Source organism: Heteronotia binoei, chromosome 17 (genome assembly GCF_032191835.1).
Source record: "Heteronotia binoei isolate CCM8104 ecotype False Entrance Well chromosome 17, APGP_CSIRO_Hbin_v1, whole genome shotgun sequence".
NCBI lineage: Eukaryota > Metazoa > Chordata > Lepidosauria > Squamata > Gekkonidae > Heteronotia > Heteronotia binoei.
In genome coordinates, this window is record NC_083239.1 from 27,817,082 (window position 1) to 27,951,580 (window position 134,499).

The 134,499-nt window shown below is 45.2% G+C and overlaps 1 protein-coding gene and 2 non-coding genes across 12 annotated transcripts; all 3 read right to left on the minus strand.

The window, feature by feature from the left end:
• Nucleotides 1-3,049: 3,049 nt before the first annotated feature.
• On the minus strand, nt 3,050-109,351 carry PUM1 (pumilio RNA binding family member 1). 10 transcript variants are annotated; one of them, XM_060258553.1, is made up of 22 exons: nt 109,132-109,351; nt 93,418-93,791; nt 70,107-70,175; nt 64,369-64,477; nt 63,267-63,445; nt 58,067-58,233; nt 57,352-57,622; nt 55,443-55,536; nt 52,901-53,002; nt 47,312-47,463; nt 44,070-44,208; nt 41,503-41,646; nt 39,246-39,536; nt 36,718-36,954; nt 32,794-33,061; nt 29,886-30,015; nt 29,635-29,769; nt 28,113-28,250; nt 22,058-22,183; nt 19,569-19,690; nt 14,687-14,879; nt 3,050-4,938 (listed from the first exon to the last, which is right to left on the minus strand). In XM_060258553.1, exons 1-22 carry the CDS (start codon nt 109,196-109,198, stop codon nt 4,807-4,809), a joined length of 3,639 nt encoding a protein of 1,212 aa, XP_060114536.1. In that variant the 5' UTR covers nt 109,199-109,351; the 3' UTR covers nt 3,050-4,806. The 10 variants fall into 10 exon arrangements, with proteins under 10 accessions (XP_060114536.1, XP_060114538.1, XP_060114535.1 ...); XM_060258555.1 differs by lacking the exon at nt 109,132-109,351 and adding an exon at nt 107,208-107,337 and having other exon boundaries at nt 29,641-29,769; nt 52,901-53,017; nt 64,369-64,474; XM_060258552.1 differs by lacking the exon at nt 109,132-109,351 and adding an exon at nt 107,208-107,337 and having other exon boundaries at nt 29,641-29,769.
• On the minus strand, nt 46,328-46,411 carry LOC132586566 (small nucleolar RNA SNORD103/SNORD85). Its single transcript, XR_009556373.1, has one exon. It is a non-coding gene; the product is annotated as a small nucleolar RNA SNORD103/SNORD85 (small nucleolar RNA).
• On the minus strand, nt 50,754-50,839 carry LOC132586567 (small nucleolar RNA SNORD103/SNORD85). The gene has a single exon (XR_009556374.1). It is a non-coding gene; the product is annotated as a small nucleolar RNA SNORD103/SNORD85 (small nucleolar RNA).
• Nucleotides 109,352-134,499: the final 25,148 nt, after the last annotated feature.

Consider the following 134,499-nt stretch of genomic DNA (forward strand, 5'->3'; position numbering starts at 1 on the left):
GTTGAAGTCATCCTTTATTAGTGGTGGGGGGTGGGGGGGTGGGCAGGATATCAATCACACAGCTGTGGAAGAGATGTTCCTGTCAAATGGAATGTGGCTTCTAAAACACAGGAGGTAGGTTGTGTTCAACTAGACTTCAAGAGGAAATGGTCAGGGCGGTTGAGATTACTGGGGAAGAGGTGAGGAAGTTTGTATCTTTTGTCACTGTGGTCGAGCTGATTCTTTGAAAACTGACTCCAGAGAGGGGAAAGAATGGATAAATTGTAGCAGAATAGAACAAAGATTCAGGTGGGGAGCTGTGTTGGTCTAAAACAGAACAAAGTTTCACTCAAGTGGCACTTTAAAGGCTAACGAAGTTTAATTTTGGGCATAAGCTTTTATGCACATGCACATTTCTTCCGATGCCCAGAATTAAACTTGTTGGTCTTAATGGTGCCGCTGGACTCAGACTTTGCCCTGTTGCTTCAGACCAACACGGCCGGCCAGCCACCTGCATTTATAACACAATATTGATGCTTCATTTGGAGAGTTTGGGTGATTTTTTGAAAACTATTTTAATCTTGAGGTTAAAAAAAAAAGGTAAAGGTAGTCCCGTGCAAGCACCAGTCATTTCCACGACTCTGGGGTGACTTTGCTTTCATGTTTTCACGGCAGACTTTTTTTTTACGGGGTGGTTTGCCATTGCCTTCCCCAGACATCTACACCACTCCCAGCAAGCTGGGTGCTCATTTTACCAACTTTGGAAGGATGGAAGGCTGAGTCAACCTCAAGCCGGCTACCTGAACTCAGCTTCCGCCGAGATCGAATTCAGGCCATGAGCAGAGCTTAGGACTGCAGGACTGCAGCTTTACCACTGTGCCGCGGGGCTGCTAATCTTGAGGTACACAATCACAAATTTGTGAGGTCGAGTTTGCTACACTGATTAGTGTGGAGCATTTCTTTCTGAGTAATTAAATTCACTGTCATTGAAGGTAGCAACTGCCACTAGCATTAAAGAGGGATTAGAGAGATTGATGTCCATCAATGGCTATTGATCAGGAAAAGTCAAGGGAACCTCCATAGCAAAAAAAGGCTAAAACCTGTGGATTCTGGTGCAAGAATGCTTTGGGCCCTTATACCGTTGCTTATCTGTCCAGGTCCAACAACTGGCCACGTTGTGAAACAGGATGCAGGTATCTTTGGGCATTTATAGCCCACCTAGAGTGGCTTAGAAGAGATAAAGGGGAGGGGACTCCCATGAAAACAGCAGCAGCAAAAGAAAAGTTGGGGACAGGATTAAAATTAGTCAAAAAATAATCCAATTGTATATTTTAAAACAAGCAGGAGACATCTTATTTTGCTTTCAAAGGCGCACAGCATCAAATCTATGTAACACCTTGACAGAACCACAGGAAAAACTGGTAGCATTATCAAGCAAGGGGGGATATTTCATCTAAAAAGACAAGAAAAGAATATTTGCAGGGCAGGGGGAGTGACTTATAGCAAACCCAGCAAGGAGCTTATAAGGCAAATGAGAAGTAAAGGTGATTTGGATTGTCTTCTCCTGCAGAGCCTTCTTTGGTAGTCTCCAATGTTCCCTCTAAGCTAGAGTTTTGTGAGCAAAAACTCTACTTTGTGAGCTACTGGCATTAAAGTTGTGAGCTACTGCATAACTGTGCTCTGGGGTCATCCTTCCTGAGCTAAGTTAAAAATGTGTGAGCTGAAGGCTAAAATCTGGGAGCTAGCTCATGCTAACTCAGCTTAGAGGGAACACTGGTGGCCTCTGGTCTCCCATCCAAGTACCCACCATGCTTATAACTTCTCAGATTGGGTGGAATCAGGCTAGACCACACCATTTCACATCCCCAGGTAGATTGCTACAATGTGTCAGCTTGTGTTCTATTAGATCTGATTCTGCTATTTGAAATGTTTATTTACTGTCAACTAATCCCATGAATCTTTGCCTACTAATACTAGAGTCATTATAGAATGTAGGGAGGGGGGGGAAAGAGGTGATTGAGACACCAAAGGCCAGCAAGGTCTTTGAAGTGCAGAAAGTCCGGCTGCTCCCAGGCGCCGGGCAAGGACACCATCGGGAGGAAGATGCAGTTTACATATGTGAGAGATAAGGGCGTGTGAACCAAGCATCTCCAAAAGACAAATGGCAACTTTATTATGAGAAGTGATTTAAACCCCTCATTGCTTTGATGTAGATCCATAAATGTCAATACCTTTCCCTATTTTGCTATCAGTTTCAAAGAACCTGTGTAGAGTAACATTGTTGTAATCATTAAAATGAAACTTAGTTTTTAAACAAAGACAAGTCTGATCATTTTGAAACTCCAATGAACCCTGCGCTGACACAATGGAGAAGTCTCCATCTCCATTGCTCAGAGATATGGTTTAGGATTTCTGGTTAAAGATCTCATGCATCAAGTATTGGGGAAAGAATTCTCTCTGCTTGACATGGTAGACAGCTTCTGCCAGTCAGACAAGATTAGTTATCTGGACCCATCACATGACTTGGTCCAGAGCAGCTTCATGTGCCAGGAAAGGCCCATGGCTCCAGGGAAGGGACATGGCTCAGCAGAAGAGCATCTGCTTGGCATGAAGAAGGTCCCAGGTTCAAGCCCTCGAATCTCCAGCTAAAAAGGACCAGGCAGTAGGTAATGTGACAGACCTCTAGCTGAGGCTCAGGCTGCCAGCCTGAGTAGGCAATACCAACCTTGATTAACCAAGTCTGATTCAGTATATGGCAGCATCACGTATAACGCACCACAACTAAATAAGTAACTTTGCATACAAATGGTTCCAGTTTTAATCCCTGGCACTTTCCAATTTAAGATCTGCCTTTAAGGAAGATCTTATATCCCAAGAGAGCCGTAAGTAACAGCTGAGCAAGAAAAGCCCGACAGCTGTAGAAGACAGTTTCTCTGTTTCATATCGGATCTGAAGTGCACCGTAGGTCAGAACCTTAAGCCAGAAAAGAAAGACAAACAAGCAGTGGGATTTCTTTGTTCCTGGTGCACTATATTGAAAAAAGAAAAATATTCAAATAAAAGCACAAACCCAGATTCCAAAGTTCTGTATTTTTTTCAAAATAAAGATCACACATTGTTTAGAGACAATCTACACAAGAGTTACAAAAAATAGTTGCCCAGGCATAAGCATACACAGGTTTGTTAATTATACACATATGGTTACAAGTGTGCTTGCAAAAGGGTCATTGGAAATATACACAAGGCTCCGTAAATGTACACCGTGTAGTGTTACAATTCTATATTCAAACAAGGGAAAATTGACAGTATGTTACATTCACTTACAAGTAGACAAAATGCAAAATACAGTTTTTTTTAATCTTCTGTACAAAAAAGGCAAAGAGATTGACACTTTACAAGGCGGAAGGGCGGGGAGGGGGACTCTGATTGTAAAGGAATACTAAGTGGGGGGGGGGCTGTACTTCTCTGCACTTTTTATTTTACTGCCACAAAAAAAAGTAAAACGTTACTTTTCAAAGAGAGAGAGTCAAATAAACACTATTTTTTTGTTTTGTTTAAATCCCCGAACTGAATAGTTTTGTGTATAACATTTAGAAAGGATTGCTACTCTCTGACTAGGTGACAAATAAAACCAAGCAATTTTTTTTTAAAACATTAACCAGGCTGTATAAAGAGAACATTTCCTTCAAAAGAAAAAAAATTTACTTCTGGTTGAAATTACAATTTACAATATACAACACTATATGCTACGACCATAAAAAGGGGGGGGGGGGTGAATATACACTGAAATGCACAGGGTCGGCTAATTTATTTCCTTACCAAAAATGGGTTTTTTAATGTTGATTCAAACTTCTCCACATTTACATTACAGAGGTTTACAAATGTACAATTGTACAATCAAAAGTATGTTCCACTACTAGGGTACATTATAGATACAGATTAGACATCAAAACAAGAAAATACTACAAATTTTTTATATATGCAAAGTCTACACCAAGTATACACTATATATTTATAGAAGCAAGACCAAAGTTGAGTTGGATTTTTTTTCTACATGCTAAATAATGATAAAAAAATTGCCTCCGTGTGAACAGAAGAAACTGGAGTAGGCAGTAAATACACACCCTTCTGTCTACTTTAAAAACCTTCCTTGGGGTGCAGTGTCTCTCTTCCGATACTGACTGCTAAGCTCAATTCTCATTTTCTTTTAGCACATTATACTAAGAAAAAGGAATTTTAAAAGTTTCAGAAACTTAAAAACTTACTTTCAAATCGAAGCTTTAGCAAACTGATTTTCTTTCTTTTCAATTTATAAACGACGTCAAATGCAAATTGGTGCAATTTAACTAAAATTTTATATTTCTCTTTTGAGTTCATGACTAAAAGAGAACAAAACCAGGCGTTCCGAGAAGGAAAAATAAAGCTCGCTGGCAAAGCAAATGAGTTAAAAACCGGGTGTGTTTTCTTTTCAACTGATTTTGAATCAGCTACCCTGAAAAGTTTCCGTATTTGAAATATAGTTACATCAGTGAACCCGAAAAAAGTGTGGCTTCCCATGTACATCTGTTGCCTATGTACAAGAATTCTATACACCACTTGAAACAGCAGGGAAATTGAATATTTAAAAAAATAATTAGTACATGTTATGCAGAATAAAATTAAAGGAATTTACAAAGAGTATTTTTGCCTTTTGTGTGTGTGTGTGTGTTTTGTTCTCTCATTTATGCTAAGCAACCAGATTATTTTCAAAGTGTATATTGGAATAGGATTGGTTGCTGGTTGTAAAAATTCCAAATAGTAGCTGACTCTTCCTGCAGGTTCCGTTGTCTCAGATGATACCGTTTGGTGGCCCGCAAATTGGCCCTAGATCAACCCCATTCTTCATGTAATACTTCTCCAGCTTGGCCAAGATGTGTTTTCCATAGGTGTATTTGCGGAGAGTTGCAATGTGTGGCCGGATCTAGAAAGTCAAAAAGCAAAGAAGTGTATGAACTGTCTACAGACAATCATGGCAAGAGGACATTCCTCTGCTGATCCTAATGCCCCTATCATCTAAGTTACTCTTAAATGAAGAAACATTTGACATGTTTTATTCTGTTGTATATTGCTCCTCCCTCTCAAAATGGGCTCAAGATGGCCAACAGTCAACAATAACGAAGAAGCGCAAAACATTAAAACTAAAGGAAACGATATACCCAGGATAGACACTTGCAGAACGGTAACTTCTGAGCATCCTTTCATAACCTTCCACTGGATGGGTGCGACAACAAAAATATGTCAGTTCTGGTGAGGTATTGGTGTGTGTGGCTCAGTGGAAGAGAATCTGCTTTGTATGCTGAACATTCCTGGTTTGGTCCTTGGAATCTCCAGTTAAAGGGATCTCATGTGGCAGGCACTGGAAAAGACCTTTCTCTCCCTAAGACCCACTGCTGCTCAGGAGACAATACTTAGCAAGTTGGAAAGCAGCCTGAATCCATGTGAGACAGCTTCAGTGGGCAGAGGAATGGTGAGAAGAGACCTAAATGGATCACTTGATGCTTACCGTGAAGGGTCCTTCTCCTCTAAGGAAAGGAGGACATCTTGGTGGATGACTCCTACCCTTCAATCAGGGAGGCAGGAACAAAGTCTTCCATTTTCTGTCTCCTTGATAAGAGTCACCCAACACTCCAGTTCTTGCTAACTCCAGAAAGCAGTCAACAATATCCTAAACTAAGAAATAAGGACTCTTGGACGGCAACTAGGAGAATAATCAATAATGGTAAGAACAGTAACTACAGGATAGAAAGCGGCCTTGCGGGAGTATAAGAGTGAAGAATGATGGAGACTTTGAGAGGGGCAAAATATCCTCTTTTCCTCAGAGGAGAAGGACTCTTCACAGTAAGTATCCAGCGGTTCCGTCCTCCCTTTGAGACGGAGGACATCTTGGAGGACCCTCCCAAAACAGTGTCCCTATTCTCCAGGTGGGACATTGTCATCTGTGTCCACAATACATTGTAACACTCTTCTGCCAAATGCTGCATCTGCTGAGTCATATATTTTCATCTTGTAACGTCTAATGAAGATTGATACTGTTGACCAAGTGGCTGCCTTGCAGGTTGTTCAGAGCAGAAGTGGAAGACTTTGTTCCTGCCTCCTTGATAGGAGGGCGGGAATCACCCACCAAGATGTCCTCAGTCTCAGAGGGAGAACAAAGGATATTCCAATTCTGTTGCAATAGGCTAGATCAATAGGACAGCTGAGTTACCAATGGATGTTTATTTGAATGTCCTCATCCAAAGAGCTTGGAGAGCAGGTAACAAAATATTCCTAGACACCGAACACCAGTCTGAACAATATTATAAGCTCCAACTTTAATGCAGACAACTGTGTGACTTCTTCGTTCAGCACATGGTCCTTTTGCATAGAATAGAGGGGTGGAAGCAATCTGTTAGATAGGCAGGGCTGGTTCATATCTTTATGGATCACGTCACTGGCATCTTGAAACAGATCCCACAGATAGTGCTGAGCCAATGCTAACCCGGGGCGGGGTGGGGGGAGGCAAAGCTTTAAATGTGATCCTGATCACCCATGGCCACCCCCAGCATTCTGCATCAGAAGCCCTGAAGCACTGTTGCCAAGGGCAGTCCTACATGAAGCGCACTGCAGTAGCCTAGCACTGGTAGCTACAATGGGTGTGTGACAGTCAGGTGGTTTGCACCTAAGGACAGAACCCTGTCTTCTTATGGGGCGGGGCTGGTAAAAGCACTGCAAGTCATTAATGCCAAGTGGGTACCTAGGACTGCTGCGCTCTCAATGCAAGCTACTTTGATTTCAAGTAAACTATAACAATTTCTTTCTGGAACACATGCACAACTAATTTAAAAGAAACTGCAGGAGAGGCTGAGGAGCTCTGTATCAGCCACACCTTTGCTCAGTTACAGGAATCACCCTCCTAGCCTGGAACAGAATTCACTAATCTGAATGGGGTGGGGACAGAAATGCTACAGACCACAACCAATGCTCCCTCTAAGCTGTGGAGTCTTGTGAGCAAAACATTCTACTTTGTGAGCTACTGGAATTAAAGTTGTGAGTTAGCTATTTGGCTGCTGCATAAATTAGTTTGCTCTGGGGCATCCTTCCCGAGCTGAGAGAAAAATATGGAAGCCGGAAGGTAAAAAACTGTGAGCTAGCTCACACTAACTCAGCTTAGGGGGAACACTGGGGATGCCACAGCATGATTTAAGACAGACCACAGGCCTCCCCAAAGACAGCCTCATAGGTGGTTAGATCACCAATACAATAACTGAATGGATGGATCATCCCAAAGGCCACCATTTTGGGGGGGGGGGGGGGGAGACAGTGTGGTGTTGTGGTTAGGGTGTCCAGCTAAGATTCCGGAGATGAGGGTTCAGATCTCCAGGAAGTTCTCTGGAAAACCTTGGATCAAGCCACACAACTCAGCTTCATATACCCCATAAGATAGCTGCTGTGAGGGTAAAACAGAAGAGGGGGGAACAGTGCACGTCACACTTAATTCCTTGGAGGAAAGGGAAATGTATCGAATAAATACATTTGGAGTTGTAGCCTTAAGAGTCTTCAGAGAATAAGCAACCCAATGGTATCAGTTTAACGCTCCAAAGAACCACACTTTTTTTAAAAAAAAAAAAAAGAGGGGAGATATTCTTGTTTGAGTATTACAGCTCTGATATAGGAATTTCTGAGCTTACTTGTTTCTTCTCAGACAGCTTATACTAGTACTGTTGCATTTTCTCTGAGCTATGTGAATGGCTTAAATTTATATTACATTAGTTGAGGAAGATTCGAGTCCACGAGCCCTCCAAGACCAACAATAATCAAAGCTCCCCGAATCAGATTCCAGGGGACAGCTGACTCTCAAAAGCTTATATCCTTGAAATCTTGTTGGTCTTTAAGCGTCCTGGGACTTGAAGCTTGCTCTGCTTACTACAGACTGGGGTGGCCAAAGTGTGGCTCAGGAAGAACAGGTTGCTTACCTGTAACTGATGATCTTCGAGTGGTCATCTGTGCAGTCACACTGATGGGATATAGGCGCCTGCGCCGATCTCGATCGGTATTCTTGAAAGCTGCGGATTTCCGCGCCCCAGGCCCAGTGCGCATGCGCAGAAGCCCCACTGCGCATGCCCACAGGGACCGGAGCGGACATCCCGCCAGTTCCTTCTGACCGCTGCGTAAGCCGTTAGAGATGGACCGGCAGCGGAGGGGAAGGAGGGCGGGTAGTGTGACTGCACAGATGACCACTCGAAGATCATCAGTTACAGGTAAGCAACCTGTTCATCTTCTTCGTGGTCTCTGTGCATCACACTGATGGGAGATTAGCAAGCAGAGTCCTACCTGGAGGAGGGTGCAACGGTCCATCATCGAGAAGCCTCTTGAAGCACCGCACGGCCCACTGATGAGCGTCTACGCCAGTCCAGGTCCAACGCATAATGGTTTACAAACGTATGCGGGGAGGACCAAGTGGCCGCATCACAAATGTCCTTCAGTGGGATTCCTCTCATAAAGGCTGCCGATGTCGCTAGGGCTCTAGTGGAATGAGCTCTAATCTGTCTTGGCAGGGGCCTCTTGCTTAACAAGTAGCATAGTTTTATCGTCTCAGTTATCCATTTGGAGATTCGCTGTGACGATACTCTTACACCTTGTGATGTTGTGGAATATGAGACAAAAAGTCTAGTGTCCTTACGTCCAGGCCTCACTCTATGTAAGTAGAACGAGAGTGCCCTTTTTACATCTAGAGTGTGAAGTTTCCTCTCCCAGTCTGAACTTGGGTTTGGAAAGTACACGGGTAAGCATATTTCTGCATTCAGGTGAAAGGCAGATGTCACTTTCGGAAGGAAGGTTACATCCGGGCGCAGCCTCACTCCTTCCGCGCTGAATTTCAAGTATGGGTCATCGCAGCGCAACGCTGCTAGTTCACCGACCCTGCGGGCTGAGGTAACGGCCACTAGAAAGGCTGTTTTCCAAGACAGTAATTGCAAGGAACATGTCGCCATTGGTTCGAAGGGTTTTCCCGTTAACGCCTGCAACACTGCTGGAAGGTCCCAGGCCGGGGCTGGGTCACGTACCGTAGGGTACAATCTTGCTAAGCCCTTTAAGAACCGTTTAGTATCAGGGTGAGAAAATACCGAATGGCCTCCCAATTGTTCATGGTTAGCCGATATAGCTGCCAGGTATACCCTCACCGATGACACCGTTAGTCCCTTGTCCATTAGTGAAAGCAAAAAGTCTAATATTAGTGGCAGGCCTGCCGTCCTAGGTTCTTTATTAGTCTTGTTAACAAATTGGGCAAACCTTGTCCATTTATACTGATACAATTTTCTCGTGGATAACTTTCTACTATTCAGCATGACGTCAAGGGCTCTGTCCGACAATCTCGTCACTCCAGCCGCCAAGCTGTGAGTTTCAGGTGGGGTACATCGTGGTGAATCACCCTGCCGTCGTGAGATAGTAGAAGGTCTGAGCTCACTGGAAATTGGTGGAACCTCCCGTGAGACAGCCACAGTATCGGGGAGAACCATTGTTGTCTGGGCCACCATGGTGTGATGAGAATCCCCTTGGGGCGTTCTAAATGAATCTTGTGAACCACCCTCGTGATCAGTGGGATCGGTGGGAAGAGGTACACGTGCCGGCGGGACCATGGGATCAGTAACCCGTCTCCCAACGAAAGGGGGTCCGCCCCCCCTCTGCAGCAAAATTTTTCGCATTTTGAGGTGCTGCGTGTGGCAAACACGTCCACTTCCGGTGTGCCCCATTTCTGGAACACCGGCCGAAGGAACTCCCAATTGAGTTCCCATTCGTGGAGAGAGGCCCCCCCTCGACTGAGGTAATCCGCACAGGTGTTCAGATTGCCTGGCAGATGTGTGGCTACTAGAGTTGTGTCCAATTCTCTGCAGATTTCCCAAATCCTTAGGGCTAGAAAGCACAGTTTCCTTGAAACCGTGCCGCCTTGTCTGTTCACATAAGAGAGGGCAGTGGTGTTGTCTGTCAAGATCGCTACCGTTCTCCCCGTAATCAGGTGTTTGAAGGAGAGGACGGCATGATGTATGGCCAGCAGCTCCAGGAAGTTGATGTGGTAACGCAGAAGATCCTGAGGCCATTTGCCCCCCACACACATGTCGTTCGCGTGTGCACCCCAGCCCCACAGGGATGCATCCGTGGTTATAGTCAGCGTGGGAGTCTGCCTGTGGAACGGGGCTCCCTGGAGGAGGTTCAGTCTCTCCTGCCACCAGGGCAGGGTCCAGAGCACCGACGGTGGGACCGTCAGTTGGCGTGAAGGGGGGTCTGTTTGGCAGTTGAACACACGTAGGAACCACAGTTGCAGTGTCCTCATGTGGAATCTGGTGAAACTCAGTACTGCCGTGGTCGCTGCCATTAAGCCCAGGAGGCGTTGAATTTGGAACGCCGTGACTGTAGGGTTGGTCAGGAACACGTGTATTAGAGATATGATGTCTTCCGCTCTTTGTGTCGGCAGGAAAGCCCTGCAGGCTTTTGAGTCCAATATGGCCCCTATGAATTGCGCTCTCTGGGAGGGCTGCAACGCCGATTTCTTTAGGTTGACCTGTAGGCCTAATTTTTGCAGAAGGGCTAAGGTGACTTCTACGTGCCGTGTTAAAAGTATTTCCGAACTCGCTACCAGCAGCCAGTCGTCTATATAGGGAAAGACAGTGATCCCCTGTAGACGCAGATGAGCAGCCACCACCACCATGATCTTTGTAAAAACTCTCGGTGCCGTAGAGAGGCCAAAGGGCAAAGCTTTGTATTGGTAGTGGGAGTCTCCAATTGTGAATCTGAGGAACTTTCTGTGGCCCTGATGTATGGTCACATGGAAGTAGGCATCTTGCAGGTCTAGTGTGGCCATCCAATCCCCTTGGTTCAGTAGGGGTAGGATGTTCTGTAGGGAGACCATTCTGAATTTGTGGTTTTGTATGAAATTGTTTAGGCCTCGTAAGTCCATGATGGGTCGAAGGCCTCCATCCTTTTTGGGGATGGTGAAATAACGGGAGTAAAACCCTCGCCCCTCTTGGTTGGTTGGCACCTTCTCTATCGCATCTTTTTGGAGAAGCGATTGGACCTCTTCCTGTAGAGTGAGAGATGCTCTGGTGTGAATGACAGTGGGAACTGTGGGGTTTTCTCTGAATTCTATTTGATAACCCTCGCGGATTATCGACAGAACCCATTTGTCCGTAGTGATTGTGGACCATGCCGGAGAGTATGGGAAAAGTCTGGTATGGTGTGAGTCCGAAAGGTAGGGGGCAAAACAGGGGGAAGGGCAGTCAAAGACCCTGTTTGGACGGTCTATTCCCCTTTTGTCTGGATGGCTGTGACGAATTAGGTGAGTACTTCGTTTTCGGGTTGTACGGCGGCTTGGAGTAGGTTGAGGAACCTTTGGGCCTCCATTGTTGCTCGGTGGGTTGCTTGGAGAATGGCTTCTTACTCCAAGGTTTGTTCCAGGAGCGTTTCCCCTGGGTTCTAGATGACATGGGAACCCCCAAATTGCGAGATGTTTTGATGCTTTTGTCCATCTCTTGCAATATGGTGTCTGTGGTGGAGCTGAATAGCCCACTTCCGTCAAAGGGAAGATCTTCGATGCAGGATTGTGTATCCGGCTGGAGTGCCGTCGACCTCAACCAAGAGTGGCGTCTTAAGGTGATAGCTGAGGTGAGTGTTTTTGCTGAGATGTCACCTGCATGTTTAGCCGAATTAATTTGCTGCTTAGCTAGTGCTATGCCTTCCCTTTGAATTTTCTTGAGTGCCTGTTTGGCTTGTTCTGACAGGTCCGGAAGTGTTGATAACTGATCCCATAGGGCGTATTGGTAGCGGCCCATGCACGCGCCATAATTTGCCACCTTTATTCCCAGCGAGCCTGCCGTATAAATTTTTCTGCCTAAATTGTCCAACTTCTTTCCTTCCTTGTCTGGAGGAGAAGCATGTGTCTTTCTGGCCTTTGACGAGGACGCCACCACCACCGAGTTTGGCTTCGGGTGGGTAAACAAAAACTCGGCTGTGGATTCCTGGACTCGATACATGTGGTCGAGTCTTCGGGAGCTTATTGGTGTTGAGGCTGGCTTGTCCCACGATGCTTTTGTCGTGTGTAGCATCACCGTAGTTAGTGGTAAAGCTATGGCCGTCGAGGTATCCAATTGCACGACATCGAACACGTTATCGGTAACCACCGGCTTGGGTTGGACCGTCGGTAGCGATAGAGTGTGTGCCATCCTTTTAATTAAATCTCCATATGATTTTAAGTCCTCTGATGGAGATATGGGCAACTCTTCGCCTACCTTGCTGGATGGAGCTGGCTCTTCCGGCGAAGAAATTTCCTCTCGGGGAGAGTCTTCCCCGGATGTTGGGGAGCCTTCTCTGGATTCTGAGTGCTCCGAGGAATGCTTGGGTGTTTCTTGGGCCCTTGGTGACTCGGGAGTCTTCCGCTCGGGGCTCCGAGATCGTGGGGTAGTTTTCGGCTCTTTCGGTGGCGTTGTGTCCGGTGGTTTCGACACCGACGCCGACGGTGTGTGTCGAGGTCGGTATGACGTTCGGGATCTGACAGATGCTTCCGATTGTTGGTCCCAATCCAGATGTCTGGGAGGGAACCAGGGGAACATAGAAGGCATGGGGCAGGACCCGTAGAGGTACTGCCACTGTCTTTGATCCCACGACATTGTAGGCGGTGGTTTCGGTGGGGAACGATCCCTGTTGCGAGATCTCTCCTCTGAATCTCAGGATCGATGCCGATACCGGGGAGCGTGCCGAGGGCTTCTTGAACGGTCGCGCCCGCGGTCCTCCCTCGGCGTGGTAGATCGATCTTCCTTGGGGTGCTGGGTTTGCCGACGATCGGGGCTGACTGATGGTTCCCTGATCGGCGTTCGGGGTTGAGCGGTGTCCTCCACTGTGTGTATCTCCAGTGGGCTGCTCTCCGCTCCCGATCTCTGGGATAGCTCTAAGTCGCGATCCGAGTCGGATGAAATGGCGATCTGCGTCGACATCGATGCCAACACCGGGGGGCTTAACCGGCGGCGTGGGGAAGCGAACAGCTTCAGTGGTGGTACTTTCGCCGTCGATCCCGATGGTGACGTCGGTAGCGAAGTCGCGGACGATCGATGTTTGTCCGACTTTTTCTTTTTCTTCGCTTCCGGCTGCAGTCCCTTCTCCTCCCTTGGCCGTTTTGCAGGAGTGGAGGAGGCGGACTTTGATGCCGAGCCCGATTTTGTGGGGCGGTCGGCGTCGGAGGTGCTCTTGTCGGCGCCGAGCGACTCCGATGTCGACGGGGTGTGCGTCGCTGCCGACGTTCGTTTAGGCGACAGTGCTTTCTCCATCAGTGCCGCTGCTAAACGACCCGCGCGGTTCTTTTTCGTCTGGCGGGAAAATTTTGCGCAGTGGACACACGCGTCGGGGATATGCGTTTCTCCCAAGCAAAAAAGGCAAAGAAGGTGTCCGTCTGTGGGGGAGATCTTGCTACCGCAGTTCTTACACCTTTTGAAAAATCCCCACCGTTTTTCCATACGGGGGGGGGGGGGGTGAGGGAAAGGCGGGAAAAAAAGGGGGAAAACTGAGGGAAAAGTTTCGGAAAAATCTTTCGCCTTCTCCCTCCCTAGTCTTTAAAAAGACTGTTGTGTGGTCTATGCCAAGTAAAGTTCTATAACGTTCAAAATCCAACAACTAGCAACTTCCAAGAAAAGGATTTCTACCGACCGTGCGAGAGATCGACCGATCCAAGCGGCGGTCAGAAGAGAACTGGCGGGATGTCCGCTCCGGTCCCTGTGGGCATGCGCAGTGGGGCTTCTGCGCATGCGCACTGGGCCTGGGGCGCGGAAATCCGCAGCTTTCAAGAATACCGATCGAGATCGGCGCAGGCGCCTATATCCCATCAGTGTGATGCACAGAGACCACGAAGAAGATACACATGTCGCTCTTTCACACATATTGTGTGGCTCTTAAAGCCCCTACCGCCCCCATCAGCTGGCTTGGAGAACACATTTAAAGTTGCTTTCTTTCTACCTCTACCTCCTGCAATCTATTTTTCCTTCCTTCCCCTTGCGTTCATGTCTTGTGGCTGTCAAAACATCTGACATTTATTCTAGTTAAGCAAGTTTGGCCACCCCTGCTACAGACCAACATGGCTACCTATCTTAAATTACTAAGTTAGCTGTGGTTAATATGAACAGAATTCCGTTATCTCATCCACACTTCTGCAAGCTGGCCTCTGAATTTTTTTTTTTTTTGCTAAGTTCAGGATGCATTATTTCAATATCTAGCTGAGTCTAGTTTAAAACTTGGCTTTTTGTGATCAAAGATCAGCCAAGATTGACAGATGGCAGAAAGAACAGACAGAAAAATGTAATGGATAAGGAAGCCTTCCACGGAGGTGGGGGGGGGGATGTTTGAGCAGGGTTTCAATTTGCTAAGAACTTGGGTCTTAGTGCTCTGCACAGCTTTGTGCATGAGAATTAAGCGAGCTGTGGAAACAGCAGCAGTCAGATGGCATAATTTCGGGAGACTGCAGAGCCCGGGTAACATGGTGCCTACATGCCAGTCAACGGCAAAGAGCAGATAAGGTAAAAGTTGTAGATCAGTGGCAAAAAAATCCTTTACTTCCCCCCTAGTGAACTTCTGTAGCAGAGGGAGAAAATCTCCCTGCCCGTTGACTTTTGTGTAACAAACACTCCTGTAAGCAAATCAAGGGACCAGCAGCTCACCTTGTGCATGACAATCTTCCGTTGGGCTGGCTCCGCCACATCGATCATTTTCTGTACCACGTAGTTGGCGTACTGATCTTTCATCATGGTGTATAAGGCACTGTGAGGGCCATCGTTCATAGTACACACCTCATCAATCAGCATGGCGCGCTCCGTGCGGGAGGCGTGCGTGACGCATTTCTCCACCACGTTGCTGCAGCAAGTAAAAAAAAAAAGAGGAGAAGCATGGGTTATCCCAGAAGCCACAGCCCAAACAGCCTCAAAGCTGAAATTCACAGATGACCCCACTCACCATGGAGATGAATTTCCATACCAAGGGGCGGGGGGGGGGGGGGTAATGCTGCATCACCTGAGCAAGGTGTGAACATTTCTCCATTGCATACATTGATTTTACTCTCTGAGAGTAGTGGCAAAGGAAGGATAGCTACGGTACACCTCCCAAGTCTGTCTGTGCCTACATCTTGTATGGGATGGACCGCAGAGTGGGAGCGGGGGCAGAAGGCCACTCAGAAGTGATCAATTTGCTGCCAGAGGATGCAGGGATGGCCACTTTAAAGCACAGAAAGCTTTAAAAAGGGACTAGACAGATTCATGGAGGGGAGATCTACTCAGTGGCTGCTAGCCATGGTGATTAGGCAGTGAACCTCCGAATACCGATGCCAGGAGACAACATCGGGGGAAGACCTCCGCCTCTCTACCCTGTTTGTTGGTCATTCAGAGGAACTGGGAGGCCACTTTCTGATACAGGATACTGGACCAGATGGAACGCTGGTCTGATCCAGCAAGGCTCTACTTAGGTTCTTAATCTCTGTTCAAGTGGTTATAAGTGGATCTCCACCCCCTCCTCCAGGGCAGCTGCAATCACTTTCTTATCCTTGTTTTGTAAAGCCACTGTGGCACCTTCTCTCTTTCATGTGAACAAGGCGCACGTGTAGATACATACACACATGACTCTCTCTTCCTGGGCATCAAAACTGCTCTATGCCTCATTTAGAAAAAACACAGCTAATGTGGCTGAGGTTTCTTCCCTAGCTGGTCAAGTTACAATTTGAGGAGGTGGTGGTTTGTATTGGGAAAACAGGAGTGGGAAGTTTTCCCACCCAAGAATTGCAGACCTGCTGTGAAACTCTGCCCTTTTTCTTCTTCTTTTTTTTGTACTAGCTCCCATTTTATTAATGGATTATCCCAGTGAGCCACCATTCTGGGACTGGGAACTTCCAAGACTGGGGAGAGGTGGGGCTGTAAAAGCTCTCGGAAACAAACGTTCTGCCCTCCACTGCTCTAGAGAGATTACTCCAGGATGCACACAAGCCATGCGTACGCACATATGGGCAACCTTTATATGCCACTTTTAGACATTTTTGCTCTAACAGAATCTGTCACTATAATGTTACCTACAGCAGTGTGATGTTGCTACTTCCAAGACTTCATACCCATGCATTTGGCAAAAGTATCAGAAAAACTGCTTTAGAAAGCATGAAGTTTCCATGAAGGGCTGAAGCTCAGGGCTCAGCTACATACAAGGAAGTCCTACAGTCTCCTAGTATTTATCCTGGTCTTGTCAACGAGATATTACTCAGGGGCCAAATTTGGATAAAGGTCACAACTATGGGGAGAGGGTTCTTAAAGCTGGATTAGATGACTCTTGAGGTCCCTTCTGGCTCTGTTTTTTACTTATACACACAGACTTTTCCCAACAAGAAACTGCCCCCCTCCTCCAAGCTGATATTTGCTCTGCTGAGGAAACTGACATGTAACCCATTTCTACCATTAAAACTGTAACCCATCAGTACAATTAAAGTTTCCCAATGAAGGGAGAGAGGAGGTGGGGGGGGGGGGGGCGGACAGACAGGATTGCTTTCTTGAAGTATTGGAAGGGCTGTCACTTAGAGGAGGGCAGGGAGCTGTTTCTGTTGGCAGCACTCACAGTAATGGGTTTAAATTAAGGGCGGGAAAGTGCTGGCTGGAAATTCGGAAAAACTTCTTTACAGTAAAAGTTGTTCAACAACAGAATCAGCTACCAGGGGAGGTGGGTGAGCTCCCCCTCACTGGCAGTCTTTAAGTAACAGCGGGACAAACACTTTCAGGGATGCTGTAGGCTGATCCTGCATTGAGCAGTGGATTGGACTGGATGGTCTGTATGGCCCCTTCGAACTCTGTGGTTCTATGATTCCATAGGGGCAAACAGAGGTGGCTCTCCAGGACCACTTCAAGTCCGGAAACTGGGGGGGGGGGTTAAGATTCTTCTCCTCATGTGGTAGGGTTCCAACCCAAACCGGGGCTACACACCCCTAGGAATTAACTTCTGATCCCGGAACTCCCAGGGCTTTGTACTGTATAGTTAGGCAGTGGTAGCACATGTGTTTGCATAGAGAAGGTCCCAGGTCCATCCCTTAGCATATTGTTTTTTTAAAAAAAAGAGACGATCTCAGGTGTTGGGAAAGACTTTACTTTGCTAGAGATCCTGAAGAGTTAGCACTCAAGCCAACAAGACCGAGCCAGACAAACCAAGAGTCTAATTCAATATGCAAGAGTTTTGCATGTTCAGAATATTATCCCCACTGCAGCGAAGTTGCCCGAAGAGCAGGCTGAGATGTCCTTCAAATTGCCTGTCAAAAGCAGCAGTTTTCCTTTATCTCTTGACAGGCTCAGCTTCACCCAGAGCAGCAGTTCCCGCAAGCAGCGGAGAGGCATTTTGCACTGGTGTTGAAAGGATACAAGCCAAGCACTGATTACATTTCTGTGACAGAAGAAAGGCACGCACTGAAGCTGTCCCTGTGGCTGACAAGAGCAAGATCCTGGAGATGATACATCCAAATCTCTGCCTCCCAAGAAGAACAGGTCATCTGGCTCTTACAAATTATCCTGTGCCCTTTCTGCATGGCAATCCCACATACAACAGTCAGAGGAAAGTATTTAAAAAGTCAGAGATCTTCATCCTACTTGGAATTAATCCAGAGGTGGGCTTTTGATTAGCACGGGATGTCAGTCAGTCAGTCAGTCAGTTTAATACGGCTCTAGGCCAATCAACAACAACAACACAACACATCGATAACAATACAACAACAACACAACACCAAGCTAAAATATCACAAAACAATATAATAACTATGTACAACCATCAAAGTAGTAATAAAATTTTCTGATATAGGCAATACTTAACTAAGGGCAACTTTCTTTCAAATACAAGCAGTGTTAAATTTCTTCCTGTCAAGGTCGGAAACATATAGGAACTTAGCAAGATCCAGGGAAAGTTGATCACACCCGTCCCCTAAGAGGAAGTGCAAGACTTGGGCCTGATTTAAAGATTCAGCTAACATTAAGTGGTTCCGCAGAAGTTTGTACCTTACCTCTGTATGGAAAAGACAGTTCAGAATAAGATGGGGAACAGTATCAAGCTCCTCCAGGCCGCACGGACAGATCCTGTCTTCTAGCGGAATCTTATGGAAACGGCCCCTCAGAACTGCTGTGTCCAAAATGTTCAAGCGTGCCAAGGACAGCATCCGCCTGATCTTAATTGGCTGTATCTTTCCTAGATACCTGGCACTTTTAAGATCACTTGTAAAGAGGGTTGGGATATACGTCCCCCCAACTTTTAGCACGGGATGAATAAAAAGCCACTTTTCTACTGTTGTTTTTGGCTTAATAAGGTTTCAAATTCAGGGGTGTCAAATTGTTTCAGGGTTTTTTTTTTTTTTTTTTTTAAAGTTTAAATGTTTGCCACCCTGTGGATCTTGATTGGGAGGAAAGGAGGCATAAAGATGTTTTAAATAAAATAAAGCAAATCCCCCCTCCTTTTTTTTTTTTTTGCAAAATGCATGGTTACATTTTGCACGATGAGCAAGTTTCCGGTTGGGCAGAGTTCAGGGAACAAGTGAAGCCCTAGCTGAAAAGTGCAACAAACTTTTGCTTTATATTGTTCAGCAGCACATCTGAACGTGACCGGAAACACATTAACCTGAAAGCAAGTTCTGCTGTATCACAGAAGAAGGAATTCAGAAGCCTAATCTACACAATCACTTGCCACGGGGCACTTTCTGCTTTCCCTTGGTATATTTGTGCATTTTAAAAGGTGGCCATGTGCATCTGGCATGTTGTTCCCTCAGGAATTCCAGAATAATTCTATGCAATTGTTTTGGCCTGTGACAATGACAACGCTTACACGATGCTCCTGGGAAAGGAAAATTCAGAATCTAGTGATCCTCGAGTTCTGAGAGTATGGAGACTATCTAACCATCTGTGTTTCAAAGCTCTCCTTCAAAATAAAACTTCAAAACAGCTTCCTTTAGGCATGATTCATGGGATATGTGACACCAGAGCTCTGAGACATGTGAAGGTGGGAGGGAATCATGTTAAAAAGGAAAGAAGTTTTTTTAGAGCCCTTCATGCACCACACAGTGTACATGAATGTCTGCCATGATCAATGCTTGCAGCAAGTACGGTTGCATGACATTGCATCACCAACCAGAGACATGATAAGCTGTAAAGTGTAGAGAAGGTTTCAGGGAAGGGGGATACACATCAGGACAGAATGACTTGGAAGGTGGTGTAAAAATAATCCATAGGACCTTACTGAAGGCTCCAGTTCCTTTGAATAACCCATAAGAATTACAATTAAAAGTCACATGTCCTCTACAAATTTAAAAGACTAATGACGGCTTGTGTCTCAGCCACAGCTAATGACTCCTGTCCAGTACACTTGATACAAAGATTTCCTGTCTTCGTTTTTTGAGACACTAATCAAACCTCCTTGGGATTACAATTCTTAAACGTATAGCAGTATGTTTATACTGCATCTCTCTCTACTCCTTTCCCCAATCTAAATCAAATACTGATTCCTTTTAATGCATTAGGAAACTGCACAAGAAGCAAAGTCACGTACCTGGCGAACTTATGCTGGCTCAGCACAAGGACGTTGCCTCGGATTTCTGCCACAATCTTACTCTTATCTTCAGGTCGCCCATGTTCAAGTACATGCTGGATAACGTAGTTGCCGTACTGATCCTATTGGGCAGACAGTGAGAACACACAGCTCTGAATCAGCTCTCCGTATTAGAAAACCTTGGACTTCTATTGCTTATATGTGCACTCCAAAAAACAAACAAAATCCTGCCGCATATTATTTCTGAAGTGGAAGATATAGCCAATTTTTTTTTTTAAAAAATCCAAGACTTCAGGAAGCCAAATCTGTCTTCCCTCCAAGGATATAGTTACTGGACCCCCTGCTTACACATCAGGTAAGGAATAATAATATTTTATACAATTACAACCCACTTTTCCCACTTTTAGGGGGAACCAAAGCAGCTTACAACATTTGTTCTCCCTCCCTCCATTTTATCCTTTTACAATCAATTTTATTTTAAACTTTTTTAAGGGCATACAGAATGAAAAAAAGGAATGGGGGGGGGGGAGAATGAAAGGTAAAATTATGAAAACACAATACAGAAGATAATTTTTGCAGACATTAAGGACCATCTTCGATTAAAATATGTGTATGCATAGAAAAAATATACGACATGGTGGCTTAAGAAACCATGATAGCAACCTACTCAACTTATTTTACCATTTTCTTACAATATATTATCAATTTTATCCTCTCTTATCAATTGTATGAGAAAACATCAATAACCTCACAGAAATTTTGTATATAATTTTAACGTAACAGTTTGTGGTAATAAAAGTCAAACAAAAGGTAATATCCTTAATATTTCATATTGAAACTTGTATAATATAAACCATTCAAATATATGACCACAAAGATTAGTTACAGTAATCATAGAAAACTCGCCAGTTATTTTCAAATTCATCTTTCGATTTTGGATGAATGCAGTTTTATCAATTTTGTCACAGCTGCATATTCTCGCATTTGGTTTATCCAGTCCTCCTCCCTTTTATCCTAATGCCCCCCCCATGAGGAAGGCTGGCCTGAGAGTGGCCCAAGGTCACCCAGCAAGCTTCTGCACTAGGGGATTTGCACCTGGAGTCTCCCAGACCCTAGCCTGGAATGCCACACACTGCACCACACTGCCTTTAAAGACTTCAGCATTATTACCATAATGAAGTACTCTGAACACCAAAAGAATTGTGTAAACGTTAAATATTGTAATTATTGTTATTATGCACCAGTACATTCACCACCAAGGCCTGAATAGCATGGACCAGCCTGCGCCTGGCAGAGCTTGGAAGCTAAGCAGGGCCCGGCCATGGTTAGTATTGGGATGGGAGACCACCAAGAAAGACTGGGGCTGCTATGTAGAGGCAGGCAATAGTGTACCAGTTCTGTCAAGCCCTGCCCTGAAAGCCCCATGAGAGGTTGCCGTAAGTCAGATGCAACTTAATGGCACTTGTATCATTATTTCAATTGAGTCTGACACCTCCAAACAAAAGTCCTTCGACAGCTGCACAGAAAGAAAACCCAACACAACTGAGAGAACGAAACTTCTTACAGTTGCAACCACTTTGGGTGTGTTCCCATCCAACAGCCATTGGCTGTGATCACACATACTAAATAATACAGCTTCAATCCACTTACAAACTGGATTTTGCCAGTTTACACAATAAAATCCAGTTGGCAAGTGCATTGGAACGGCATTATTTTGCATGTGTGATCGCAGCCATTTACTGCACCATCTTTGTGCCTGGCAAAGTCTGCCAGTTCAGCTATGCGTGGTGTCATGGATAGAGAATGTCAGACTAGGATCTGGGAGATTACGGTTCAAATCCCCACTTGGGCCAGTGCTATAGTGCAAATAAACTGGAAGACAACAGAATTTGCTGTAAGCTCTTTTCTGTCCCCATTAGGGAGAACAGCAGGGTTATCTGATTTCCAGCACTTCCTTTTGCTCCTTTGATTTTTACACCTGCATTTTATTTCATGCTACCGTCTCACATTGATTGATTTTATCTGCAGTGGAGGAAAATGACATCAAGTCACAGCCAATGGTGACCCTGTGAGGTTTTCAAGTCAAGAGATATGCAGAGGTCATTTGCCACTGTCTGCCACTGCACAGCACCCCTGATCTTACCCGGTGGTCTCCCATCCAAATACTAGCTATGATCCTGCTTAAATTCTGAGATCTGGCAAGACTGGGTTAGCTAGGGCCATCTGGGTGAGGGCTGTTTCATCTGCATGGTCCATTTTAATCACTGCATTTCCAGTTTTTATTGAATGCCTGCTCAACGGGAAAGGGGCCAGTGCACACAGAGGTCCACATGCAAAACCAACATAACAGGTATCATTTCTCTTATTTTTGCAACACTCTAATGGAAGGAAGAGATATTGCTGGGGAAAATTCCATCTCTGTGAAGGTCCCGAGCCACTTCAGCTCTAAAGCAGGGCCTCCTTCCCTGCCCCAGCCTGCCAAGCATTACCTGCACAAGCTGTTCTGTATGCTGGTGCAGCTCCTCCAGGATGGGCAGCGTCTGCTCAGGTAGACAGTGCTCCAGGATCCTCTGAATGACACGGCAACCATATGGGTGGGTGGACAGGGCAAACACCTGAGGTCAAGACAAGAGAGGATGGTGGGGAAGAATCTCACTCAGAGCAGCATGTATTGCATACAGGCAACTGAAATATTCTGTGTGGAACATAAAACCTCTTGACTTGTGATGTCTGTCAGGCTTTAAGCAGCTTTGTCTTGGCAGATTAAAAAAAATCAGATGGGTCCAAAAGAAAAACTGAAACACTAGAGCAGGGATATCAAACATGTGGCCCAAGGGCCAGATCAGGCCCCCAGAGGGCTCCTATCAGGCCCGTAAGCAACTCACTCTCATCTGTTTCCTTTACCTCTCTTGCTTCCTTCTGCATCACAGCTTGCTTTGCCGGTCATGCTGAAACGTACATGAGCTACAAAGAAAAGCCTCTGTTTTCTCCATTGGCTGACCAGCACATGAAGCAACTTTCATACAAAAGGTCACAATGCCCAGCCATTTCATATTTTCCCCTGGGTCTTAGGCTCAAAGCATTGGCCATGAAATTTCTATAATGAATGTCAATAAATCAAAAGTAGATTTGCAACTGACACACACCTAAACAGCATATTCAAGGTTGCTACAACACAGTCATTGCCTCTAGATATAGATGCACTAAATTCAGAGCAATAGGCATCAGTTATCAGAAATTGCAAAAGTGCTAATCTTTTAAGTATATTTTAAGGTTTTCTAAAAAGTCTTTTACTTGTGTTTGTCCGTGTTCTTTATAAAGTTTATATCTTGGCTACCTGGCATTACATTTTATGACACACATAGCCCAATCCAATAAGGTCTCATTTATGTCAGATCCAGCCCTCATAACAAATGAGTTTAACGCCCCTGTATAGAGCTTTGTCCAAAAAAACCCAATTTTTTTTAGTTACTCCAATATCTAAATTGAGCTGTGGTTTTAAGTTCACATTAACAATCGATTCTGGAAAAGGCAAGTGTTTCTGGGTGAGAAAAAGACATGGATTTCACAAGCCCCAAGCAGAATTCCTGAGAAAGGTAACGCCATACATCAAACATAAAAAAGACGCAACAAAGAATCTTCTAGTTACAAAATGTCATTTTAAAGCATCTTTGGCATTAAAAAAATGAGTCGAGCAACAATGGCTCCATTAGCTAATCTGTTTTAGGGAATTGTTTTAGGAGAGGAAAGGAAAGGTCCCCTGTGCAAGCACCAGTCGTTTCCGACTCTGGGGTGACATTGCTTTCACAACGTTTTCACTGCAGACTTTTTACGGGGTGGTTTGCCATTGCCTTCCCCAGTCATGTACGCTTTCCCCCCAGCAAGCCGACCTTGGAAGGATGAAAGGCTGAGTCAACCTCGAGCCGGCTACCTGAAAACCCAGCTTCCGCTGGGGATCGAACTCAGGTCGTGAGCAGAGCTTAGGACTGCAGTACTGCAGCTTTAACACTCTGCGCCATGGGGCTTATTGTTTTAAGGAATTCATTAACTGTAGTTACTGAATCAACTCACAACCATGCGCAAACTAAAACAAGGTTTCAGTCTTTGTGATTTTCACGAGGTTAGGGAATCCAAGCAAGAAGAAGATCATTTCATCTCCTTTGTTTGCTGATGGAGAAATTGCCAGTGGTGGTGAGAACACAGTTCTCTTTCGCTAGTAATAGTTTGGGAGGTCTTGGGCGTAAGGCTTGTATTAAATGGAATATCCTTTATCTGCCAGCCTATCAGTCCCCTGAGCCTTTGTATACACCTACCCCAAATAAGCTGAACTACGCCATTTAATAACAGTAAAATGAAATAACCTTTCAAAAGACACTGGTTTCTATCCTCAAATCAGCAAAGGAATTGAAGACAGGTGCAATATGTCACATTTTTGATAGGGATGGAAAAGTCTAAAAACCCAGGACAGTTTTTTAAACCACGTTTTTAAAAAAAAAAACCCAACCAGGAAAATAAAATCTTACATTTAATATAAAGGTTTTAAAGCAAAGCCTATAGTGACTCTCTTAAAATTGAATCTATGACCATCCATCAAACGTACTGAATTAAAGAATACTTTCTTGTAGGAAGAAACTGCCACAGAATCAATATCTACTTTCTGAGTCAATTACCACCCAATACTTACAACACATGATGCACTGGGTGACAGGGCGGTGATTAGGAAATCATTACAGGTTTTGAGAACCAGACCTGAGGATGCTTGAATAATCCACTGAGAACACCGAACCGGTCTAGAGCTCTTGCTGTGCATTCTCTATGGAAATCCCACCATTTGCACAGTTCACCACCATTAAAGTACATGACCATTTCTCACTACTTGGGCAAGGAAGCAAAGGACCCTATTGCTTGCTAATTTACCAGATTTTCCTTCTCAAGAACATTATGGCATTTAGTCAGCAAGAAAACAGTCTTAAATGCAGCATCTTTGCAATCAACACTTACGTAAACTCATGGCCAGCTGTGATGCACTCAATGTTGGGCAGCCCAGAAATGGAAACTGGTTCAGAATATGGCAATCAAGGTGAAGCATCTCACCTATTCTAAAGTGGTGCATTGACTGATAGTGTGTTTCCAAGTTCCCAAGAGCTTTTTTTTTGGGGGGGGGGGGGAATTTATTTTTGTGTGTGCTTGCACCTGGATGTCATGGTGATCTCTGGTGACTGATCCCATACTGGGAGCATGGTGGATATTCAGTGAGGTGGCTGAATAAAGCTTGCCCTTGCTTCCTGGCTTTGGTATTCCAAGGAGGTCTCCCCATCCAGGTACTTGCCAGAGTCAGTCCTGTTTGAACTTCCAAAATCTGACAAGATTAGGCTATTGTCTGGGCTATTCAGGTCAGGGTGTGTGTTTCCAAGGTCAATTCAAGGTTCTGGGTATGACCTCAAGAAATACTCAATGAAAAAAGAAGAAAACTTAAACATAGAGGGGAATTTTTCTTAGCAATGATCACTAGCATTGGGTTTTAAAGGGGGATTAGACATTCAGGGAGGAGAGGTCCATCCACAGCCACTATTCACAGTGGCTAAAGGAAATCCCCACATTCCTAGGCAGGAAGGCCGAGGCAATGCCAGGGGGACCGTCTTGGCCTCTAGGTTCTGCTTGCTGGCCCTCCAAGGCAACTGGCTGACCACTGTACAAAACAGGATGGTTGACACAGATGGACCCTTGGTCTGATCCAGCAGGGCACTTTCTACGTTATGTTCTTAAGTGAGCCAAACCATGGCCAAACCTAAAAACTGGCAAGCTTGACTCCAGGGGCCTGCCTTTCAGAGTGTTGGGATGTGATGGGGGTGTGGGGCTAATTGCCTATATGCCTTGTTTCTGGGATTCCCAGAGGCATCTGGTCGCCCCTTGTGGAAAATGCTGTACTAGAAGGATATTTCATTGGATCCAGAACTGCTGCATTCTTTACATGCCCCTCTACGGCAGCCGCTGACGCCAAGTCCTCCTGCCATGACCCATCTCATCTTTAAGAAAAAAACCTTGATCAAACGTGTGGGATTTGGAAGCTAACGATACTGTGTCAAGAAAGATGACTCCATGTTTTTAAGACGGAGAGGAACGTTCCCAAGATCAGTGAACTGGAGAGTGGAAATCTGCTAAAAAGGGTGAAAGCATCACACCAACTGGAATGGAGTGTTCAGGGGGTTATGTCTGTTTGTTGGCCAGCTTTATTATCCTGTCTTGACACATGCCAGGAACAGGCACAGACACCACCTGCTGGCAGTGACTGCTGCCCACGCTCTGGATGCAAGCATATACTTCTGTGGGCACAGATCACTGGGGAGTCACAGAAGCAGTTCACAAGAGGGATTTTTTAAAATATATATATATATGTATGCTGAGAATGTTTGGCACATTTGAAAACACTTTTTTTTTGCCAGCTCTTCCTTCTGCATGAAAAAGTACATACCATTTTCATTTCAGAAGGACTTCCCAAGGTTTCAAAGGTCTAGTTTCTCTTAGTCAAGGTAACAACACAGCTTTAGATGTCAGTTTCCTTTGGTTTACAAAGAATGCAAACACCAACGCATTCATTATTGCTAAAATGGGCTAAAAAGCAACAGTAAATACCAGATTAAGCATTTCCTGAGGAAGAAGAGTTGGTTTTACACCCACCCTTCACAACCCAAAATGAGTCTCAGGGCATCTTACAAATCACCTTCCCTTCCTCTTCCAACAACAGTCACCTTGTGAGGCAGGTGGGGCTGAGAGAACTCTGATTGGTCCAAGGTCACCCAGCTGGCTGTATGTGGAGGAGTGGGGGATCAAACCCATGTCTCCAAATTAAGAGTCCACTGCTCTTAACCACTACAGCACACTGGCTCTCTAAGGTCCCCCACCCTTTGCCAGAATCCCTATTATCTCCCTACACTGAGACATCATCAAAACCCATGACTTTTGGTACCACCTACAAATCAATTATGCAAACTCCATCTTCGCTTCACCCTTCCATCACCTGAGACCCCATACCTTCAGCTGCTTATCTGACACTTCCGCTTGATTTCCTTCTCACCAGGGCCCAGCGTGTCAGCCTCTCTTCCCATATTCCAGGTCTCTGTTGACAACGGTGCCATCCATCACCAGGCACCAAACCCTGGCTCAGATTCCTTCATTGCTTTTGCAGCCAAGCCATGGCGTCTCTCTGAGAAGATCGTTGCAAAAATGCAACCCCCTCCTCTCAGTCCCCAACAGAAACTTCTCAGGTTGTTGTGCAGTCTGTTGTATTCCATCTTTGCTAGATGCTGGTTGCTTGGTTGCCCTGAGTCTTGTGGGAGAACCTTGTTTATCCGCTCCCAAGGGAATGTCTGTCTCTCTCTCATACTTGTTAGCAGCCCTTACCTTGTGACCTGGCTCATCCAAGTGTCAGGGATAGCTTAATTAATGATTATTTGACTGGTAGCCAGCATTCAGAGTATAAGATGCCTAATTTGAGTTATGCATGGGGTCTCATATACCAACAAGCTTCGCTGTGTGTAAGCACCTGAGGCCCAGCTGATGGAAGCTTGGCCTGCATTTACTGTAAATCTGATGCTTTATTTAAAAAATCTCCTTGTAAGCAAACCTGTATCTCACATCATTTCCTTGGGATTTCTGCAAACCTTGGCCAGGGCCCTTTACAGTGTCTCTTACCTTGACAAATACTGGCCTACTGACAACTGGCAGCAGCTTGCTGGGAGAGCTTCTGTTTGGCATGCAGAAGGTCCCAGGGTCAGTCCCCAGGATCTCCAGTTTAAAGACCCAGCAGTACATTATATGACAGACCTCTGCCTGAGAGGATCACTGCCAGTCTGAGTAAACAATACTGATTTCAAATGACAGATAGCCTGATTCCATACAAGGCAGCTTTATTTGTGCACCATGGTTGCACTGTGATCTTCACTCTCACATTCAGAACTCTACCATCAAAGTCATTTGTCTGCCTGGATTTCAGACTATGCGATATCCCTTCTTATGTCTCTTGCAGTCTCTTATGCTTGGAATTTTCCCCCTACACATCAACACAATGTCACCTTTCCTTCAAATTTCTCCTCAAAGTCCAGCCTTCTATAAAAATTCCAAGTTCATTGCTTAGTCATTGTCTCCTACCAAAACCAGGTCTCAAATATGTACTCAATGAACTTGTGCATATACCCTAAGCCCATTACCCTAGCCAGCATCTTCTTCCCCTTTCTTTACTTGGCTCTCCCGCAATCAGATTTTAGATTGTAAGCTCCTTAGGGCAACTGCTGTCTTGCTTAGTAAAACATCACAGATATTGACATCATTGCAATAGTGGTTCTCAGGAAACGGTTTACCGTGTTGCATCAAAGGGCATATTCTAGCAGAATATTCTTCCTGGTGGTTTTTCAAGACAAGGCAATGCCATTAAACATTTAAACCATCAGATCTGATAAAGTCAACTGTTGATCCAGGCAATGTTGACTTGGGAAAGCCAGAAAAGCCAACCGCAGTATTTTATATACTCCCTCCCATCACACTCACCTGCCCCTTAAATGCATCAATGATGAACTGTAGGGACTGGGGCTGCACACACTCAATACATTTCTGCACCACATGATTGCCATTCTGGTCTTTCACACACTTCAAGACATGGCCATCCAGTTCTCGGACCATCTCGTTCTATGGAAGGAGGCACAAAAAGACACAGAGAAAGCACCACCAGAACTACAGCCAACAAGTGCCAATGGGGAATCAAGGAATATGCCCCCCTCCCTCCATATCTGCTAACTGTTTCACAAGGAGCAGCCTTGCTTTGAACTTTTTCAAATCTGGAGCTCTTTGCCGCAACTGCCCCGTTCAACTCAAACTTAGCCCTATTCAGCACTACCTTGAGTCAGAAATCAGGAACAGAACATGTATAATTAATTTGTGTGTTGATTATGCACAGTTTATGAATGGAATCTGCTGCTACAAGATGATGCCTGTGAACTTTAACACAGCAGATTCATCAAATTTGTGAAGGATGGGTCAATCGATGGCTACAAGCCACGAGTGCTAAATGGAACCCCCATATTCAAATGCAGTGCATCCCCAAACACCAGCAATTGGGGGAAAACAATGAGTGGACAGATGCCTATCAACTTAGGATATAAGGACCCAGGGATCTCCATTCCTACTTATGTCTGACGAAGGGAACTTTTGCTCTTATGAGCTTTCCAGGGTGGTGGGGGCATCTGGTTGGAGACAACGAGAAACACAAGGCTGGAGTTTGAATTTTGAAACAGGACTTTTCTGAGATTCTTAACAAATTCAAGGCTGCACACAAGGATCGGTCTGCCAGGTTTCCAACCAGCTTGACCTGGGAATTCTCTCCTCTTCCCTTAAAGGTATCTTATATTTAAACCCAGCCTCCTGCTTCTAACCCTTCTCAGACTATCCTGTTTTTTTTTTACTCAAGGGGGGAACACCTGTTTTGAAACACTGTCTGTCTTGTGACACCTAGTTCAGCAGCACCTTAAGGACCAACAAGATTTCGGAGGGGTACAAACTTTCAAGCACAAAAGTTCACTTCATCAGACATAAGTAGGAATGGAGATCCCGGAGTCCTTATATCCCAATCCAAAGGTGGGTGGGGTGTTGCAAAGAAAGGAGTCAGGATGCAGAGGTCCAATGCATAATGCAATTAAGTTTCATTAAAGTAGGGGAGAGATGCCTCAGGGCAGAAAATTAGCATCTGTAGTCAGCTAAGAATCCTGTGTCCCTAGACAACCCTGGCATGTCCGTTGTTCTCAATTTGTGAATGAACACAAGTTCAGCAATCTTGTGTGAACAACTCTTTTAAGCTGCTATTATCTACACATATCCCTCTACAAACATAGCTGCTAGTCCTATCCCCTTCCCCTTGGGGCCGAATATTTTATACATTTACACATACACCACAGGACAGATGCACCATAAATCAAACGAAAAGGAGGTAAAAAGCCACAAAATACAAAACTCACTTTAAAAAAAAGAAAAACCACAACATTCAACATCAAGAAGTAAAGTTAAAGTGGAAACTTACAATTACCTGCTGGTCTGGAGGGATAAACTCGAGTGCCTTCTGGATAACTCGACAGCCGTACATCTGCAAAGCTAACGAGAGGACATGCCCACGGATGCGCTCAGCCAAGGCGAGTTTTTGCTCCAGGCTACCAAACTGGAAGAGGAGAGAACAGTCATTACATAGACTCTGGAGGAACTGTCCTGTATGGTAGTGTCACCCTGCTTCCTGGATGCCAGAAGCAGAAATATTCAGGAGGACGAGGGACTCACCTCAAAGAACTTTTGGATGACGTAGTTTCCGAAGACGTCAACCATCAGTTGATAAGCAGCCTGCAGGATTTCATTGAACACAAGCTGCCGCTCAGCCGGGGTGGCACGTTCCAGTTTAAGCTGGATAAACCTGCAGATGTTGCGTATTAAAAAGAAACATGCTTTTTAATATTGTTTGTTTGTTTGGGGTGGGGGACAAATCGTTTAACTAAACTGTTGCCTGAAGCTGCTTTCTGGAGAATCGTGCATGGCTGCTCAGGCCTTGGCTGGTGGGAAGGAGGAGCAGTCAGGCTTTGGCTCCAAAGTTTATAAAGCCCCATCCTGGATAAGCCCGGGCTAGTCTGATCTCAGAAGCTAAGAAGGAATATCAGGTTCACGACGCACAGGCAGGCAATGGCAAACTGCCTCTGAATGTTTCTTGCCTTGAAAAATTGCACTGAAAATTGTAGTATTTTTTAAACAATTTAGTAAATAACATTTATTTTTTTAAAAAATGTACTGAGCTGCCATACGTCAGCTGTGACTTGACAGGAAAAACCCAATAAATCTTGAGCTTAACTAGGGAGTTAGCAGAAGCCCCTCCCCTGTATATGGCCAACCCCGTTTTATTTCCATACGGAGAGGCCCCTCTTTTGCTATTCAATTTTTATCCTACCCTTCCTCCAAAGAGCTCAGAGCCATATAAGTGGTTTTCCCTATCCTCCCTGCACAGGTGCGTGCAGGCACTTAAGTTTCATAACAAACCCTGCTTTGCAGACTATGCCAGCCACCGTTTAAAGTCATCCAGTGAAATTCATGATTAAGAGAGAACTGATCCAAGTCTTCCCAGTCCAACAGTACACTGGCTCAGATGGGTGTACTCTAAAGGAGCAATATATTACTACCTGAGGGAACAAACAGGAGGTGCTTGTCAAGGGAGGGGTGGGGGGAGAAGGGTAAATGGTTGGGCAATTTCCTACTGATTCAAACATCTCCTTTCCAGCATCTCACTGGTTTGATCAAGCTGATTTCTCTATGTCTCCTCTGTTTTCTACTGCTGTCAGAAGGGCCTCTTTTTTTCTGGAAAGAGGTGCCAGAACTCTCAAGAAGGAAATGAAGGAGAAACGCATTGATGCCCCTCACAAACTTTTAAAACATATTTTTTTTTGTCAATTTTGTTTCCACAAAGAGGTTCCAGAACTCCATTCTGATGTGTTCCCCCAGAAAAAAATATCCCTGGCTGTCATCATTCCATGCCTCCTTAAACATGATTAGTTCTTATCAGGAGAGGTGGAAGGAGTCCTTTTAAGAATTTAAAAGGACTTTTTTTCCTCTGCAGTCTGAGAGTCACCCAAGTATGAAGAAACCCCCGTGGGCTATAAAGTTTGTAAGAAGGTATGATGCTGAAGATACGACAGGCACATTCATTAAAGACCTGGTACTCCAACATCCAACCTATGCTGGACATCTTACATTAGATCTGATCAATATGAATGAAAAGTCAAACTACAGCGATGTAAATCCTGGAGAGGGCATCTCTACTGCACCAAAACCCCAGTATAGTTCTGGGGAACATGTTTCTCACCTATCAGTTACTTCCTCCTACTTGATCTTACAGATAACAACGAAAAGAAAAACATTTTAGGATAAGAAACCATTTCTCTAAATTGCCACACATATTTGCCCTGGATTATGGGGAAACTTTTTAATGTCACAGGGAGGGGTGGCTCTTGACTGAGGCAAGTGAACCCTTTCAGAAATAACCTCTTTGGCTTTGTTACAGAGGTATTAAATTTTAATAAGATCCCCCCCCCCTTTGAAGATCTTTCAAAGTCTGGAGAGGAACACGATTCATTCTACTTTGAAAATTTCTCAGAGCAAAGGTAACCATCAACAGAATGGGGGCATACATGCAGACATAGCAAGAATGACTGAAATACTCTGTTAGCTATGGCACGCAATTTGCTTCCTCTTCAACATTTATACTGAATACAGTAAGTTCCCGGCAGGAAGAGCTAAGAGAAAAAGGAGTCAATATGGGAACCTGATGTAGATCGTTAAAGCGATGTTTGCAGTTTTGAATTCTCATCTCTTTAACAATCCTTGCATCATACAATGGATATGCTGTCATCTATACAGGGAGACTGTCAGCTCTACTGGCTTCACTGGGTTCTAAAGCCTCAGAAGGAAAGGTCATGGTAGAATCTGAAAAGTGACATTTCTAAATTATATATACTGATGCTTCCAAAGCACACTAAGCCTTTAAATTTGACAGATGACAATAAGGACAGGGAACAAATAACAATTCTTTTAATACCAAACTCAAGTTATCCCAGGGGATTTAAATGTTAGCCCAAGTGTGCTATATTTGGGGCGGGGGGGGGGGGGTACACTTGAAGGCAGACAAATGAGAGCTTCAAACAGAATGGCATTCCCCAGGCTGAACAGTATATATGGATACTGATGCACATGTGAAAGCATCACTAACTAGAGTAAGCTACGGGCAATGTGAAATAACAATTTATTTTTAAATCATATTTTTTAAAAAGTGACTACTAATACTAATATTTTACAGTATTTTAAGGTTGCTACTGCTTTCTTTTTAGCTTACTGGTTTTAGATACATTTTAAAATGATTTCACTATTTATTTGTTGTGTGGTTTTGCCTCACCCACAAAACAAAAACCATAGGCCATCCCTGGACGGGTCACTATACCAAGTAAGTTTGAATTTGTGGGACACCGTATCAAAAAGATTGGGAGCCTCTGCACTATCCCACCAATGGCAGCATTTTTGCAGAGTTCAGCAGACTGTAGGGGGCAGGAAAGTTCTGTTCTACTGATGGGAAATTTAGTCTTGATCCAACCCACTGATTTCAAAGAGAAACGCTATGAAAGTTTTAAAATATTCATTTATTTTTGTATCTCACCTAGATCCATGCTGATCCTGAGAGAACTCCATGATATGTCCAGCAATCTCCCTCAGTTGCAAGTTTGGGTACCGGTTATTACGGAAGTCTTCCAGGAGCCTGCTGCGCCCGGAGGGCATGACGTCGGACATCCCATAGCGCAAGCGAGAGGAAGGGAACAGCGCACTGCTGGGGCTGAAAAGGCTAGAGGCGCTGCTCGCACTGCGGTACTTGGCTTCAGCCCCCGGGGCAGCAGAGATGTAGCGGCCGCTTCCATTTGTGAGCCCTCCTGTAAGGAGAACGAAGATAAATTGGGAAGAGGTTAATGCTAAGATAAGCAGGCCAACAAGGTTCAAGGTGGCAACCAAGCAAGGGGCACTCTCCCCTGGTGGCATAGCGGCTAGCGTGTCCAACCAGGACCTGGGATGCCTGGGTTCAAATCCATCCCCCAACCATGGAAGCCCACCAGGTGACCTTGAGCCCATCACAATCTCTCAGCCTAACATGCTCTTACAAAGATAGATTCAGGTGGCTAGCCATGTTGGTATGAAGCAGCAGAACAAAGTATGAGTCCACTGGCACCTTTAAAATCTACGTTTAATTCTGGTTAGAAGCTTTTGTGTACATGCATCCAAAGAAGTGTGCACGCATGCGGAAGCTCATACCTAGAATTAAACTTTGTTGGACTTAAAGTGCTACTGGACTCAAACTTTGCTCTTCCTTCAAAGAGTAGTTCTGAAGATTAAGTAGAAGAGGGAGCAAGAATCATCAGGAAGAAAAACACTATATGCGTTTTTTTTATAAAATGGGCTACAGTCAGCAATGAGGGATATGAAATCCGTTACAGTATTTACTCAAAAGCATGACTAGGTTTTCTTTCCAAAAAAAGAGAGGATCATCTTAAATTTGCATACAAATTACAAATTATGCCCAATATCAATAAACTTTTTGCATATATCACTGAGACTGTAACTTTCTGCATATGACATCTGAGAGAGAGTTCCCTTAGATACAGAGTGATCTTCTCTTCAAGTAGATACAAAATTTACAAATTCTGTTTCCCCAAAAGATGTATCGTTTTGTAAAATTAAATTGGGAAGATAACAGAAGGGACAGGGGAAAAATCAGCTAGGGATAGCTGCAATAATTTCAAGCAACTATCTCTAGGACCCAGACACCCTCAACATAACAAAGTGCTTTGCAGTAAATGTTGTAGCCAACCACCTTTTCCACTAGTGAAAAGGGAAGAAGCCCTCTGACCACAAAAAAGGCTATGCCAGGGATGTCAGACTTATTTGTCATGAGGGCCAGATCTGACATAAATGAGACCGTGTTCGGCTGGGCCATGCTGTGTCCTAAAATATGTCAGATAGCAGAGATATAAACTTTATAAAGAACAAACACAATTAAAAGGTTTAATTTTTTTTTGAAAAAAAACATCCTTTAAAGATTAGTACTCATGCAATATTTTGTTTATTTCTCTCTGATAACTGACACTTCTTGCTTTGAATTATAGCACCAAAATCTGGAGACAATGTCTGTGCTATAGCAATCTTGAGTATGCTGTTCAGGTGTCATTCAAGTGTATGTCTGTATGTTGCAAAGCTACTTTTGATTTACTGACATTCATTACAGAAATCTCATGGTCAGTGCTTTGAGCCTAAGACTCGGAGGAAAATATGAAATGGCTGGGTATTGTGAGCTTTTGTACATAAATTGCTTCATGTGCTGGTCAGCCAATGGAGAAAACAGAGGCTTTGCTCTGTAGTTTGATTGAGCAAGCCTAGCAAAACAAGCTGTGATACAGGGGGAAGCAAGAGAGGGAGAAGGAAGCAGACAACAGTGAGTTGCTCATGGGCCTGATATGAGCCCTCTGGGGGCCTGATCTGGTCCACAGACCACATGTTTGACACCCTGGGCTATGCTGTAGCTCTTGTGACCTCTGTGGATGGAAACTGTAGGAAGGAGGAGACTTGAGCAAAATAAGCTGGCTGGATCCAGCCCACATAAAGATGCTGCAATGTAAGCATTCAGGAGTCATACCTCACTTTCTTAAAATGCGTCAAGAAAAATACATCTGATGCCAAAGGCTCATGACAGCTTGCACCGTGATAAGCTTATATACTGTGTGTATAGTTCACCTTTCTCACTGAGATTCAAGGCGGATGTTGATGCAATCAACTTACATCTGTCAGCCCCAAGTCTTCCTTCAACCCAAGGGACAACCCACGGAGGTAGAGGACATTGCTAGGATTATCCTAACAGAAAGGACAACACCCAAGACTTTCCTTCCTGCCATCTTTTACTGCCTGACTCTGGAAGAACCAGTAGTCCATCATAAAGGGGGAGGAAAGCAGTTCAGATTTCTCTAGGGGCGTGCACAAAAAAAAAAGAAAGTATTTTTTGGGTTTGGATATATCGAACCTGAAAGATATCAGTATTCACGATATTCCTATATCCCAATATCAGTATGGTATTGGGAATCAGGAAATATTTGGGATTGCTGGAATTTTTTTTTAGCTCCATTATACCCTAGGGGGACCATTATAGTCAATGGACCTCCATAAGCTATAATGATTGAGCCAGGATTATCTGGGGCTGTACGTGGGGGGGTGTTTTCTGAGGTAGAGACACTATATTTGCAGTGTAGTTGCTGGTGCCTCTCCTCAAAAAACCTCCCAAGTTTCAAAAAGATTGGACAAGGGGGTCCAATTCTATGAGCCCCAGAGGAAGGTGCCCCCATCCTCCAATGTTTCCAGTGGAGCAGGGGGGGGGAAGGCTTTTAAAAGGAATGCAGTTCTGTTAAATGCCTTCCCAAGCCACAAGTGAACTCCAAAGTGGCAGGAAGGCGCTTAATCAGAAAGCAATCCTTTTAAATACCAGCTATCTGGCAACCCTGAAATTTGGGATTTTTCAGGGCAGCCATTTTCGGATAGCCAGCAGCCCACTTGGTAACAGGCTGAGAAAATACCTGATAAATGCTGATAAGGTATTTATAGGGTATTTCTTCTAGCTCGGTTTATACCGAATGCATACCCCTAAACAGGGCTTTTTTGGTAGAAAAAGCCCAGCAATGGCTCATTTGCATATTAGGCCACACCCTCTGACATCACCAATGTTTCACATGGGACTTTTTGTAGAAAAAGCCCAGCATGAACTTATTTGCCTATTAGGCCACACCTTCTGCCACCAAGCCAGTCGGAACTGTGTTCCTGCTCAGAAAAAGCCCTGCCCCTAGATTTCTCCACATCCCCCCAATTAATTGTATGAACATCACATGCCTGTGGCATGAACACACTCTCGTCTGCTCAAAATATATCAATCTTGCCTTTCTCAAACATTTAAGGGGCAGCTGAAAACAATGATACATTAAAATCAATGTCATCCACTAAGCATTTACATTTCTGACCTGTTCCTCCCTTCTGCAGTGGCTGGGCTTTGATGGGCATGCACAAGGTGCTTACTTTTCCTCATAGTGTTGCTCAGCTAGCACAGAGAAGGTGCTTTTTTTTAGTACCCTAATACCTCAGTTGCCCAGGAAACACCACCACAGCCCACAGCGTCCCTAGATGTTTTGACTGAAACACTTTGTTCCTTCCAGTTTAAAAGAACAGGAAACAAACCACAGTATTATTTGATTACTATCAAGAACATGCAACAAGTAAACCAGCATGGCCCTTACCTGTAACTGTTGTTCATCAAGTGGTCTTCTGTGCAAACACACGTGGGACCATACAGAAGCCATGACAATGAACAAATGAAAGTGAATCGTTTTTCAGTGAAGGAGTTGTGGGGTTTTTTTTACTGATTCAGAACACATGCAAGAAAAACTGCACAAAAAGTTGAGGAGCGACCAGCTGCCTCACCTGAATTCAGCACTAACACACACTCCAGCATACGCATTTTGTTCCATTATCATGATAAAGTAACTGCTGCACCCCTTACCAAGGTTTAGGCTGGAAGAGGATCCATGAGAAGATAAGGAAGGCGGGGGAGTCTGAGAATGACCAGGCCCTTGGCTGGGCAAAGGCATACCGACAGGGCCCGGAGAAGAGGAAAAGCCAAGGCCATTGTAAAAGCTGTGCCCGATCGGAGTCAGATTGCTAGATGTCCTCTTATACAGTTCACTGCTGCCTGTTAGGGAATCTCGGCGAGAGCCACTGCCTGTGTTGGAGTTTGCAACTGAAACGGAAAAGAAAGAAGAGGATGGAGAATAAGTCTATCAGTGGCTACCAGCCTTGGTGACTGGGAAAAACGTCCACATTCAGAGGCAGCCTCTGAATCCCAGAGCCAGGAGGCAACATCAGGGAAAGGCCTTGACCTCTATGCCCTGTTATTGGCTTTCCAGAGTAACTGGTTGACCACTGTGTGAAATGGGTTGCTGAACTAGACGGACCACTAGTCTGATCCAGCAGGGCTTGTCTTATGTTCTCATGCAGGAGTCCCCAACCGTTTCAAGTCTTAAGGCATATTTGGAATCCTGACACAGTATGGTGGGCGACAGCAACAAAATAGCTGCCGCAGGTGGTGGAGCCAGCCACAAAATTATTCCCACGGTTTAACTTTTGTAACCCGGTACAGAACCTTATGCTGTGGTGGCTGACAAAGAACCATTTAAAAAGAATTGCACAGCCAATCAAATCTCTAGTAGTTAAATCAAAAGTCTTTCTGAGCAAAAGCACTATTTGGCCCTGCTCACTTCCTAAAAACACTCGGTAAGCACCAGAAAACAGTTGGTGGGCACCATCACCATCTTCTGGGTGTGGAGCAGGGGTCATTGAGGGCGTGTGTACGGTGGAGGTACTTCTGAATTTCCTGCATTGTGCAGGGGGGTTGGACCAGATGACCCTGGAGGTCCCTTCCAAACCTGTGATTCTATGGCGCCCATGGGCATCACGTTGGGGACCTCTGTTCTTCTATGTGCTCCACAGTTACTTTTCTGTTTATCATAGCAGACACAGAACCGTAAACTGCATTCAGAACCAACCTGCCAGACCACTGTGCGCCTTCTACATGGGGCTGCCTTTGATTCTGACACTGCAGCTAGTGCAGAATACTGTGGCTCCCCCAATGGAAGCACATTCAACTGGTGCTAGGAGAGCTGCACTGGCTTCCTATTGTGTACCAAATCTGTTACAAAGTGTTGGTATTGACCTTTAAAGCCCTATATGGTCGAGGACCTGTCTATCCAAGGAACCGCCTTTCCCCATACATACCCCAGAGAGCACTGCGTTCAGGTCAAAATATTTTATCCATCCCCGGACCAAGGGAGGCCAGACTAAGCTCTACACAGGCTAGGGCCTTCTCAGTGGCAGCACTGATGTTATGGAATGCTCTCCCAGAGGCCACGAGAGCCTTGCGGGACCTTTCCCAATTCCGCAGGGCCTGTAAAACTGAACTTTTCTGACAGGCCTACAACAACTAATGTGGGAGGAGGCTGCCACTGCTATGTCGCTGAACAATATTATCTGTAAGACCGCTAATGGAGTAACAAAGGAATGGAGAACTGAGATACTGATAAACTGCCTATGTTATAAATCTTTCCTACAGCACCTAATATTTAGTTTTTAAAATTACTTATATATATTTTTATGCTTTTACAATTGTAATTTAAATTGTATTTATCATGACTGTTAGCAGCTCAGAGTCCGCTCGCGGAGTGGGAAGCACATAAATCTGAAATAAATAAATAACCGTTATCCAGATCACACCTTCATCATCATCATCATCTTATTTGTATCCCGCCCTCCCCGCCGAAGCAGGCTCAGGGCGGCTAACAACATCAAATCAATACATTAAATACAATGATATTCGAAACAAGAACTAATTTAACAATTTAATTAAAATTCTAAAATTAATAACATTGATATCCTGGTGCTATTAAAACAGATGGTAAATTTTCCTTAGCAGTCTCTCTCTTTAATCGGTGTAGGCCATCCTAAAAAGGATGGTCTTGCAGGCCCTGCGGAACTGTTCAAAGTCCCTCAGGGCCCGCATTTCTTCCGGAAGCTGGTTCCATAGGTGTGGGGCCACCACAGAGAAAGCCCGAGTACGGGTACTCTGTAGTTTTACCTCTTTCGGCCCGGGAATAGTCAGCAGGTTCTTCCCTGCTGACCTCAGTGCTCTCTGGGGTTCATATGGGAAAAGACGGTCCCTCAGGTAGGCAGGTCCTCGGCCACATAGGGCTTTAAAGGTAATAACCAGCACTTTGTAACGAATCCGATATGTAACGGGCAGCCAGTGCAGTCCATGCAACCCCGGCTGTATGTGCTCCCACTTTGGGAGCCCCAATAGCAGTCTAGCAGCCGCATTCTGCACCAGCTGCAGTTTCCGGCTTCGGCACAGAGGCAGCCCCATGTAGAGGGCATTACAATAATCTAGTCTCGAGGTGACCTTTATCCTCCCTCCCGCTTTTCACCCAACCCGCTCACTGTTTCCCTCCCCAAAACTCCAGTTCTGCCCCACCCACCTACCTGCAGTCCCAAAGCCTCCCAGCGCAGATCCCAGCGTAGCACCAAGTGAACTGCTGCTTCCGAAGCCGAGGGAAGTGTTGGCTGGCTGGGCAGAGCCCTGAGAGAAGAGCGAACTGCTCTGGGAATTGCTAGTGAGGGAGTTGTTGCCATAGAAGGAGCTGGAGGCCAAGTTGCTGGTGGGCTGCTGCTGGGGCTGGGGCTGCTGAGTCCCGAGAGGGCGAAATGGGCCGTTGGTTGTTCCCGCTAGACCACCGGCAGCACCGTTTGCTGAAGCAGCTGCAGCTGCAACAGCTGCAAAAAAGAAAAGGAAAGAAACAAAAAAAATTGCAAAGGCAAGTTAAAGAACAACCCAACACGTGCAGTTTGCAGCCCCTGTATATAGTATGCTCTATGTACTTGATATCCTCCAACTAACCAAGGCTGCTTGACAAAGCCAGCCAGAGACAATTCCTATGAGACACCCTTACAGCGTGTCCTTAGAGAACTCTTAAGAGTGCTGCAAAGAATAAATATGCTGAATGCTCCCATTTTTAGGATCAATCTCCACGGACAAGGGTCAATCTGCTGCCCTGCTGCAACCTCCCTGAGGCAGAGAAGTGCAGTAGAAACAATCCTCATTCATGAGGGTGCCTGCTGCACCCCTGCAAGGGCCTGGGCTTGAGAGATATGACTGCCCTGAGGGCAAGCAACTCACACTATTGCATATTTTTGGGGAGAGGTGGTGGGGATTTTAAATAGAGGAAGGCTTCTGATTGGTGACCTAAGCAGTGTCCTGAGGAGTCAACTTTCCTAGGGGAGTTTTGTTCTTTGGAGAGCAGAGCAGTGCCCTGACCTGCATGGCCCAGGCTAGTCTGATCAGCCCTAGTTAGTACTTGGATGGGAGACCACAAAGGAAGTTCAGGGTTGCTACACAGAGGCAGGCAATGGCAAACCACCACAGTATGCAGATGCTAAAGACACAGCATGCAAGATGGAAGTGACCCTCACCGCCCAACTTGCATAGGGCTGAATTTCATTTAGACCAGGTCCAATGTAACAATTTTAGATACTTTACTGATACTACACAGTTGGATCTTCTTGGGCATACTAATGGATGTCAGTCCTGCAAAATGAGACACAGTGAAACAGGGCAACAGTGTGCCCTTGCTCTTTCTCCTCAAAGCCTCCTTCAGATATTAAGAAGTGCCTTGCTAAATCAGGCAGAGGCCCATTTGGCCCATTCATGTCTCCAAAACTGGGTTCCTGAAATTCACAACCTGGGCTAAAGACAACCGTCATCCCCTGAGATTTGTTCTCAGCCCCTACTACTGGACAGTACATTCAAGGTAGTGTTCACTTTGTGGCTATTTTTGTTGTTCACATTCTGCACCAAGGAAAACCACAAATCCTGCAACCTGTATGAATTTAGCATTTCAAGTATACCAGCCCTAATTTTTAGTTTTTTGCTTAGATGTATTAGCTCTTGCAAGGCACTAAAACCTGGTGCCTGAACATGGAAACTTACAGAGCTCCCTCTTTTCCACAGGCACAACCCACACATTTTCAAGAAGAGTTTCTCAACAATAAGAGCTAAAAACACACTTGGTTTTGTTTGGAAATTGAACTCTGCCCCAGCACTGTATTTTTTTTTTAATTCCCTGCGTCCTCCCCACCTCCCCCTGCAAAAAAAGAAAGCACACACTCTGTGATCTCAGCAAGCTGCCTCTGTACTTTGGAGTTCTGTTCCAATTTACAGCCAATGATAACACTATTATCTACAAATCTGTTCACATTTTACAACCCTAACCCTAACACACCACATATTACAGCACAATATTCCATTTGATAAGTACGTCTTGGACAGCTCCGGATACTTAAAACTCTGTTTGGAACCTGTAAAGTGAGGGCGGCTGGTCCAGAATCAAGACATCAGTCTATCAATTTCATAAGATGACTCTATGGTCCAGTATTAATGAAAATAGAAGGCAACCCTCTGTTATCTTCTCTGCATCCTCTGAATTTGCATATATACTGCAAATGGGGATGTCCCTGTCCTACAGGAAAAGCATTTTAGGGTGCTTTTAGGGCTGCAACGGGAAGTGGAGGCAGGGAAGGCTTGCTCCACAGATGGAAATACCTTCCACCCTCAGAAACCTTCCAGTGGATCCAAACCTTTTAGATTCTGCAGTTCTGCCTGTCTAGTCATTGCTGGCAGAACCCCAAAATATTACCCATCATGCACTGAGATATGACTACCCCGGAATAAAAAAAGACTTGCCTGCTTGTGCTGCTGAGGAACTGATGATAACAGGAGCTGGGGCTACCAGTCGGACCGGGGCTCCCAGGCCGTTCCTAGCCCCTGTATTCACCACGAGAGCACCTGTTTGGTCATAGTAAGCAGCAGGAGCTAGCACTGGATAGCCTATGAAGACAGGCAAAGCATAAAGAAAGGCACCATAATACACACAATCTCACCTCCCCCTACTGCACCTTGCACTATAAACACATCCCCCCCCCCCCTCCAGAGATACAGAAACACTACTAGGTTCGCAATACTAAAGAGTGGCTAGAAAACCAAGTGATCAGCCCCTGAAACTTTGTGGCAAATCAAGAATCTGAAACAGAAACCCAGCTGCAGCAGTAAAAGCACTTTATGCTAATGAGGTTCTGGAAGACACTGTAATACTTGCTGATTTTAAAAAGAGAAACTGTTTACTTCTAGCCTGATAGACAGTAACAAAAGAACATTTATTTTGTTGCATGATACAGTTTCTCAGAAGGAAGTACCTCCCAACTTGAAGAGTAGTGAGTTTTCATTGTCAGTTAGCTAAAATGAGAAAGCATTGCTGTCGAATTGACAGATACCACAAAGGGATGTATAAGGTTGCGCTACTGTCTCTCTGCAGCCAAGGAAGCCTATGGAGCAAAATTCTGGTTGTGTAAAGTGAGGGCAGCTAGTCCAGAATCAAGACATGAGTCCATGCACACTTAGAAAACGTCAGGGCCACCTCTCCTGCTTTAGGCAGGTTACAAAGTATAAAAAAGCATAACACACCACAAAAGCAGTTAACAATTAATAAGCTAGAAAACCCAGCATTAAAACCAGGTGGAGCATAAAATATTGAGGAACTTAAAATGAATCTCATAAAAACAGGTAGAAGCAGACTATGAAGATGAACATGAACCAGGAGGAACAAGAAGAACAAGATGATGACCAACCCTCAACCCCTTAATTAAAGGCTGGGTAAAAATGAAGCTATTTGTTCTGGAGCCTGAAGAAGGCAGGCACCTGGCAAAAGCTTCCACAGGTGCCTGTATGAAACAAGAGGTGAAGAGCCTGCTCATGTGACTGTTAAGGGCACAGTCCTTAGAAGTGGTGGAAGCAAACTTACTTATGTATGGACAGGGAAGCCAAGCGAAGGAACATGTACCCGGACATCTCCTAAGCATCTGTGCCTTGATTTCCGCCCCCTCCCGCCAAGAGGGACCCCCCCCCCTACATGGTTAACAACTCCATTTCTGGAATCTGGATAACAATTCAATTTTCCAATAGGCAGCGTTTCTGTACCAATAAAACCTGGCTCATGGCAGGAGGCTATGCTACAAGCTATTTCACTGTTTGCTTCCGAGTAATCATAAAAGCCAGCCTCCCCCAAGCGGGCGCCCAATTTAGCACATGCAAATCAATCCATAACACAGACTGGTTTGCTGGCACTGCTATCTCCTGTAGCGAGCTGAAAGAGAAATTAAACCTGCAAATCGAGAGACAATCAAACATTGCAATGGGTACAACTGACTCCCTCGCCACTACTGGGTCTAAAGATACCCTTCTCATCTAATGAATTAAATTTCAGCTGAAATGTATTTTATTCATTTAGAACATTTGTAATGCTGCCTGTCCAGGAACCTGCCCAAGGTGGCTTAGAAAACAAGAACTGTAAACCACTCCAAGACTGTACAGGAGAGAATGCTGTAAACAAATGTAAAAATAATAAATGAATAAACATGATGATGATGAAGAAAACATTAAACGACATCAACTGAGATCCAGCCTTTAAAAAGCCCCAACCCTTCATAAAGACATCCAAATATCCAGGACTATTTTTGGTAGGAAAAGCTCAGCAGGAACTCATTTGCCTATCAGGCCACACCCCCTGGTGCTAAGCCAGCTGGAATTGTGTTCCTGTGCATTCCTGCTCAGAATGAATGAATGAAAGCCCTGCATATATCTAATAGCAACATGTGGCCTCCGTCGGCAGATAGCAAAATTTGCAGATTGGGGCCACAGCCGCAGTAAAGATTTCACTGGAAACATGGGGGACCTGTCGGGTTTGAAGAAAAATCCAAAATCTTAACACTAGCACGCACGCACACACACACACACCCCTCACACTGGGCAAGTTCTTCTTAAGAACTGGTTGCAGGGGATGCTGGGAGCCATTCCAGGCCTGGGTGCAGCAATGGCAGATACCAGGAAGCTGCTCTAGACTCAAGTGGCTTCACACACTGCTGCCACCACTGTGGCGAGGCTCAAAGGTGCGTGGGGAGGCCTGGAAGGACACTGAGCTCACCAATCAGGGTGAGATGAGACTGCCCTCCCAACAAGTCTCCCACCGCCCACCACGGTAGATCATAAAAACAGACAGTTTAAAATAACATGTCAAAATCATGTTTTTTAAACAACCAACCCTTTAGTTACAAGCCTGTGTGAACAGGTCTCTTTTGCAAGCACTGAAAGAACTGGCAGAGCCTAGAGTCACTGTGCCCAGGTTAAATGGACAACCACCTGTAGCAGGATGCAGTAAGAGGACCTCATTGTGAGCGCCAGAGAGCAAGACCTCCTACCTGGCATCCCTGCTGCCAGTCCTTGTCCAAAAGCAAGAGCAGAGTTCACCGCTGCTGCAGCCACGAGTGGATCGGTTTGCTGGCCCTGCTGGTTCTGATTTGGTGTCAATGGGCGTTGGCTGGCGCCTCCACGAAGAACCTTGGACACATGAAACAAACAGCGCTTTCATGTATACCTTATGCTTGGGCTAATCACATGGCTGGGGGGGAGGTCCAAAAACACGCTTGCAAGCCACAATTTTAACTCTTAGGAAAAGCAGCAGGAAACTTCTTCACAAGAGGCCTAAGTTCTCAAAAAACATACACCTCTTTTACAATCCCCCTAGGCTAGAGGCAAGGAAGGAGGGGAAGAGACATTACCCCCTCCATTGCTCCCTTCCCATAAAACCATCCAGAGACATCAGGGACACATTTAGGAAGAGGAAAACAAGAGTCTTCCAGGTTACCAAAAACAATGTCTGCATACCACAAGCTGCTAAAATCTGAGGATGCTTGGTTAACTAATTACGAATGACTAGAAGCCCACAATTTCTTTAAACCTCAGAAACAACCAAGTCCTACTGTGAATGTTGGGTACCGCCAGTGTTGATTTAGGAATGTTTTAATTAATTACTGATTATTGACTGATTTTAATGTGAATTTTAATGTGAATTTAATGTTTTTATTACTGTATTGTTTACTTGAAGTGTTGTTAGCCGCCCTGAGCCTGCTTCGGCGGGGGAGGGCGGGATATAAATAAAATTTTACATTACATTACATTACATTAATCTTGCTGTACTTTTTAAATGAACACTTTTTATAGGACTTCAGTTCTGTAAACTTTAGCGATGTTGGGTGGCTGTGGTTTTATGCGGGGGGGGGGGAGTTTGTACTTAAAAGCATCAGTAGCAACCAACGCAGAAGTGAAAGGAAGAGCTTACATGAGAGATTGAAAGCACTTCTACGCAGATTTATTATAGTCAATAGACCTCTTTCAGTAATGGTTAGAGTGTTAGACTAGGGCAGGGGTAGGGAACGTTGACTCTCCAGATGTTTTCTGCCTACAACTCCCATCAGCCCCAGCCAACGTTCCCTACCCCTGGACTAGGGTCTGGGAGTACGAATCTCCACTCTGCTATGAAAGTTTTCTGGGTGTCTTTGAGCCAGTCACACACTCCCAGCATAATTTACCTCCGAGGAGGATACAGCAGAGGAAAGGAAAAGAATGAAAACAGCTTAGGGTCCCCAGTGGGGAGGGAAAATGGGGTAAATGAAGCTACAAAAAATAATACAATACGAACTATAGCATTTGTACATGTCTGATTATAGTATTATAATCATAGTATTTGTGTAAATTACTGAATTTGTGCATTTATTTAACAGATTTTTTTCCCAATGGCCAAGATCTAGTCTCAGTAGCTACATTTTAAAAATCCACTCTTTCGTTAATATAAGTACACATTTCCCCTCAGATAAGGAAAAGGTAACTACCTGAAAGCAACGCAGGAACTCTGGCAGCAATGCAGATTCTGTGAATTTAGATAGATCATGGGAAGGAAGGCAGGAAGGGATGAGCCAGTGCTTGACTCTCGTAGCCCTTTCTTACATGCCCAGGGTAACGCTGATTGCCACTTTGGGGTCAGGAAGGAATTCTCCTCCACTGACAGACTGGCCCAGGGACCCTGGAGGTTTTTTGCTTTCCTCTGGGCATAGAGGAGGGCTCACTGGGGGAGGAGAGGTAGTTGTGAATTCCCTGCGTTGTCCATGGGGTTGGACCAGATGACCCTTGAGGTCTTTTCCAGCTCCATGTTTCTATCTTTCCACCTTCTCTGCTGAACAGGCTGTAGTGGTTAAGTGTGCGGACTCTTATCTGGGAGAACCGGGTTTGATTCCCCACTCCTCCACTTGCAGCTGCTGGGATGGCCTTGGGTCAGCCACAGCTCTCACAGAGGTTGTCCTTGAAAGGACAGCTGCTGTAAGAGCCCTCTCAGCCCCACCCACCTCACAGGGTGTCTGTTGTGGGGGAAGAAGAGAAAGGAGATTGTAAGCCACTCTGAGACTCTGATTCAGAAAGAAGAGCAGGGTATAAATCTATGGTCTTCTTCTTCTGCATAGACCAGGGTGGGGCAATCACACACAATGATCTTGCAACAGCTATGGAATGGGGAATATGCAGTCATATATTACCAAAAGAACCCACTCTACTACTTTGTACATATCAAACTGAAGAGTATACACAAGCTCCAGGCGCAGCATGAAACTGGCTACAGCTAGCAAGGTCCAGCTCAGCACACTTGAGCACAAATCAAGTCTCATTACTGAACTACGTTCTCAGTGAGGGCAAGAGTGTCATCACTGCTAGACCTTGGAAGACAACAGAGGCAACCTAAGAAAGGAAGCAAACTGTTTCACTGCACAAAAACACAAGTCAATTAACAAGACAAAACACACACAGATGCAAGGAAACACCACCACCCCCCCAGAAAATTTAAAACAAATACAAATTAAGAAGAACTGCAACTTCTATCCAAATGTCCTTGAAAACAAATTGTCTGGCAGGTACTCCCTGAAGGTACTCAATAAGGGGCCCCTCTGCACTTACTCTGATAGATAATTTCGCAGTACTGGACTAAGAAAACCAGTTATGTAGCCATTGCTGTAGACAATAAGAGGGATCCTCCATCTTTGAAAGATTGCTGTTGTTCGACATTGCCTTCTGGGTAGCCAGAATCTGGGATGGGTGTGCCCTCCAGCACCCCTTTTATGCTGGCAAGCCCCGGCTGTACCTCAGAATTGGGAGGGCAGTTCACTTACACCATGGACCCTCTCTTTCCAGCCCTCCTGCTGCAAGAGCATGGCTCGGCCCTTGTTCCTGGCCCCAAACAGCTGGTTGTGTTCCCTGATTCAGCACTGTTTAGGCGGGGTTATCCACTACTGGAGTCCCTTCCACCCATCCTGGATGTCCCTCTGGAGCCAGTAAATGCAAGAGTGGGACCACCACCTCTAGACAGCTGTATCCCTAAAGGTAAACAACTGCCATATATTGTCAAGCCAACATACATCCACCAGCTCAGTTTTGTCTAATCTGACTAGAAGCAGCTTTCCACATCTCTGCCATCCTCCATGATCTGCTTCTTTAAATATTTTTAACTGGAGATCCCAGGGTCTGAACCTGGGGCCTTCTACACGCCAATCCTATGTTCTACCATTGAGCCACAACAAGCTGGGGTTCCGTTACTGTTCCCAACTGCTTTCTGCCTTACCTGCTGTTGTCCTTGCTGGGTCTGCTGAGTGGTCTGCTGATTGGATGAGTTGGTGGCGGCAGCGGCGGCAGCTGCTTGCTGCTGGAAAAGACTGGCAGGATAGACGCCCCAGGGAGCAACTCCATAGTACTGATGAGGGACGACGGCAGGCCCTAGAAACGCCAACAGACAACTGCAATTAGAAAGCTGCTGGCTGCATAATGCTCTCTATCCAGAACACACATCTGAATCAGACCTGAGACTCAACGCTTCCGTTAGCAGACTGAAGAACTGGGCGGTGATGGGGATCGAGGCTTTTCTTTTTGCCATCAAGTTGCAGCCAGCTCACAGTGATCCAGCATGGGGCTTTCAAGGCAATAAATGATTTGCCATTCCCTGCTTGTGCTGTGACCCTGGTCTTCCTTGGTGGTCTTCTGTTCAAGTAATAAGCAGAGCTGACCCTACTTAGCATGCGAGATCCGGCAAGATCGGGCTAGCATGGGCCATCTAGGTCAGGGCTGTGCACTTAATATTTACTAAATAAATTCTGCTGTTCTGTAGGTAGTGTAAAAAATCCACTTGAATGTGCAAATCACATTATTTGTCGCAACTGACAATCACCTCTTGCTTAAGTACAAATGGAAAACACAATTTCAATCAGTCCTCTTCTCTGAGCACTTCAAACCACATTTAAAAATCACCTTGATTTTAATCAAGCCCATCATGGCCAGAGACTGGATAAACAAAAGGGTGATTGCCCTTTTTGTCAGATTAGCTGCAAAAATTTGAACTGAGCTTTCATGGCTAATGGAGTCGAGTGTATTTTACCAGTGGAGTAGAATGCAGAGCTAATTTTTCTTTACTGAAGGGAAAAATGTGTTTTGAATCAAGTGACAAGCTCAGTCGTTTCTAAAGAGGAGATGGATAATTAGGTATGGTGCTACATATGCTAATCTCATCCAGCCCTTACGTCTGTATTCTCCCCAATCCCCCAGAAGGGCCATACATCCTTTTTATTTTATTTCTTATTTGGAATAACAGATTAGAATAGTGGATTGTAATGTAACGTAATGAAGAGTAGAATGTAATGCAATCTGGAATGCCAGATTGGGATGCTCTGGGGACAGGGGAGATTTCTCTGGTCTGGGGACAGGGGAGATGACTCAAAACATACAGAAGTGCATGGACAAGAAACATGAAAGGTAGAGTACAAATATTTCAATAAATAAAAAAGTACAGATAGATGTCAAGTCATACAACCAGCTCATGACAACCCCAATGAAGTTCCAACTCAAGGGTTTTTCAAGGAAAGAGAACAGCAGAAGTAGTTTGTCATTCTACCTTCCTCTGCATAGCAGCCCCAGTCTGTCTTCATGGTCCTCCTATCCAGTATTGACCCTGCTTAGCTTCTAAGCTCTGACAAGTTCAGGCTAGGCTGGGCTACTAGGGTGCCTACATTTTAATAAATCCATGAATAAAAATAACTCAGTGCATTTCAGAGCTGAGCAGTGATTTAAGCTCGGGCTGGCAACAGCCACCAAATAATTTTACAATTATTAATAATAATATTGGTGCTTGGGGGGACAAATTGGAAGGGCTTCTAGTGTCCTGGCCCCACTAATGGACCTCCTGATGGCACCTGGGGTTTTTTTGGCCACTGTGTGACACAGAGTGTTGGACTGGATAGGCCACTGGCCTAATCCAACATGGTTTCTCATGTTCTTATGTAGTAATAATCTTATTATTATTAACCTTATTGTTTTCAAGAGAGCAACACAAATGACTCATTTAAAAAAAAAAAAGGCTGTGCGAGCAACATTAGTGCTTTTGTATGGCCACCTTTCAGAGACCTGGCTGAACCAGCTAACAATAAAAAGCACAGCCATTAACAATCCAATTCGACAACAATCAGCAAAAGCAAAGCAATAAAAAACCCTTAATAATCCCAGCAATAAAACTGTCTGAATTTTAGCAACGGAAAAAAGGAAGCCACAATAGCATAAAGCAAGTCTGAGAAGCGGGTCATAAACAGTAGCGTCAACATAAAGGAAGAGGCATGGCGGGAGGAACATTCAGTAGCCAAGTGGCTAAATTTGCCGCTGCTGTTATAGGAAAAGTGGAGAAAAAGAAAAAATGATTAATGCGACATTTAACCTGCTTCTGGATAATTTTTAAATTGTTTTTTTTTAGGTTTGTATTGATTCCATTACAGAATCCATTACAATTTCATCATTGATATATACATTTTACTGATGTAATGATGTTTATTACATACTGGGTCCAATACAAAGTGCTGGTTATCACCTTTAAAGCCCTATATGGCCGAGGACCTGCCTACCTGAGGGACCGTCTCTCCCCATATGAGCCCCAAAGAGCACTGAGGTCAGCAGGGAAGAACACGCTGACTATCCCTGGGCCAAAGGAGGCAAAATTACAGAGTACACGGGCACGGGCCTTCTCTGTTATAGCCCCGTGCCTTTGGAATCAACTTCCGGAGGAGGTACGGGCCCTGCGGAATTTGGACCAATTCCGCAGGGCCTGTAAGACCATCCTTTTCAAGCAGGCTTTTGTAGACGTTGATAGGATGGCTGTTTAATCCACCAATGATTTATCTAGTGACCCCTGCCATAATATAAGTGTACAGAATAACATCAGGAAGATCACCGCCGTTTAAATTATGGAATGACCCAGACATTCGAACTGGTTTTAGATTGCTGTTTTAAATTAATGTATAATTTCAATGTTGTTTTAAATCACCTTATATTGTATATTCTATATTGTATAATTTTATTGAACTGTTGTTAGCCGCCCTGAGCCTGCCTAGGCGGGGAGGGCGGGATATAAATAAAATTTATTACTATTATTATATATTATTATATTTATACTTGTATTCTACATTTTTGGAATTGCCCAATTTTTAATTGTTTTGCTGGTTTGATTATTGTATTATGCTCTTTTACTTTTAAGTTTACTTGCTATGGCTCCTATTGCTAATGCAATAAAGTTTATGAATGAATTCCAGCAATGGGGTGCCACCACCAAGGAAGTCCTGCTTCGAGTTATTCTTTCAGGATAGCTCTCAAACTGGGGGCCTGAGTCACATCATCACCTAGGCTGTAGTCAAGGGACAGTGGCTTGCAGAACCATGCAGTTACGCCCACAATGCCTTGCTGGGCATAAAAGCAATGGCTAGGGAGAAGCTGCTCTCATGTCACCAGAACAACTTTGTTTATTTTTATTTATTTTCTATTTATATCCCCGCCCTCGCCACAAGCAGGCTTAGGGCAGCTTGTTTCCTCTTCCTCAAAGTTCCAGCAGCAGCATTTGCACACAAGAACCACCAGAGAGAAGGAAAGAAGGAGAAAGGATGCTGCCGATCAACGTCTACAGATGCCACTGCGAGCAGGATGTTAATGCCATTTCTTAAATGATGTTTTTAAAACAGCAAGGAGCCCCACTCGTGTCCGGCTCAGAGCAAATAGGTACTCAGAAAAGTCCTCATTACAGAACAAGGGTCTCAGTGAGGGCAAGTGCATCATCTCTGATGGACATGGCTGACTCAAGACAGCTAAAGTTCAGCCAGAGTGGGGTGAGCCAAGGTCATGTCCTCCCACCACCCCCCACATACAAAACACTTGGCTCTCAGTGGTTCTGGGGTGAAAATAATCAGGCTATCCCATGTAATTTCAAAGAAGCAAACTTCATTATGGCACCATAGGATGGATAAGCCAGTGCGGTGTAAGAGTGCAGTGGTTAAGAGTGTCAGCCCAGGATCTGGGAGACTCAGGTTCGAATGCCAGTCACACACACTCAGCCTAACCCACCTCACAGGGCAGTGGGGCGAACATAAAAGAGATATTGGAATTATATTCTGCCCTCCACTCCAAATCTCAGAGTGGCTCACAATCTCCTTTACCTTCCTCCCCCACAACAGACACCCTGTGAGGTGGGTGGGGCTGAGAGAACTCTCCCAGAAGCTGCCCTTTCAAGGACAGCTCTGCGAGAGCTATGGCTGATCCAAGGCCATTCCAGCAGCCACAAGTGGAGGAGTGGAGATCAACTCCAGTTCTCCCAGATAAAGAGTCTGCGCGCTTAACCACTACACCAAACTGGCTCTAAAAAAGAGAAGAAGAGAACAAAGTGAGCTGCTCTGGATTCCCATCGAGAAGAAAGGTGGGTTATAAAAGAAATAAACAAACCATGGATTGAAGCAGATGTAACACAGGAGGGCTGCCTTGACAGTGAGTTAAAAAAACAAACACCCAGCCTTGTCAGAAGTGGGCCTACCCTCTTCCCCTTCCCATTCTCTCTGCAGCCCAACTCCCTTCACCTGCTTGTGGGTTAGAATTCTATCGGCACAGACGCTAGTTCATATGAACTGGAAGTCACCATGGAAAGAATGGTTAGCCTTAACTGTGGCTAACCCTGGAGTCCATGGAAGCACAGAACTACGGACAAAACCTGGAAAGAGGATTTACAGAGAGGGGAAGGAACGTAGAATTCTGCTGCTCCAGCACCTCTTTCTTAGCTGCTGTTGAACTGCCACAGTTGACATAGCACAAGCCCTTTGATGCCTAATTTATAACATATTTCCCTATTAGTCAAATACCTTGGCTATATATTGTGCTGAAGTCTCTCGAGCTGATTCTGCAAGAGAACCTTAACTGGGAAAACATATACATCTATAACCTCTCTTGAATCAAAGCTGCATATCCGTCAATACTCTGGCAATTCATCTAAGATTTCATTTTGAAAGAAGATACTTCCTCCTGGAAAAAAGGGAGGGGGGACAGCCTAGTGCCAAAGTCCTGCATGCCGTACATTTACAGTATCAAGCAGCTTTATTTTAGCTAGGAGGGAAGGCAGCATGGTATAAGCCTGATCTCATCAGATCTTAGAAGCTAAGCAGGGTCAGTACTTGGAAGGGAGTCTGCCAAGGAAGGCTCTGCAGAAGAAGGCAATGGCAAACCACCTCCGCTTCTCACCTGCCTTGGAAGCCCCTTGCTGGGTTCGCCAAAATTGAGCTGCAACTTGATTGCACTTCTCTCTCGCTCTCTCACACACACATACTTTAGCTGCTTAAGCTGTGAGGCTTAAACAACATGAGAGAGACAGACACCACAGCTGCACGTCTTATTTCTGGTCCAGTACACAGCGTCACTTTGGACAATACCTCAGTTCAGACGTTGCTTCAAAACCGCAGCTGGGCCGTTCAGAATACACCAAAGGCTCACACATCATCTCAAGCCCACGGGCTCCTTTCTGTTATCTCCTGGCCCACAGGAACCAGGGCTTGCCCTCACAACCAAACGGACAAACTGTGGGTATTGCTAACCCAGCCAGCCTTTCAAAACAGAAAACTGCCGTTTCCGATGCTGGTGTGCAGTAAAGCCAGGATCAGGAAGTTTAAGACAGTGGCAGGTGGTGGAGGAGGTGGCAGAGAGTGAAGTGTGGCGGCGGCAGCAGGCAAACCTGCCCCTGGATTTGACTGCTACGTGTGAACAGCATTTGACACAACGTTACAACTTCCCTTTTCAGTGTAGCGTTTACCTTCTCATCGCAACTGCCCGAGGCTATTTCAAACCCGCCACCTCAGGCCAAGCGTCTCACCTAATGTTGCCGCCGCTGCGAGCCCTGCTGCATAGGGATCCGTTCCGGGTGGAGCAGCACTGATGATGTACGGGTTGGGCACAAAGGCGGCAGGAGCTAAACCTGCTGAAAACATACCTGTCAGTAAAAACAAACTTGACTAGAACTGCAGCCCCTAGCGGAACGTTTCATTTTGCTCGGCAGCCAAGCTGTCTACCAAGGACAGACCACGGCCAGAGGATTCAAAGGGGCAGGGCTTGAGCGAGGGCTACACTGAGAAAACTGAAGGCGATGCATCCTCCCACATACAGCTCTTGGAACTCCGAGGCGTTCAGTGCTGCAATTGCCAACGTGGTTTGCTGGCGTGTGCGTGAATCTGCAGGATCCTCAGCGCTCACCTGCCCCTTCCTTTTAAGCACAGCAGGCTAACTAGGGATTTATTCTTTTTGCAGAAAGCAATGGTTTGCTGTTCTAGCCAAAAAGGATAGATATTTATTTTATTTATTATTTGAATTTCTATTCCACCCTCCCTGGAAGAGGCGAGGGTGGTTTGCACTGCAAGCCAGAATCACATCCCTGTTTCCAAGCCTGGGTTGCAGTTAAAAAAACACAAACTTCTTCGTTTGCCGGTTTCGATGCTAACCACAAATTACGGTGTGTCCCAGACTCAGAACCATCTAGTTATTTGGCCAGGCTGAAAAGGGAGGCGGGGGAGACAGGAGTTCATGGAAGCCTAAAGAGAACCCAGATTTGTTCATACAGAAGCAAATGAATGCACCCTTACATCTGTGATAATGTTTCTATGTTAATTCTAGGGCACCATAAACATATAAAAGGTCAAAATCTTTCAAAGTTAATTGAAAGTCAGTCACGGCAACCATGGGGGGAGGGAGAACCATGAAAACTATCGCTTCTAATACAAAGCAATTTTCCTTTGCAGTTCTGGGCCATTCCTTAGAGCAATTCAGAAACACTGCTAAGGCCACATCACTCATAGCCCCTGGCTTAAGTACTAGGGAGAGAAGGGAGGCAGAGACTGTGGCTGAGAAACAAATGGAAGGGGGGGGGGGGAGTGGAGGACCACAATGCGCACTGCTTCAATGGTGCATGTCCTGCTCCAAAAAGACAAGCTGCAGCGGGCAAGGAAGCTTGTATCTTCTGCAATGAACTGCTCCAGGGAAGTCTGAATGTAACGCTCAAGGCACAGTTCTCTCAGGCATTCACTTCCCTTCTTTGGATCCCAAGCTTATGAATGAAAGGAACGTTCAAGTGGCAAAATGCATGCCTTGACATCCTTACAATGCAGTGACCCAGAGAGGTGAAGGTTAAACAGCTTCCATGCAATCATGAAGCTGTCTTATACTGAACTAGACCACTGGTCCATCGAAGGACAGTATTGCCTATTCTGACTAGCAGCTGCTCTCTCAGGGTCTCTCGTATTACCTACCACCTGGTTCTTCTAACTGGAGATGCTGAGGATTGAACTTTCCATGTGCCAAGCAGATGCTCTACCACAGGGTCACAGTCCTACCCCTAAAAACATCTAGCTCAGGACTGTACAAAAGTCCTCACGCTTACCATTTTAAAAAGAGGTCTTGGAGGGAAGCAAGAAACTGTCTTTCCATTCAACAAATTGGTTGAAAGCCACAAATACAGATTTATCTAACACCGCTGTCCGTTTTACATTCAAATTGATAGGCTAGGGTTTTCTGCCCCCTTCCTTTTTATTAAATACCCTATAACCAATTAAGGAGACACATCACCATCCCTTCTTTAAGTACTTTGACGCTACTGAGGAAATGGAGCTACAGAAATACAGAACTGTTTCAGCCGCCTTCATCGGGAAGAGCAGAAGAAGAACATCAGCACTGCTTATCAACCACCAGCTGCTCCTACACAAGAAGGGCATAAAGGGAAAAGCTACGGATTTAACCCTGGTATTTGTTCCACTAAATGACAGTGCCTTCCTCCAGTGCATGGTAGATTTTTTTTATACTAAAGGTTCATACACTGGAGAAAGGCACTACAATTATAGGAACAAATCTAAAGGATCCAACCCTACGCCTTTCTTAGAGTCAAAAAGCCTAAGAGATGCCCCAGGGACGGGGGGAGGCTAATTTGTGTATGCGCTTTTCTGCTGTTTGCTTTCAATACCAGCCAAAACTACAGCATGGAAAGGGAGTCTATCTGGACGGGTGAAGCCACACTGAAGAGAATTAAACCCTCTTTTCTCCCACCTGACCTGATGGCAAGCCTTGATCCAAATCAGGCCGTTCTATTAATACTTTAAAAAACACTTGGGTGGTGGTGGTGGTATTCTATCACAAGTGTCCTCCACCTTGCCTTGTTTTGACATTTAAATTAAGACTTGTTTTCAAAAATTGTGAACTGCTCAGATCACATCTGGCTCATAAAAGTCACACACACACACACAAAGAACTGACGTTCTCAGTGAGGGCAAGTACACTGTCACTGCCTGACATGAGATGGGAGCTATGGGTGGGGAAAAGCAAAGGGAAATCCACTAGGTTTCGAGCACCCAACACAGGACCGAAAGGCTTACCTATGTGCGGCTGATGAGCAGCTGCCAATGCGTATTGCTGCTGCTGCGCGGCAGTCAGCTGCTGAACAGCGAGCGCATTCGGTCTTTGGAATAACTGTGAAGTGAAAGGAAGAGCTTACATGAGAGATTGAAAGCACTTCAAGCCATGCTAATAATTCTGATAAAACAGCTGCCGGTAAGGAGCCACAGTAAGGTTCATATTTGTCAAAAGATGGGGTGCCCATTTGTAAGTTATTGGAATACAGTCATACCTAAAGAAATAACTCAAATAGGAATGTGGAGACACATCTGAAAGCTGTTAGGAATGTTTAATATTTGAGTGGTATATTAATTGCATGGTGAGCTTTCTTTTTTTTTTCTTCTTCGTGTTTCTCAGAACTGGATATAGATACTCATGATCACTTTGGGATTACTGGAGTGCTTATTCACTTATAGCTTGTAAACTTTGACATTTCTTTAAAAAGCTGTGCTAATTTTACCCTCTTGGGCCAACTTGGCAGATCACATAAGAGTAGCCAGGCAGGACTGAACTAACAGTCCATGTAACAGCCCAGTTACAGAAATGCTATATCTGAATCCAGTAGCTGCTTAGAGGCCTATAGGATGTTCAGGCTATAAGCTTCTGAAAGTCAAATCTCCCTTCATCAGATATAAGTAGGAACGGCGATCTGAATCTTTTTATCCCAGTTAGAATGCAGGAGGGGTGCTGTAAAGAATGCCTGTGGTGCAATGCAGAATGTAAACAGCTTGACTAAAAGAGGGGAGAAATGGTTAGAGGCAGAAAATTATCATTTGTAGTGAGATAAGAATCCTATGCCCCTCTTAAGCCCTGGGAGGAGGGGATTCATTCGTCTGAAATTGTGAATGAACTCGAGTCTAGCAATCACACATTGGAATCTCCCTTTGAAGCTTCTCTGAGAACTTCTGCCCTTAAGTCAGCAATAGTAACAGAAATTGAGTGCCAGTGTGGTGCAGTGGTTAACAGGGTTGAGCTAGGCCCAAGGAGACTAGAATTCAAATTCCTGCTTACTGTGAGTCAGTCAGTTTATTATGATCCAAGATCAGAAATGGACTGTGAAACTCAACAGGTGATGATGGGCTAATTACTCAGACTGACTACTACATAAGGTTGTGGAAGAAAAAACCATGTTTAGAGCCCCTTGGAAGGACGGAATATAAACGAACCATGACAGACAACTAGGTTTGGCTCTACAACCAGGCAAGATGACCTCAAACAATGGATTTTTGTAGGTGGCAGCCTCTGCCTCACCCCCACCTCAACCCCTCCAATCCAAAGGCCTGTTTACCCAACTCTCCTTCACTTCTTGATCCCCAGGCGTCTTTCAACACAGCAACAAGTGCCACGTACCCAAAAGGGCTTCATAAACTCTTGCCAGACAAAGACTTCAAGAGACCCTACTGAGCATGTGCCACTTGCTGCACTGTGTTGAAAGATACCAGGGAAACAAAAAGGGAAGGAGAGTCACCTGTTCCAACTCCAAAGGGGGTCCAGCGGAGGAAAGGATGGCGGAAGAAAGGAGAGCCTCTTCAGGGAACACCCCCTGTTGAGTGACACTCTGGACAGAAGACAATTTTACTAAGAAAATAAGCCAGCTTTCACTATGTAGATCTTCCTTTTATTTTGGCCAGTAAAACACAAAGGGACATTCATCTGATGAGAAGGCATGAACCCCTCAGCCTGCATCCTTCTTCTGGACTTCACCCCGAGTGTGCTCCTCTAATCTGTCGTCCCAGAAGCCTATAAGAACCCAGACTCAGCAGTTTACAGGCAGGTAAGAAAACAAAGTTGCCGTAGGCCTGTGGAAGGCAAAAGTGCATTGTGGAAGTAGGCAGGGATCAGGTCCAGTGAGGAAAAGTGGGGGACAGGTCAACACAATGTGAGACCCACCTGTTGTTGAGAATTGTAGTCAAACAATCCCACAGTTGCTGCAGCTGAATCCACAGGTACCTGAGTCCCAGAGTAATCAAACTGAAGGGGTTCCATGCCAACATGTTCCATGGGGTCCAGCGGAACGCTCTGAGACTCCATGTTGGAAAAATCCTCTACTGGCTTGGCACCATTAGTACTCGCTAACTGGGCTAAGCCCTCGGATCCGTTCTGGTTTGGCCCTAAAAGATCCACATCGCTGGCGGAATTCTGGCAATTCCCTGGAGTCCGGCTGAACGAAAGGAAAAAAAGTAAGAGACACAAAACCCCAGCAGGCGTGCTCTTGGTCCCTTGGAAGCAATTTTAAATTGTAATCATTTTGCTCCGTCGATAACGATTCTCTCTCTCCCCCCACCCTCGGCCCTGCATAGCAAATGTGACAGTGTCCATCTATCAGGCAGACAAGGCCAGGAGATTGCTCCTGCCACTGCTCTGTAAAAGCACTTGTGGCTGCCTCTGACACTTAAAAAGGAGGAAAAAATGCCAGGTGATAGATGACTGATTTATTATACAAAACCCCTACATGTGTCACAGAACAGGCTTCGTCAGAGGGAATCGGAACATTCACCTAGTGCTGGAACTGTCCACAGCAATTAAATTCTTGACCCAGGACTGGCAGCTCAGGGGCTAGTCTGCAGGTGCATGGGAAAACGAGCCCTCGTGCAACACAACGTACCTAAAATCTTTTGCGTCAGCATCAATTCCATTTTGTACAGGCAAGCCGTTGGCCTTATCCATCACGTCCACCTCTTCCTTCAGATCACCTAATTTATCGCCATCAAACGTGCCCTTGTTTTTCTTATCGCCTTTATCGTTGTCGTCGTTCTCTGCATCCCTCGGCCCCTTCATTTAAAAAAAACAGCGAAGTCTTAAGGCCTGACCTTAAAAAGCTATCGCCAGATTTTTCGTGCTAAAAAAACCACCGTTATTTTGCCAATGACTTGCAAGTGACTTACGGCAACCTTGTGGGGTTTTCAAGGCAAGAGATGTTTGAGGTGGTTTGCTACTGCCTGCCTCTGCATAGTGGCCCTGGATCTCCCTGGTGGTCTCTCGTCCAAGTACCAACCAGAACCAATGGTGAGTAGCTTGATTACTATCCTGGCTATCAAGGACAGGGCAAAAACCTACTGCTCATTATAAAATCACGTTTTATAATTCCCAACACATTTGACGGGAATATTGCTGAAAGATGAAATAGGTCAAAGAGAATACATTTTTTCTGACTGGATCCTGCAAACCTACTCTGTCTTGAATCAGGGAAGGTTCCTCTTGTCTACGGAAAGCATCCCCGATACAGTGAGGATCCATAGGATCCAACAATTAAATATACATTCAGAATACAGCGAAGTAAGAATTCCAGTCTCAACCAAAGCAGCATCTCTGTTTAGGGTTAAATGACTCCTGCTGTAGGAAAAAGGCAATCAGAGTTTTTTTTTCCTGGCAGCAACAGCACACGCAACATCTCTGAGAGTTTAAACATTTCTTATAATCTGACACCACTTTTCTTGTATCAATTGCTCTCGTGGTTTATCATACCACAACAATCCAAACACAAGAGGGGGGAAAGCATGTGAATTTAAAATAAATTAAAGACTGGCATTTGACATTACTGTAAATAAAGCCATGCCCTCCCCACCCCCAAGGTCTGTTTGGAATTTGATGAAACTTTGCACGATCGGTTCCGCTACAGTTCCACTCATGGATTAACCCCTGCTTGAAGACAAAGTGTACCTCACTATTCCAGCTTGGAGCCCAGCCTCCAAGAAAATCACGGAAATAAAAAAATTGAGCCGGTCGGGGCGGGGGGGGGGGAGTCAATGCTAAGTGTCGATTGGAGGGGAACACCTTCATTAACCCTCACACAGTACAGAAACAGCAACAAAAATTGGTAGAAAACGTAAGAATATACAGCCTTGTGCCCATGTCATCCTCCATTCTGCCTACTTCACCCTATATGGGTAACAGGGTAACTATTATCCTGATGCAGTCAGAGTATACACTACAAAATGGGGGGGGGGGGAGAAGAGAGAGGAATAATTGCAGTATGGAACTACTGAAGACTAAAACCACAATTTTAATAATCTCGCCTTCCAGCTCTCTTCTATGGATCAATCTGACTCAAGCTGGGAGAGTCACACTGAATAAAAAAGGGTAATTTACAACACATAAATCTACTAGTTAGGTTTACACTGCTGAAAAAGCTATGAATACAACAAATGAACAACAATGTTCAACTTCTCAGCTAAGCTTATCTTACCACTGTAACCTTTCTCCATGCGACAAACATACATCCACCAAATATAACGTTACTACATGCAGGAGGGTAAGGGAGCAGTTTAAAAAATTGCTTAGCATGGCTTAGCTTGCACAAGAACCAGTCCTATGTGGAAGAACTAAATTCAACTTGACGCACATGCTCCACCAGCACTCTCTGGGATTGGAACATGCTTAAGATGGCACCCCAACTCTTTCCCTCTCCAGCTGCACAAGACTGACACCTTGACAATTTGTGGAGAATGGAGGGGTATTTTTCTATGCTTAAACAGGGACGTAACTCTTTGTTATTTGACTCTGGCACCCACAAAAGGGGGGGGGGACCTCTTTATTAATCAAAATATGCAAACCTTAATCAGACTCGTGCCCTACATTTGCTTTTAAAGTTCCACGTCCAAACAATCCAAGCTGTGCACCAAGAAAACGTCAATTCTGCAATCTGTATATAGTCTCTCTCTCTTAGCCATGTTTCCCTTTCACGGGGACTGAACTAATACAAAATATGTATTCTAGTAACTAGATGTGGCTATTCTCAGCCAGTCATATATCACACACTCCAATCCCCTGCTCAAAAAAACCAGGGTCATAAGTGTCTTTTTTATCTTTAAAGAAAGAAAAGGCCCATGTCACAAAGACTACCCAGCCCAGGCCAGGCTCGATGGTCTTCGGTTCAAGAAGGCAGCTTAAGTAAATTACAAAAGGCTGGGATACACTTGAGCGCACCTCAGCCTGGTAGACTGCCACCAGTCCCTGTTCTTCCCTCCAGCCAGGAGCCAAAGGACTAACTCCTGACCTTCCCAAGAATGACTAAGAAGTCCTCCCTGTGAGGTGGGTTCAGAGTAGGAATTAACAAAAGTTAATTATGTGGTAGAAGGTCTGCCAGTCTAGGCACTAGATTTTCAATTGCCAGCTGAGCAGGCAAATAACCAGAGTTGAGATTTTAAAAATGTACTTTATTAAGGTGCAATGAGTACTTAAAATTAGAACAGTCAGTGAGGAAGAAAACAAAAAAAATCTAGGTATTTAGTTGCTTGCTAGAAAACGTTAAAATACTGGTTCACATGTACAAGATATTACTCCTCTTAAGTGGCGGCTTCCAAAGCAATTCCTCTCAAGAGTTAATAATAATAATAATAATTTTTATTTATATCCCGCCCTCCCCGCCAAGGCAGGCTCAGGGCGGCTCAGAGACATGTAAAGTGCCATGATTACAGCAATACATTATACAATAAAACACATTAAAATACATTAAATAAATAAATTAATTAAAACCATTACAATTAAAGTGCTATAATGCAAAACATACCAGATGTATATCGGATGGCTGGATGTTATTTCAGGATTCAGTCTTGAAGGCCATTTGAAAGAGGATGGTTTTGCAGGCCCTGCGGAACTGATTATAGTCCCGCAGGGCTCGAACCTCCGCTGGTAATTGGTTCCACCAGTGAGGAGCCGTTACTGAGAAGGCCTGCTCTCAGGTTGTTTTCAATTTGGCCTCCCTAGGTCCAGGGATTTTTAAAAGATTTTGGGAGCTAGATCTCGGTGCTCTCTGGGGAATATATGGAGAGAGGCGGTCCCCTAAGGTAGACAGGTCCTCGGCCATATAGGGCTTTAAAGGTAATAACCAGCACCTTGTAACAAACTCGGAACACAATTGGCAGCCAGTGCAGCTCCCGCAACCTAGGCTGCACATGCTCCCACCGAGGTAGTCCCACTAGCAACCTGGCCGCCGCATTCTGCACCAGCTGCAGTTTCCGAGTTCGGTACAGGGGCAGCCCCATGTAGAGAGCATTACAGTAGTCCAACCTCGAGGTGACCGTTGCATGGATCACTGTTGCTAGGTCGCCGTGTTTCAGGAAAGGAGCCAACTGCTTCGCCCTCCTCAGATGGAAAAAGGCGGCTTTGGCAGTGGCAGCTATCTGTGCCTCTATTGTCAAGGAAGGCTCCAGAAGCACTCCCAAGCTTTTGACCCTGTGCACTGGTATCAGCGACGCATCGCCAAAGGCTGGTAGGGAGATCTCCTCCCCTGGTCCACCGCGGCCCATGCAAAGGACCTCTGTCTTCGCTGGATTCAACTTCAGCCCACTCGACTTGATCCACCCTGGATCAAGAGTTCAGCAAAGGCAGTGCTGTTTGGCTGTTTGGTTTCAGCAAGCTAAGTCCAAAATTACCAAAATGAGCCAAGACATACCAGCATGTCAATGAAACTTGTAGGCATCTTCCAGGATAAATAATAGGTTTCAGGATGCTTCCTTTATTGCCAGAGGTCGCAAGTATTACTAGGCCTTTGCACCAATCAGGATTCTCAACAATTTCCTAAGGTCAAGCGTTTAAGCCAACTGCTGACCTATTATCATATTTAGGATTTATGTTAAGTTTTTTGGTAATAAAAAAGTGCAGAAGCACAAGATAATTCCTGGCGGCTGGGGTCAGCACAAAGTGGCACATCAAAGACACTTGCAAGCAAGGAGAATGGGGGTTAGAAGAAATACTGAGCGGCCACCATTGCAAGCATGTTCAAAGGTCACAAATGGATGGTCTCTGGCAGGTAAGGTCAGCAGGAGACAGCATGTCCCTCTGACAGGTAGACATGGGGACCTAGCAATTGCCGTGAAAACACTTTTGCCCATATCATTGAGGGGTTTTCTTTGAACAAAAAATTTATAGCCCCTTAAGTGTGAGTATGAAAGTCAAATACAATCAGGAAAGACTTCAGGGTTGATTCTAATCAGTGACCAACCCAGATGTTCATACAGATGATTCAGAATGGACTAGCTATTGTTTCATTTTGGTTTAAATTAAACAACAACCACCTCTAAGAGGAGACAGAAAGGACACCTGGAACGGATTTAAAGTCAGAGAACCTGCTTTAGAACTAAAGAAAGGAAAGGTCCCCTGTGCAAGCACCAGTCGTTTCTGACTCTGGGGTGACGTTGCTTTTACAACATTTTCACGGCAGACTTTTTACGGGGTGGTTTGCCATTGCCTTCCCCAGTCATCTACGCTTTCCCCCCAGCAAGCTGAGTACTCATTTTACCAACCTCGGAAGGATGGAAGGCTGTCAACCTCAAGCCAGCTACCTGAAAACCCAGCTTCCACCAGGGATCGAACTCAGGTTCTGAGCAGAGCTTAGGACTGCAGTACTGCAGCTTTAACACTCTGCGCCACGGGGCTCTTTTTAGAGTTAAAGGGGGTGATAAATGAAAAGATTTTTTTTGTTTTTCTTTTCAGTTACAGGAGAGTGAGCGTATTCAATTTTGAAAGTGAGTCCTGCAAAAACATCTAGTTTTCATAAAAACCCTGAGTCCCACCTAGATTACTTCTGCATAAGAATCACTTCTGTCGAGAACTACTGGATGAAGCAGTAATGCACAAGGACCACCTCTCTCTCCTAGTAAATATTTACTTATGTTATTTGTAGTATTTCTCACTGGGACTCAAGGCGGATTACAAAGAAATAAACTTTCCTATGTCAGAATCACCTCTTTGGTGTTCAGAACCTGATGGGCTCTGCTACTAGGCTTAAAATACAGCAATACATTTGGATAGGAAACCGGGTGATTTTTCAGATGGTGATGCCAGGTATCATCAGAGGTACTTACAAATCCTCCTTTTCTGAGACAGGAATCCCCAGGGGATGAGCTCAACACATACTCCACCATGCTAACTCCAAGCCCGCCACTTTCTGATCGTGGAGACAGCACCGAGTTCACCTCGTTATTTACATGAAAACCCTGACCGGGCCTTCTCTGAACCATGATTGGCTGGGAAACAGAATGATCTGCAACAAAAAGACACATGCACTTGTGCTTACCAGGCAACATCACTGTCATTTGACAAGAGAAATATATCAAGAGCAAAACAAAGGGGTTCTCTCCTCCAATGTGAGATTGATTTTTTAATCTGCTTGCTAACCTAGAGTGACTCTCTGCTGGAAAAGGGAACTCAGATTGGTCTATTGCCATCTCCTGTTTGTATTCAGAAGAGAAGGAATTGTCAATCCTCTGTCTACAAAAGGAAGCTTGCTTGCTAACCTATTCAGAAAAGCTTCCAAATTAGTGATAAAACACCAGGAAGACCACTCAGCTTCTGGAAACAAAAGGCTCCGCCTGGTGAATATGCTCCACTGAAGCTGGCGTTTTCCTCTCCCCCATTTTCGCCGTCTTCCAATTCAGGAATCCTCATGCTGGGAGGGGTGAGCAACCCCCACTGAGCACTACTGTAAACTGAATGGATCCACGCAATCCAACCCCAATCCAAATAAAAATTTGGTAACTAATGGAAGGAAGAGGTCATTAGAGCAGCCTTATCAACAGTGGTCAATAGATATCTCGCACAGACTAATTGCTCCCCCTTTTCTCCTGCCACCAATCCTCCCACTTCCTAAACACTCAAGAATCCAGAGGAAGCTGTGGCACAGAGTCCCCTGGCTACCATGACAGTTTTGTGTAGAGATCTGTTTTGCATACAATGCAGAAAGAACAGAGCACGGTGAATGCAGGCCAGCATGGCTGCAGCCAGCCTGGTTCCTGGATCTCTAGCCCTCTGCAAGTGTAGCCTATTTAACAAGACCCTTTCATACCTAACTACAGAATATGGTGGAGTCATTCTTCACCTCTTCTGCACAATGTTCTGGATGCAATGTACAAGAATGTGGGTGGAGAAGAGCAAAATCCAGTTAAGAAGGAAATTAACATGAAGTACCTGATGGTCCCCAAGCGCTGTCTCTCCACTGATCGCCCAGAAATATTCCTTTTGGTCCATCTTTGCTCGTATCGTCAGACTCCCAAAATTTTTTGCCTGGCAAAAGCTGCTGTAAAGTGAAATAAAATGTAAGTAAATAAAAAGTGGAACATAAAATGTTAGCCATTATCATAACATCTGGTTCCCAACTGTTCTTCTACACCAAGCTGAATAAAAACTAATAAATAAAATAAGAGCCGCGTATATATCATCAAGGGAATGGGTTGGAACCATTTCCACTGCAGCAAGGACTGCCTAGGAACAGGATCTGGAGAGGTATTTTGGGTTGGATGGGAGGGAGGAAGAAGCTATGAGAGTGACCAGCCAATGTTGTGTTGCGTTCAGAGTGACGGGCTAGGATCTGGGGAAACCAGGTTCCCATTCTGCCCTGGAAGCTTGCTGGATGACTTTGGGCCAGTCACTCACTCTCTTTCAGCCTAACTTACCTCAAATGGTTGGTGTGAGATTAAAATGGAGAAGAGAAGGACATAAGCTACTTTTGGTCCCCATTGAGAAAACGGCAGGATATAACTGAAGTAAACAAATAAATGGAAGTCCCGCTCTGCAAGCTGAAGTCCTTGCACCTGTATATATACTGCACCGGATCCAGCCCACTCTAGTTAACTCAGTGACAGGCTTGAGGGATTCAGGAGATCATCAAACAACAAATCTGCCCCTTCCCAGCCCACCAGAGCCGGCTGCAAGATCTCCACAGCATGCATGACACAGGCCTGGCGTGCAGACTAAAAGTGAGTCACTTGTGTGGGATTGGCCAGCCTGGGTACAAATTCCTTGGTGAGAATCACAACCATGGCGCAGCAGGGGAAGATGTCTCACACTAGATTTCACACCACTTGCTCAGTGATCACAGAGCAGTGACCCAACATCTTTGTCATCTAATGATCAGCAGTCACAACACAAGCTTGAGCATCTCAAAGCCAATCCAACAACCAGAAACAGCTTCCAAGTATTTTTGGCATGTGGGTATTTTCGATTTACTAAAGGCAGATTAATTTAAGCCCAGATGGTTTTGTTTCACTGGGTTATTTTATATGTATATTTGGAAAGGGAGCCCACACATCTGAAAGAAACTGTATGCCTTTCTTTGGTTACTCAATACCCACAGTTAAGCTAAGATCCTACAAGCTAAAATCCTAACCCCATTCTAATTTAGCCATGAGGAAAGGCTCTAAATCCACGTGTGAGTTAAGTACCATCCAGTCACAGCCAAGTTATGGCAACCCTGTAGGTTGCCATAACTTGGGAAATACTAACCAGGGCTGACACTCTTTAGCTTCCAAGTTAAAAATGATTAGGTTAGATCAGGGCTCTAGCTCTAGAAGCTACAGAACCCAATCAGGCAAATAGAGACCACAGAAGGAGAACCAGAAAGCGAACATATCCCTGTGATCACAATGGGCTCTTAAAGATTCCACAAAGAATGGGCCAAAATGAATGGCTTAATACTATCTGCAAATTTTTTCAAGTGTCTGTCCCTAAAGTTTTGCTGCTGAAGGGAGCTCTGCCATACATACATATCCCTCAAGAAGAAGAAAAAGAAGAAGACTGATGATGATTGATGATTATACTGGATTTATAACCCGCCCTATACTCTGAATCTCAGAGAGGTCACAATCTCCTTTTACCTTCCTCGCCCACAACAGACACCCTGTGAGGTAGGTGTGGCTGAGAGAGCTCTCCCAGAAGCTGCCCTTTCAAGGACAGCTCTGTGAGAGCTATGGCTGACCCAAGTCCATCCCAGCAGCTGCAAGTGGAGGAGTGGGGAATCAAACCCGGTTCTTCCAGATAAGAGTCCATGCACTTAACCACTACACCAGGATGTATGAAGAACTGAGACAGAAATGATGGAGACCCTGTACAGTACTTTCTATACTTCTGTCAGCCTCCTGTGCATCAGTATTCAAAGGGGCTGCCTTTCTCCTTATTTCCTAGGACCTCATACAGGACAGGAAGCCAAAGCAATATGCCTGGACTTAGCCAGCAGAATTTTCCTAGTTGGTACATGCCCTCCTTTGTTAGTTTTTGAAGGAAAATAAAGTCGATGCCCACCACATGATTTCTGTTTGGGAGGATGAGAATACTTAACAATGTTAGGGATGTGGCCAGCACTTCACATTAGTGCTTCTCCACTGGTTTGTTCAACATGCCCTGAAAGCAAACCTTGGGGACTAGCTCTTTTCCTGGATTTCTGATTCTTACAAATGTGTTTTTGAAACCAGAGATCAACAAGAAGATGGCAAACTCTGTGCTGGAGAGCGTTTTGACCTTCTTCTACCTCACCTACATCCCTCAGGAAACTTTCAAGCATGCTCCATAGAACTACTCTGCAGGGAAACCATCTCTGCCTTCTGTGTTATTCTAAAGTTTCTTTTCAGTGGTTGCATTTCTTTATCCCTAGCTTTTCCTTCTGTTCAATTTATATAGGAATCCTTGTCCTAACAAGGTAGCTATTAATGCTAGATTTGATGACCTCCAGTGGGGTGTTAAGACCTCAAAGTTCTTTTTAAGTTGTGAAAAGATTTTTTTTTTTAAATGACTTAAAATTTAGATCTGTATTGCCTTGCATGTGAACTTCAAATCATATTTCACTTTTAACATCCACATGATCCTACCACGTAATGGGACCAACTTAGCAAGGTTATATATGGCCCAAAAAAACCAATTGTGGAGCAGGAATGAAAGCTGCTTTTTAAAAAAAATACGCTGCCTTCTGCTGATGTTTCATTCTGCAGATATCCTTAGCACAGTTCATGGCCTACTTGGGATATTCTCCTGTTCTATTTCTATGCCATTTTAATTTAGAAGATGTGACTTGACAGGCACCAAAGATGCGTTCCTATTGCAAGAGAAATATTTCTTCTAACAAAAGCTTTTGCTGAAAGCACCACCATTGGGCAGAGGAAAGTTGTGGCCTGGTATCTCCCCCTCCAAAAGGGCTTGCAGGATGAGGTCTTTGGGGACAAGCAGTTAGCAAAAAGGTAAGTAAAAGAGAGTTCCTTCATCCTACTGTATCATGTTCCTGGGATTCCATCAGCAGCTTTAGATGCCCTGGACATGTTTCTCTTCTTGGAAAAAAAAAAATCACAGCTGCCTCCTTTCTCTGGGTAATATCGAAGGTACCCTTTGTTGATATTTTCCCATAATCCTCCAGGACAGGCTCATGGCTTGTGGATGGCAGCTGATCACCACTTGTGAAAGCCTCAAACTTGCTGGAATGAGCTGCGGGGCTTGCCTCCAAATTAGAAGGAACTCTCTTTTAGCACATTAGGTCTCACCTGGCTGGCAGGGGTGCCTCAAAGGGAAACCCAGTTTGGGTGTTGTCTGAGAGAAACAACCCTCCTGCCCCCCACCCCCAGCTTCTTGTTTCTCTGTGGGAGCTGTTACAAAGGAGGACAGCCCTACTGAAGTAAAGGAGGGTACAGTCTAGACTCCTCCATACTAGAGGCACAGCCCCAAACAAACGTCCACACCCAGTTCTCAGCATTGCACTTATTGAATACACAACATTCATTAGGATCAAAGAGAGAAAAATAATACCATCCATCCAACAAGAGAAAGGGAGGGAGAGAAGTTTATTTATTTATTTTTATTTATTTATTTATTTAGAATTTATATCCCGCCCTTCCCACAAGTGGCTTATTTATGGGAATAAAAAATGGGGGGAGGGGAATAGAAATGAGAGTCAGGGTTGTATAGTAGCTAAAGCGCTGGACTATAAAGTCTGGGAGACCCAGGTTTCAATCCTCATTCTGCCTAGGAAGCTTGCTGGGTGACTATGTGCCAGCCACACTGCCTCAGCCTGACCTACCTCATAGCTTTCCTGTTTGGAAATGGGGGAGAGGAGAATGATGTTTTGTGTTCCCTCTTGGGGGAAATTAAGTAAACATATACGGTAAATGTTAACTAATATGCCCCAGCCAAAGTGGATTAAGTTACATGAAGTTTTTGTTTTTTGGTTTTTTAACTGCAGGAAGGGGGTGCTCCTTCTCCCCCGGCACTGCATTGCACTCATGAGCAGAATCAATCCCACCCACCCCCCCAGCATTTTTAAACCTAGCAAATTCCTGTGGTAAAATAGCTGTGACATTCCCAAGCTGACCTTGGGGACACCATATCATCTAGTTGTGCCCTAAAATTATTATACCTTTTGGACCCTAACCTGGCACCTATCAACTGTTCATTGAATTGTGTGTACTGAAATCCCAGAGTATACCCAGCTACTAGCAGGTAGCAGTGACTATATTTTAACTTGATGTATTTTAATTTATGTGCTTTACCTATGTTTTATAATTGTGTATGTTTACATCTTGTAAGCCACCCTGGACAATGTGAAAAGGGAGGATAAATACCAAGGATCAGGGACCCAAAATGTTAAAGTGTCTTTAAGGTTTATATATATATTTTTTTTAAATGATGGGTTCCCTCCCTAAAATTCAGTGTAAGAGAGAAACAGACTGAAGTTATTATACAATTTTCATACCTCAGAACGTTGAGCCTTTGCTGGAGATCGCCAGCTAGCACCTTTTTCATATTTAGTGGGAATGCCCAGTGGTGAAAAAAAAATTGGTCTAATGCGCTAAAGCTGTATTACAGGATATTAGAAATTTAGATACCAATAGCCCTATTATGGTCTTCATTGGTTCTACAGCACCTCAGTAAAAGGCAAAAAAAAAATCCGATAAAAGCAAGCAAACAAACAAAAGATAAAAGGGATTCACTGCCTGAAGCAAGCAGATTATTGACACAATTTTGGAAGCAGAAAGGTTTACTGAAGACAGGCATTTGTTTTTGGGAAAGGTGGTTTATGTTAATACACAAACTCACTGTACATAAACAACCCCAGGGAGAAAAAAATAATACACCCAGGAAATATTGATTCAGCAACTGAAACCGTCTATGAAACTACTGGGATGAGAGGAAACCAACAAAAACTGAACAATAGATACACTTCAATACACTGAAAGAGATGCAGTTAGCAGCTTCCTTTTTTACTGCATCATTCAACATGAGGCTACTATTTGTAGACCCCCTGGCTGTGCCGTGTAGGAGTCTGCAATAGCAACAAGGGTATTTTTTTCCCTGGGTGAAAAGGAAGCCAGACAGAAGGTACATTCAGGACAGCTATACACACCCACATGATTACAATACCTTTGGAAATCAAGCCCAGTGGATTACTGTGGCGCTCTGTCTGGGCTCACTGAGGAACCCTAGATAAACTTGCAAGGAATGTCAGGGTTCCCCAGAACAGTATCATCTGCTGCACAAGGAAGACATGTTTCACAACCCTTTTCACCATTATTAATAGTGAAAAAGAAGGAAGGTGCTGGGGCAGACATTGGGCTCCTGGTGACATATCATCATTCGTCTCTGATTTGCCCCCAAATCTTTGCAGGCCCTGAGTCAGCTCCAGCACCACTACAAGGCAATCATTTTAAATGTAGCAAAGCTGCACCAAAGAAGCATATTATTTTCAGCAGCAAAACCTGTCACAGCTGGAACAAGACCATCATAAAAGGGGTTTTGTTTCCCAATCAATGGAGCAGCCCCAGAGCACCACCTCTGCAGCCCCAGGCCCAAACGAAGGCCCAGGCTGCCCCAATACCCTGCATGCAAGGTTGCCTGGCAACAGCATTGGCTTCCTACTACAAGCGTAGCTCATAAATCAATCGTCCCCTTACCTCGCCCATAGCCCTTCCTTCCAGAGCAAGTGCTTGAAAATCGTGATTTAATTCATCCATAGATCGAACCTAAAAAAATATCAAGAAAAAAGGCAAGAGAAGCTTTGTTAAAATACAACCAAGCAACAGATCCCACTGGAAGCAACATTATTAGCAATTACAGCTGGAGAGAACACAGAGAATTAAACTTAAAAGAACCCGATGAGGGCTATGAAGGGCGGAGGAAGAGAAACGCTTTGAAAAAAGGAGCAAAAAAAGAGAAATGAGCGTCTCTCTTATTAGTAAGAAGAAAACTGAGGAGGGACGTTATCCCTCCAAGTTAGGAAGACAGGAGGTGGCTTAAGCAAAACCCAGAGGAAATTAAATTAGCGGTCTTGGAACTTGTACAGTCAGCTACTCCAAACCTCGCTAGGAAAGTCTGTATCTCTTTTAGAATAATTTACAGATCTCAAAAAACTTCCTTGGAAGAGAATGAGAAATTGGAACTCTCCAATTATGCTTAAGGAGGTAGTAGATTACATTAAGCCATGGCTCCCCAATGTGGTACCCATGGGTACCATGGCGCCCACCAACACTGGCACCTGCCAAGCTGTTCAGAAAGTGGGTGGAGCCCTTGTAAGACAGGGCTTGTTATTGACTCTACTCATTTAAATTAAAGGTTTTCCCATGGCTACCAAACAGGGAAGGAGGTATTGCACTTGGGTCCTTCTCCTATGACAGTTGTTTTGGGGAGGTGCTATCCACCCCCTCTCAAAACTCCACTGGTGCCTTGCAGGGTCAAAAATGTTAGGGACTCCCTGCATTAAGTCCCTGGCAAAGAACAGTAAAAATAATAAACCTTGTGTACACGCATACACGGAGCTGAAGTTAGACCAATGGTTCATCCAGCTTAGCACTGACTACCAGCTTGTGCCTTAAGGCAGAGGTCTTTCTGATGCCAGCTGCCAGGGATTCTGCTTGGACCTTCTGAATGCAAATAACATGACTTATTGCTGATCCACAGCCCTCCCAGAGGCAGCTACACTTACTTACAAATGGTTGGATTGAGCCAGCTTCTTCATTCAATCTTGTCCAATTCCCCTCCATTACTACAGCCTTACGCCACATGGCTAGGTTGCCTGACACCCAGCACAACCTTCTTTCATGGTCAAAGAGGACTTGTCCTTTCTTTGGTGGGACACAACCTAGATTGAGCTCTTTTAGCATCTTCACACATTCTACTGAATGATAATCCCCACCGATGGGTCAAAGTGGACCCTCGTCTCAAGGCAACTTTGACAGAAAAAAAAGCTAGCATCTTAAGAAGTAAGCTTAAACACTAGCCTCCTGTGCCTGTAGGCACAAGTATCAGCTACCACTGCTGGATTTTTCATCAATAACAATGAGCCCTACGATTCCCTAGGGAATAGTTACTCTGATGCAAGACTCTCCTGCCTCTAGAAGACCACCTTCAGAAATCCAAAGCAATACACTAATAAAATTACTACAGCCAGTGTGGTGTAGTGGTTAGAGCATTTCAGTGGGATCTGGAAGACCCCAGTTTGAATCTCCACTCCTCCATGAAAAATATATTTTCCCACTAGAAAGAAAGGCAGGGTTCGAATGAAGCAAATAAATATCAGCATTTTTAAATAAGTGAGGAAAATATACAGTTTTACTGTATCATTGGATTCATAGGGAAGATACATGTGAAAAGAACAAGGTCTTTTACATTTGCATTTCTTCCAAAACAAAATATTAAAATTAGGTCTTGGTGACAAATTTAATAAGTAAGGCTGTGTTGGCAACAAGTTATCAACAGAAACAGAAGTCTTGGGTGAGGCAAACCACGGTCTGAAGGATCAGAAATGAGCTGTGGACTCAGTAGACCCTGTACTCCCCCCCTGCCCTCACACAGGGCTGTACTTTCCATTTACAGTTTGGATCTGCCAAATCCAAAGTCACAGTCATTCATGCTGACCTGAAAGTGAAGCTTGGCCCAAGGAGAAAGCAGCTTGGGGCTCATTCCCAAGTCCCCACACCAAGGTTTCCAAGGTCCTCTGAACCTACCAAGCTGAAAGGGGGGATTCAGCCATGAGGCTGACAGTTTCCCAAGCAACTTTGGGAAGGCTTGGGGTCTCATTTAAGCCAGAGTGCAAGCTAGGCAAACTTAGCAAATTAGCAAAATACACTCAACAGCTACATATCTCCAGTTGGCAAATAAAGCTCACATAACTTGTTTTGTACAAATTGTAGCACAGTTTAAAAATAAGAAAGGGGGGGGAGAAGGGGGCTTATTTTCAGCTCAGAGTTTTCAGTGAGCAGAACATTTTTCTATGAAAGACATTGTGTAGGGGGTGTTACACTAAAAAAAGGAAAATTAAAGATATTTAAATAATAAATCCACCACATTCAACAGATCTGGGGCTGAATTTTAGCAGGTCTTCGCACAGATACTAACTGCAATATCGATGGGCATGTCTAATGACTGTGTTTCAAATTGTATTATTTCAGATCCACAGGAGATACCTGGAGCTCTAAAGAGAATAAAAACCCAACAGAAAATTAATCAGAAAGGCCTTCCTGGATTCTCCTAGTCAACCATTTGTTCTAGAACCACTTGCACCAGGCTTCAGGCCTGGCTTGGTACAGAAAGTGCCCTAAACACATGAGGATGACAAAGGAAGGGAAGGAGGGTCCCAAATGATTCTCTGGGCCTCTTAGATGCAGACAGTCACATTGACTTTGTGGATCACCTGTAAGTATTAAGAATAAGTAGGTGGTCACTGCTTGGCAGTAGTCCCAATCCTCTCTATCTAGCAGGTTCACAAGGTAGTGATGGGGGAGGGGGGGAGAATACTGCACTGCTTAATGGGAACTCACCTGGGATTATAAAGCTTCCAGGAAAGGTCACGAAAGGATCTGAAGTCCAGTTTTATCAACACATGGATGTAATCAGGTTATCCCCTTTAAGTTCACCAGTGCAACAACAGACCTTTGTCAGATACCAGGAATGAGCAATGGGGCACTCAGCCCAAACAGGACAGCGATGTTGCTGATAGAGGGCCCAAGTATCCACATAGAAGGTGGAGGTCCGCTGGGAATGGGATCACTCTCCCTCTGAGAAAGTAGGCTCTTAACTTGAAAATCCTTCAGGACAAAAGGCTGCTTGCCTGATTTCTCAGGTGACACATTTGTCCCAGAATGCCTCTATTCAGATGCAGCAGCTGTGAGATATGGTATGCATGATACATGCCCTGGAATGCTCTAGATTCATCAGCCACTATGGCATGGAACTCTGCAGACTGGACAGGATTTCATCAAACGCCCAAGAGGGAGAAATATCACAAGGGAAGTTTGGACAGTCGCTGATTCTCAGCCTAGCTGAACGCACAGGACAACTGTGAGGATGCAATGAGGGAAGGCAGAACCCATGTGCACTGCTGCCCTGAACTCCTTAGACGCTTGCAGTGCTCCTGTAAAGACCACACCATTAAAGACTGTTCAAATATTGCATGTGACTCATAAGAGCAAGCAGGGTGTTGACAGACATGAGCTAAAGCAGCCATCTTATGCTAGTCCTTCAGGCATTGTACTGGTTTCCAGACAGTTCAACTTCAGCTCACTAACACTGAACAGACCTGCTAATTCAACTTAATGTATCTTCTCATGTGTTGTTCCCCTCATCACCATGGCCTTAGGCTTTTCAGACGGTGTCCCTGCTGTCTGAGATGCAGCAGTTGGGGACCAACTGCAGGCCCCAAGCTGTGAAATTTCCTGCCCTGAGAGACTCCCCCTCCTCTAGTATGTGATCTTGCCTTGAAACTGATTTGTCCTTTTCCATGCTCCAAGTTTTTAAATGTAGTTGCCTTGCAAATTCATTCTAACTTAATATGTATCCTTTAGTAGCTTTCCCATTGCAAACTTTTGGATTTTTTGTTTCTTCTTAAGAAGTGGGAAATACTCTCTCCCCCTAACAAGATACAATGTAACTTTATCAGACACAGATCATAAGCCAGCACAGTACCCAAAGCACAGGTACTAATATTATTAAATAACACCATAATGATTCCTTCACTGATTTTAGATGCTGAGAAGGCAACTGAGACGGTGGACTGGTCATGTAATGTCACAGAAACACTTAATTTGGTAATCCATTTGTAATATTTCCCCAATATCAAAGGGTCAGGAGGAAAAGCAGCCTGATGTAGACCAGTATCATATTTTGATCTCGTCATATTTGGAAGCTAAGTAGGATCGATGCTTGGATGGGAAACCAACCAAGGAAGACTGTGCAAAGGAAGACAATGCAAAGGAAGACTGTGCAAAGGAAGACAAACCACCTCAGTTTGTCTTTTGCCTTAAAAAATTCAGATGCAACTTGATGGAATGTGCATGCATAGTATTAAAGGTCTTATAGTGAACTTCCAGAATCTTTTGTGTTAGCTCCATAGCGATGCAAGGATGATGTTTAAGTCCCATGGCACCCTTAAAACCAACAGAATTTTATCCTTTGCAAGCCTGTCCTTTGTCCCCTTATATCTCTAGTAACAGATTCTTCTTGCAAATCTGCACAGAGAAGATGTTACCCTTACCACAGCTTCCCTATGTTGTCTCCATTTGTTGCTGAGAATTATATTCCATCTCAAGGTGTAAGTCCAACAAAAACAAATCTATATTAACATCCATTCATATTCCTGCAGTGATAGAATGTTCAAATCACTGCCCAATTTGGCCTTAACTGAGCTTTGCAAACCCCCAGTCAGCTATTTCTTCAAGACTTGCTCAAGAACTAACCAGTTTTGTAATTCAGGTCAAAGGAAATCTTTAAACATGGAACAAGTGACATTTGCCTTCCCAAGAATACGCAATTCTGACAATTACTTTAAAAGTATGCTTGGTCCTTTAACAGAATTACCAAGAAGGTAGGGGAAAGTTAGGTTGAAAAACTTCTTAGGTTTCTATATTCGAGCTGTTTTCCTCCTAAGAAGGCAGCGGGCAGAGCCAGACATCACAGTGTGCTATGAAAGCACTGAGAATCTCTAGTTAATACACTGGATGGTGGTTCAGGACAAACCAAACACATACTACAAATCCTCAGAAGAAATAACTCCTATCCCTTTAAATGTGCTTCTGTAGAGGAAAAAAGTGTAGTTGCTGATTAAGTAAAAGTCAATACATCAAAAGGTTCTGGTATCATGGGGTTAAGTTCAGGAGTAAATTAAGCCCTGGAATCTCTTATTCAGCTTCAACAAAGAGGCCATAAATTCTAGCTAGGAAGACAGGCGAGAATCTCTAAACAGTAAAGCCTAATGTTAGTAAATTGAAGGATTTGGCAACAAACAGAACATTCATTAGGTGGAATGAGTTCAACTGGAAACTATGGATATCACCTGGCTTTCTTTACTTCCAGGTAACACATTCTGACATGCAATACATTGTGCTAGGATAGCAACTGTGGCAACTCTATTTGCAAAAAAAAGAAAAGAAAACAAACAAACAAAAAAACCCAGAAAGGAAAGGTATGCCTTTGTTCCGAAGATAGTTCCAAGACACTGCTGACATGAGTGTTGTGTTTCCACTGCTGGACTTGAAGACCTGGGCTCAAACTCCCACTTAGCCATTAACTCCCTGAGTGAACCTGGACAACATACTAAACTCTCATCCTAATCTGCCTCACAGGGCTGTTGCAACACTAAAGTGTTGGGGGGGAGGGGATCATGCATACTATCTCTGAGCTCTTTAGAAGAAGAACAGGACACAAAAGGAAGGAGAAAGACCAATGGGATAGAGCAGGGGGGTAGGGAGAATGAAGGCTGTGGCCTACTGGCCAATTCTGAGATGCCAATGTACTGCCTACTGGGACTCTTGCAAAGGACACTGCACCCTTACACTCCACAAAAAAGAAGAAACCCTCAGGATCAAGTACCGCAGATTAGGTATGTAGGGTTTATACTAGGGGTGTGCATTTGGGTCTACCCAAGCCGAAAATATACCCCAAAATCACCGTATTTATATTTCTGGGTATATTTTGGCTTCCAAAATGTAGCCAGGATTTTTCGGGAGGACAAAAAAAAAAAAAACCTGAAAAAAATCTCAGATATATTTGAGAATTACCAGCAAAAGCTGGCTGCCCAGCAGAGTCTGCAGGGAGAACTCTCCCTGCAGGATTGGCTCCTAGGCAGGCTCTGTTGGGCAGACCAGTCTAAGCCAGGCTGCCCAGCAGAGTCCCAGCCAGGCCCGCAGGGAGAGTTCTCCACACAGGATGAGCTCCTGACTGGGCTCTGCTGGACTGTACGGTTTAAAGGGAACACCCAAAAGAGCCCCAGCTGAGCAGCCTCTCAGCTGGTTTTAGCAGTTTTACCACTGCTCCCCCCCGCCCTCAGTGTTTTCCTGTTTGGGTCTACTGGGCCTAAAAAAAATTCAGGATTTCTGAAAATATTTTACTGGCATCAGGATCTGTTCTTTTTTCAGGAATCCCAATTTTTTAAAAAAAAATTTTTTGGGGGGGGGGGCAACATCCAATAGACATGAACTGAAAAATACTGGGGAAATAACTGTACACCCTTAGTTTGTACAGTATAGGTACATCAATAAACTAAATATTACCATATAAGATGGAAGCCAGCTCACTTCTAGGCTAAAAACTCTTAAGTTTTATCTGCTGTAAAATCTGTAACTCAGCTGCCTCATCAACTGTGATCACTGTATTTAACAGCCAAGGTATGTCTCTCTGTACATAGTAAAATTAGTGCAATGGGGCCCAGAGCTAACATTGAGGTCCTGCAAAGTGGAGAAGACTCAGGGTGTGCAAAAAAAAAAAAAAAAGGAAGTTAAACAGAAATTGAGAGGCATTCCTCCCAAAAGAGTTAAATGGCCTGCACAAATGCTGATGCTGCAAAACAAACTGCCGGAGTTCAGAAGACATTTTAGAATGCTTGCAGCAACCCAAAGCAATGCATGGATACTGCAGTGGTTAGGACCAGTAAAAGGAACCAGAATGGGCATGATGGCCATCCAAGTAAGGGCCAGAGCCAGTGACAATGAGGGAGCCAAAGGTACAGTCAACAGAGGAGGGGGATGTTCAAGGGAATCTCCCCTCTCACATGTATCCAGGGAAGGTCCTCCCTCCTGCATTCAACTGTACAGAAATGTAGAAGCTCTAGATCAAATTAATTTTGCAGAATTCGTTAGCAGCAGCAACTGGATTTCAAACAGGTATTGGGGGGTGAGGAATTCCCTGTCCTTTTAATCAAGAGGCTTAAACGTATGGAATTGGGCAGCCACAGCTTTTCATGGCAAAACAATGACCTCACCTGGTAAATAACATCTCATTAAGCCTGTGCTAAAAAGATCGGGCATTTTCCCCCCTCCTGGACTGGTAACAATCCTAAATTGCAAAAGAAGACAAAATTTGCTGGGCAGTAGAAATCTGTGTAGGAACCTTGAACAGAACTGTTACTGGAGACAGCAAAAATTGGCAAGCTGACAGACAAAAACACACTGAAGGAGTGGACTTTGCTTTTAAGGGGAATTAGGAGAAGAACAGATAAAATACCTTAACAACTCTAATTAGAAAAATAATACTTTCTGTATTCGATAACACAAAGGTTATGTAATGCTCGTGCAGAACATGGAAAACTTCCAATACTAATTTTGTTCTGTTTTTTTGCTGTCAAGTCACAGCTAACTTATGGCAACCCCGCAGGGTTTTCAAGACAAGAGACGTTCAGAGATGGTTTGCCATTGCCTGCCTTTAAATTAATATAACAGAATAGGAGTCGATTGCACCTTTAAGACCAACTTAGTTTTATTCAGAACGTAAGCTTCCGTGTGCATGCACTCTTCTTCAGACGAGGAATGAGGTACAGTAAGCAGAGCCACATATAGCTGGTGGGGTTTGGAATGCCAAGTGGTACAAAGTTAAAAACCAATAGCAGAATAGTAAAATTAACAAATTCAGAAAACCTTTGATCTGGGTTGCCTTAGCATGGGAAATCATAAAACAGTAACATGTCAGAATGTGAGAATGCCTGCTAATTTTTCTATTGCTAATAAACCTGGGTCAAAAAGAAGGCATTTCTTTCCCAGAAGTTTTTCCTGTCCAACTAATTTACCTTTTAACATAAATATATGCATCACTCTAGTTTGCCACTAGAAAAAAATATTAAAATATAGTGGAAGGTGGGTTAGTACTATATTTTAATATTTTTTCCTAATGGCAAACTAGAATGATGCATATATTTATGTTACATGTTAAAAGGTAAATTAGTTGGACAGGAAAAACTTCTGGGAAAGAAATGCCTTCTTTCTGACCCAGGTTTATTAGCAATAGAATAATTAGCAGGCATTCTCACATTCTGACATGTTACTGTTTTATGGTTTCCCATGCTAAGGCAACCCAGATCAAAGGTTTTCTGAATTTGTTAATTTTACTATTCTGCTATTGGTTTTTAACTTTGTACCACTTGGCATTCCAAACCCCACCGGCTATTTGTAGCTCTGCTCACTGTACCTCGTTCCTCGTCTGAAGAAGTGTGCATGCACACGAAAGCTTACATTCTGAATAAAACTAAGTTGGTCTTAAAGGTGCAATCGACTCCTATTCTGTTCTACTACTTCAGACCAACACGGCTGTCTATTTGGATCTATTTAAATTAATATGCTTTCTACAAACGCAGAACTTAATGACTTGTTGAATAAAGAAGTGATTGGCCTCTTGTCAGTTCTGTATGTGCTACTCATTAACTTAATTGGGTTCTCCTTGAATTCTAGGATTATGAGAAAGGGAGAAACATTTCCCTCTATCCATTTTCTCCACCACAACCATAATTTCATATCTATCTATTATGTCCATCATAGCCTTCTTTCCCCCCTTAAACTAAGAAGTCCCACTCTTCATCGTTTCATCATAGAAAAATGTTCTAGTCAGGGGTGTCAGACATGCAGTTCAGGGGCCGAAGAGGGCTCCTATCAGGCCCCTGAGCAACTGGCTGCTTCCTTCTTCCTATATCTTGCTTCCTTCTGCATCACAGCTTGCTTTGCAAGGCTTGCTCAATTGCACAGGAGCTACAAAGCAAAACCTCTATTTTCTCCATTGGCTGAGGCTCCTCCCTTGGGGAGGAAGGGGGGAAGGCAGAGCTTGCTTGGCCAGGCTCTCTCAATCGCACAGCAGAACTACTGAGCTAAGCCTCTCTTCCTTCTATTGGCTGAGTCCCCAGTCCCCTGGGGAAGGAAGGAAAGAGCCAGAGCTTCCTTTGCCCAGTTCCCTGGATTCCATAGGAGAAATACAAAGAAAGCATCTTTAAGACCAATGAGTGCTAATGTTTTAAGCATATTTTAAGTTTTTAAAAATATATAGTGTTTGTCTGTGTTCTTTATAAAATATATATCTCCGATACCTAATCTTAATAGGTACACACACAGCCCAGCCTGATATGGCCCGGCCCAACAAGGTCTCATTTATATCAGATCCGTCCCTCATAACAAATTAGTTTGACACGCCTGTTCTAGATAAACTTGGTTGCCTGTACTTTATCCAGCTCTGCAATATCCTTTTTGAGATATATCAACCAGAACCATGTGCAGTATTCCAACTGAAGCCACGGTATCTGTATGTTCTTTAAACTCCAGTCATCCCTAACAAAACAAATTCCTTCCCAGACCCCTAGTTGACTCTTTGTCTTGGGATATTTGGAAGCTGGCTCTAGATACCTCCTACTTGACACCTGCAAGCCTCAGGCAAGAGTACTGGAGTGAAGAGGTGGAACTGCACATCTTCCTCCACCAGCTTTTCTCCTAGCACAAAAAGAAAGGCTGGAATGCCCCTCTTCACTCGCTGTGTTCACCTACTTAGGTCCCACAACTTCTATCATCACCTTTTGGAAGATCTCAGGGATGGCTGGGGGAAGGCAGGAAGGATCCGTGGCAGATGCAAAGTTCAGTCATGTAAACCATTCAGCTACACAACTAGGTATCTGCAACTACAGCAAGTAGCTTGGGAGGGGTTGTAGTTCAATGGTAGAGCATCTGCTTTGCATATAGGTCCCAGGTTCAATTCCTGGCATCTCCAGTGAAAAGGACCAGGTAGCAAGGGGTGAGAAAGATCTCTGCCTGAGACCATGGAGACCTGCTGACAATCTGAGCAGTCAATACTGAACATGAAGGACCAATGGTCTGACTCAATATGAGGGAGCTTCATGTGTACAGCAGGTTCACAACTATAGTTCCAGCACAGTATTTTCAGAGGTGACACAGAAGTTACATTAGTTTAATATCTTCCCACAACAACAAATGCTCCTGCAGTTTCTGGACTCTCAACTGCTGCAATTTCCTGTTTCTACCACTTCCCCCCCCCCAAGACACACCTTCCCAACATAATTTATTTTAAGGACAGGCCACGCCCCCTAGGCGAACATCCGAATGGTTTGCTTCTGAGTATACAGTTCGTAAGGGACAGAAATTGTGTGGTGTTTGGTTAAATGCAACTGTAAAAGCTTCCTTCCGAGCTGAAGAGTAATTTGCACATAATGAGCTGAATTTTGGTCATTCACATGTCAAAAGACAAGCTAACAAACATTCTGAAAATAATTTCAATTTACACCATTAAGAACACCAGAAAAAAAACAGAAAGGGAATAAGCTAAGACATACTAGCTCAGTGGCTCCCAGAGAGCCACATTCACAACAGCCATCAACCAAAAGAGCTGCATTTAATTCCACCAGTAGAAATGAGCCCTCCAGCTTACCTGTTCCTCCAAAGGTGGCTGTTTCAAGGTGAGAACCAACTGCCAACTACAAGCCCCATCAGATAAGGGTCTTGCCCACTTTCCTGACACATGGGGCGGAAGATACATTTGGCCACAGTGATTGGAAGCACCATGGGTGGCATGTCTAAGAGCCACCAAGTGAGTGCCATTGCCCTAGTTTCTGCTGGAAGCAGAAACATGGTCGCCCTCTGAGGAAACAAGGACAACAGAAAGTGGCACTATGAGTGTGCCAAAGAGGCTGGGGCAGAAGGGAGGAGAGAGACAACCCAAAGCAATGAGAGGAATGTGAGGCATGGGAACTGAGTGGCTGTGCTGGGGAGGGGGGTAGTGAAGGTGTTCTCTGAAGCTGACACAGGCTATAGAAAGTTCCATTTCCTTGGTGAGCCCCTGCACAAGCATCAAGAACAGTGAAACCGATCAAGCTATGTTGGGTGGAAAGGAGGAGAGGAGGGGAAACAGCAGGTTTTTGCATTATAATATTAATCAGAGGATGGAAGGGATGTATTAAGAAGTGTACAAAGTGAACAAAGGAAGTATAATCCTAATGGTTATGCACCCAATTTTTCAAAACAACTCTTGAAAAGAGCCCTTGATAAGGAGCCAGCTGGGAGCTTCCTTATAAGAAGGAGGCACATGTCAGCCTGGCTTCAGCCATGGCTATCAGGTCTCCCCAGCCTCATTGTGCTACAGAGGAACAGTAGTGGATGCCATCATGCCAGGTCTGCTGGAGGGACAGAAGCCAATCATTAAATGTGATTGGAAAGGTCTGTAAGACAACAGCAGGTTCTAAATCAATCATCTTCCTACAAAGAAGGCCGCTGCCGATAATGAATTCCCCTTGTGGATGCAAACTCTTCCAAATGTCTCCTACTCTAAGGTGGCACAAGACAGACAAACCAGGTTTAGAAATTGATTTTCGTTTCCAAAGGAAGGGTGGCATTTGCTCCTAGATGGAGGTTAGCAAGCCTAGAGGCATTCGAACATCTCTATGGCAACCCCAAAGATATGCAGCTATGCCACGCCTGCCCAGAACAAGGTCAAGGCCCCTCAGCTGGTAGGATGCAACCCAAAGTCCTCAGATTCAAGACCACTTGGATTACATCTCCAAAACTGTAGGCAGCAGCAGGCCCTAAGCAGCATGATATGGCGGCTAAGAGCAGACGACTAACACAGAGAACCAGATTTGACTTGCACTCCTCCACATGAAGCCTGCTGGCTGGCCTTGGGCCAGTAGTGCTCGCAGAACTCTCTCAGCCCCTCCTGCCTCAGGTGCCTGTTGTGGGGAGAGGAAAGGAAAGGAGATTGTAAGCCGCTTTGAGAGTCCCTAGGGTAGAAAAAAGCAGGGTATAAAAAACCAACTCTTCTTCTGGATGGGCACCTCGTTGGGACACCACTGCTATACATGTGGTGTCCACAAACAGGTCTATTTATTTATTTATTATATTATATTTAATTTGGACCCCGCCCTCCCCACCAAAGGCAGGCTCAGGGCGGCTCACAGATTAGGAGTCAAGCAATCAGATTTGCTTGACCAGACAAGATAAAAACAGCAACAGCCACATAAATAAAAACAGCAATAGGTCTAGCCACAGCCACTTTCTCCCAATTCATTCTGATCAGCAACAAGTTTTTCTGAGGATGGCCAGGAACTCCCATAAGCAGCACAGCTAGGTGTGTCATTCAACAAGAGGCAAGTTACATTTCCTGTAACACAGAACTCCAGAGACTCCATCACAAGGCACTCTTCACGGAGGCCCCTTTGGGACAATCAGCTAACAAGATGCCTTTTAAAAAAAAAAGAAAAGAAAAGAAAAGTTATGTTAGCGTCGTTTACCAGAACAGTGCCTAAATATTCAGAAATGGCAATTCCTCCAAGGGTTAAAGAGACAGCACCCAAACGAGACTGTGCCAACAATAACTGGTTTTCCCCAAATGGGACACTGTTCAAAAGCAAACAACAATGATGCAAAACACAGTCCTTTTTGTTTGATACAAGGAGGATATCCTGACACTTTTGGGTACTCCTCACCATCCTAGGAGGCAGGAATTAGATTACGTGTTCCAGCTTGGTTGAGTAACCCAAACATGCCAGGATGTCCTCCTTGTCCCAAACAAAAGACATTTTGATGCTAAGGCCAATGTTCTAAGACAACTGCAAAGCTGGGCCAGAGATTTAGTAATGTAAATCCTTACACACTGCTAAGGTGAACAATGTTGTGCAAATGTCTTGCATCGCCAACAACTTAGGTGACTACAGACACTACTTTGGGCAGCCAAGACACATCATCCTTTTTGAAAAAAATGGTTTGTCACCTTCTGTTGTACTTTGCCCTTGCCTGAATGGAACTCTGCAAGCAGCAAAAGCAAGGGATTGTCTCAAAACACCCAGAGAACAGAACACTGGAATTACCGTGAAGGTTCCTTCTTCTCAAGGTTCCTTCTTCTTCTCAAGGGTGAAGAGGACACTCTGATACACTTGGGTTCCTCTTCCCACAATCCCTGGAGGCAGGAAACTGATTGCATTTCCCATCGGGGGGGGGGGAGGGAGGAGCTCACCCTCAGCCTGGAGACTTCCACAGCTGATAATAGTCCAGAACATGTGCCAAACTGACAGACAATGAGGCTTACGAAACAAACCACAGGTAAAGATAAAACTGTGAGGACAGTGAAAGAACAATGAACGTGGAGACTGGCAGTCAGTCATCCTTTAGGAAGCGTAATGGGCTGAACAGAGACATTCTGGACCCACCCTAATTGGAGAGTCTCTGTTCAGCGTAATAGGCTGAACAGAGACCCTCCAATTAGGGTGGGTCCAAAGTGTTCTCCTTGCCCTCAAGAAGGAACCTTCATGGTAAGTTCAATGCTCCATTCTCTCTCGAGGGGGGGAGGACACTCTGATATGCTTGGGATGTTATGAAGCTTATATGATCCATGGAGGGAGAAGTGACTACCAAGCACAGAGATAACAGTAGGACTAAACAACTTGCTGTAGAACTCTCCACCCGAATGCTGCATCAGCCATGGTGAAATAGCTCATCTTACAATGCCTGATAAACCAAGGCCCAGGCAGCAGCTTTGCAAATATCTGCAATGGATGGGAATTATTAGGAAGGGAATTGAAAACAAATCAGCCAGTATCATAATGCCCCTGTATAAATCGATGGTGCGGTCTCATTTGGAGTACTGTGTGCAGTTCTGGTCGCCGCACCTCAAAAAGGATATTATAGCATTAGAGAAGGTGCAGAGAAGGGCAACTAGAATGATTAAAGGGCTGGAGCACTTTCCCTATGAAGAAAGGTTGAAACGCTTGGGACTCTTTAGCTTGGAGAAACGTCGACTGCGGGGTGACATGATAGAGGTTTACAAGATAATGCATGGAATGGAGAAAGTAGAGAAAGAAGTACTTTTCTCCCTTTCTCACAATACAAGAACTCGTGGGCATTCGATGAAATTGCTGAGCAGACAGGTTAAAACGGATAAAAGGAAGTACTTCTTCACCCAAAGGGTGATTAACATGTGGAATTCACTGCCACAGGAGGTGGTGGCGGCCACAAGTATAGCCACCTTCAAGAGGGGTTTAGATAAAAATATGGAGCACAGGTCCATCAGTGGCTATTAGCCACAGTGTATGTGTGTATATAACATTTTTTGCCACTGTGTGACACAGAGGGTTGGACTTGATGGGCCGTTGGCCTGATCCAACATGGCTTCTCTTATGTTCTTATGGATATATTTGTGATGAACGCTGCTGACACAGGAGCACTTCTTGTTGAATGAGCAGTGATCACCTGAGAGACCTGAAGGCCTGAGATTCATATGCCAAAGAGATGCAGTCCTTTAGCCAGCTGCTTAGTGTAGCCGTAGAAACCCTTTTCCCCTTGACTGCTGGATGAAAAGCCACAAAAAGGGAATCCAACTTCCCAAATTACTTGGTCCTTCTGATATGAATGCGAAGTGCAATGGTCAAGGGCAGGGGTCAGGATCAGGAGCCACATGTGGCTCTTTAACACATTGTGTGGCTCTCAAAGCTCCCACCACCCTGTCAGCCGGCTTGGACAATGCATTTAAAGTTACAATTGCTTTCTTTAAACCTCTCCCTCCCTCTCCCCATATATTTTCCTTCCTTCCTTCTCGCAAACATCTGACATTCATGTCTTGTGGCTCTCTAACATCTGACATTTATTTTATGTGGCTCTTAAATTAAGCAAGTTTGGCCACCCCTGATCAAAGGGGTGCCAATTCTTCCTAGGATGAGACAGCTTCCAGCAGAAGAACAGCGAATATATCTCCTGTGAGCTGTGAAAATGTGTGTTGACCTTGGGAATGAGGGTGGATCTGTGCACAGAAACATCATGTTCTTATAGAAGATGCATAAGCTCTTTCTGACATAATCATGTCCAGGCTAGCATAAGACATGAAAGCTGCTGCCCTCTCCAGACTGTGCATGTTACTTGACAGGTGCTGATTTAAATCGGGGCATTCTTGGGACCATTTTTTTTGTAACACAGTTTTTATTATATTATAAAAAGGGGAATATTGAAATCAGAAAGTCATTAATCATCAACAGTTATTACACTTTGTCTTCACTGAGGACACAGTTCTGATATCTGATATATATCACAAAAGTGTTATATCTTTTCCACTTAATTTCTCAACAAAAATTTCTCACTGTCAATTTTTTAAAAAAGAACTCAAGCCAATTTTTGAAGCCACATGGTATGAGACTCTTGCCATCAGAGAAGTGGCAGCAAAAGCTTTAATGGAGAGGGCAATGGCCTCGTGGGCTCTGCAGAGAATGGAGCCACTTTTTGATCATTGGGGTCTTTTAAGGGTGCCCTCTCGCACTTTATGGAAGATCCAGCCCTGGTGCTAGGCAAGCCACAGGAGCATCTACCAGTGGAACGTTCAGTAAACTGGTTACCTTAGGAGGAAAAGAGTACATTCTTTTAGCCTGTCCGGAGTGTAAATGGTTAAAGGACTGCATCATGATCTGTGCAGGACTGGGAGACAAGGGCTTGGGAGGCCCAGGCCTAGAGACCAATGTGGGAGTAGGAAGCAGACGCAGCCTATAATCCCCATAATGCCTGGTGCTTGCAGTAACCAATCAGTGTCCAGGGATTATATGAGCAGATTGATACAGAGTCAGGCTGGGAGGACAGTCTGTGGCTGAGAGAAGGATCCCTCACTCAGAAGGTAGAATGAGTCACAGGCAGTCGGCCTGGGAAAAAGGGCTGTGGGCCCTGATGACTAACAGGCTAGGGGGAGTACAGGTAGCCGAGTTAGGGTTTATTTTCATTTTTCTTTATACACTGTTATATCTATTAAGCACCTTGCCTTGTTTAAATACCTATCCCTGTATTAATAAACCTTTATCTGTTTAATGTTCTCTGCCTGGTCATCACGCCTGTGTTTCTCGGCTAAAAGGGGAATTTTTGGTTGAGCTTGGGAGGGTACTCTGGGCCTTCCCAAGGGACCATAAATCCAGAGTGGTGGCAGCGTCAGGTGACAACCCCATATGGGTCATGACATGGTGGCAGCGGTGGGATGTGCCAGATGTGACCTGGAGAAGCACAGCATAATTGGTCTATTTTTCTGATTTTTTTTTCTCTCCCCTTTGTCTGGCTTAAGGAAGCTACATTTTTTTAAGGTGCTGGTAAGACCAAGGAAAAGGTCTAACAACAGTGTGGTAAAGGGGTTTTATTTATTTCTAGCTATCGGGTCAACTGGACAGAGAGGCTAGAGTTAGGCAGTGCATGTTCCCCCATTCTGGGAGACAGAAGCCAGAGGACACACCTGTTCTTAGAAGTAAGAGTCGAGCAGGAGTTGCTGGTCAGATGTCTGAGGAGAAGGCATCAGACGGAGGAATGGCAACCCCAAGTGAAGATGTCTTGCATCTCTAGTTGCAAATTAAGCAGATGGAACTTGAGAAGGAAGAAAGACAGGCGGAGAGAGAACACCAACTACGGATGGCAAAAATTCAAGCAGAAGAGAAAGAGAGAGACAAGGCAGCCCAGAGAGAGCTGGAAAAAATAAGGATGGCGCACGAGCTTGAAATGGCCAAGTTGGGAAAAGAACCACCTTCACTTCCTCCACATGCTGTTGTCCAAGAGGATAGAATAAAATATCCTCTCTACAAGGAAGGGGATGACATTGAGATCTTCCTGCAGAACTCTAAACAGGTCTGCACAGACTATAAGGTTCTCGAAGAACAGTACATGGAGAAGCTGAGACCACAGCTGTGCGGAGTCCTGGCTTCCGTGTCTGGCCAGATGGTAGGTGAAGAGAGGACCAATTATAAACTCTTCAAACAAAGAGTGCTTGAGAGAGTGGGGTTCACCAAAGAAGGGGTCCGGAAGCACTTTAGGGAGATCAGGCTGGAGGGTAAAGAGCCCTACCCACAGCTGATGTATAGGCTTGGAAAAGCCTATGACTTATGGGTAGAGGTTGCCGAGGCCAAGACCATGGATGACATCAAGGCCCTGATGTGCACTGAGATTCTTGACTCTTCTTCCAGAGCATATTAGGTGCCCCCTGGTGGACAAGCGCCCTTTCACTCTGCAGGAAGCAGAAAAGTGGGCCAAACGACTTGGCTGAAGCCTACGGAGGGCAGAGGTATGACTCCTATTGGGACTGGCCTAAGAGGGAGTCTCCTAAGTCCCCTCCCTGGCCCAGGAAGTAGCCTGAAGAAAAAGGGGAGTTGCCCCAACAACAGCAATCTATTTCCCCAAGTGCCGATGTGAAGTCACCCAAGGCAGAGAAGAAAGTACCACAGTGCTTTGCCTGCAACCAGCTGGGTCATATCTGGAAGAAGTGTCCTAAGGATGGGACCAGCATGCACCACATGATGCTGGAAACCAACCAAGCTGCTCCTCCTGAATTTGATCCGGAATATATTCCCCAGTGCCACCAGAAAAAGGCCATGGTGGATGGCTATGAAGTCGCTGCTTGGCAGGATACTGGTTCCCTCCTGACCACTGTGTATTGCTCTCTAGTTGATCCAAAGTACCTCCTCCCAGGAGAAGAGAGGCGGGTGAGGCATCTGCATGAAGCAGAAGGGATCATGCTCCCTGTGGCCCAGCTACCAAACAGCTATGAAGACTGGTGTGGCCTGTGGAAGGTTGCCGTGTATGACCACACCCCTGTAGCTATGTTTATAGGGGAAGACTTGACTAAATTTGTGCTTCAGTGTCAGAAAATGAGGCCAATCCAGAGGAAGAACAGAAGATTTTCACAGGGACACCGTTCTAAGGAACCAAAGCAGTTGAGGAGACTGTTTATTGGTGGCCTGAGTTTTAAAACTACCGATGATAGTTTGAGGGAACATTTTAAACCCTGGGGCACACTCACTGACTCTGTGGTGGTGAGAGATCCACAGACAAAATGTTCTCGTGGCTTTGGTTTCGTAACTTATTCTTGCCAAGAGGAGGCAAATGCTGCATTGGCAGTTCAACCACATAAGGTGGATGGGTGGGTGGTGGGACTCATGCGAGTAATTCCTAGAGAAGGTTCTGGGAAACCTGTTACCCACTTAATGGGAAAGGAAAAAAACGAGAAAATGCAAGACTTTGACTTTAGGGTGGAGCACATTGCAGGATCCAAGAACAAGGTTGCTGGTGCCTTGTCCCTGAGGACTTGCAAAAGAAAATAACCTGATGCTGTATTCTCTTTGATGTTAATCAGAATATTGTGTTGCTGTTGTATATAGTCTGAATACTTGTAAATGGCAGAACCGCACATATCACTGTTATGCGGCCCTCTTCAATGGGGTTCCTGATGGCTGGACACCATGATTTGGTCTGGTGGGGGGGGGGGCTGTCATGATCTGTGTAGGACTGGGAGACAAGGCCTTGGGAGACCTAGGCCTACAGACCAGTGTGGGAGTAGGAAGCAGATGCAGCCTACAATCCACACAATGCCTGGTGCCTGCTGTAACCAATCAGTGTCCAGGGATTATATGAGCAGATTGATACATAAACTTTGTGGGCTGTGGAATTGTGTTCTTTTCTCTCACAGAGTCAGGCTGGGAGGACAGTCTGTGGTTGAGAGAAAGATCCCTCACTCAGAAGGTAGAATGAGTCACAGGCAGTTGGCCTGGGGGAAAGGGCTGTGGGCCCTGATGACTAAGAGGCTAGGGGGAGTACAGGTAGTCATGTTAGGGTTTATTTTCATTTTCCTTTATACACTGTTATATCTATTAAGCACCTTGCCTTGTTTAAATACCCATCCCTGTATTAATAAACCTTTATCTTTTTAATGTTCTCTGCCTGGTCATCACGCCTGTGTTTCTCAGCTAAAAGGGGAATTTTTGGTTGGGCTTGGGAGGGTACTCTGGGCCTTCCCAAGTGACCATAAATCCAGAGTGGTGGCAGCAACAGACTGTCTTCAGACAACTGGCCTATTTATCCAGATTTGCATCAGAATCCTCAGAGCCTAAGGGGAAATCCCTATCTTCAGATCTGTAGTCTGAGAAATTTGAATAATTGCCCCTAATAGGGAAGGTCCTTTTACAGGCAGCCTGATTGGCCAAGAGGAGCCCAGGCATTTCTGTGTGTCTACAGGCCTTGAAGTAGCTGATTTTTTTTTAAAGGCAGAACAAAGCAGGAGTCAAGTATCACCTTTAAGACCAACAAAGTTTTATTCAAAAAGTAAGCTTTCCGTATGCAGGCATACTTCTTCAGAGGAGGGGATAAGTGTTTGACTAGAGAGGGAGGGGTGGGGGGGAAGAGATGTAAAGAAACTCTTTTTTTCTTCTGTAACTGACTGGAGACAAAGGGTTCTAGCCAGTCTTGGAATGCTGGTGGGACAACAAAGGGTTCTGTCCCCTCCTAGGTGGGAAGCTATTGTCTCTCTTCAATTCACCACTCAGAAGGTTGCACTGAGCAGGCTTAATGGGCCAATACAGGCCACCCAGGCTGATCAGCAAAGGGTACTGTTTGGCACCCAAAATCAAGGCTGCTTCTTCATGATCCAAGCCAGGTGATTCGTGGCCTATGGCTGTCTCCAGGAGCTCTGCCACAGCAGGTTGGCTGGGCAAGTGGGTTTGCAGGAATTTCCTACTCCGCTATCTGGGGATCACATCCCCCCCCCCCCCAACTCTCCCTTGGAGAAGGTCCTATGGTCCAAGACTTCAACTGCAGACATCACCTTGACTGAAAGCGGGGGGGGGGGGGGAGGTAAACAGCCACTGGAAGAGGAGTCCAGAAAAATGAACTTTGTTAAACAAAGGGAAATGCACACAGGTGAAAAGAAGAAAACAAAGTGCAACCAAAGAAGCTCCTTAAACGAAAACCTCACAATCTTTCTAAATCCACTGTCTCTCAGGCAGAGGAAGGAAAAAGTCTGAGGGTGGGCTCCTCCTCCCCCAGAAATGGAAAGTGCAATCAGTTTCCTGACTCCAGGGATTGTGGGAAGAGGAACCCAAGTGAATCAGTGTCCTCCTCCCCTCAACAGAGAAGGTCAATTCTGCTTTGCCAGCAAAGCCCCACACATCTCAAACACAGGCTGTGAAGCGAAGCTGCTGTTGAGGCTCTGTCTGACAATCTCTTTCAGCAGCATGGTCTCACTGGTTTCAGAAATGGTGTGCATTTCACAAGCAGGCACTGTGGAGCTTTTCAGTGGCAGTCGATGCCCCGCAAGAGCAAGGATAAGAGCTCTTTACTTTCTCAGATCACAGTATTATGCAATGGGTAAGGCACTCACGACCACCCACCTCTACCCTGCCAAGAAAGAAAAGGAGCTTAAGATCACCAGAGCCATTTATCAACATTCATCAAGCTTAAGTGAACCTGACAGTACAATGTAGTGGTTAGAGCACCAGACTAGATCTGGAAGACTCAGGTTCACATTCCCATTCTGCAATAAAAGCCTGCTGGGTGACCTTGGGCCAATCAACCACTCTCAGCCTAACCAATCTCACAGGGTGTCAGTGAGGACAAAATGGAGGAGACAGCTGTGTAAACTGCTCTGCATCCCGTCTGGGAAGAAAGGAAGGGTATAAATGATGCAAGTAAATAATCAAAATGCCAACTTCAACCATTTGTATTGCAAGGATGACAGACTCTTAACTGTTAAAGGTAACAAAATGACGGGGGGGGGGGGACTTACCTTTGTGCTGGCCTTAAATCCCTTTATGCATAATTGTCTACATGAAATGTAAATCCCCAAAACAGATATGCAAAAGCAGACACTTATGTAGCTAGTTCCCAGACCTCTCCATTCACAAAGACAGAGGAACAGATAACAAAAGCTCCTATCTCTTCTGTTCCCCCAGACACTGTAAACTGCTAACTCAGAAGCATTCCATTTCCCTGTTTTTCCCTGCCTCTGAAATTCCTCCCCTCCCCCCATATATGCATATCGTGGTGACTCTCAAAGAATGCACACAGACTAAGGTCCTTCCTTTGGCTGTTGAGTTTTTGGTTTTTAAACACCCTTATAGCCTCTCCATAAAATTTTCTGCTTGGTGAGCATAAAAATTTGCTCAGCAACTGGTTTGAGAGAAAAGTTGCTGGCAGCCCCGTTGGTCCCAAAATCCAAATCCAAACTCTGAACCAGTACAATTTTGGTCTACTTTGAAAGCCAAGCGGTGGGCGGGGCGTCGTGGTAGATGGCGGACGCCTGAAAAAGCTGCTCCTTTCACAATCCATATAAATCACCTCTCATCCGGTCCCTGGACCACTCGCCGCCACCAAGAGATGGTCAAACGAAACCTGGGTAAGTCCATTACGAAAAAGAATTCCCAGGACTTGGTCCAATATCTCAGGTCAGGGAAAAAACATCGTACCTCTCCCAGGGCCCAAGAAGCCGCAGAGAAAATGGCGGGTGAAAATCCCTCCCCGTGTGAGGAGAACGACGCCCTTTCCAGCAAAACCTTCCTTGAAACCATCTCTAAGCTTGAAAATACTCTTTTGGCCCGTATCACTCAAGCTACATCTCCTATTCAAGAGGAACTTAAAAAACTAAACGACACTATCTCTGAAGTGGCACAGACAGCAGACTTAGCTTATGAAATAGCCACTCAAGCTCAAAACGATGTTAAGGCCTTATCTAGAGAAGAATCATGGGCCAAAGAAAAAATTATGTCTCTGGAAAACAAAGTGCGGGTACTTTGAAAGCCAAGAAGAATGTGTTATCTTAAGGACAATCTACTAACAGGGGACTGCACAGTGGGGGATCTACTCACAGCACAAGGTAAAATGACATATTTGGCTTTATTCCACTTTATGCTTCATACAACACCTTAAATTTATCTCCAAAATTCTCAATATGAGTATCAAAGAATGCCTTTACTTTCTGCCTTTCAAGAGATCTCACCAAGTGTCAGATATTTTACTTTCTGCCTTTTAAAAAGTCTCACTGAGTGTCAGAAATATAAAAGGAAGATGGCAAGCTTTTGTAATTCCAGCGGAGGAACCCCATTTTTTTCTCTTGCCCGGAAGAACCACAATGCAAGCTGCATCAAAAGCACTAATCGGTATCTCTTAACTCCTGGCATTCAGCATAAACATGCCATGAGAGAAGGTCTTTAAAATCATGGAATACCTTCCCTTTCCCACCTTCATTTTTGATTTTGTTAACATCTAGCCTGAAGAAGAGCTGTGGCAAACTTGAAAGCTTGCGCACTCATCTGTGTCACTATAGCTTGTCCCAATGGAAGTATCACACAATCTGCATTTGGATTTGGTTCTAGACAGACTCTTTCACAGCAGCTGGAGGAAAGATAATTTAAAGAACTTCTCCTGGACATGAATGAGAATGGAGGCGGCAAGAAAGGCACAGACGCCCGCCTCTTATATAAGTTTACAAAATTATCCATGGGATAAAGGCAGAGAAAGAATTACTTTTCTCCCTTTCATACAACTCAAGAACTCATGGCCACTCAATGACTTTAATAAGCAGTAGGCATAGAACTGATAAAAGGAAGTACTTTTTCACCCAAAGAGTAATTAACATATGGAGTTCACTGCCACCGGAAGCGATGGTGGCTACAAGCATGATAGCTCCAAGAGGGGATTGGATAAACATATGGAACAGAGGCCCATCAGTGACTATTAGCCACATGTACAGATAGAAAACTATGCCTGGGGAAGTGATGTTCTGTATCCTTGGTGTCTGGGGGGCAACAGGGGGAGGGCCTCTGGAGTACTGGCTCCACTGGTGGACCTCCTGATGGCACCTGGGTTTTGGCCACTGTGTGATACACAATGCTGGGCTGGATGAGCCATTGGTCCGATCCAACATGGCTTCTCATGTTCTTATGTTCACACACATTCAGACACATTGAGGACCCTTCAAGAACTTCCCTAAAGATTACCAGTGGTGGCAAGCTCAAGGAAAAAGGAGCCCCTACTCTACTGATTTAGGAGCCTACAAAAACTAGACTATGTATCTGGATGGGAGTCCTTTCATCCTGCTGAACTGTGGGAAAGCATTTCAGGACAGAGGGTCAGGGAAAAATGTAGCACAAACAAGGCATGGTCTTGCACAACCAGCTCCTGCTAGACAGAGCTCACGTGGACCCACCTCACTCCCAACTGCCCAGTTCTGAAAGATTTAACCACTCACCTGATGCTCGGCGTGAATGTTGTCTCCGGTAGGCCATCGATGCTTGCTGTTGTTATAGCTGCCACCGCCACCACCACCTCCCCCCAGCTGCTCGCCGTGCTGCCTCTGGAAGAAGTAATCCACCATCGCGTCGTCCTGGGAGCGGCCTGCAACCCCTATAGATCCGGGAACAGGACTGGAGTGTGTCCCCGCTGCAAGGGCTGGGTTTGCAGCTGGCTGCTGCGGAGCCTGAGACCCTGTTCCAGATGTCAAAACAACAGGCATGTTGGGATTAGCTGTCTCTTGACCGTGCTGTTTCAGGTGGGGGCTGAAGGAGTCCTGCCAGAGCACTGCTTTTCTCTTCAACACACACGCAACGCTCATTCCACCAACACCTGAGGAGACACAGGTTCAAAAGGCTTAATGGGGCTCTCTTCTCCACTCCACTCCACCCCACACCATACAACACATGCTTGAAAATCAAGTCTCACTCGGGTCATCAGACAAAGTCACAGAAGTTCTCAAAGAACTCAGCCAGTTTCCCAACATCCAAATCTTGCCCACCTCCCCAACGCCTCCATACTCACTCATGATTAAATCAAGATATGTTAGCTGATGTGGACTCACACTGAGTCTGGGTTCAAGCCATCCAAAGAGAGTGAGGGGAGCAAAAACACACATATAGATGAGAGCGATCTCACTGAACGGGACCAAAGATCCATCAAGTCCAACACTCTCTCCAACTGTAGTTAAGAAGAGCCAGTGTGGTGTAATGATTGGCGTATCAGACTAGGGCCTGTGAGAGCCAGGTTCAGATTCCCACTCTGCCATGGAGCTCGCTGGGTGACCTTTGGCCAGTCACACACACACTGGACCTAGCCTGCCTCACAGGTTTGTTAAAATGGACAGGAGAATGGTGTAACTAACTCTATGCCCCAATGAGGAGAAAGGCAGCATATAAATGAAGAAAGTAAATAAATAAGTAAAGATGCCTCTGTAAAATCATTCCTCCACCCCAGACACACAGAGCTGCCAGCCAGCAACTTGTAGGCCAAAGACACTACCTGTGGATACAGATTTCCTTTAACTATTCATGGCCAGTAGCCATGGACAGACCTGTCCACCACGGATTAGTCTAGTGCCATTCTGAAGCCATCTAAACTAGTAACAGAAATACTGACAAAATTATGCACCGGGTGCAGAAGAATTCTATTTCATATCCCCCCAATCTATCGTCCACTGAATACATTGGAAAATAGAATCCCCGGTTCTATTACAGGAGAGGAACAAAGTTTTATAAACTTCCTATCAGACCCCTTAATTGTATTTCCCCCTAAATTTAGAATTTTTCTAAGTTGAAAACGGATTTTTATTCATTAGAAAAGCATCTCCCAAGACCCCGAATAATGCTTGCCTACCAGCAGACATGCAGTGGGTGCCGTCATAACAGGGCCTTTTTGACAATGGCTCCCAACTCGCAAAACTCTTCTAAGGGAGCCTGAACTCCATCTAACCAATTATTTTTACCTTGCAGGTTATGACTATGTGGTTTCACATGGCACTTGGGAAGAGGGTTATTAGCATTGCTGCTGCCCTGTTTTTTGGCCTATTCCATCTCCTCACTGCAACCGATTTTATGAGGTTCATTACTATTCTATTTAGATTATTATTTTGACTATACACTCAATAACCAAAGGCCAAGAAATGACATAAAGCTTCTCTGATGGCCCTGAAGGACAGACGGACCAGATTCTTCTATCTTTAAATGATAAAAATAAGTGCTCACATCCCCAACCCTGTTAATGAGGGTCACTGAGCCATGGACTAAAAGCCAGCCCAGCATTCCACCTCCTGACCTATTCAATTTGCACACAAAGCCTGGACTGAAAAGAACCTGCCGCTCCTTAAAGAGATTGACAGAGAGGAAGATTCTGACGAATAATGATGGAAGAAGAATGCTTTCCCTATTCTTATAAAACTACAAAAATCACCTTTGTGATTTCGAAAGGCATTTAAACCTATTTCATTAGCCAATAATTATTTTTACGTCCTTGCTTAATCCAGCCTTATCCAAAGTTATTGGGGGGGGGGGGTGGATGAGGGAGTGTGAAACACAAGCCGTGACACTTGCAAAAGCAAAGGATCTTTACAGGAATTAAGAACTGCTGGCCCCAGCCAGCACAAGCATTTCCTAAGCACAAGGAATGAGTGACACTGTTGTAAAGCTCGACTCAGAAGACTGTTTCTTTTGCACTATAGCCTCCTAAATTAAGAGCAGCATGCCAGTTGAGTCGCCACCAACTCAATGAAACACCATCCACTAAACAGTATTGCAATCCATAATTCAGTCGTTAATTACTAAGGAAGAGGTTTAGTCCAGCATTTGGCTCATCTTCAATGCATGGGGCCAAATTGTATGTTAGGCAGAAGATCCAAGAAAAAAAAACCTCAATGTTTTTGCTTTACTTAAAATCACCCTCAGGTGAATCCAAAATTGGCTGAAGCAGCAGTGCTGGGAGAAAGGTTCAACCCTCTCCCTCTACACCAGGGTCTACGACTTACAGCCCTGGTTTCAGGCCCAGAACTAAATACAGCTCTTTACAAATAAAATCTTTAAGTCAGGGTCATCAAACATGCGGCCCAGGGGTCGAATCAGACCCCCAAGCAACTGGCTATCATCTGCTTCCTTCTTGCTTCTTTTTGCATAACAGCTTGCTTTGCAAGGCTTGCTCAAGTCACACAGGAGCTACAGAGCAAAGCCCGTTTTCTCAATTTGCTGAGGCTCCTCCCTTGGAGAGGAAGGGGGGAGGCAGAGCTTGCTTTGTCAGGTCTCTCAACTGCACAACAGAGCTACTGAGCCAAACCTCTCTTCCTTCTATTGGCTGAGGCCCCTACCCCTCCTGGTCCTTTGGGAAAGGAAGGAAAGTGCCAGAGCTTCCTTTGCCCAGTTCCCTGGATCCCATGGGAGAAATATAAAGAAAGCACTTTTAAGACCAACAAGTGCTAATGTTTTAAGCATATTTTATTTTAAAGTTTTTTTAAAAATCAATTATATTTGTCTGTGTCCTTTATAAAGTTTATATCTCTGTCACCTAATCTTAAATAGGTACACACATGGCCCAGCCTGACAAGGTCTCATTTATGTCAGATCCAGCCCTCATAACAAATGAGTTTGACACCCCTGCTTTAAGTTAAGGTACACTGGATGGCTAGGTGGAGATACTAAAAAAATCAAGATGTGAAGGGAATGGTAGGCAAAGACTGATTAAACTAAAAGGCTTTTGAGAGGCTGCTTTCCAAGAAGGGAAATCAAACACTTGCCAAGAATCCCAGTGAAAACAATATACAGATTTATAACAGGGTGCTAGAACAGTCACACATGGAAGGTGGTCTTGTGTTTATTTATGACTTATGGAGAGACTCTGTGTCACTTCCCAATAAAGGACCCACCACCATCACCAATGTTTGGGCTTTAGAACCTTTATGGGTTATGAGTACACATGTCAATGATCAGTAATGTTTTGAACTCCATGTATTCAGTTATACAACTTTCATATAACAGATCTTAGTTGGTCCTGTGCCCTGAATTTTGATGCAGCTTGACCCCTTAACTATAAAAGGTTGCTGACCCCAATGTGCACTTCCTTACCAATCTGCAGTCCAAACTGACAACACTGCAAAGATACCTTAGGGAGACAATTCAGGCTGGTAAAACAGCACCAGGTGGGAATACTGCTCTGTGTGTGTGTGTGTGTGTGTGTGTGTGTGTGTGTGTGTGTGTGTGTGATGACCTTGTACAGTTTTCAAAACATATGTTCAAAGGTGGTTTGCCACTGCCTTCCTCCACATAACGACCCTAGAATTCCTTAGTAGTCTCCCACCCAAGTACTAGATAGAGTTGACCCCGCTTAGCTTCTTCCAAGATCTGATGAGATTGAGGTAGTCTGGGGCATCCAGGTCAGGGCTTGAATTCAGAGCCTGCACAACATGCATGTCAGCCCTCAATCACTCCCATTCTCTGCAGGCTCTCATCAGACTGGGAGACTCAGTCTTGTGCCAATGGAACAGTCCTGCTCTATGATTCCAAAGGCCGCCCATGTCACCTCCCACGCCTTGCTCACATTCTGAAAAATGGGTAGAACACTCCCCACCACCCAAAACGGTATAACTTCTTGATTAAATATAATTTATTTTTTTACAAGTGTCATGAGTGTGCTATGCAAGGTTCAGGGCCATTTCATACACTGCATTCGTATGCACATACAAAAAGCTATAGTAAAGAACAGGAACAGCAGCAAACATTTCTACAAATATAGGTGTGAGCATCCTCTGTACTGAACCAGTAATGTGGGATGATTTCCAACTCTATATTTCCCTCTGTTAACTTTTCCACCACACATCTGTAAATACAGTCAGTTTATCAATAGTTGTTAAAGGCTGCTGTGCTGCAAATCAATCCTATCAGATCGGCTCAGTGTTGCAGATGAAGCATGGCAGACCCCAGTGCTTCTGCATGGTCCAGACTAGGGATGGGCACAAAATGGGAGAAATGGTTGTTTCATGATCTGTTTGATTTTTGACGCAGTTTGTGTTTTGTTTGCAGGTGTAAAACAGGAGATGTAAATCTCACCGGGAGCTTTCAGCAGGCTCTCCTCCACCTGCCCTTCAAGTCCGGCGAAGACTGGATTTGGAATGTCCTAGCTATACTCCCCCAAAGCAGGTGACCTCAGGAAAGCTCAGCTTCAGCTCTCTTGACAACTCTTCCTGCTGCAGAATGGGAGCTCTATGACCGTCTCCCTGAGCTGCCAGTCAAGCTATGGACAACCACCATGGATGTTTTTAGGGATTCCAGAAGTCCATCCCCAGCACTGTCTAGGAACTGATTGAATCAGTGCCAGGCTGCCTGGGAAAACAAACCACAAAAACGGACCCAATGAAGCACCAAGGTCCAGACCGGTTCAGAACAAACCATGAATTGGCCCAATCTGTACCCATCCCTAGCCCAGACTTACATGGCCTACATTCAGAGTAACTAGGAAAGAAGAGAAGATGAGATTGGATTTATACCCCATCCTTCACTACCCGAAGGAGTCTCAAAGTGGTTTTCTATCTCCTTTTCCTTTGCCACACCACAACAGACACCCTGTGAGGTAGGTGGAACTGAGAGCGCTCCAACAGAAACTGCTTTTGAGAGGAACAGCTCCATGAGAACTTGTGACTGAATCAAGGCCACATCAGCAGGTGCATGTGAAGGAGTGGAGAATCAACCCCGGTTTTCCCAGATAAGCGCATTTTTAACCACCACACCAAACTACGCCATATGAGAGAAGAGCCCATAACACGGTCCTGATCTTTCAACCCATAAGTCAGAGAAGCATTCGGTTCACATATTCAAATGATGGTTCAAAATTACATTGCTTGGGAGACAATAGTGGGAGGACGCAGCGTTGGCCTGGATGGGCTGTTGGCATGATCCAACATGGGTTCTCTTATGTTCTTATTTCAGCAAGTCTTGGATTCCCTCCCTCCCTTTAATGGCAAAACCATAGATTATCACTACATCCAAACAAACAAGCCATATCTTGTGCTGTCCTTAATCCAGAACTGGAAATGGCCCTCTACCTGGCTTGGAGGGTGAGCAGAAATCTGATCACTGCTTCAGATGCTACAAGCAAACTATGACTTGCCACAAAACAGGAAGTAGGGAAAGACTGAAGTGTACAGAGAGGAGGCTCATCAGTCCAAGGCTCGCTCGTCCAATGCCCAGCCACATGCAGCACCATTTTCAGAGCACACACAGAGAAAAGTATCAGAAATTGCCAGCTTGCAAGGCAGAATACAGTACATTTCAACAAACGTATCCCTCTGGCTTTTAATGAGATGCAGTAAGTAATTACATATACTTAATTATTGCACATGCCATGCAAATGTGATATTACAAGGCTGGAACAAGTCTCCACCCTGACCACCCCAGAGAGCAACTGCCAGTCAGAGTAGACTGTACAGGGCTGGAGGAACAACAGACCCAACTCAGCAGTTTCCCATGTGGAGCTACACCCCTGGGGCCCACTGACTTAAGTGTGTACACTTCATTCTCCTTCACAGCTGATTACTCAGCATTTGATGATTTGCAAGTGAATATGCAAATACCTTTCATTGGAACCCCCCCACCCGACCTGGGATGACTTTGCGCACATGTGCAAGTCACTACTTGTACTGCAACCAATAAAGGTATTCATGCACAATCCAGCTTCTCACAAAAACCTACAAGAATTGAAGCCCTGCTTCTGATGTTTGCTTGAAGGAGATTCTTGATCCCTCTCTCTCTCTCTAACTGAAGTCCAGTTAGTGGGCTCAGGGAGTGCAGCCTAAATCAACTTTATAGCCTACAAATGAATTTATACTGGTTGCAAATTGGTTGGCCGTGTGCAGTAAAAAATAGCTCACCGTGCATAATTTTATAATAAAAAATGAGAACGAACGGGTGACTTTATTTAAAGAAAATTATTCCTGCTTTCTTCTAGTGACATAATTAAGAACGACGGAACATTGTTCTCTCTTTTGTTATGTTTGTAAGAGCAAGGAGCACCATCAATGGGCTTTTTCTTCTCTGTTTCTAAATAAGAAAACAGCCGCAGAAAATTGGAAGGAAAAAAAAATACACACAAACATTTGCCAGCCTTTGCTGGACCTCCTCCTATTAGCAAAACAAGAAGTTTTATCAAATTTTTCTTTTTGAGGAGGAGGGGACAAAAAAACATGCTAATTCTAATGCCATGGCTAATATACGAAAGTAAGTCTGGAAAGGAGCTTGCACTGACTGCTTTCAAGAAAATAAAACAAAGAAAACATGACTACACAAGGGGGTCATGAACCTCTCTGGCTCTCAGCCTTATTTTAATACCTGCAGTACAAAAGCCCTCCAGTAATTCCATAGACTAATTTGCATAAGTTTAACAACCTAAAAAGTTTCCATTTTTTCAAAATCCGAAATCAGAGGGTTATTTTATAATAAGTTAAGAAAGCTTTGGAAGCCCAGCATGCGAGACTTTAAGGGGGGAAGGGGACTAAAGGCGATTAAAAGGACACGTTATTTATTATATGAGTAGCGCCAGAACACCCTGGTGGGGGGGAGAGACACACAGACTTCAATTCCATTAACAAACGTCAACTTTTTTGATTAACTTGATTAATCAATTAGTTTGTTAATACATTCATTTAAAAAAAAATCCCTGTAATGATCACCCTTTAGATAACAGGTGTAAAGTTCTTTTATTTACTTCCTTTTGCCTTGCCTTTCTCCCTCCATAAGATCCAAAAGCAGTTCCATTTTATCCTCACAAAGACCCCATGAAGTAGGCTACACTAAGAGCGCTTGACTGGCCCAAGGACACCCAGCAAGCTTGCACAGCAGAGTGCAGGGATTTGAACCTGGGCCTCTCGGATCCTAGTCTGACACTCTAACCATTACTTTTATCTTGCCCTCCCTTCAAGAAGTATAGTGTAATCACATGGATCTCTGTCTCTTTTTATCTGGAAGAAAGTTTTGATAAAGTCGGTTAGACCACAAAAAAAACAAAACTAGCTTGGAGTCACCCAGTCTCACACCTGGGTCAGGGTCTGAATCTCCTTTGTCCTAGTCCTGCCCACCCCCATCACACACCCTTCCCCATCCCCCTTTAAGCTTCCTGTCCCTTAAACTCCACCTGTACCATACTTACAGAAGAAGCTGAAATTGGTGAGATGGATGAGGAAACACACTGCCGAGAAATTCCTTCAATCCAGGCCCAGCTTAGAGGAGTTACAGTCAAGAAGGCCTTCCCACTGCTGCAAGACAACATCCTCTTCAACCAGCTTCAAGTGTGATGCAGCACCAAAATGTCCACACGGTGGCAAGTTACCACACCATCCCACCAAATGGACCTTCAGGATGCCTACAAGAACACTCACACCTAACTATGCACTGGCATAGGGACAGACTTACAAAGGAAGTTAACATAGTGTTTTCCAGTATACAGGGGCCGACCATTCATCCTTGCACATAGGGGGCTGCAACCTAAAGCCCTCAAGACAGACTTGGCTCAGTACCAAACCAAATCTCTGCAAAAGGTAATGGAGTCTACTGGAGTAGTAGGCAGGATGCTAGAATAAACTGGTACACAAAGGGAAAGGCAAAATAATTTATGGAACGAAAGGGCTTTTTAGAGATCCATCACAAAAAAGCAACATCATGATAGAGGTGAACAGTTTTCTTAATCCAACTGAGAATAGTGTGCAGATTTATACCAGTGTGCTAGATCAATTGCAGAGTGCTCTTTTGTGTACTTATTCCTTACTGCAAGACCTCATGTGCAACACTTAAGAAAGGACCTGCCAACAGCCAGTGTCTGGGCTGTGCAAACTTTTAATGAATGGATTATTAATCTACAATGTCAGTTTTCATAAACATTTTAAACTGCTTGGTTTCAGTTATGCAAATAGGCTTTCTTATACTGACTGTTGATCACTCGCTCTGAATTTTGACATCCCTCGGCTCTTTAATTGCGAAAGGTTGCAGGGGCCCCTGCTCTAATGCCTCAAAATCCTTCTCAATAATATGACTGCTTAAGCCAGGTGGGCCCCGCCACACACACACAACCTTCTTAAGCCAGTAGTTGTCGCCTGTATGTGACACACTCGTCTCCCTGTTCAGCTACATCCCTACCAAAGGTCTCTAGTTCATTCCAGTTATTTTTGAGCTTGGCTTCTTTTCAGTGAAACGTTCACAAGTCCTCATCAGCACCAGCCTACACTTTTACACAAGACATTAATGACAACACCGAAGGATGCTGCAGCCTTAGAACTGTGGCCTTTAGAAAGCCCACTCAACACCTCTTCTCGGATTAATTTTGCTCCACTGATTGGCGGTCCAGGTGTGCTTTTGCAGCCAACTGTATGTCCAGCAGCTCCTCCTTCCATTCCTTATGCCTCAAGTCTCCTTAGAAGGACATGATGGTACACAAATTAGTTAATCTCAAGAAGTCTTTCCTCCTTTATTATGCTTCCAAGCCAAGACACAGGCAAAAGGCTCCTTAAGCCCCTACTCCTTTATGCCAATAGAGGCTTGGGCTAGAAATCTTTCGCTCATGAGGGTCAAATGGCAAGGCAAATGGGAGTTAAGGTAAAGGGAAGGGTCTGGGAGTGACTGTACCGGAGAGGAGAAGGTTAAAGAAGCCTTTGCAGGCCTACAAACAGTCACCAGCAGCATCCCCACCATGGCTGCCTTCCACCTACAAAACCAGTTAGTTAGAATGAAAGGGGCCAAATTACTGAACGCATCTACAAAATATATCTGCCGTTCTTCTCCCAGAGCTCAGGAACCATATCAATAGTCAGTGGCCTATCAGATGCAGTGAGAGTTATCCTCAGATGAGTAGTTAGGGAAGGTTTAATGAAAACCATGAGAATACCTCCAACTACCAGAAAGCATAAAGCAGTGGTGTGCCCCCCGGATCAGGCCCCCGGAGGGCACCTGTCAGGCCCACAAGCAACTCATCATCATCTGCTTCCTTCTCTCTCGCTTCTTTCTGCATCATAGCTTGTTTTGCCAGGCTTGCTCAATCACACTAGAGCTACAGAGAAAAGCCTCTATTTTCTCCATTGGCTGACCAGCACATGAAGCAACTTATGTACAAAAGCTCACAATGCCCAGCCGTTTCATGTTTTCCCATGGGTCTTGGGCTCAAAGCATTAACCATGAGATTTCTGTAATGAATGTCAATAAATCAAAGGTAGGTTTGCAACTTAACAGATACACACCTGAACAGCCTACTTAAGATTGCTCTGTCTCCAGATTTTAATGCAATTCAGAGCAAGAGGTGTCAGTTATCAGAAACTGACTGATTAATTCAATTTTTAGCCTGCCCTTTCTGCAAAACTCTTCAATAGACAAAATATTGCAAGAGTGCTAATACATTAAGCATGTTTCTAGGTTTTCTTTTTTAAAAAAACTACTGTGTTTATCTGTGTCCTTTATAAAGTTTTTATCTCCGCTATCTGGCATTACATTTTATGACATACAAGGTCTCATTTATGTCAGATCTGGCCCTCATAACAAATGAGTTTGACACCCCCGGCATAAAGGACTTGTATGGTCTAAGCAGAGGCTACCGAAAATTGTTATGGGTGTATATGCAAGGCCCATTTTTAAAAAGTTTCAAGTCTGCCAGATTTTGCAGAGGCCCATTTGTAACGTTACAAACATATTCCCAACTCAGTGGTTTGAGGGTGAGGCACCCAGTAAGTACAAAAACTGAATGCATAGTCAAGATGGTATAGCATCAGACTATTTAAGACTAGGATCAGGGACCCAGGCTCAAATCCCCACTTGTCATAAACCCTACTGGGCTTTTGAGCCAGTCACACCCACTCAGCCTCACAGGGCTGCTGTGAGGATAAAAGGGGTGTGTTATGTGTGCAACATATACTACTTGCTCTCCTTGGGAGAAGGGTGGGATAATAACTAATCAACTACTGCCCATATGCAAGCCTTCTCTGTTGTGGCCCCCGCCTTGTGGAACAGCCTGACTAAGGTGGGCAGGAAGGCTCCCACTCTCTTGGTTCTCTGCAAACTATGTAAATCATTCTAGAGGGTTTTTCTACACAGTCAATGGCGTTGCACTTGCTAAATGACTCACAAAGTTACTTGGAAAATTTATTAGGGACTGTGTATAGCTTGTTGAAACTAGGATCCTACTACGGAATTTTGCATCATGGAATGTGTCACATTAATATTTATGCTTTGCTTCTGTTCTGTTTTTAGACTTTGGGTTGGTTCTGCAACCCTAACCTTATTGCACTGTTACCGTACAGCCTGACTTGTTGATTTCATATCTCACTCTGTGTAATACGCCTTTGAGACCAAGTGAGAAAGGCGGACTATAAATAATGTAAATAATAAAATAAAGGGCTCAGGCACCGGTAACCAAGTTATGGCAATACACACCAAACCCACAGGGCTGCTTAAATTCTTCAGGGTTTCAATTATACAAACTGAAAACAGCATACCAGATTTGTCAGCCAGCAACTGACTGGTGCAGAACACTTGTACACAAGTGGAGAGAAGAAACTTCCCGGTCACTCTCTAATGTCGCTCATTAAAATAGAAAATTATAGCAGGGACATATGACTGGAGTGACGCTGGAAAATTCCAAGCCGCGTCATCGTGCACCTCCCCAAAATTGTGATGTTGGCATCCAGGAATCTCAGGTGTATTTTAGCAGTGCTGCTTAAAACATGGCGCGTCACACGTGTCCAGATCAGAGGCTGGAAAAGGATCTGAGCGTGCCCCAGCAGCTCCCCCACTCAGAAGCGGAAGTTTACAGCACCACTTCTGCTGAGGTATGAACAAGACCTTCAAGAGCAGAGGCTCCACCAACTATTGCTTTTAAAGTAGGTAATCACCAGCTATACTTATTCTGCTCCCTTGGGGGGACAGCCACTTCCTCTTCAGAACACCAGAAAGGGTAAGGTAATTTCACGCGGTCACCTTTCTGGGAACAGTATGACTGAAGCCAGCTCAACCATCTGTAAACTACAGCCTAGCAAACAGGAGATTTAATCTCAATAATCCTGGAGGTAGGAGAAGGATCACCACTACAGGAAGCTTAAAACTGAAGTACTTTTATAACCCGTCCTGCAAACAGATGACTTCTGTGCCAGCGATTCCTAAGCGATTTTTTTTTTTTTACACCAGATGCGTGGACATCTGAGGGATGAAACTGAAATAGTTGGGCTTGATCCTTTTCCTGAGTAACACTACCACAGTGTCCTGAGTACTTTGCCGTAACTGGAGCCTGGCTAGCAGAGGCCAAGCAGTGTCATGAAAAGTCATCTGGAAAAACCTTATTACAGTCCCAGTGTTAAAACTATGTATCTGCACACACAGAATCCCTTAAGACAATATATTGATGCCCACCAAGTGGAAGACAATAGAAAACAAGGTGCTATTCAAGTCACTGGCCCATCTACACAGCACCTCTTGGAAAACCATGTTCAACAGAGAATCTTTGCATGTCTGGGTCATGACTACTGCTCGGTCTCTCTATCCTGGACCTGCTATCCCATCAGTACTTTAATTTTCCTAGGCAAGTTAGAAAAACAACCCATCTCCCACTGGTCGTTGTGAAAGAACTCACAAACAAACTTACATCCACCAGAAGGAAAAAAGAGGGAGAGATAAGCACCTTCCATTAGTGTTATTGTCACTACTGATTCGTAAAAGGCAGTCCTGTATAGTGATGTGTAACTTTCTCTTTGTTTACGTACATCGAGAAATGGCTTTCTGCCAGCTTAGATCAATTTAACAACCTGGACATAATGCAAAGAAAGAAAACTGTTTTCACAAGGGTCAAACACGAGGAAATAATTTCACGTTTTACTACTATGGGGAAAATGGACACCCCTCCTTCCCCCATATTAATTTTTTAGTCACCAGAAACAGTCTTTCCCATTGTTTGCCAAGTCTGTGGCCTGCAAATGCTAAGGCCACAATCTAAAACAGAACCGAGGAAGACAAAGCTTGCAGGGCTTAAGGAGCACAGGACCGGCTTGGATTGTGGCCTGGGACCTCCTTGAACACTCAGAGAAGTCCGACTGTAAACAAGCACAGAAGCTTAAGTTGTACATTTGTATTTTCAAGACATCATCTGCCATGAGTAGAAAGTAAGCTCCCATCAAAGTTTTCCTGAAACGTGTATTTCAAAGACTTCAAACAACAACAAAAGGGCTGGCAACCTTGTTTTGGGACCGATTCATCCCATCTCAAGGCCCTACACTCAGAAGCCAGAATGGTAGGGGAGGCCCTGAGAAGACAACATCTCTCTCTTCCCCATCAAAACACAGAGTTTTCAAATATGTAACATGCAAAACCAAGGAAGGCCAACACTCCGATTTCCCTTCGTCTGAAGAATCCCCCATATATCTAGTCCCTTTGAAGACACAATGTGGCTCAAAAAAATTAAGGTGTGGGGGGGAAACAGCAAACAAAAACACAACCCATCAACTCAACTGCACTACAAAGAGCGACGGGGGAAATTCACTCGTTGCCAACCAGACAACAGAAACCAACCCAAAACACAACCTGCAACCTGCATTTACACCTCTACATCCGCCTCCTTGCAAAGTTTAGGATCCATACACGATGCCCTATAGGGTTTCCTCCCCCACCCCGCAACCTTCAATCCTACTGATCCTTCCTCCCCCCCATCCCCGTTTCCATGACTTTCTTTCCACACTCCCACCCGCCCCCATTTCCTCAAATCCATTCAGGCTGTTCAAGTTCAATTCGACACCGTGAATTCTGCCCCATCCCCCCCCCCTCCAGAACCCTCTTTCTCATTCCGTCTGTTTTCCACAGGGCCTCTTTCCAACCCCAAGTGGATCCCCTCTTTCCCCCATCCGCCCCTCCCTGATCCCAAAAGAAATCAAGCCCCGGGATTCTTTTCGTGGAGGGGGGAGGGAGAGAAAAAGGCTTTCTTGGGAAGGCTGATCCAGAGTTTCAAAGAGATGGGGTGGGGGGGAGCGAGAGAAAGAGTCCTTCCATCGCCCCCCTCCCAACACCTCCTTCCTGGAACAACAATAGAGGCCTCTTCGCAAACATTGTACCAGGAACCCAAGCGCGAGGAAGACGCCTCGGCAATAGAGCCCGCCCAAGGGCCGCCTTCGGAGGGGCCTTGCCGCTCCCGCTTAGGCCCTCACCCCAATACGGCTTGACCATCGGGTCTCTTGGGGTGCCGAGTGCCGTTTGAGCCCAATCCGGTCCGGATACTCACGGGCGGAACGGTAGGATGAAGATGGATCTCCGCGCCCCCCCTCCCCCCCGGCCTCTCGCTCTGGCTGCCGCTCCCCCTGCCTTTCACTCCGACAACATGGCGGCCCACTGGGGACTGAAGCGGCGCGCTGCATCCTGGGAAGGGTAGGCTCGGCCAGCGCAGGCGGCGGCGGCTGCTTCTGCTGCCGCCGCTGGCTGGGAGCTGAACACGGCAGGCTTAGGAGCGGGCAAAACGTACACACAAGACCTCATGGCAAAATCCAAACGAGCGAAGTCCACGTGATCGCTTACGCCCATCCAAACGGACACAAAGCACGCTTGTGCACGCTTCCCAGCTCTCCAGAACTCTCCATTCCACAAGCGTAAGAAGGGTATTGTCGGGATCAAGCTCCAGGAGACCCAGGCTGAGATCACACACACTAACAACTGGATTTTGCCAGTTCACACAGTAAAATCCATTTTGAAAGTGGATTGAAAGTGCATTATTTAGTGTGGGTGATCAAATCCTGCCTCTGATGGGGATGGTTCTATTTAGCCACTGCAATGTAGTATTTATAGTGTCAGATATATGAGCCCTGTTTTCGAATCCCCACTCTGCCATGGAAGCTCACTGAGTGTCCTCGGACAAATCACACACTCTGTGCCTAACCTACCTCACAGAGTTGTTGTGAGGATAAAAATGAAGGAGAGGGGGATGATATACAGGTACACTGCGTAAAAGTAGACGTATATATAATAACATTAAGTAGTATTACATGGAGTTTTATTCGTATTTGCAAGACATAAAAAGCACAGTTTTACACACACACCCCAATAAAAGCACATTTTGTGAATCACAAATTTAGATGATGCCAGGGAGAATAAGGCCAACTTATTAGCAACCCTATCCAACCCTCCCTACAAACCAAAGCTTGCCTGTGCAAGGGTTCAGGCAAATCTAATGTGTAAGTGAAAAGGTTCATCTTTGTGTTTGAGAGGAAGTTGTTAGTAATGCTGTCAGAAATAGGAGTTGGCGACACCTCAGGCTCTGAAGTAATCATCGTCAACTTCTTCAAGCCCTGTCAGCCCCTCCAAAGAAACAGCTGGCAACACTATCCTGCTTCCCCCCAAAGCCCTGAAGTCTCCAGTGGACCACTAGTATAGAGAAGAACTGACATCAGTTGAAAAAGAGGGATTCGATTTATACCCTGCCCTTCAGCGTGGTTTACAATCTCCTTTCCCTTCCCCTCCCCACAACAGACGTCCTATGAGGGAGGTGGGGCTGAGAAAGCTCTTGAGAGAACAGCTTTGTGAGAACTTGTGACTGACCCAAGATCACACCAGCAATCACATCTGAAGGAAAGGGGAATCAAACCCGGTTCTCCCAGATTAGGGTCCACGGTCCTAACCACTACTCCAAAGCAGCCAACAAGCCCAGAATAAAACACAGGAGCCCTACTAAAGAATAAAGTTGGCAACACCGCTCAGCCTCGCCAAAAAGCACTGAATTATTCAGGGGAGCGCTGCTACAGAATTGACACCACCACCCAGCAAGATGATGAAGCCCCACTGAAGAATAACAATGCCGACGCCACTCCTTCACGGCCAGAAGTCTCGAAAGCCATGGGGACAAAGCAAAGGAACGGGGAGACCGGCGACTCTCCTCTTAACAATCCGGAAGTTTGGAGATACACAAACCTAGCCAGAAGAAAAAGTTGGCACCACTTTAGGGGCCGCGAGATCTAATCAATGTGGTGGATAACCCACTCCGTGCAATCCGGAAAATTTGACAACCGGCTGGATTGCTCTTTTCCCTTCCCCATAATTGCACTCACCCCACCCCAGCCCCAGGTATCTACCAACACACATCCCGCCCCACCCCGTCCACTTCTCCCTCCCCAGAGCAGAACCACCCCCACTCCCCCGCGCACAAGTGGGCCTCTGACCTGCTACCAAAGCTATTGCCGCTCCTAGGTCTTTTGCAAACTCCCCGCCTTCAACGTGCCCCATCATCGGCACTTTGTCACGACACGCGTCTCGCTTCTCAGGAAGCCACGTGCAGACGTTGCTTCTCCTAAATGGGCCGGAGAGCTGCCTAAACCGGCTCGACCTGTTTCCCTCCCCGCATTCCTCCGAGACGTTTGGCCGGTTTCCATGCTAGACGGCGGGACAACCCACGGGACCAACAGCTACAAGCGGGTTGCATCCTCCCCCTTTCTAGAACAGACGCTAAAGTCACGTCTAATTGCATCCCACGCCCCCCTCTCGCTTTTTAAAGATCGCGATGCGGTGGGGGGGGGGGGAGCCTTACTTGCGCGTCAGCCCAAGGAACTCGGCGGTGTTTCCCTCTGCCTAAACTTAGGTAGGATCCGGCTGAACATCGGACCGGATGTTTTCCTCCTTAACTGGGTAATTAGAAGAGCTACCTGGTCTCCTCCCACCACCCCTGGTTGAGAATGAGAGGTTTCCGAAGTTTACTATATCTGGCCTGTGCATTCCGTAAGCAGGGTTAACTGATAGCCTGGAGAAAAGTGTCCTGCCCCTTTAATAGAAGCTTAATAGGATGTTATTGACTTCCATGCACGAAAAGCGTCAAGGGTTCATTTGCAGATATTAAACTTCAATTAAAGGAGCAGATCTCCCCCCCTCCAGGCCTGTTGGCAACCCTATTCCCTCCCCCACGACCTCACCCTAAAGATTTCTGGCAAGCAATAAAGCCTAAATCAAATCGGTTTTCAGGAAAGTGATCTGCTCCGACGCAAAGAAATCACACGCACCTAGAAAGCAACTTTTACCAAGCCAGCGTCATAAACTGCAATATACGCTTTGCATTTATTTAATTCAGATCCTCAATTGCTTAAGCACACACACACACACACAAGAGCTTAATTCTGTGCCAGACTATACACGACTGCAACTCCCAACATGCATAGCTTTTCCCCCGATTCACCATCCGCAACGATTACATCGCCCCTGTGGATTCTGGGTTTTGTAGTCCCTGCGTTTAACACATTGCTGTTAAAGAGACAGTCAACTTGAAATGTCAACCGACATATGAGAAACCTGTTACATGGAAACAAGGATCACTCCCCTGTCTCTTCCCTAAATTAATAGGGTTGCCAGCTCTGGGTTGAGAAATAGTTGGAGATTTTGGGGGTGGAGCATGAAGAAGGTGGGGTCTGGAGAGGGGAGGGACTTTCCTGGGATATAATACCATAGAGGCCATTTTCTCCAGGTGGACTGATCTCTGTTGTCTGGAGATCAGTTGTAATAGCAGGAAATCTCCAGCCACCACCTGGAGGCTGGCAACACTATAAATTAAGCAACTATTAATAAGGATAGTGGTCTAATTATCTCCTAACAATCTTTTAAAAAACTCTTCTTAGAAATATTTTTTTGTTCTTCTTGAATGAAAGACCAAACAGATAACCCTCAAAATTCCACAGTGTTTACACATGCCTGCAGAAAGGTTATTCCTTAGGGTCACCAGCTCTGCCTCAGTGAATACCTGGAGATTTTACAGGTGAGGTGCGGTGCGGTGGGGTGAAGCCTGAGGATGGCAGGGTTTGGGGAAGTAGAGTATCATGCCATTAAGTCCACTTTCCAAAGCAGCAATTTTCGCCTGAGGAACTGATCTTGGTCAACTAGATTGCAATAGCAGGAGATCTCCAGGTGCCACCTGGATGTTGGCAACCCTATTAACTGCATTTTTAAATTCTGTGAGCTTTTATTTATTTATAATTTAAATTTATATACTGCCCTTCCTTGAGGGCTCAGGGCAGTTAACGCAAGAAGTACAATATACGAAGATTAAAACTATCAAGTTAAAATTTAAAAACATTTTTAAAAATTAGAACAACATTAGATGGCACAAACCAAGTACAGAATGCATTATTGTCCCACAAGTGGGAGAGAGAAAGGTGTGGGGGGGAGTGCCAGATATAGTGGTAAAAGCCTGGTGGAACGTCTCTGCCTTACATGCCCTGCAGAACTGTACAAGGTCCTGCAGGACATGTACGTTATTTGGCAGACTGTTTTCAGCACAGCGTAATTTTGTGTACATTTTAATCCGTTGTCTGTGCATTTTTTTACATCTTAATTGGTCTGCTTTCTTTGGTGCCCCCACTAACTGGTGTTCCACCATTGGCCACCTGGTGTCTGAAGAGCCACAGCAGGATATAAATCATGGGTGGTCAAACTGTGGCTTGGGAGCCACATGTGGTTCTTTCACACATTGACTGATTTCACACTCACCTTACACCGCTCTCACATTCGTCTTCTCAGCGCAGCTAACTTCCGATTTCCCACTATTTGCACCGGGGCTGCAGCAAGCCTGTGTTTTCGCACAGCAAACGAAAACGGATAAAAACCAGTTTCCGTTTGATACGCGAAAATGCCAACATTACTTGCAACCCCGGTGCAGATAGTGGGAAATCAGAAGGAAGCCGCACTGAGAAGACGAACGTGAGAGCGGCATAAGGTGAGTGCGAAATTGTCATATTGTGTGACTCTTGAAGCCCATACTGCCCTGTTGGCCAACTTGGAGAAGGCATTTCTCTCTTTAAATCACTTATCCAACCTAAGCCAACTGGCAGCTTGGAGAACACATTTAAAGTTAATGTTGCTTTCTTTCTGCCTCTCCCTCCCTCATCTATTTAACTTCCTTCCTTCCCTCCTTCCTTCCTGTTTTGCAGCTCTCAAACATCTCACATTTATTCTATGTGGCTCTCACATTAAGCAAGTTTGGCCACCCATGTTTTAAACAAATAAAATTAAACATGTCAGTCACAGGGAATTGGATTTTTTTAATTCACTCAAGGCATTAACTCAACAAAACATGAGAGTCCCAACCCCTTTCCCGTGTTCAGTGGTGTAACTAGTGAGTGCATTGGAAGAACTGAACTCTGACTCATGAAAACTGAAGCTGCAATAAATCTTTTCTAGTCTTTAAAGTGTCAAGAACCACTGGGGAAAAAAGCAACAAAAGTTGAAGGCAACAGAAGACTGCAGATTTATACCCCGCCCTTCTCTCTGAATTAGAGACTCAGAGCAATTTATAATCTCCTATATCTTCTCCCCCCACAACAGACACCCTGTGAGGTGGGTGGGGTTGAGAGGGGGTTCTCATAGCAGCTGCCCTTTCAAGGACAACTCCTGAGATAGCTATGGCTAACCCAAGGCCATTCCAGCAGCTGAAAGTGGAGGAGTGGGGACTCAAACCCGGTTCTCCCAGATAAGAGCACAGTTAACCACTACATCAAACTGGCTCTTACTACACCAAACAGGAAAAGAGAAAGCCTCAGCATGAAGTAAATTGTCTCTATAAAGGAAGCCATGACACTCCATTTGCAAGATCTGAGCAAAGCTGTTAATAATAGGACATTTTGGAGGACGCTAATTCATAGAGTTGCTATAAGCCAGAAGTGACTTGACGGCACTTACCACACACACAAGTTGTCACTGGAGTCTTGTTTTATTTTGCTGCCAAAAACAAAACCACCTATCTGGAATTCCCTTCCAAAGAGCCTCTGCCTGTTGCTAAGCAGATCCAAGACCTGGTATTTCAGATGCTCTACCATTATCCATTTTTAATTCATTATTGATTTGATGCTAGTTTAAATTGTGTTTCATTGTTTTTCCATGGGGGAGTCAGTGCCTTGAAGAAGTGAGTTTTGTTTTTGTTTTTAATGCTTTTTAAAAGAAATTAAGTTCCTCTCATCATGCGTGATATTTCTCTCCAGAGCTATTTTAATTGTCAAGGCAGTTGAACTGTTCCAAATCTTTCCATCGGGATTCACGCATCTCAAAAAACCCATCGGGCTAATGGCCGCAGCCGCCCAAGCATGGTAGTAAATTTTAACACTCGGTAAACTCCTCGTCTCTTTTCGATAATTGGTTTCTGCAAAATGTTTCTAGCAATTCCAAGGTATTTATGTGACTGAACAGATTTCAAGATAAAAACCATCCCTGTGTTCTACTTAGAAAACAGATATTACTTTGAAAAGACAATGAAAGAGAAAAATTCCTCTGGACGTCAAACATCAAAGTGTGAGGTATTCTCTCCATAGAATTTAACCAAATTCCCTCTCTCTGTTGTAAGTGCCCTAAATCTCTAACACAGCCATCTTTAATTCTGTTTTATTTTATGGCTTCTTTATAAGAAGTATAACTTACTATGGGAACACCATCACACAGAAAATAAGCATGTATGAATAGCAACAAAAGCCGTGAGGCCAAGCAACCTCTGAATTGTCCAAGTTTGCTGGTGGGTGCTGGGTTTTGCAGGTCCAGCCCTCACAAATCAAAGTAGATAAGACTGGGCCAAAAATACTCTGATGCAGTTTGGACTTCACCACTTTGACCTGTGAACTTCAGAGCCAGCGTGGTGCAGTGGTTAGTGTTGGACTGGGTTCTGGGAGGAAAGGAAAGGTCCCCTGTGCAAGCACCAGTCATTTCCGACTCTGGGGTGATGTTGCTCTCACAACGTTTTCACGGCAGGCTTTTTTACGGTTTGCCATTGCCTTCCCCAGTCGTCTACACTTTCCCCCCAGCAAGCTGGGTACTCATTTTACTGACCTCAGAAGGATGGAAGGCTGAGTCAACCTTGAGCCGGCTACCTGAAAACCCAGCTTTTGCCAGGGATCGAACTCAGGTCATAAGCAGAGCTTAGGACTGCAGTACTGCAGCTTTTACACTCTGCGCCATGGGGCTCTTCAGGTTCTGGGACACCTGAATTCAAATCCCCACAGCCCTGTGAGGTGGCTTACTTGTGAGCAAGCTGCAGAGTCTTCTGAGAAAAAATTCTACTTTGTGAGCTACTGGCATTAAAGTTGTGAAACTACTGCATACATTAGTGTGCTCTGGGGTCACCCTTCCTGAGCTAATGTGTGAGCTGGAAGCTTAAAATCTTTGAGCGAGCTCACAGTGTTCCCTCTGAGCCCTCAGCTTAGAGGGAACACTGCTTGTGAGGTGATTTACCCAAGGTGACCCAGCAAGCTTCCACAGCGGAGTGGGGATTTGAACATGGGACTTCTACTCTGGCAGGTCCAACTCAGGAAATATCTAGGGACTTTGGAAGTGGAGCCAGGAGCAAAGTTATGACACACACAACTGAACTCGGAAGAGAGTTCTGGCATCACATTTAAAGGGACGGCACTCCTTTTAAATCCCTTCACTGGAAATAATAGAGGATAGGGGCACCTTCTTTTGGGGCTTATAGAATTGGACTCCCTGGTCCAATCTTTTTGAAACTTGAGGGGCCTTTTTGAGGATGCTATGCTGAAAATTTGGTGCCTCTACTTCAAAAAAACAGCCCCCGTAGAGCCCCAGATACCCACAGATCAATTCAACATTATACCCTATGGGAACCAGCTTCCATAGGATATAATGGAGTGCCCAGCAGACATTCAAGCCCCAGCCCACAGCCGCTTTCTGATAACCCTGAAGGGGAGAGTCTCTAAACCAGGGGATCCCCTGCCCCCAACTGGGGATTGGCAACCCTATCTGGCATTCTTACCTACTGTATCACACTGATCCATAGGAGGTATGGGAGCTATGAAACACAAAAAGCAGGGCTTTATTTCCTTGGGGGAACTTGGTAGAATGGAGTTCCAGAATCTCTTTGTGGAAACAAAATTTTTAAAAAAAAGTTTTTAAAACTCATGAGGGGCACCCGTGTGTTTCTCCATTTCCCTCTTGAGAGTTCTGACACCTTTTTCAAAAAAAAAAAAAAAAACGCCCTGCCAAAAAGCATAGGGCAGGGGTGGCCAAACTGTGGCTCGGGAGCCACATGTGGCTCTTTCATAATCACACATAAGTGTGGCTCTTGAAGCCACCACTGGCCTGTCAGTCGGCTCGCAGAAGGCATTTCTCTCTAAAATCATTTCTCCAAGCCAAGTCAGCCGGCAGCTTGAAGAATGCATTTAAAGTTTAAGTTTGCTTTGTTTTCACTTCTCTCTCCATCTATTTGCCTTCCTTCCTTCCTTCTCTCAAACATCTGATGTTCATGTCTTGTGGCTCTCAGACATCTGATGTTTCTTCTATATGGCTCTTACGTTAAGCAAGTTTGGCCACCCCTGACACAGGGTGAAACAGAACCGTGTCAAAATTCAAAGCTAATCCAGGCATGACACCAGGATCATGCAGGGGAGAGGCCTTTTGAAGAAGAGCTGGGTGCGTTTCACCTGGAGGAAAAGGCTAAAGCAGGGGTACCTACAAACCTACCTTGGCATCCACCAACACCTTTCCTGGCACAGGCCAAATGCTTTTTGGAAGGGGGATGGACCAGATGGGACTTTTGCCCAGCAGGTCTTCTGAGATTTTGATCAGCTGTGCAGATTTAAAAAAAAAAAAAAACCGTTGGTTTGGCAGCAGCTGCCCCCACCGCCCAAGGAGATCCCTGTGTGAGTGAAGGGAACCAGTAGCAGCCATTTTGTGGTTGTGTGCCCACCACACCTTGTCAGGAATTCTAAAGATGCTTGCAGGGCAGCCCCCCCCCCCAAAAAAATTGCAGCCCTCTGGATTAAGGGGGAAGCCATTACCTTCTAGGGAGCTACAACGCTTAACCGAGAAGGATTCACTTACCGTGTACTTAAAACAAACGTTTAAACCAGGGCGAGATATTTACTCACTTGGCAGAAGCAAGGCTAGCATTTTCCCCGGGCTGAGAAGCAAGCACGGAGGGAACTGAGACAGATACAACTGGAGCAAAAAAAAAAAATTAAAAAGCAGCAACACGGTCCCTCGGACAACGAAGGCGGAGCTGAGAAAGGTTGCAATTGCTTCAGAGAGAAAGGGGGAAGGCACAGGCCGGCCCGACGTTCATACACACCCCAATTACAACCTCCGGCCAGCCATTTTCTCCATCTCCAGCAGGGGGCACTGCCGCGTTCCCACTTCGCCTCCATGGCCTGGTGTAGACGCGCTGCAGAAAGGAACGGGCAAGAAGCCTAGAGAACCGGCTGTGACCACCTTCAAGTCGCAGGGGGAGAAAGTTTTACTCCTCCCCCATAATGAAGTAAAGAAAAACCTTCCTGGTACAGTGCATCAGGAAGAAAGGCTCTAACCTAGACCTCCGCTGGTTTAGAGGGAAGGCATTATTAAATAGATGAACTTGGAAACAATGGCATGCTTCCCACACAGTCTGAAGTGGTATCATCCATTACAAAAAAAGAAAAAACTTACAATCCTGCCTGCAGGTAGATTCAGGTGAGTAGTAGCAGTGTTGGCCTGAAGCAATAGAATATAGTTTGAGTTCCCTGTTGGGTTACTAGCTCAGAGTTGAGAAATATCTAAAGCTTTTTGGAGTAGGGTCTGCGGAAGGCGGGGTTTGGGGAAGGGGAGCGCAGAATGCCATAAATTATGGTTGCCAGCCTCCAGATAGGGCCTGGAGATCTGCTTTTACAACTGATCTCCAGCAGGCAGAGATGAGGTGCCCTGGAGAAAATGGCTGCTTTGAAGGGTGGACTCTATGGCACTGTGCTATGTTGAGGCCCCTCTCCTTCCAAACCCCGCCCTTTTCTGAATTCACCCCCCCCCCAAGTCTCCAGGTGTTTTCCAAAGAGACCTGGCAACCCTGCAGTGGGTTCTATGGATCAATGAGGTGAGGTGGTAGTGAAAGATCAGCTCTTTATTGATTATATAGCAAGGCTAAGCATAAGACTGCTGAACTGGACCCACACGGCCATCTATATACACACCCTTGTTCGCGCAAGAATTTCATTGGTCCATTCAAACCAGTAGGGAACCCGTGATTGGAGCAGGGCAGCAGGGTTTTGGATCCTGCTGCCCATTGTTCCCAAGTCGCCAAGCTCTGGCCATCTGGCTCCAATGAGCCTGGCAGGAACACGCATTCCGTTCTCACTTGAGTCCACATACATTACACCTACATACAGTTCACCTTCTAAAGCAGCCATTTTCTCAAGCTCAACTGATAGCTGTTACCTGGAGATCAGTGTTAATAGTAGAAGATTTCTAGCGACCACCTGGAGGCTGCTAGCAGCACTAGGAAGGACAAGGACCTCAGACAAAGCCATGGAATCTGCCCTGCAAAGCAGCCATTTTCTCCAGGGGAACAGATCTTTGTAGCTTGCAGATAAGCTGTAATTCCAGGGGATCCCCAGGTACCACCTGGAGGCTGGCATCCCTGGCACCTGTAAGACCAACAAAGTTTAATTCTGGGTATAAACTGTCATGTGCATGCATGCTTCTTCATGTAGCACTTATGGCTGCCAACTCCAGGATGGAAAATTCCTGGAGCTTCATGGGTGAAACCCCCAAGTGAAGGTGGAATTGGGGAAAGGGAGGGACCTCAGCAGGGTATAATGCCATCCAGTCCACCTGCCAAAGGTGGCATTTCCTCCAGATGACCTGATCTGTGTAGTCTGAAGATCAGCTGGAATTCCAGAAGGCCTTCCAGACCCAGCCTGGAGGTTGACAACAATACATTATTACTGCTCTGTTTTGCTCCCTCAAAGCATTCTGTCCCAGAGAACGAGAAGTTCAGCAGAAGCTTAATCTTAGGGGTAGTAGGGTTGCCAGCCTCCAAATGGAGCCTTGAGATCTCTCCTGGAATTACAGCTCATCTCCAGACTACAGCAACCATTTCACCCACAGAATGGCGGCCTTGGAGGGTGGGCTCAGTGGCATTGTACCCTGTCCTCCTGGGTTCCCCCCCCCCCAATTTCCAGAAATTACCCGACCCAGAGCTGGCAGCACTAAGAGGAAAACAAAAAAAACCCTTGCATAACATCTCCATTTTTTTTTAACAAGGATGCTTGATTTCTTTTGCAAATGAAAAGATGTAGCTCTAAGTAAAAAGTATAACTGCTGTGGACAGGCGCCTCATATACTTTATGAAATTGAGCTTTGACTCAAAAAACCTTAGGCCAGAATAAATCGTGACAGTCTTTAAGGTCCTGCTGTGTTTTGTGGCAAGAGATTAACAGCCCAATCCAGACATAAGTGGTGGCCGGCCGTAGCGTAGCTGCCGCGCCGCTAGTAGACATCCTGAGGACTTCGGCACGCTGGAGCGTGGGAAAGGGAGAGGCGTAGCTTGCCATGAGGGAGAAGGTCGCCATGGCAACACCGCTGTCGTAGGCACAAGGGAGGCGGAGGCAGCCAGAGGGGAGGGCCAGCCCACCCCCCTCCCATTGGCCAGTCCTGGCGCATGCGCCGCGGCTCATGACAGGGATGGGGAGAGGCGGCCCCAGAGAGGCTGATAGCCATCCCCAAACCCACCCCCAAATAGACAACGGAGCCAATGATGGGCAGAGGAGAGACATCCCACCAACACAGGGAGGGAACAGGAGTGAGGCTGGGCATGCGCGCACAAGAAGCCTGGCTTGGTGGCGAGGAGGAGGTGGAGACGAGACAGGGCCGCACGGGACCACGGAGAAGCCGTCAATCCCCTCACACCCTCCCGCTGTCAGAGACTCTGCCAATGGCAGGCAGACAAGCAGGAAGTACCAAGTGCAGGAGTTCGCTGTCATAGACAGCGGCTGGAATGTGTGTCTGGGAGTGAGCAGCCCAGCAGCAGACACCCTCCCACCCAGAGACCCCCTGTGTTGCCTTGATGCCCCCAGCCATGTGCACGAAACACCTCCCCTGGGGACCGCGGAACTCAAGAGTGCGAGTGCATCAGCCACAGAACTCTGAGTCCATTTCATCAGCCCCCCCCCTTAGTGCCCTGTGCACAACAGCCTTGTGGGGTTGGGTAGGCTGTCAGCCCGGGCAGGCTGTGGGGCAGCACTCCCCTCCTCTGTCCAGCCACGCGGGGGGCAGTGTGGCAGCTCATAGACCGTTCCCCCCCCAAAAAAAAACCCAGTCTGCCCACTCTCTCAGGCATTCCCTCAGAGAGCCACTGATGGGGGGGGCGGGTTGCCCAGGGAACGTGCAGCAGGTGCCAACAGAGCAGGAGAGACAACAGAGGGCACAGCTCAGACTTTATTTTTCCGGAACAGAGTGCAACTGTCTCCCTGGCGTGCGCTGGACAGTCTCGCCGTGGGCAGGGCTCCATTCAGAGCGTCAGCCAGAAACAGCTGAGGGAGTGGGGGGGGCAGTGGAGTGACACACGCGTAAGCCTCTGTGTTGGAGTCCCACCTGCAAAACGGAGATAGAGATCAAGAGCACCTGCAGGGGCGGCGGCTGGAAGAGCAGGCTGCATTTCAGCTGGGCGCTCTCTTAAAGGGACCCACCTCCCCGCAGCGGGGCAGCTTCCACACACACGCACCCCATGCCCTGCCACAGGTTGGGAACGCGGCAGAGGGCAGACCAAGGGAAAGAAGCAGGTGGCAGCACAGGGGAGCGGGGTCAGCAAATGCCTCCTGCCAGAGCCCACTGCCTGATTCAAGTGCCAGAGACGCTCGCACACCAAGTGGTGGAGAGCAAGGGGAGGGGGAGGCTGGGGGAGGGGGGACAGTGGAACTTACCCAGCCATGGGCAACAGTCCTCACATGCAGAACCTCCAGGAGCCCAGAACCTGTGGAGACCTGGAAACAATAGCAGCTCCAGGGGAGAGACCTCTCTCTCGCCCTTGCAAGTCAAAGACACTGTCAAAGCAACCGTGAGGTGCAAAACCCGTCACCAACATGCCTGCCTGTCCCTCACTCTAAGTCTGTATGGCCGGGAGCTCGCCGGCAGAGCTACCCGCCACACACTCCTCTCCCTAACAACTGAGTTGTGCGAGGCCAGAGCAGAAGTATTTCTAGGAGGGGGGAGACTGCCATTGGGTGCTGGGGAGGGGACTCGTCAGCCCAAGGCACAAGGGGATTGGCGAGGCAATCATGGCGCTCCCTAAGGGGTTTGCGAGCTTCTGCAGCGGTGGAGGCGACCTTTGTTTTTGGTTTCAACGAGTGCCTATGGGACACACCATTTTTGCCAGCGTAAAGTTGTGCCTCTCGGGGGGGGGGGTGTGTCATGGGCCAAACTGCTCAGGAAGCTGCCTAAGCCTGGCTACGCCCCAACTCCACCCCCTCCTCCGCCTGAACACCATGCTCCGCCTCACTTCCGCCCATGCTCGGGTGCAGCCCTCAGGCACCGCTTCCCTCGAGCGGAATGGCGCTCGGGCAGCCCCTCCCCCCACATAACTCCTCCCTGCTGTGGCGGCACCGGTCGTACATCGGTGCAAACCCTTCCTGCACCCACATAGCAGCTCGTCTGCTCCCAGAAGACTTTCTGCCCCCCCTCTCTGGATTGTGCTGTAAGACTGCCTCTGGAATTTATTTTGTAGAAAAAGGTTCAAAATGAAGGGGGGTGAAAAAAGAAAGAGGAACCTGTTTTTTTCTAGCTAGAACAGACACACACCCAGTGATTTGGATTTCTTCTACAAGGAAATAGCAGAAGAGTAAGGATGATTCCCCAACAGAGTTGTCAGGTCCCCTCTGGTCACTGGATTGCCAGATCCAAGTTGGATACATGATTTACGGTGGTTCAAACTTTATTTTGGGGTGCAGAGGGGATGCAGTCGTTCCAGTTCCTTTTTCAAACCTTCTTTGCTGCAACACAGGTTTCTTAAGGGCAACCCAAGTAGATTCTCATGGTACCAAAACCAGTATCTGGATCAGGCACCACAAGATTGTTTTGTGGTGGAGCCTGACCCCCATGTCTGCCTATGTGATTGTCGTGGGGGCAACTAACAAAACTAGTGGGCTTTGGATCAGGAATCCGAGCATGTGTGCAGCTTTATGGCGCTGCATGTGTATGATAGCATGGGACATTTCAATATATATTTCTGATGTACTGTGAAATCTCATGTGAGCCACTTCTGAATCATGGGCTCACATCAACCAGTGTTTGAGGTGCAGAAACTTCATGGGTTGTTAATCCAAATGTCAGTGATCAGTAATGCTAAGATGGTATCATTTCTGTCACATTATACTGGCTTTCTGTCAAGCTCTGAATTTTGACGTAGTTTGGCTCTTTGATGACAAATGCTTGTGGACCCTGGAGGGAGTTTGTTGGAAATTATGCCTTGCTGCCATGGTGACCTGTCTTCTCGGGAAAACTGGCCATTCACAAGAGAAAAACCTACTTCTGTGATTCCTCCGCCAGTCTGTGTAGGAGACTTTTGCTCTCTCAGTGGGCACAACTGACTCCATGCAGTATTTTTGATGTGCTTTTTTGCCCAGCTGCAAATACTTTCACTCATATGTGCATGCTACCTGGCATGTGACTGGCATAAAATGTATGTAGGGTTGCCAACCTCAAGGTGGTACCACAGAATAACTGACCGTGAATAAATGAACACCTCATCTTTGTATGCAAATTTATATATTTCAGTCATTTCGTATGAACATTATAATCAATCAATTTCACACAGGAACAATTCACTGTAGAGCCTGAGGCTAAGTAATTTGTCCATGCCAGTGCTACTATTACAAACATGGGACTTTGAACTGAAATGAACAAGAGATTTTTGAAAGCACTTTAATCAAGCATAGGATTGGCACAAACGTTTGCAGGGTTGAGAAGAATGTTGCACTTTAAGGACATTTATGAGAACCTTTCTAAAGTGGACTGCTTCTGTGTGAAATTGGTTGATCATAATGTTCGTATGAATTGCTGAAATATTTAAATTTGTATATAGTGATGTGGTGTTAGTTATTTATTCACGGTTATTTTTATTCAACCTTATTCTGTGGATCTCTTTGGATTTATATCCTCAAGGTGGTGGCTGGAGATCTCCTGGGATTACAACTGTTTTCCAGGCAACAGAGATCAGTTCTCCTGGAGAAAATGTCCATTTTGGAAGGTGGACTCTATGGCATGATTCCCTATTTAAGTCCCTCCTGTCCCCAAATCCTGCCCTTCTCAGGCTCCACTCCCAAAATCTCCAGGTATTTTCCAACCCCAGAGCTGGCAACTCTAAATTTATGCCAACAGTTCCCTATTTGAAGAGGGAGGGTTGTAGGAAAAGCCTAGCAGAAAGTCATTTGCATATTAGGCCCCACCCCTGACATCACCATTGTTTCGCATGGGGTTTTTTTAGAAGCCCAGCAGGAACTCATTTGCATATTAGGCCACACCCCTGGTGCCAAGCCACTCAGAACTGTGTTCCTGCTCAAAAAAAGCCCTGCTTACTTGGCAAGCAGTTTGCACGTGGAAGCCCACTTATATGTACCACAAGTCACCACTCTTTAAAAGTATAAGAACTGTTTTCGTGTCTGATGTACACTAAGTGAGGCCATTGATCCATCTAATAGAAAAGAGCAAGAGTCCAGTAGCACCTTAAAGACTAACCAAATGTGAGGCAGGGGATGAACTTTCATGAGTCGTTGCTCACTTCTTCAGATACAGCTAGAATGTGAGTCCATCTGTCCCTACATCTTGGAGAGTGGAGTGATTTTTGGATGCTAAATGACAACAGCTGGCAGTGGCTCACAATAGCTCCTAAGCCGCCATCATTTTTTTTAGTCTTTCAGGTGCTCCAAGACTCTTGCTTTTTTCTATCGCTACAGACAGACTAGCACGACTATCCATCTTGATGAATCCATCCAGTTTAGCGGCACCTAGTGTGATTGGTGCAGAGTGGTAAAGCTGCAGAATTGCTGTCCAAGCTCTGCTCATGACCTGAGTTCGATGCCGGCAGAAGCTGGGTTCAGGTAGCCGGCTCAAGGTTGACTCAGCCTTCCATCCTTCCGAGGTTGGTAAAATGAGTACCCAGCTTGCTGGGGGGAAAGTGTAGGTGATGGGAAGGCAATGGCAAACCACCCCGTAAAAAGCATGCCATGAAAACGTTGTGATGCACTGTCACCCCAGAGTCAGAAATGACTGGTGCTTGCACAGGGGACTACCTTTATCTTTTTTTTTTCTAGTGCGATTGTGGCCCTGACCTGAATTAGTGTTCCCAGCCTCCAGGTAGGGATGGGACTGGAGATCTCTCAGACTTACAACTGATCTCCAGATGACAGAGTTTGGGTTCCTTACAGAAAGTGGCTATTTTGGGAGGCATTCTGCCCTTCTGATGGCCCTCTCCTCCCCAAGGCTCCACCTCTAAATATCCAGGAATTTCCAAATTTACTGTTTGCAACCCTAACCTGTATAGCACAGGCTCGTCTGATCTCTTGGAAATGAAGCAGGATCAGCCCTGGTTAGTACCTGGACGGGAGACCACCAAAGAAGTCTAAGGTTGCTGCACAGAGGCAAGCAATGGCAAACTACTTCTAAATATCTCTTGCCTTGAAAACTCTTATGGGGTCACCACAAATCAGCTGTGACTTGTCAGCACTTTCCACAACCATTCTGACTGGCAGGAACTCTCTAGGATCTCAGGCAGAGGCATCCCATCTCCAGTTATCTGAGATTTTTTAGCTTGAGACATTGGGACAGAATCTGAGACCTTCTATCAGCAAAACCAATGTTCTACCACCATCTCCAGCCTTATATTATCTTGACCTCTCTACCGTACATGAAAAGAAGTTACAGCTCGATCTTAAAACCTTTAGCTCAGCCTAGAGAGAAGGGTCTCGCAGGAAAGAAGTGTACATAATATTTTTTAAAAATCCACCCATTTTAATAAATTCTACTGCACAAAATTTGAAAGTACACCAAATCCAAACAGCCAATATTAGATGAAACATCTCTGACTTAAGAGTTACAGAACAGAAAAGATTTTGACATTACAAATACAATTTTTTAAAAAAAAGAACGCGAAAAAAAGATTTCCAAGCACCAGTTCTGGACAGTTCTATCCTAAGCAGAGTTACATGCTTCTTAGAAGAGCGTAACTGTTTAGGATTGCACTGTAAATCTGACTTTTCAAGGGGGAGGAAAATCCATGTGCAAGGGAGTAATGGATTTATTTTCTACCAAATCACAGCAATTCTGAGGCCATCTTTCAATAAATATACATGCACACACACACACTTTTTTTTTTTAAACCACGGAAGATTTGAGCACTTTCTTATTGTTTTAAATGCCATTGATTGAACTGTTCTTCGTGCTTTGTTTTTAAACTGGGGAAGTTCCATTTAAGGTTGCAATCCAAAACACCCTTATTCCAGGAGCAAGCCCCACTGAAATAAGGACTTTGATTCCCAAGGGAATGGGTACAGGTTTCCCTAGGAAGGTTTTATGGTACATTCTTGGAAGCCTTACTTTTTCAAAGCTTCAGTTTGCATCGATTTTGGGGTAGTGGGTAGCAACCTTTTGCATACCAAACGTCTCTGCTTCCTGCCTCAGTTTTTTAAGAGTTGCCTATTCCAGGACTCCTCAGTGTGGTGTCCAGGAGTGCCATAGCACTTGGCAGTACCTTTTCTGGTGCCCACCAAGTGTTTTGACAAAGTAGGCAGGACAGATGGGGCTTTTATCCAGCAAGGCTTCGGATTGGCTGTGCAGATTTTTTAAAATGCTACTTTGGCAGCAGCTGCTGCCACCACAGTACACGGTGATCTGCGGTAGCCATCTTGCAGCTGGTTCCACCTCCTGCAGCAGCCATTTTGTTTCTGCGCCCACCACAGAGTGTCAGACTTCCAAAGGTACCCACAGGCTTAAAATGGTTGGGGACCTCTGTTGTAATGTAATATGAGGAGCAAATAATCCAACTGCAGATTGTTTTCAAGCACATACAGAAAGCACATTTCAGTTACATCAGAAGCACATGAGCAAACCCTGTAGAATTAGGGTTGCCAACTGCAGGTTGGGAAATTCCTGGAGATTTGGGTGTGAAGCCTAGGGAGGGTAGGGTTTGAGGATGGAAGGCCCCTCACCAGGGTCTTAATGTCCATTTTCTCCAGGGGAACCAATCTCTTTAGATCAGTTATAATTCCAGATCTCCAGCCCCCACCTGGGGATTGGCAAACCCAATCCTCCAAGAGCTTAGAGGGCTCTTATTCTAGGGCTTACTGTAAGCTCCAGAAGGATTGGCAACATCAGGGGTGTATGGCCTAATATGCAAAGGAATTCCTGCTAAAAAAAAAGCCCTGGGCAACCCTATCCTAGAACCTCCAACTGCAAGACTTTCAGACATGAATTCACACCATCCATCCTGGAAGCACTTTAACTTGAGTTTAACGTGATTGTTTCCGACTTTACTGTTTCCCCTTGGCTCAGAGAGCCAGTTTGGTGTAGTGGTTAAGTGTGTGGACTCTTATCTGGGAGAACCAGGTTTGATTCCCCACTCCTCCACTTGCACCTGCTGGCATGGCCTTGGGTCAGCCATAGCTCTGGCAGAGGTTGTCCTTGAAAGGGCAGCTGCTGTGAGAGTCCTCTCAGCCCCACCCACCTCACAGGGTGTCTGTTGTGGGGGAGGGAGATAAAGGAGATTGTGAGCCGCTCTGAGACTCTTGAGTGGAGGGCGGAATATAAATCCAATGTCGTCGTCTTCTTCTTCTCATCTCCCACAACAGTGGAAAATGAGAAAACGGGAGAAATAATCACAAAAGGAAAGTACCATCCAATATAAGTGGTGGGGTCGGGGGAGACCCAGGGTGTTGTTAAAAGCTGGGCTTTTTTTTTGATAGCAGGAAATCCTTTGAATATTAGGCCACACATCCCTGATGTAGCCAATCCTCCAAGAGCCTACAGAGCCTACTATAAACTCCAATAGGATTGGCTACATCAGGGGGTGTGGCGTAATATGCAAAGGAGTTCCTGCTACCAAAAAAAGCCCTGAGGAGGAGCCTGTAGCAAGCCTTGCCCTTTACAATGGCTCTGCACGCTTTCTGAAAAGCTTGGCAGGTGCCATGGTGCCTACAGGCATCATGTTGGAGAACCCCACAGAAGAGAAAATGATCAGAAGGGATTCTCTGTAGCTTTGCTCTCAGCCAGATCACAACCCCTGGGTGAAAAAGAAAATCTCTTCCACTGGGTAGGCCTTGAACAGTGCAATACTTAATGGAGTCATACGGTTGAACTCAAGGAATAACTCTGCTCAGGATTGTACTTTACAGAAGTCTCAGTGGCTAAAAGGTTCTTATTGATTATCGGGAGGGGGATAATCAATCTTCTACCATTAAAATTTTGTACTGTTTGCAATCTAAGCAAACATAAACTCAATGACTTCACCCAGGCAGCTAGAAACAGCAGCTGGACAAGTTTTAATCCCATGGAAGATGAAGCAATCTTTTCAGCCTTATCACTCCGTTATCACTCTAAAGAGGCAGTCAAAACAAGCCTGACTTCTTTTGAACCACATCACCAAAGGTTTTTGAGCTATCTGAGGATGGCTAAATACCAGTCTGCAACAGAAGGTTGTGCGAAAATCAAGACACTCGCCCATTTCCTCTTCCTCCAGCTTCCTCTTCTCTCATTTAATGGCTGAGCTAACCCAGAAACGGCAATATGACAACTAAACTTCCAATTAAATTCATGACCGCTTTAGGATTTGCAGGCAGCCACCCAAGTTCTTAAAAAGAAACAAGGCCCCAAGAGGTATACCAGCAGAACTCTGGCTGCCTCCAGCTCTTATTGTCCACAGCTGAGAGACAGGGCTACCAAAAAGGGAGGGGAAATGCTGGGGATCCTTCTGCTAACACAACTTGTTATGGGTTTTGCCACCTGCAGCAGCCTCTTGTTCATTACTCAGGATCACATCGGTCTCTACTACCCACTGATCACATCAGATTCTCCCCATCTTATGGGACGGGCTTATCTGCAAGAAACTCCAGCAGCATCTGTGCATCGTTGAATCCTGAGCTATCGTGGTGCTAGATTTGGTTCAGTCTGTTCCAAGGCAGTGTTTATGACCCTGATAATAGTCCCTTTCCAGATGTTCTAAAGGGGGTGTGGGGAATGGGACTACAGAAGCAGGCTTTTGACCTCAGCACATGCCGTGGAATGTATGCATGGTGCCTACACATGTACAAGTGTCTGGGTGCTAGGGTAGTCAATTTCAAGGTGGCATCTGAAGATCTCTTGTGATTTACAACTGATCTCCAGAGAATGAAGATCAGTTCCCCTGGAAGAAACTGCTGCTTTGGAGGATAGACTCTATGTCATTATACCATGCTTTGGCCCCTCCTCTCCCTAAACCCTGCCCTCCGCAGGCCCCCCTCAAAATCTCCAGGTACTTCTCAACCCAGAGCTGGCAACCCTACTTGGTGTATTGGACTCATTTTCTCAGGGGCAACCCAGTCATTGCCCCCCCCCAAGAGTTTATTCCACCTCCTTAGTACATTGGAAAGGGCTGTTGTTGTCACACTCTAAAAGCTAAGCAGGACTCCATCTGATGGTGGTGGCTGGAGATCATGTTGGGGATCTGATCTCCAAGCGACAGAGCTCAATTCCCCTGGAGAAAATGGCTGCTTTGAAGGTGGACTTTATGGCAGGGGTGTTGAACTAATTTGTTATGAGGGCCGATCTGACATAAATGAGACCTTGCCAGGCTGGGCCATGTGTGTCATAAAATGTAATGCCAGGTAGCACAGATATAAAAGACACAAAGATTTTTAAAAAGCTTAAAATAAAACATACTTTAAACATTACTACTAATTGGTCTTAAAGGTGCTTGCTTTGTATCTCTCCTGTGCGATCCAGGGAAAGCTTTCCTTCCTTCCCCAGGGGACCAGGAGGGGGAGGAGCCTCAATCAATAGAAGGAAGAGAGGCTTAGTGTAGTAGCTCTGCTGCACAATTGAGAGAGCCTGACAAAGCAAGCTCTCCCTTCCTGCCCCTTCCTTCCCAAGAGAGAAGCCTCAGCAAGCCTGGCAAAGCAAGTTGTGATGCAGAAGGAAGCAAGAGAGAGGGAGAAGGAAGCAGATGACAGCCAGTTGCTCAGGGGCCTGATAGAAGCCCTCCAAAAGCCTGATTCGGCCCCTGGGCCGCATGTTTGACACTCTATGGCATTGTACCCTGTTGAAGTCTCTCCCCTCCACAAACCCTGCATTCCTCAGGCTCCGCCCCCCAAATCTCCAGGTGTTCCCAACCCAGAGCAGCCAACGTGTCACCTGATCAGAGCCCATACAGGAACTCTGTTTAGAGTTGCCAACCTGCAGCTGAGGACTGGAGATCTCCTGGAATTACAGTTGATCTCCAGATGAAAGAGATCAGTTCTTCTGGAGAAAATGGCTGCTTTGGAGGGTGAATTGTATGGCATTATGCCCTGCTGGAGTCTCTCCCCTCTCCAATCCCCAGCCTCCCCAGGCTGCAGGCCCTCCCCCAAATCTCCAGGTATTTCCTAAGGGGGAGTTGGTAACCCAAACTCTGCTCCTGTCTGAGCTTCAAAGTAGCAACAGAAACAGTTTGTATAAAATTACAAAAATCTGCTGAAATAACCTGAGGAATCAATGTGAAGGGGATTAAGACCATTTTTGTTTTTTAGAAGTCCATCAAGTGTCCCACAGAGCTGAAGTAAATTTGGGTGGTTGAGCAGAGAGTGTCAAGCCAATTCAAATTTGCTTGTGAATTTGCCTTTCCCTTTTTTGCAATATTCCCAAATATGGATACACCGGAAAGAACAGAACCTCCAAAGGAGGTGAATCAATTGCATTTGTCAGCATGAAACTTAACGTTATTGCGGTAGAATTCACCAACGAGATTTAATTCTTTTTTTAACAAAATAGCCCTCACAGTCAGAAAAGTAAAAGTCAAAGCTGAAAATATTGCTGAATGCTTGCTTTCATTTTGTGCAATTTTTTCTGCCAACTCTGGTAGGCTATGGGGGTGGGGAGGAGAGCGGTTTATCTGGACTCAAACTATCAATTTCTTCATGCTGAGCAGGAAAAAGAATATTTCCTTTTTCAGGGCTATTCGAGAATGCGTAACTAGCTTCGCCTTCTCTGCAGCTCTGAAAGAATGAAAGCTTGAAAGCCCACAGGGGGATCTGTAATCAGTAGTCAAAGATGCTGTGGCCAGGTCAAGGGCTAATTTGAGAGAGTAGCTGAGTTGGTCTGCAGAACAGTTAGATTTGAGTCCTGTAGCACCTAGAGACCAAGAAGAATTCCAGCATATGTGCTTTCGAGTGCCAAAGCCTCCTCCCAACAAAAGTATCTGATGGAGAGCTCTTGGATAGTCCAGGCAAGCCCAATCTCATCAGATCTCAGAAGCTAAGCAGGGTCAACTCTGACCAGTTTTTTTGATGGGAGACCTCCTTGGAATACCAGAGCCGGGAGGCTGGGGCAGGCTTTAGTCAGCCACCACCCTGAATATCCTCCATGCCCCCAGTAGGGGCCAATCACCAGAGGTTGCCATGACTTCCAGGTACACGCGCACACAAAAAAAATACAAAAGAGTATCTGATGGAGACTTGACTTGACTCTTGACAGCTTATATCTTGGTCTCTAAGGTGCTACCGGATTCAAATTTAACAGGTTAGGGTCTATTCTATTCAGAACCTTCCCTGTCTCGATGGCTTAAAGGAGACGTCTTCAACAGGTAGCGTAAGAGTGGTAGCTTGCTGGCTGCTGCAGAGTAGCATCCACATTTCCCAGAAGACCCAGCTAAGAAAGGCTAAGATCTGCTCTAGGCTTTTTAAGAGCTTTTCCTTCTCTTTGTTTTTGTTTTGCTCTGTGCTGCTTAGCTGATAGATTAGGAAGAGAACCTGTAATGAAGCTGTCTTCCATTTCTAGGAGGGCAGGGAGGGAAACTTGGTGCCATGCTGTTGTGTGTGTACCTGGAAGTCATGTCTATCTCTGATGACTGACCCCTTCTGAGGGCTTGAAGGATATTCAGAGAGGTGGCTGAATAAAGCCTGCCCCTGCCTTCTGGCTCTCATATTGCAAGGAGGTCTCCCATCCAAGCGCTTGCCAAGATCTATGAGATCGAGCTTTCCTGGGCTATCCAGGTCAGGGCACTTGGGATATTTTTAATTACTCAGAAGTAGCTCTCACTAAAGAACAACTTAGCAACCCCTGTCTTAAAGGGTTTAGTTTGGTTTTGCTTTTAAAAGATGGAATCTACAGAGGGTTAAGGGAAATGAAGAATTCCTCCAAAGGAGTGGCATTAGACTAGGGCAGGTTGCACATTGCAAACTCATCAGATAGATTCATGGAGGAGAAGTTTGTCAGTGGCTACTAGCGATGGCGACTGGGGGAAACCTCTGCTTCCAGAGGCAGCCTCTGAATCCTAGTGCCAGGAGGCACCAACAGGGAAAAGCCTCAGCCTCTGTGACCTTGTTGGGCCTCCAGAGGAACTAGTTGGCCTCTGTGTGAAACAGGATGCTGGACTAGATGGAGCACTGGTCTGATCCAGCAGGGCTTTTCCGGTGTTCTTCCTAGGTTCGTATCCAGGGTTTCCTTTGAGCCATTGCATGCCAAGGTTCAGTGTCAAGGCTCCATGATGGTACATATGAACACCCAGCACATATGCAAACTGCCTTTCTCTCACCACTGAATTTATAATTTATAGCCAACCAACACACATTTGAGATTAGAAGGCATATAATCCAGGATACACAGAGTGTGGCTCCAGAAATGCTCAAATCCCCCACCCTCTTTTCAATATTAATTGCTTTCAGTTTCATATGTGCAATGTCCAGTCAGTGACACCTTCCCCTACTGAAAAGAATTTTAGCAACAGAAATTAAGAGATTGTACTTTGCTTTAGCCACAGGAGGGCACTTTTAGGATGTGTACAAATGAAATACTGTTTCAAGCTGCACTGGAAATGTGCTCCCCATGTGCTGGACACACAAGCCATTTCTTTATGGGTCAAGCAGGGAGCAAAACCATTCTAGAAGTCTGGAGCAGTGTTCCCTCTAAGCTGAGTTAGCATGAGCTAGCTCACAGATTTTTAGCCACCAGCTCACACAGTTTTGTCTTAGCTCAGGATGACTCCAGAGCACACTTATGTATGCAGTAGCTCACAACTTTAATACCAGTAGCTCACAAAGTGGAATTTTTGCTCACAAGACTCTGCAGTTTAGAGGGAACACTGGTATGGATTAAAAAATGGTTGTAGCACAGGACTGACTGGCTAACTGTTGTAATGTCATGAATTCACCTCCTTTCATTTTGAGCAGTTTGGAAGGATTTTTTTAAAGGATGCATTGGACTGGTTTTAATTATTTAAAAAAGCTTCTGTATCTGTTACAATGACTATGTTTACACTGTTGTATGAATAATGGGTTGGATCCACCTAGTTTTTCTGCTAGGGAGAAAGATGACCAGCAAATCATGGAACCTGCATGCAGAAAAAACATATGGGATGGAGGCTACAGTAGGGACGGAAGTGACTGAGATTCAGTGATAAAAAGTGGCTGAATCCAAACAATTATGTCACGTTCTATGCCAGCAGTCCTCCAAATGATGCCTGTGGGCACCATAGCACCAACTGTCACCTTTTTTGTTGCCTGCCAAGTGTTTCTAGAAAGAGGGCGGGTTCAGATGGGGCTCCTGCCCCACTGTGAATTAGTTTAGCCACTGAAGATCTCATTGGCTGTTCAGACTAAAATTAACATTATTTTGGTTGCAGTTGCCACTACATTGTTGGTTTTATTCTCTCATTCCTCTTTCCTAGTTTATTTTTAAAGAATTAGTTCTGTTGTCCCCTGCATTTGGGCTTCCTCTGGTTGTGCATCTACGTGTGTGGTTCTGACTCCTGCAGTGGCCATTTTGTGGCTGCACCCACCATCCTGTGCCAGAATTCAAAAAGATGATGATGATATTGGATTTTTATCCTGCCCTATACTCTGAATCTCAGACTGGTCACAAACTCCTTTACCTTTTTCTTATGTCTGTCTCTCCTCTCCCCAGTATTTTGTATTGTCAATTATGGGGGGGGGGGGGGGTGGATCAATTATAAATGTTAGAACATATAGCAATTTAAAAAGTAAAAAGGGGGACTGTGCATCTGAATGGGAGAGGAGCAAGAGAGATAATTAGTATGGAAATATCTGGCATACATGTCTCTTCTTTGCATGGTGAGACCCGTGGAGAACTGGATGGAGGATCTAAACCAAAACCAGAAAGACCCAGTTAGATTCGACACCCCACTCTGCCATGAAGCTCACGGAAGCTGCATTCCTAAGAACACTTTCCTGGAAGGAAACCCCCTTGAAAAACCATGGGATTTACTCCTGAGTAGTCCTGTCTAGGCGCTCCTTGAGCCCTTGAGTGACCTTGAGCCCATTACTCTCTCTCAGCATAGCCTGCATCTCAGGGTTATGATGCTACGAGATGATAATTATAGGCTGGAGCCCAGGGAAGTTTTCTGCATGTGCAACCATTCTTTTGCAAGCAGAAACTAAATTTAAATTAGCTCGTGCTAAGTCAGGACTCCCCAAGGTGGTGCCTGGGTGCCAAGGACACCTTCCCTGGTGCCTGCCAAGCGTTTTTAGTGAACCTGGCTGTATCCTTTTCCACATGCTGAAGGCACAGCATAAGGTCTTCTGGTACAATCTGAAAACCAAATTAAATTTATTTAGATTAATATATAATCCATCTTTCTTCCCCCGGTGCGGGACCCACGTTGCTCTCCTCTCCTTCATGTTATCCATGCAACAACCCTATGAAGTTGATGAGACTAAGAGTGCGTGAGTGGCCCGAGGTCAACCCAGCCAGCTTCCAAAGCACAGCAGGGATTCAAACCTGGTCTTGCAGATCCTAGTCTCTGATGCACTGACTACTCTACCACCCTGCCTGATGTGCCTCACCTGTTGGACATTGTGTTGCTTCAGATGCACATTGTTATTTTGCTAAAAATCCTTATTAAAGCACTATGCATTGCTGCATCCATTGTGCCACTGCTGGTACAAGCCAAACCTTCTCCATTCTGCTAGTACATTGCTGGTGCCCAACTCTATATACTCTACGCTGCTCCTTGAAGTGGAATAAAAACAGATACACACAGGGCTTTTTTTGTAGCAGGAACTCCTTTGCATATTAGATTACACACCTCTGATGTAGCCAATCCTTCAGGCGCTTACAGGACTCTTAGTACAGGGCCTACTGTAAGCTCCAGGATAATTGGCTACATCAGGTGTGTGTGGCCTAATATGCAAAGGAGTTCCTGTTACAAAAAAGCCCTGGATTATGAATTGGGAGAAAGATGGGATCATCCCACGAGAGTGGGGTTGGAAATCTCAGTGACTGCTGTTGTAAAGGCGCATTTGTGCATCGTCCTAAGAACAAGTGAATCTAAAAGAATGGTCAAAATGTGTACTGTCACAATGAGACATTCATAAGTGCAAAGGAGATTCCAGGCTGCAACACAGGAACAGATATCTGTGATGAAAACAGCAGGGTTATACAGAATCTTTGGTTGTCACAGGAGTTGCGGGCCCAAGGCAGAATGGTAAAATAGGGATTTAGCTAGATTTACTTGGCATCGGGATAAGACAATCGCAACATATTCTGTGCTGACTTTTATCAGAAACCTGTGCCATACATTGGAGGCAAGGACCCAAAGTGGGGGCATCAGTAAGATAGGTATGAGAATGGATATATTCAAAGAATAAAGTAGGATCAATTTGTCAATGGGTATCGTGCTATTGTAATTCTGGTGGTGGAAAGTGCTGTGTCAAGCTGCAGTTGACTTATGGAGAACCCACAGATTCCTTGGTGGTCTCCCATCCAAGCGCTAACCAGGGCTGAACCTGCTTAGCTTCCAAGATTTGACAAGACTAGGCTAGTCTGGGGCATCCAGGTTAGGGCTAATATACGTAATTCTACACATCCTGGATTTTTCTGTTTGTTAGTTTTGGGGACTAAATTATTTTTTCTCTACAAATTTCATGAAGTGAATGATTGCAGAAATGCAATATCCAATGACAAAGAGATCCAGACAGAAATGTTTTTGCTAAAGTTATCCTGCTCAGATTCTGGGCTCCGTTTTCCACATGGATAACATCTACCAGGTTAACTGCTTGTCCAAACGGGTTAAGATCTACAGCATGTTTACTATTATTATTTACTATCCTTTGCAAAATTATTAACAGCTAGAAAACAGGTTTCAGAAGGATATAACCAGAGTTAGAGGCTTGACTATCTGATGTTTTGGAAATGCAGGTCTATTAAATATTTTCTGTGTTTTGTTAGGAAGGGTAAAAGTTTCAGATTTTCAGATGGAATGGGTACATCCCATAGCCATAGGAATATTCAACAGAGTATGAAATATATTCTAACAAATTAATGAAACTCTCCTTTTAATCTGATGTGCCCTTACTGACTTGTATTTCTTTTTTCAAATATTTGGAAAATGCACATTTAAAAAAAAAAAAAAAAAGGCATGGATTTGTAACCTGGTCCCAGAAATGCTTGAGTCCTGTAAGCTCCCAGCAGCTTAATAAGGCAGACATACAATTCTGAACCACAGGGATCTTTACCACAAATGTACAAAAAGATAGCAATGCTTCCAAGACCCTTATTTGTCATATGACTTGAGGCTCACGCAGAGGCGATAACAGCTTTAAAGTTTTTTTGGGAAGTATCCAGTAATATGCAAC

Coding starts and splice junctions, on each gene's coding strand:
- PUM1 (XM_060258553.1), bottom strand. CDS start 109,198: ATGATGGGGCACGTTGAAGGCGGGGAGTTTGCAAAAGACCTAGGAGCG. Junction 41,647..44,069: donor ACTGGCAGCAGGGATGCCAG/GTAGGAGGTCTT, acceptor CTGTCTTCATAG/GCTATCCAGTGCTAGCTCCT. Junction 14,880..19,568: donor AGCCAGCATAAGTTCGCCAG/GTACGTGACTTT, acceptor TACTTGCTGCAG/CAACGTGGTGGAGAAATGCG.